This window comes from Canis lupus, chromosome 2 (genome assembly GCF_011100685.1).
Source record: "Canis lupus familiaris isolate Mischka breed German Shepherd chromosome 2, alternate assembly UU_Cfam_GSD_1.0, whole genome shotgun sequence".
NCBI lineage: Eukaryota > Metazoa > Chordata > Mammalia > Carnivora > Canidae > Canis > Canis lupus.
In genome coordinates, this window is record NC_049223.1 from 58,026,704 (window position 1) to 58,147,382 (window position 120,679).

The window sequence follows — 120,679 nt, forward strand, 5'->3', positions numbered from 1 at the left end:
CGCTTCAGCGACCGTCCCAATCTGACCAATAAGCGCCCGCCTTATTGGAAAAAAAAAAACCAGTTCCCAGGTAGCCAATGGGAAGGGGCCGTCGGGAGCCGCGTGAAGCCGCGGACCTTCCATCTTGGAGTGGGGCGAGGCGGGGCGAGGGCTTCGCGCTCCGCCGCAGTTCTGCTTCTTCCGCGTGGTCGGGACTTTGCCCCTCTTCTTTGGCTCGGACGGGAGACCCGCGGGGCGACGGAGCCTGATCGCGGGCCCGAGCTGCCTCCAACTAGAGCTCCGAAGAAGGCCGGCTGCGGTGGACGCTCGGGTGGGGCCGTGACAGCCCGAGCCCGGGCCCTCGCGTGGGGGCGCCGGACCCGCCCGGGGCCCGAAGACCCCGCCCGGCCGTTCCTGGTCGTCCGCCAGCGCTGACTTCGTGCGGCTCAAGGCAGCTCCGTCTCTTGTAACGCCCCCGGCACCCCCAAGTGGGACGGAGACCTGTTCCCTTAGACGGAGAGGAAACGAGGCCCAGGTGGAGGCGCTTGTCACGGCCGCACGACCCAGGAGAGGGGTGTTGGCCTCGACTCCTTGCCTGGGTTTCTGCGCCTGCGCCGGAGAGGGGTGCGCCCCTCGTGATGCGCTTTTCGGGAGTGGGTCGGGTCGAGAGAGGTCCGTGGGAGCTACCGAAAGACCACTGGCTCGGTATAAAGTCCGATCAAACTGTGTTTCCCCTCAACTTTTTATTATTGTGAAAAGCCCCTTAGAGGAAAAATTGTAAAGAATTCTACGACCATGTATATAATAGTTTAATAGTACAACCCAGCACTTGTTAATGCTTCTCCTTATTTGCTTTGCCCATGTAGGTATTTCCTCTGAGCAGTTTGGAAGTTGTAAACATCAAGACGTTTTACCCCCAAACGACACAAAACACTGAGCACGTACCTCTAAGAATGAGGCCCTTGTCCCACACAGCCGTCGTATCCCCGCACCAAAGAAACAGAATTCTCTGACATCCAGATTTCCCGGATCATCCTCAAAAGTTATGTAAAGCTTTCTTTTTTCCCCTAAGAGACAAACAAGATTCACAACACTTGGCTCTTTTAAGCTCATTCTATTTCAATTCCCTATTATTATTTTTTTTTTTTAATGGCATTGATCTTTTTGAAGAGATTGATCAGGTCTTTTACCTTGTAGGCTGCCCTATATTAGGATTTCGTCTCACTGTTCCCTGCTAGTGTCGCTTACCTTGTTTCTTTCCCTCTGAATTTTTTGTTAAATGGAAGTTAAAACTTGACTGGGTTCAGGATCAGCATTTTAAAACCCTTTGCATTGAAGTATAATACACGTACCCCAAAGGGCTACTGTACTGTAAGTGTAAAAGTGAGTTTTCACAAACTGAACATGCTCATGTCTAGAAGAATGTTCCCAGCATCCCAGAAGCCCCCATGGTGCTCCCTTACACCCCAAGAGTGATGCCTGTTTTGATACCATCGATTAGTTTGCCTGATTTTTTTTCCATATAAATGGAATCCTGTAACATGTACTTTTTTATATCTGGAATCTTCTGATACTGTATATGAAGAATCTTCTGTGTTATTTCCTATGGTTATAGTTCATTTGTGTTCACCGAGCCTAAGTAGAATTTCATAACCTGTCACTGATATTTTAGGCTAGATCATTCATTCTTTATTGCAGAGAGCTGTCCTGTGCATTGTGGGATGTTTAGCAGCATACCAGATGCCAGTAGCACTCTCATGCTAGTTATGACAACCAAAAATGTCTCAAGACCACAATTTATGTCTCTACTCTACTCCTGATGGGCATTTCGGTCGTTTACAGCTTGGTACTAATATTAATACTGATGCCATGAACATTCTGGTACATGCTTTTTAGTGGACACAATGTGCATCTTGGTTGAGTTGTTCATCGTTCTTGTTCATTGGATGGATGGATGAGTAGATGAATGGGGGTGGTGGGGGTGGAGCAGAACCTAGGAGCAGAATTGTTGAGCTAAAGTTTAGTTTGCCTAGATACCACCAGTTTTCCGAAGTGGTTGTACAGGTTGACCCTTCCACTGGGAAAGCTATTTGAGAGGCCCAGTTGCTTCTCATCCTCCCGACTCCTACTCATTTTATGCATACTAGTAGGTGGCATTTCATATCCCTGATGACTGAAGAATTTATCACTTTCATGTGTTTTGGGCCAGTTTAAAAACTAACATTGAGGGATGCTTGGGTGGCTCAGCGATTGAGCATCTGCCTTCAGCTCAGGCCATGATCCTGGGATCCGGGATCGAGTCCTGCATCAGGCTCCTCACAGGGAACCTGCTTCTCCCTCTGCGCCCCGCCCCCTCTGTCTCTCATGAATAAATAAATAAAATCTTAAAAAAAAAAAACCAACTAACACTGAGTGCTTTCTATGTGCCATGTCTGGTCCTCTGCTTTACAAGTCTTAAGACAACAACAATGCCCTCCCATGTCACAGATAGCTCAATAGTGGCTGGTAGGAAGCAGAACTGGGATGCTGTCCTTTGCAGTCTGATGGGGGAGCCCCCGAGTTCTGGAGCTTGCACTTTGGCTTTGCCACTCCCGTCAGCTGGACCACTGTAGCCAGGTTGAGATCTTCCCAGTTGTTCGAAGGTGTCTGTGGGACCATCTGCAGCGGTGCCACAAAGACTCAACATTCCAGTGGAAAGAAGGAGAGAAAATAAATGAGGGAAGTGGCCAAGGTGGGTGGGGTGGGGGTGATCTCCGGCTATAAAGAAGGGAAGGAGAAAAAGTATCCAAGTTTCACTGAAATTTGTGAAACATGACGCATAAGCGGCAAATGAAAAGTATGTTTATTTACCGGAAAGTCATGAGGAGCAGGAGCAGACTGGGGTGCAGGGAGGTGGTGTGGCAGTGCGGTTGGATGCCCGAGGGGGTGGTCATTTGCTGGGAGTAGGGAGCCTGGTGGCCAGGCTGTGGGGAAGGTTTCTTGCTCTGGTAGCTTTGGCAGAGGCCCCATGAGGGGCATCAAACAAAGACTTTCAGGAACTCCACCAAGCGGGGGTCCTTGTGGAGCTTTTCCTCCAGAGCCAGGTATTTCAGCGGGGCCTGCTCCTTGTGCCTGAGATCAGAGGGAGGAACGGGAGATGGTGAGGGCCCACAAAGCTCTGCCCCAGCCTCCCGAGGGTCCTCTCCAGCTCCCCCGCCACTCACCGGTTGAGCCGCTGCTCCAAGATGCGGATGCGGAACATGGCCTGAGAGCAGTAACTCAGGTACCAGTCTTCGTCCTCGGCCGTCAGGGTCACCTGGTTCTCCTGGTACCACTGCTGCTTCTTCTGCAGCTCCTGGGTCTCCTGCAGGTGCAGGGAGGAGAGAGCAGGGGGGTGGATTAGGGCTGACTCTCAGACAGCCTCATGAGGGCTGGCCCTGCCGCCACCACCCACAGAAGGCAGAGGCGGGGTCCGCAAAATGTCTTGCGTGGGAGTCAGCGGGGACTTTTATAGAGGGATGCCCTGTCCATGAGGAGCAGGGCTCACTGCCAAGACAGACTTGTGAACAAGTTTCCAACATTTTCAGAGCGTGTCAGAAAATGAAGGGCATCGTATACCCCTGGCACACACCATAGAGCATGTCGTGAAGATTAAATGGTGTAATGCATGGAAACTACATGGTATGTAGTGGGAAGAAACGAGACAAGGACTAGGAGTGGTATAATGCACCCCTCTTACATCCACACATCCACCCCATCCACCCCTCCATCCACCCTTCCACCCAATAAACAAGAACGAGGAAGGACAACTCAGTCTTTTGGAAACTCCAAGCACTGATAGACTCTTTCCCTCACTGGTCCCTCACAATTGTATCAGAGATGGTGAGCTGATAGCCCCAGGTCCATTTTCTGGATGTGGACACCGAGGTTCCCTCCCCTGCCCGGACTCTGGCCACACCTTCTCAAAACGGGCTTGGATGAGGTTGGCCTTGTCGATGAGGCGCTGCTTGAAGTCACTGAGGCACTCTTCCTTGACACACATGGCTTGCCAGCGTGTCAGCTTGTTTCCCGGCGGGAGCTGGGCCAGGAATGGGGCCAGGTAGTCCAGCTGGGCTTCCACCTGCCGCAGGTGCTCCTCATGCATCACGCGCTCCTGTGGGCAGTGTTGGCGGGGCGGGGGGGGGGGGGGGGGAGGGTCAGCTGGGTCACCTAATCCAGGTGCCTGGCACCTCTGTGACTGAGACATCTGAGAGGAACTATGTGCTGTCCCTCATAGCCAACTCTGTCAAACATGAATTCAGGCAGCTAACGCTCAGCAGATGCTTGCTCAATAAATGGTAATAAATGGTGGTTAGAGTAATGTTAAGTTGAAAACTGCTGGTAACTCCCTTCCTTTCTTACCCAGGGCCTTATGGCCTATATCGGCAGATAGGGGGCCAGTGAGGCTGGGGATGTGGGGGTCAACATCCATTCCTGGGATCTGAAACCCATCCATCCCTGGGATCTGAAACCCATCCGTCCCTGGGATCTGATGCCCTGTTCTGCCTCACCAACCCCTAACTATTTTTAGAAGCCCTCACTTGGTTGATGTAGGGGATTCAAAAGCTGCCTTGAAACCCCAGCTGGGCCTTGTAGCCTGAGGGTGTAACCCAAATGTCCTGAGCTTTTGTGGCCAGAGGTGGCTCACTGGGGCTGCAGGCCCAGGTCCTGACCTTGGGGAGAGCCCTGAGTGGAGGTGGGTACATGATTTTCCTTCTTTCCCCATGCAGTAGAGGCCTCTACAGCTTGGCCATAGCCCCTGGAGGTGGGGGGAGACCTGGTCTGGATCCTGCATGCTCTTTGGAGTTCATCCTAGAAATGGGCAGCTCCGCAGCAAGGATGACCGCAATGATGTCAATAATGTCATCCCCTATAAAGAGCCTCCGGCAGCCTCCCTAATCATCCTCACCACCTTGGAGGCCTGGTTGTTGTTGGTGGTGGGGGTGTACAGGAAACGCCAGGGCCTGGGCCAGGGAACAAGGCTCACCATGGCCTCCCGATACTCTTTGCTCTTCTCGTTGCGCTTGGTGTCATAGATGGAGATGGCCAGTGTGTGCGCGTCGTCCTCCTCCTCTTGAAGCTTCAGGATCTCCAGCACCTGAATTGGGAAGTAGGGGAGGGCAAGGTTAAGACACTCTCCACTCCTGCCACCTCCTACCTGCCCACGCTCCGATGGGACCACCTCTAGCTCCGACTCCCAGGCCTGATGTCTGGACAACTTCTCCTCATTCCTCAGCTTCATCATGGCCTCGTACTGGTACAGAAGCTTCTTGGTGTGCTCCATGGGCTCCACCTGGGACGACAACAAGCACAGTGACAAGGAGAGGCAGCAGCGGCTAAGGTGGTGGGCAGACTCTGGAGCCAGACTGCTCGGGTTCAAATCTTCCCCCACCATTTTCTAGCTGTGTGACCATAAGCAACTGGCTTAACCTCTCTGAACCTCAGTCTCTTCATCTATAAAAACACAGATAATAAAAGAAGACGAGCTGGAGGCTCAGACTAAGGAATGTGCCAGGAGGGTGAGGATTTCAACGACGGAAGCCGGCTCTGTAGAGGTGGTGGGACCTTCTCCCACTCCAGTGTTGGCCCCAGGGTCTGGGGTCGGCTCTCTCCAGGACTGGGGGGAAGGGTCAGTAAGGACAAGTCTTGGCCTGTTGGGTTGTCTTTCTTGGTGGGAAAGGGGGAAGATTTTCAGAGGAGCGGCAGTGACAAGGGTCCCCAGATGGGAGCTCCTGAGTTTCCCAAGGGGCGGAGATAAAGTTCCCAGCTGGGAGCCATGAGTTAGGGTGCGGGCGACCCAGAGGGAACCACCGCGGCGCCCCAGGCCCACCTCAAAGCTGATACACATGTCGGGCGTCATGATGATCTTGTTGCCCTTGCTGTCCACCTCCGTGCGCCGCAGGAACTCGCGCTTGGAGGCCGTGATGTGGTCGTCCCGGCAGTGGTAGCGCAGCTGGATGCGCTCCTCCTGGATCAGAAATGTGCGCTCGGCCACGTCCTCGTCCGCAGGCTTCTCGGGGTTGCGGGAGAACCGCTCTGTGATTTTCTGGTGGGAAGGGGATTTCTGCGCGTGCCGCCGGGGGCAGAAGTACAGGACGCTCAGGGACCCCGGGCTCTGGGGTCTTGGGGGACCTTCCGTGGAGCAGCCCTTCCTGCCGCCGATGGCTCCCCAGGGCCCCGTGGGTCCTCAGCCGGGCCACCTCAGCCCTGATGCTGCGGCATTTCTTCTCTTCCCGCACAGGGTTCTATTTGCTCACCTCCAGAGATAGGGAGCTCACCACCTCGCCAGGCGCCCTGCTTTATCACTACACATCCCTTCCTGCTGGGAAGAGCTCCTTGGGTAGACAGCCATTAGCCACAGCTGCCAGGTCATTTGCAGGGATGTGGAGGGAAAAGGGCCGATTCAATGTGAGGTGAGCGATACAGGGGTCCTACCTTCGCTCACACACACATCTCAAATAGGTTAGAAAAGACTCCCAAGAACCAAGCCTATGGACACTGGCACAGTAGTATCTGAGAGCCACCGTTCTAGTGTGCACGTATGGCACAGTGGCAGGGGGCACAATCTCTCCCGCTTTATAACCAGGAGGTGCCCCCTCCTGAAGGTGTGGCTCCAGCGCTGCCGCAGAGAGCGGGCGCCCTGTGCCTGCCCCAACGACAGCTCACCACCACTGGCCGCGGGTTTGACTCTGCGCTGTTCAGAGCCAACTTCTTCACCCTGGGCCCAAAATCCACGTGGCGGTAGGAGAGGAAGTCAGACCGTCCTCGGTAGTGCTCCGTCATCGAGCTGGGCGTCTCCTCCCGCTTTACCAGGCCGTCCACACGGGCTGTCTCGTAGAACTCCATGACCCGGTCCATCTCGGGTTGCATAGACACGTACGAGTGCGCTGTGGTGGGAGGCGGGGGCCGGGAAGGCAGCGGGGTGAGACCAGGAGCGCTGGCCCCTGGCTTGAGAACCCGGGCCCGGGCCCCAGGGAGAAGGCATGTCCATGGATGCTCGCGGATGAGCAGGACTTATGGAACCAATGCCCCACTGCTGGGTGTTCAGGTTGTTTCTCACCTTTTTGTCATTAGAAACAACACCAGGGTGAACATTCTTTAGTTCTTGCCCAGTATTTGCTCAGGACAAATTCTCAGAGGTAGCACAGCTGGTCGAAAAGCGTATGTATTTTAAAGCTATTATTATTTTGCCCAACTACTTTCTCGAAAAGTTGAGCCAGTTTGCTGTCCTATGAGCAGTGACAGGGAGCAACTCTCTGCTGCTTTGCTTACACACCGGTAGGACCATTTTGTCATCTTCGCAACATGAGGTTTGTAAAACGGCTCCTTCCTTCCTTCCTTCCTTCCTTCCTTCCTTCCTTCCTTCCTTCCTTCCTTCCTTCCTTCCTTCCTTCCTTCCTTTTTCTTTCATTTCAGCCATCAAGTGAGTTTGATCATTTTTAAAGGATATATAATGACACTAGGCTTTTCTTCTCTGTGTCCTTGGTTAGGGCTGTTGATTCTTTCAAGACACATCCTTCCCTCACTTCCCTGCCTCTTGGGCTCATGACCACACCCCTGCCCTCCGCATCGCCCTTGTGGGGGCATTTGTTAGTTTTGTTGCTCTGTGTCCTGACCCCTTAGAAAGGTGGCCTTCAGCATGTGCCTAGCCCTAAGCACAGAATGGGCATGTGGCCCTGGTTTTGACTTTCCTGGAGGGACATTTGTCACATCTTCTGCACTTCCCCTGGCCTCGTGCACATCTGGTTTGCTTAGGGAGGCAGGGGTGGGGGCTTATGTTGCTTGTCATACCCTGGGCTCCCACTGGGACCGACAGCGGGTTCCACTCACCACGCAGAGCCTGGGGATGGCCTGGCTTGAAGTAGTCGATATTCAGACCTGTGCTCTTGTTGATGTGTTTTAGCTCTAGCATATCCTCCCGGTTCTGGTACCACTCCTTTATCTCCAAAGTCTTGGTACCTGCAGGGCACGATCAGTACTTGCCACAGCCAGGCTGGCTCCCCCAGCCTCTGTCCCACCCTTCCCGGCACACAGGTCAGCGGGGGCCCACACGCACAACAAGTGCCTGGCAGGGACGTGCCCAAGGTCACATAGCCCACTGGGGAACCCAGCTCTCCTGCCCTCGCGGCCGGGGCTGCCCGCCTTACACTCCAAGTCCTCGTAGGTGGTGAGGCGGCACACGAGGCCATTGTTGTTGAGATATGGGGCCCACTTCTCCAGCTTGGCCCTCTTGTACTGGATCACCTTCTTCCCACTGGGGCAGCGGGTCTCGAACGCTGCAGACACAGAGTGGGCTGGGGTCCCGCCTCCCCAGATTGGGGCACTAGAGGGCCAACCCCACTCAGCCACTCATCTGGTCACTGTGCTAAACTCCTCCAGGCCCCAAGCCCACTCCAGGGAGACAGAGGGAAGTAGTCACCAGGGTAGCTCCTGCCCTGGAGGAGTTCTCAGCTTTGAGCCTGACCACGGGAGCTGTGCCCTACCACACCACTCACTCGCTGCTGGGCCTCTGCCTGTGCAGGTCTCTCTGCGGGAATCACCATCCCCTCCTGCCCTTACTGGGCTGGCTTCTGATCCCTTAAAACCCTGCTCAGACTCCTCCTCCTCTTGGAAGCCCTTCCTGCCCACCTTCTCCCAGTCCCCAAGCGGGCAGCTGGGCTGGGAACTCCTCCCCTGGTTCCCATGATGCCCTCTCTAGCCCTTCCCACTGTTGGAATACCCTATGCCCTCCGTGTGGGTCTAGGCCTCCCAGACAGGAACCTCAACAGCCAGTAGATGTTGGCGTGGCTCACAAGTGGCCCTTCCCTGCTGCTTTCTCTGCCTACTCCTCCCTGGGGAGCTGCTCCTCCCTGGTCCTGATGCCTCTGCTCCCCTCTGCCATCTGGGTACTATGCTGTTTGGCCTCCTCCTGGCAGGGGGGTGGGGGAGGGCAACAACCACGTCCTGGTCCTCCGTCCTTTATTTTTTTATTATTTATTTTTAAAAATATTTTATTTATTTATTCATGAGAGACACAGACTGAGAGAGAGAGAGAGAGAGAGAGAGAGAGAGGCAGAGACACAGGCAGAGGGAGAAGCAGACTCCATGCAGGGAACCTGATGTGGGACTTGATCCCGGGACTCCAGGATCACACCCTGGACCGAAGGCAGGTGCCAAACCGCTGAGCCACCCAGGGATCCCTCTCCTCCGTCCTTTATTATCCACACTCCATCACCTAGCACAGGTTAACCTGGCACCCCTCCCTTCCTCCCCCGTACACCAGACTGGTGTCAGGCCCCCAGCCACAGAGCTGAGTGCATGTGGCGGGAAGTAGATAGAACAGAGACACTGTTCAGAGCAGGGTGCATCAGGGCACAGCAGAAGGCAGGAGAGGTGGAAATGAGGGGCTGGGGCAGCCTTCACTGGCTCCCCCACTAACTGGTCCTGGGGAGGCAAGGAACACAAATGTGCATGTACCTTCTGGGGAGATCTCAATCTGCTCCACCCATGAGGGTGGCATGTCGAAACTCTTATCCTCATCCTCCTTGCCCTGTTGGGAGAGGTGGGGAGGGGGCAGGCTCTGGTCAGGGCTGGGCCTTGGAGCGGAAGCTAGAGGCAGAGCCTCTGTCTTGCCCCCCCCAGGGCCAAGCCACAGTGGCTGCTAGCTCCCCCAGGGGTGCCAAAGGTCAGGGGCAGTTCTGACCTGGCATGACCCCAGGTAAAGAAGAAAAGGAGGCAGCTCAGGAGCCCCTTGACCCACCTGACCAGGATGGTCAACACCTGGTCGGTCGGCATGGGCACCAGGCACAGCCAGATCCTTCCTAAGAGAGGGGCATCTGGAGTCGGGTGGCCCTCCAGCCCACATCAGCTAGGGGTCCTGGGCAAGTAAGTCCCTCAACTGCTCTGAGCCTGCATCCTGTTACCTGGACTCCATGGGAGGATTACATGTAGAATGTATATGAACCACTTGAGACACTGCCTCGCTACTGTCTTACTCTGCCTTTTTGAGCCTTAGATTCCTCATCTGTAAAATAAGGCCTGGTTTACACAAATGGTCCTCAAGCTAGGTAACTACAGAAAGATTTTCCTCCATTTAAAACTGCCCCCAAACACTGGTCACACCTGGTCCCTCGTCATCTTATCTGTCCACGTCTGGAGGCCAGCAGGGGGCGCCTGTGCCCCGAGACATACTGCCAGGGAGGCTGATCTCCAGAGATGACGCCATGCCAAGCTCCTCCTAACACTGGTCTAATTTTACCCCCAAGCAGTCCAAAGGAGGTAGAACAGAGTCACTGTTCAGATCCCAGCCTTGGGAGCCAGACAGTCAGATCTCAGGTTCAAGCCCCAGCTCTGCCACTCACTGGCCATTGACATTTGGGTAAATCACTTTCCCCCACCTCCGTGTCAGTCTTCCCATCTGTAAAACGGGATGATGATAATCATAAATGATAATACTAACACCGGCCTCACCAGGTGGTTGTAAAGACTTGGACAAGTTAGTTAATTCAGGTTAAGCACCTGCTAATTCAAGCTAAGTGCCTGCTGGCACTTAGGGCCATGGCAGTGTTACTGAGTGTAATGGGCTGAATTGTGTCTCCCTAATCATGTCCTAACCCCCCAGGACCTCAGAAGGTGACTATATTTGGAGACAGAATCTTTCAAGAGGTAGTTAAGTTAAAGTGAGGACACTAGGGTGGGCCATAATCCAGTGTGACTGGTGTCCTTGCTTGAGGAGTAGATTAAGACACGTGTACAGAAGGACCACGTGAGGACACATGCCGAGGAGAGGGGCCTCAGAAGAAGCCAACATGCTGACACCTGGATCTTGGACCTCCAGCTTTCAGAACTGGGAGAAAATTAACTTCTTTGGTTTAAGCCCCTTGGTGGGTGGTACTTGTTATGGCAGCTCTAGCCACCTGCTACCCCTAGTACTATTACTGTGGCTGTAACTGATCCCATTCCCCCACCCTCATTTTACATACAGATGATGAGACTGAAACTCTCCATAATTGGGAAGTTTGCCCAGAGTGTCTCAGCCAAGAGTTAAGGACTTTAGGTGCCTGACCCCCCATAGGCCCTCACAGAGGACATGGGAGAAGGGAAGCTGATGCCATGGGGAAGGCCCCTGGCCAATGGAGGGCTGATATGACAGATAAGAAGGGCCTGGAAGCACGTGAGGGGGATCATAGTGGCTATGCAGGAAGGCCTGCAAATGAGGTCAGAGTCTTGTCACCCCTACTGCAGGGGACATGGCTCTTTATAGAAACAGGGCAACCGCTGACCAGGGTGGACTGTATGTGGGACAGGGGACCCAGATGCAGGTCCCAGCCCTTCCCTACCCCACTGGGGGGTCCTGGGTAGGTCAGCGAACCTGTCTGGGTCTTAGTTTGCCCATCTGTAAAATGAGAGCATGGTCCAGGCCCCTCTGCTTTGGAGAACCTATAATTGGTCTATCTGGCCCATCTCCCCCTACCCTAACCCCACTCAATTCACATGCACAAGGTGGGGACGTTGGTCAGGTTGGCCTGAGGCAAGACAGGGTATAAACCCCCCATCCCACCACCCAGCCCCACACTGCTAAGACCCACCAGGTTCTCCACATCGTCATTGTCATTCATCCCATCATCCTCTTCCTCAGTCAAGGACAGGTGAGATTTATCAGTCCCCAAGAGCAGGTACTCCCACCTCACAGGGTCTCCCAGGTCAAAGATCAAGTCCTGATAGGGGAAGGATGAGCTGAGCACATTCCACAGCCAGCGCAACCCCCTCCTGTTCCACAGGGTGGTGGGGAACAGCTGTACCAGTGTAGAGGAGAGGCCTGGCCAGGGTCTCAGAGGGGCAGAAGGTCAGCTCCAGGCAGCCTATGAGAGTCTACACCCCTCCTCCTCATTTCAACAGGGAAACTGAGGCCCACCCCATTGTCCAGTCTCCCTGTGAAAAAATCCTGCTATTGGCCCTGTGAGATTTGGGACTCCCTGGCCTGGGCCCAGCCTGGATGTGAGGTTATCCTGCACTGACAGGGGAGCATCCCAGGCAGGGTTTGGAGCAGAGGCAAGCCAGAGGATTTTATGGGAGAGGGAGATGGTGGGTTTGAGAAAGGGCTATCGTATGGTTTTTACTCATGCCAGGGAGAGGGAACAAGGCAGGCCAGCGTGGAATTTCACAGAGGAGCAGAGGAGGCAGATGGGAATTTCTTCTCTGTGGAGTGGGGCTCCACCTTCTTTTCATCCAGCCTACCTGAGCTCAGGTGTACAGCTCAATGAATTTCCATAAACCCAGATCAAGAAATAAAACATTGCCCACACTCCAGAAAGTCCTCTTTGTGTCCAGTTATGACCCTCTCCGAAATGTGCACATGTATTTTTAATGTATATAATGGTACTGAGTTTAATATATGTATGTACACACACACTGACACACATCACATATGTGTACATACATATATAAATATATGGGAATTCACTGAACTGTACACTTAGGATGAGTACACTTTTCTGTCTGTATGTTGCACTTCAATACATTGCTTTTAAAAAATCATTCCTACAAATTAACAATCCACATTTTGTCAGGATACACACATCAAAAGAGAGAAAGTAATCATATTAAAATGGATATTTGTGGACAAAGGAGTGGGCTATGGGGACTCAGCAATGGGAAAAGTCTGGAGCTCTGTGGCAGCCAGCTCGCCCCACAGGGCATCCCCCTCCCCAGCCCCAACTGTGCCCATCACACCCACCCCACCCTGGGCCCAGCACCTTGCAGCCGTTCCAACAGTCCTGCATATTGATCCAGTAGTTCTTATGGTTCCAGAGGCTCTCAATGCCTAGGAAGTGGTCATCCTGGGTGCTGTAGCTGCGTGCCGTGAATGGGTCAATGAAAAAGCTCTCAGGTACCTCACGCTTCCCTGACAGCACCACGACCCAGGAGTGCACCCTTAGGCCATGCAGAGGGTCGATGTTTGCTTTCTCCACCTCCTGCACAGGAAAGCTGGGTGACGATGGGCCAATGGGTGGGAAAGGGGGTGTCAGGGGCCCAAACATCTCTCCAGAGCTGGGGAACCAGCGAGAGAGCTGAGTTCTGGTCCAGAGTACAGCTTTGGGTAGCTGCATGACCTTGAGGACATCACCCCACTTCTGAGCCTGTTTTCTGATCAGTAAAATGGGAGAATCTGAGTTTATCTGTAGTTAAAAAACCGAGCCCTTTGGAGCCCTAGAATATCTGGGATTTACTGGCTTTTCTGTATTGTGATTCTGGATGAGATTTCATCCAAAGAAAGGTAAGGGTGTGTCTCCCTTGTCTACTTCCCTCTGGAAGAAGGGTGACTGTGTCATGTTTACTGGTACATCTACAGAGCCTGGACCAGAGGAGATGCTCAGTAAATACTACATGGAAGGAAAGGAAGGGGAGGGAGGGAGGAAAACTGTGGGAGGGAGGGAGGGAGGGGGGAGATGAGAGTATGGATAGATGGAAGGAGAACTGGGAGGATGGATGGGACGATGGAGCTGGGAGGATGCAGAGCTGGAAGGATGGGAGGGGAGTGTATGCGGAATGGATGGGAGGATAGAGAGCTGAGAGGAGGGATGGGAGGATGGAGAGCTGGGAGGATGGGGAGTTTGTGCAAGTAGATCTTTAGGGAAAGAGTCTGGAACCAGGAGAACATCAGAGCCAGCGTAGAATGAACGGGTGGCCTCAGGCAGCAGAGCTCTCGACATTAGGAATCCACCACAGAAGCTGGCTGACCACCAGTAAGAGGTCCCCACGAGGCTGGGCAGAGGTGGGGGATGGCAGGGTGTGGCGGAGGGGACGTGGACCGGGGTCGTGAACACATCCCCTCCCAGACCTGTCAGTTGTCAGTTGCTAGCAGCCTCTCCTGGAGAACTGAGCGGGGGCTGAGGGTGCGGACCCACCAGGAGCCGTGCTTCCTCCTCCCTCCGCTGCTTCTCCTCCTGCCCTTTCATCTCCTCCTGCTTCTTCATCTCCTGCTCCTGCTCGAACCTGCTGCTCAGGTCCCTGGGCGGTTTAATGGCGTACTTCTTAGATGGTACCTTTTCTTCCTCCTGAACCATCTGTCACCCAACGAGAGAAGAAGGATCAGCGGCCCTGCATCGCTCACCACTCAGACCAGGAGGTCACATCTGCTCCTGGAGGTACCCACCCCTCCTCACCTCGGGCTCTCAGGCCCCGGAGCAGGAGGCTCCCGCTTCCCTGACTTCAGGGCCTTCAGTAGAATGGGATGGAAATAGTACAAGACTTCTGCCCAGGGCTTGTTCTCGGAACCAAAGACAGGCAACCACCCCCGAGGGGTGCCAGGCACAGCAGAGGTCCGGAGATGTGATCTTCCCCACTCCGTTCCCCATGGCCCTGACTGCCTACCATCTGGATCTGACCGAGATCAGGTGCGTCGTCGGGAGCTGGATTGCCCAGCCTCTGTCATTGGAGGGTTTCACATGCTGACTTAGAGTTTGCTAGGCTAGGAGGGAGAAGAAAGCCTGTGTGTGCATGCATGTGTGAAAGAATGTGTGCTAGGAGGCAAGAAAAGTGTCCAGGACAGAACACCGCAGAGGCTGCAGATGTCACGGGGGCAGCTTGGAGTCAGCCAGGTGGGGCCTCAGCCCCCGAGGTTCCATTTACCAGCCGCGTGGCTTTGTACACATTGCCCCATCTCACTGTTCATCTCTATATACTCGTCTGTAAAATAGGAGTGAAAATACCCACCACACAGCGCTATTGTGAGCAGTAACTGAGTCAATGGACATGAAAGTAGTATATAAACCTGAAAATTCTCTTCCTCTGGTGCCTATTATATCATTTTAACTATTAGGATTTGGGCTGAGGTAAGAGCCCCATGTGTGAGCTCACAGGATGGTGGAGCCAAAAGCAATGAGGCTTTTGTTTCATATTTCTGGGGAAGGCGGGCCTGAGTGAGCAAGACTCCCACCTGGTGCCTTCCACCTCTCAAGCACCTGTCTCACAGGTGTGACACAGGTGCATGGGCATCAGGACGCCCCAGGCCCCTGGATCACCTGCCCTGGGCTGTGGACACCCACAGGAGCTTGACTCTAATCAGAGTCCAGTTCACCAACAGCATTGTCTGTCTGCACTGTGGCTATTTCCAAAATGCAAAAAGATACTTTTTGATTCCTAAAATTACGTTTATTTAAGAAAGTTTCTTGGGGCCCTGGGTGGCTCAGTGGATGAACATCTGCCTTTGGCTCAGGTTGTGATCCTGGGGTCCTGGGATCAAATCCCTCTGCCTATGTCTCTGCCTCTCTCTGTCTCTCATGAATAAATAAATAAAATATTAAAAAATAATATTTATTTATTCATGAGAGTCACAGAGACAGAGAGAGAGGCAGAGACACCGGCAGAGGGAGAAGCAGTCTCCATGCAGAGAGTCTGACGTGGGACTCGATCCCAGGTCTCCGGGATCACGCCCTGGGCTGAAGGCGATGCTAAACCACTCAGTCACCCCTAAATATTATTTTTTAAAAGGAGTGTTTCTTATGTCCACAGCAGCCTCTAGCCATTTGGGGCCAGTCAACTGGTAGAAAAACACACCCACCACCTGCCAGAGGAGAGGGTTGGTAACAATTCTTTGCTGTTAAAAAGAGGCCATTTGAGGGACACCTGGATGGCTCAGTTAAGCGTCTGACTCTTGGTTTCAGCTCAGGTCATGATCTCAGAGTCCTGAGTTGGAGCCCTGCATCATCAGGCTTTGTGCTCAGCGGGAGGTCTGCTTCTCTCTCTCCCTCTGCCCCTCCTCTCTCTCTCTCTAATAAATAAAATCTTTTCCTTTTTTAAAAGAGGAGTGTCTTTTGTATTGGAGGGTGGAGGGGAAAAAACAGCAAACAAACTGTCCATTTGTTTTTTCCTTAACTAGAAAGCGGTCAGGTGGATTTTTATCAAATGCGTAGGGTAAATCTGGAGGAGACTAAGAAACCATGCAGCGGTCACAAAACTCAGCCCATGGGGAACAGTAGCTGAAAGTGAGTTACAACAGGGAAAGAGGAGAGTGGGTTGGAGAACTGGGCTGTGTGTGCCTAGATGCCGGGGACAGACCCACAGTGGCTGGAATGAAGGACAGGGCAGCTGGCAGCTGCTCAGGGGTGGCCGGCAGGGCCGGGAGCTACGGGGACGCACTGCGTTAAGGAGGGTGCATCTTGCAGGATGCCTGTGGCAGCCCAAGCTGCACCTACCTCCTTGTGCTTCATGGTGAGCGGACACACGTCCCGAGTCAGGTCCATGTGGCATATGTCCTGCGAGCCGTAGCCGTTGATGCAGTAGGCGTCATAGCCAGCGCCGATGAGCATGGAGCAGAGCAGCGTGCTGAAGTCAAAGCAGTTCCCCTTCTGGTGCTTGAGCACCGTGGTGGAGGAGTATAGGTGCGAGGGCTGGCCACAGAGGGTTGGTCAGCACTGCCGGCACCGCAGCCCCCGACCTGTCCCCCCACTGGCCAGCGGCTGGGCACTAGGGCTAAGGCGCAGGCTGGATCCCCACCCCCGACCTGGGCTCCCCCACTTTGTCAGGTTAGGGAGCCTGCTAAGAATGGGATGGGACCACGGCCCATGTATATAAAGTACAATCCACATTTGCCTATAATTTTAAGTGGCTGTGGACTTCCTGATGGGAAAGACCCCTGGACTATGGAAGCTTCTGGTCTAATGCTCTCTGATTGGTCATTTAATGGTTTTCTTCCAAAGTTCTCACCTTCTCTTCTGATCTTTCCTTCTCTTCCCTTCCTTAGTTCTCCACTGTGTACCTATCCCTTTCTCCCTCGTTCCCTCCATTCTCAGTTGGGAAACAAATTGAACTGAACAGAAGCCCAAAGATGGGGCCGGGGGTCACAGGCAGCGGGGCCCTCCCCCCCTCTCCTTTCCCCATCTCTCATGTCTTGAAAGGAACACTCTGAAGGCAGAAGGAGGCAAAGGAGACAAAGAGGTGGAGCCAGGAGACCAGCCTTGCTGTGTGACCTCAGGCCAGTGGCCATCCTCTCTGAGCCCATTTCCCCACCCCCACTCCCATCCCCTGGGTGGGGTGGTCTCTGAGGGACTCAGATCAGATAGACTATGGGCCGTGGCCTGAACCTCCCTGAGTCTCCTGCTCCCTGGCTTCCCATCCTCAGCCTCATGGGCCAAAGGATGCAGCCTGGGGTGGCACTTACTGGCTTGAGGGGGTCAGGCAGGGGCACCATGGAGAGGAAGTCTGATACAAACTGGGCACAGCTGTCCCAGTTGTAGAGCTCAGGGTAGGGCATCAGCGTGGGCCGGATGGTTGTACTCACAAACTTCTGCAAGGGGAGAGACCACAGGCTCCAAGAAGGACTTCCACCAGGGGAGGCCAGCCCTCCCCCAAAGCCAAGGCCCTGTGTGGGGCGCTGGTTATCCATGGCTCCTTAGATGGGCATGGGTCTCCAGGTCACCACAGGTCCCTGGGGTGAGTCACATGGAGTCTGCTGGGGCATGCTGGCATTTGAGTTTATGCTGTGCCCAGATACAAGCTCTGACCCACAGGCTTTGGCTCACCTCCCTCTGCCCTCTGCCCTCCAGCCTCTGTCCTACCCTCTACCACCCGGCCTTACGGGCACTTCGCACTCGTTCAGTGGGTGCAGGAAGAGGGGCACGCGGTCTGGGCACAGGTGGCTGTACTGACGAGAGAAGTTGTCTGCCACTTGCAGCAGGTGTTCCTCCTTGAGTGTGTTGCTTTGGTAGGAGAGGGGTAGCTTGGAGATGTCGATTGAGTCCTTCGTGAAGGTCCTGTGCCCACAAGACAGGTGGCCCCCTGGCACCTGGGCTGGCACCCTGGCTGGCGCTAGCCCTTCCTCGTGTAATCCTCACAACTGCCCAGAGGGGTATCATTATTATCATGTGCACTTTTAAACAGAGAAGGGAACTGAGGCACAGAGAGGCCGAGTGACTTGCCCCGGGTCACACAGCTCACGAGGGGCAGAGAGGGGACCTGGACGAGGCGGATGGAAAGCAGAGCCCTCACTCGTATCTGCTTCCCTCTGCGTCGGCTCCCACCTCCCAACCCTGGAGCCGCTGTTTCTGTCTGGCCCGAAGCCCCGACCCCGACACGCACAAGGGCTGCTCCGGGACGACGATCTCAATCTCCGACAGCTTCTTCTCCAGGTCTCGGAGCATCTCCTGCGTCATGGGGGCTTCCTCCCTCCGCGCGTCCAGGGGCCTCAGCAGCTTCTCGCCCCGCTCGGCCGCCTCTGCCCGCTCCGTGGCCGCCTCCTCCTCCACTTTCTCCTTCAGGACCTCCATCCCCGGCGGCCTCTGGCTGTCCTGAGCCCGAGTCTCTGTGGGAGGGGTGAACGCACCAAGGGTGGCCCACTTCAGTCACCAGGGTGGCCTGCGTCTCCGGGAGGGGTTGGGGGCGGGAAGCGAGCCCCCCTCAACTTCCCCTCCATCAGGGAGAAAGAAAGTCTTACTTGGTGCCAGCACGTCTGTGACACTTTTCCACCGTTTGCGGATCTCCCTATAAGACAGAGACAGAGCAGGTCGCAGCGTGGAAGCTATTGTCAGGGCTGAGCAGGTGGCCCAAAGTTACTAATGCAGTTTTATTTATTTTACTTATTCAACAGTAGCTTCTCTTCATGGCAAGTGATGCTAATGCCATAGGGATTAGAGAAAAGAGGAAGGAAAGAAAGGTAACATCACCAGGCTTGGAGCCGAGGCACAGAGAAAGGCATGGGCAGGCTGCCACCAGGCACCTGGACAAGTATGTGGGGGGTGACATAGCCTGTGCTCTCTGGGTCAAGCCCTGTGTCAGCCCGCAGGACAGAGGTCGCAGAGAACTTATTGGTGTGGGGAGAAACCCCCACACATTTGGTGACCAGAGGTGGGGGGTGGGGCAAAGTGTCCCTTAGGAGAAGTAAAGGAGAAGCAGAGGAGATAGGGCACCGAATTGAGTTCTTCCCTTACAGACTCTGAGAGGTAGACGCTCCTTTGGTACCCACTTTGCAGATGAGAAAATTGAGACCTAGAGACATTAAGTGCAGTGGCTACAATACAGAGCTAATAAGTAGCAGTCTGGGGTTTGAGCCGTATATTTCTGGCTCTGGAAACCGTACACCTTAGGACCTACCAGGATCTATTTCCCGATAAAGTTGGGAAGCCCTAGAAGGGATGGGGCGGGGGTGGGGTGGGGTGGGGTGGGGGAGAGGTAAGTAAAGAAGGAAGTGGGGAGAAAGCCAAGGTGTCTGTGAGCAGCAGGGGGTTACAACTATGACAGGCACTGAGATGGGCCCCAAGCCCAAGGTCACAGAACATGAGAGGTGGAACTGAGCCAGAACCTGTTATACTAATTTCCCACACCAGGCTGCCCCTTCAGGTACAGCCTGGTTTAGGGAGGCCAGTCCCTGCCCAGAGGACCTCCCCACCCCACAGGCCCTTTTCTGCACCCCTCCCTGGCAGCAACCAGAAACCTACACACACACACACACACACACACACACACACACACACACAGCTTCCCCAGAAAGATCAGGCCTGAAAGCCCCTCAGCAGAAAAAGCCCTCTTCCCATCACCACCCTACTTCTTACCCCACCACCAGCTACCTCAGGGCCTCTGCTCACTCCTCACCCCTCTGAGGACTGTCTGGGCCATCTGTTAGCCTGTCTCCATGGAAACAGCTTTCCAAGCAGAGTGCAGGGTCTGGGAGAGGAGGCTTCTGGGAAATGCAGTCTTCTGTTGCTGTCTAGATCTGGGCCCAGAAGACTATGTGTGGTAGGTCCCTCAGCAAGTGACAGGCTGGAGCCAGTTTGTGCCAACTTGCAAGAGCTGATTGTTAAAATTTCAGAAATGTTTGCAAGCCAGTTGACAAACAGCCACGATTGCACATTAAATTATAGAAACTTATAAATATGGACACGTGGTTGGCTCAGTGGTTGAGCATCTGCCTTCAGCTCAGGTCATGATCCCGGGGTCCTGGAATTGAGTCCTGCATTGGGCTCCCCGCAGGGAGCCTGCCTCTCCCTCTGCCTATATCTCTGCCTCTCTGTGTCTCTCATGAATAAATAAATTAAATCTTAAAAAAAAAACTTATAAATAGATTATATTAGAAGTGGAGGTAATTAAAACTCATTACTTTTTAATTATTTTACTACATTTCACCAGCATGTATATTCTTGAAGTTATTTCCTACTACTGTATCTGTATAACGGAAATGTTACATAATGATAAGCTACTCTGAATTTCTTCCCACCTTCTCTTCAGTGATGTCATGCCAATTGTTTAAAATTGGCAAATGTTGGGGTGTCTGGGTGGCTTGGTCGGTTAGGGGTCCGACTATTGATCTCAGCTTGAGTCTTGATCCCAGGGTTGTGAGTTCAAGCCCTAGGTTGGACTCTACACCCAGTGTAGAGCCTACTTAAAAAAAAAAAAAAGAAAAGAAAAAAGAAATAAAATTGGCCAATGTTATACGCCAGGACTTTTCCCCCCAGTGAAGCATTTACCAGGCCACCACTGCCTCTACCGCATGCATGGTCTGTGTGGCCCTCATCAAGACAGGTGGAAACCAGTGTGGGACCTGGTGTGTCCGCTTATCATGGTAGATAATACCCAACTACCTAAATGAGTCTTGGATTCTAGCCCAGGTTGGGCTTCTGATTTCATCTACGACTCACAAAACAGGGAAAACTCATCCAGAGCCCATGAAAATGGGCTGATTTCATCTACGACTCACAAAACAGGGAAAACTCATAGTGGCCCATGAAAATTAATTTTAATCTTTCAAATTCAGAAGAAAAAATGAATAGACTAATCACAAGTATATAATTATGAGTCCACCTGAATTATATTGGTCTTTGTACCAATGCAGTGAAAAAATATACTTTTACTTTTTTGTTATTGGAGGGAGGGGCCTTGAAAGTTGTAAAGCAGCCCTGTGGGGGAGTGGGGGGGTGGAACGTGTCGGCAGAAACACCATCCTGATAAGGTTGGACATTTGCTGCTCCTGGGGGAGACATAGCAATCACCTCAATTCTCAATAATAAATAATGATTTTAAATTCTGGTGGGAATATTACTCAGTCACGAGAAATAAAGCATGATGGATAAATAAAACCGAGGGAAAGGTCACGGGGCAGTGTGTCCTGCGATTACCTCTGGGGAAGTTGTTTGGGGTGATAGTGAGCAAGGAGCGGGGGAAAGGTAAACAGGTGGCATGTCAGACTGGTCTCACTTCTTTTGTGTATTTATTTATTCCCTTTTATCCCTATACCCAATTCCATTCTCTGACTGTCATAGACACCTATTCTGGGCCATTGTTTTTTTTCCAAAGTGAGCACCATTCTGCATGCTGTTGTTTTTAACTTGTGTACATATTGTGTTAATGCCTCCTCTGTTTCTTATATTTTCACTAAGAACTGTGTTTTCAGATCCATCCATATTGCAGTGTGTCCAAGATAGGGATCCACTCTATTCTCCCAGTGATGGGCCCCCCACCCCCTTTTCTACCAACTCCTTCTTTTCCACTACAGATAACGCCACACATATCATTGGCCGTGTCCCTTCTAGACCTGTAAGAGTGTTCTTCTGGGGCAAAAAAAAACAGGAGGAGGATTGCTAAATGAGCGGCAGCACCCTGTTTTCTCCAGGCCATGAAATGTATAATCTACCCAACTTCCACAATGCCTGAGCCTAGTACCCTCGCCCCTCCCCCAGCCAGCAGTTGACATTATCCAGCTTCCCATCCTACCCTTTGCCAGTTTCATACAGTGAGGTCCCACTGTCATCTTACCATGCAATGCTGTGATCACTGATGATTTTAAATGTGTCTTCATGGGCTAATTTGTTATGTTTAGATATTTCCTTCTCTAAAATGGCCTTTTAAAACCTCAGCCCATTTTTCTCTTTTAAGGAAGTATCCTTGTTTTGATCTGCAGGTTTCTAGATGTTGATCCCTGGTTTCAGGTATTGCAAACACCTTCCCCCGACCCTGTCCCATTCCCGCTAACATTGCCTGTGGTGCCTTCCATGGAACCAAAAACCTTAACTTTGATGTAACTAAACTTACCAGCTTTGGGTCTGTGCTTATGATTTTTTTTGTTTAAGAAGTCTTTCCTTGTCCTTAGCTCACAAATATGTTTAACTGCGTTAACTTTATCATTTTGCCATTCCATTGAGAAACTTTACTGTGTCTGGAGCCCATTTCTGGATGAGGAGTTAGGTAGGGATCATGTTTTATTTTGCTTCACATAATGAGCCAGTTTTCCAATATCATCATCAAACTATCTGTGCCTTATTGGTGATGCCACTATTGTTGTGCCTTAAGTCCCCTCAGTGTGTATAAGTCTACCACTCAGCCCTTTGTTCTGGTCCACTGGTCTTCATGCCTATCCCTGCTCAGACCCCATGTTGGATTTACCACTATGGCCTTGTAATATCTTTACATCTGCAGGTCTGTCTTTCATCAAGGTTGATGCTATTTGATGCTGATATGCCTCCATATGAGAGAGTACATTTTTGGGAAGTCTAAAAAAAATCATTTAAAACTTTTATTGGGGGCAGCCCAGGTGGCTCAGCAGTTTAGCCCAGGGCCTGATCCTGGAGTCCCAGGATTGAGTCCCACATCGGGCTCCCTGCGTGGGGCCTGCTTTCTCTTTCTGCCTGTGTCTCTGCCTCTCTCTCTCTCTCTCTCTCTCTGTGTCTCTCATGAATAAATAAATAAAATCTTAAAAAAAAATAAAACCTTTATTCGAACTGAATTGTATTCATAGGTTAATTTGTGAATTAACCTATGAATTTGTCTTTTGATCTTAAGTTATACATCGGGAGCACAGAGCCAGTAAGTCCTCTTATTTCCTGTACATTTATTATAACATAATGAAAAATACAAGGAGTAAAGAAGTTCAGAAACAACGAGACGTGGGGGCATGATGGGGGGCCCTTCTTGTGGCACACAGATGACCACTGCAACCTCAAGCTTCATAAGGCAATGGCCAGAGCTTTGCTCTGGCTCAGTCACTTTTCTGCAGGGCCAGGGGTCCAGACACCAGGCAGCCTTGCAGCCAGGCTTTCCCTGAAGTCTTCATCCATTCTGTGGGGTAGTTACTGCTATACTTTATGGGCTCAGTAGGTGAGGAACTGGCCCAATGCAAGTTGCAGAGGAAGAATGTGGTCCAGACGGGCTGACCTCAGAGTCCATGCTTTTTGTCATGGTGCTGCCAGCAGTAGATTGTTACTAGGTAGAGCGGTGACAGTGGAATCTCATCCATGTGCACTGGGTCTCTGCCATTTTTGCCAGAGCTCCACCTGACCTTAGCACGTGCTCAGCTGGGCACTCGGAGCCACTTTTACAGTAACCCCAGGTAAGGAGGGAGCACAGCCCCTCTGCCCCTGCCTCGCCCTGGGGTAGACAGTCAGTGGAAAAGGAACACGTCCTCACCATTAAACACAATACCACGTCTCCCTCTCCATCTGCATCAGGAACTCCAGCCATTTGGTGGCTGTAGTTTTGTTGCCCCCACATTCAACCGGGAAAGGTAGAGCCCAGTGTTTCCCTAGAGACTTGGGGATCAGGGCTGAGGCAATAATTCTGGAACCCAGGAAATGCTCTAGGAGGAAGCATGGGCAGCCCAGAGAAGCCCAGCTCTGTGTCAGCCTCGCTTACAGAGTAGCTTTGGGCACGTTGCTGGACGTCTCTGGGCTTCTATGTTCTCCTCCTACGTGGGGTCAGTCCACTTAGCAGGGCTGTAGAAGGAATCTGGAAGGGAGCTTTAACCCTTCGGACCCTCCCATGTCACATACAGGCCTCAAAGGCTTGTGCATCACACAAAGATTCCACCTCATCTTCCTTTAAGCCACAGGGGTTTCTAATTCCTGCTGTGTCAGTACCAGCCTCTTTCCTTTTTGTCACCTCAGTTAATGCTCTCGGGTCAAGGCAAGAACTCAATGATCCCTATTTTATGGATGGGGACACTGAGGCTCAGAGAGGTAAGGTGACATGCTCAGCATCACACAGCCCTAAGTAGCCCTAAGTAGCAGAGCCAGGATTTGAACCCAGGCCTGTCAGACACGGAAGCGGCTATGGAGCACACAGGTTTGTGTTCAGAAACTCTGAGACTGGGCAGCCCCGGTGGCTCAGCGGTTTCGCACCTGCTTTCAGCCCAGGGCGTGATCCTGAAGACCCAGGATTGAGTCCCACATCGGGCTCCCTGTGTGGAGCCTTCTTTTCCCTCTGCCTGTGTCTCTGCCTCTCTCTCACTCTCTCTCAATCTCTCTCTCTCTCTCTCTCTCTCTGTGTCTCTCATGAATAAATAAATAAAATATTTTTAAAAAAAGAAACTCTGAGACTTTGGGGTAAGGAAACCCACCCCTCCAGCGTGAGAAATAGATGCCCATAAAAGTAAGTCCCCAAACCCACCAAGCTTGTCCACAAAAACTGATATAATGTGGCTCGACTGTTGCAATTGTCCACACCCTAGAATTTCTCTTCCAGGAACACAAGGACTTGCATAAAGCAAGGGCCCCTGCCTTCCTGTCTTTCATCTGTTTGCTGGGTGGGAGGAGGGAGGAGGGAGAAGAGAGGGCATGGGGGGGTGTGGGGGATGGTCTGAGAGTAGTGGCTTCTCACTGCTAGCAGGTGCTTCACCTCAGCAAAGCACACTGGCAAGAACAGGGGTGAGTAGGGAAGGTGAGAGGGCCCCAGTGGTTAGGAACTTATGGCTAGAGTTGGGGTATGATGCGTGTGGTGGGGCTGGCCAGGGGACTGCTGTCTTTCTGTCCCCCCCATTCTTTTTTTCTTTCTTTGCGTTGGTTTACCTATTAATTCTCCCTCTCTGTCTCACTCACTCTCTCTCTCTCTCTGTCTCTCTCTCTCTCTTATCTCTGCCTCTTCTGTTTCCTACTGAGGAAACCATCGCAATATTGCAAAACAGAGGCCCGGTCGCTGGAGGTGACACATACCCAAGCTGGGCATCTGAGACACTCCCCTGGCTCAGAATCCTGTCGGGCTGATGTCAAACTCACACATCCATCTATTTAGCCGACAGATATTTATTCAGGGCCTGAACCGCGTCAGGCTCAGCCTGGGCTGAAAACTGGTGAGTGAGGCCGATGATCTGTTGATTAGAGCTCAGATTCTGGGGGGGCGGGGGGGGGGGGAACCTGCCCTGTCTCTGCTCAACCCAGCCTGCTGCCCCCCTGCTCTGCCCCTGAGCCCATGAGTGTGCAGAGCCCTGGACCATCTGCCCTCCACCCCATGGTGACAGGACACATCTGGCAGTCAGAGTGGGGAGAGGGCCTGCTTGTGGCATCACACCCGCTACTGAATAAATGGCATTCCCTGAAATTCAGTGTCCACAGATAGCTGGAGGGCTGGCGCCTCCTGAACAGTGGGAGCCCATCCATGAAGACAGGCCCAAAGGTCTCGTCTGCAGCTGCCCCAGTGCCTAAGGGGATGAAGACAGGCAGCCAGAGGTGGGGTTGTGGGAGGGTAGAGGCAAGAGGAGGGGAGGGGAGAGGCTAGGCTCCTTCAGGGGGCTGTGTGAGCAACAGATTCCCCTATTACCGAGCGAGATCAGGAAGGGGCCAATGCCAGAGATAAGCTGCTTTGCTATGAAGGTAGGAGGTAGGGATGGGGGGCATCGCTCTCTGCTACCAGGGGTCTTAGAGTTGTAAGTTATAGACTCCTGCAATCCTGGATTTGTGGACTCTAAGACCCACAGAAGTATCTAGATGGAACCTTTGGGGCTAGGTGGGTCCAACCTGGTCCCCATCTCCTCCCACCCCAGCCCCATCATACAAACATGGAAACTGAAGCCCAGAGGGAACAGGGAGCAGCCTGAGGTCACACAGGGAGTCAGAGCTGAGTCCAGAAGGTAGCGCCAGCTCCCAGCCTGACCATACGGAGGTCTCCTATTCGTGCGACGTGGTGTGGACCTGGTCGACTCGGGCAGTGCCAGAAGAAGAGGACATGGTACCACGGCTTGGAAAGTAGAGCGTGGCAAACCAGCAGAAGATGAAGACACCTGTCAGGAAGGAGAGGGCCTTGATGAGCCTGGGGTTGGACTGCCAGGGGCACTGGGCAGCCTGGCTGGTGGCTCCCAGATGACAAATAGCTCCATTGCAAAAGTTCAAGAACTTATGGAAAAACCGGGTGAAAATAAAACTCACACCTGGAAAAGAACCAAATAGAAATCTTGGAAATGAAAAACGGAGGCCTTGATATCTCATATGCAGACATCTATCACAGCAAGGAAAGAGCAGGGGCGCCCAGGTGGCTCTGTGGTTGAGCATCTGCCTTCCGCTCAGGTTGTGATCCCAGGGTTCTGGGATCGAGTCCTGCATTGGGCTCCCTGCTGGAGCCTGCTTCTCCCTCTGCCTGTGTCTCTGCCTCTCTCTATGTCTCTCATGAATGAATGAATGAATGAATGAATAAATAAATAAATAAATAAATAAATAAATAAATAAATAAAATCTTAAAAAAACAATAAAAGAAAGGAAAGAGCAGAATAAAGGCGTTTTCAGGCAGCCAGCACTGCCACGGCTCTCCCTGCCACTCAGGGTTATGACAGAAGGCCTGGCAGCAGGAAGAACAGGAAGGTGGGAGGTGTGAAAATTCTAGTAAGTACAGAAATTGATCAAAAAGTCAAAACTCAGTGGGGGCTTAAAAGGAATTTAAAACTACAACTTGAAACAACCGTAAAACTATTGAGAAGCGCTCAAGGGCAACTTAAGTATATGATGGACTGTTTTTTTTTTTTTAAGATTTTATTTATTTATTCATGAGAGACACACACACACACACACACAGAGGGAGAGAGAGAGAGAGAGAGAGAGAGAGAGAGGCAGGGACACAGGGAGAGGGAGAAGCAGGCTCCATGCAGGGAGCCCTACGTGGGACTCAATCCCGGGTCTCCAGGATCACGCCCTGAGCTGAAGGCAGGTGCTAAACCAGCTGAGCCACCGGGGCTGCCCTATGATGGACTGTTGGGGGGCACCTGGGTGGCTCAGTTGGTGAAGCATCTGCCTTCGGCTCAGGTCCTGATCCCAGGGTCCTGGGATCGAGCCCCACATTGGGCTCCCTGCTCAGCGGGGAAGTCTGCTTCTCCCTCTGCCTCTCTCCCCTGCTCATGTGAGCACTCTTTCTCTCTCATTCTCTCTCTCTCAAATAAATAAAATAAAATCTTTAAAAAAAATAAAAAATAAGGGTCGTTGCATTTTGGAAGAGAGAGCTGTATGGAGGCACTCACACTGAGTCGGGATAACTCAGCCGAGTGTTCAGGCTTAACTATTAAGGGTGGCCTCTGGAAGAACAATGGTACAATCTAGTTTCAAGGTGTGTCCCTCTCCAACCCTGGGATGTTCCAGATGTGGACTAATGATTCTCCCCTGGGGAGTATCTCTGTTATTCCTAACACAGTTGATGATACTGAAGGCCTACGGGGTCCCCTACAAGCATTAGCTTGGTTACTCATCATAAAATCTGGTGAGAAAAATACCAACACTGTCCTAGCTTGAAAGATGATTAGGGGGTCCGAGGGCCTTGCTGAGGTGGTAAGTGGAACCAGGGCTCTGGTCTGGGTCTGTCTGTCCCCAGGGCTGCCAAACCATGATGCCACACGTTCTCATGAGGCTCTGGGAGCCAGCCCTTTGTGAGTGCAAGACTTTGAGTCAGAGCACACCTCATCGCTTCCTTCCCAAAGGCTTCTCTTAGGCTGGGATGCTTCTTAAAGTGGCATGCATGATACAGTGTGAGGAGTGAAGAGGAAGGGGGAGCTGTCACTATACCTGGGCACCTGCCCTCTTGTGGAAATATCAGAGGAAGGACACTGCGGGGGAGGGGGCAGATGACAGGCTGCCCTCATCATCTGGCCATGATGTCACATGATCCTGCCTCCCTGGTCACAGCTGGTTGCACAGAGATGGACACCTGGCCCAAGATGGCCTGATTCGATCCTGGACTCTCCTTTTTTTTTTTTTTTTTAGATTTTATTTATTTGTTCACGAGAGACAGAGGCAGAGGGAGAAGCAGGCTCCCTGCAGGGAGGCGAGGCTGATGTGGGATTTGGTCCCAGGACCCTGGGATAATCAGGGATCAGCCCTGAGTTAAAGGTAGATGGTTATCTACTGAGCCACCCAGACATCCCTGGACTTTCCTAAGAACAGGGACCAGACTGAATCAGGCCACCCTCCCTAGATAGGGAAGGTCACATCGGATGGCAGAAGCCACTTGGCAGTGTGGGTAGGAAGGGGCCCACAGAGAGAAGGAAGGAGTTTTCACAGAGAGAAGGTGAGTTACCACACGCAGCTCCAGAGAAAGAAAGTATCTGCTGTGGTTTAGATGGCTTTTCCTGACCCTGGTACCAGTTCTAAGAGGTCGGCCAGCCTTCCCGCCTTGGGGACCTTGGGATAGCCCTGGATATTTGAAGTCGGTATCCTTGATTTGAGCCAGCCTGAGTGGAATCCTGTTTTTTGTCCCCTCCCTATCCTCCCGAAACCCCCCCTTGCCAATGAGGAAACCCATCACCTCCCCAGCCCAGGAGCCTCACCTTGCAGGGAGTTGAACAGGGCAAAGACATAGATGGTGGACAGGCCCAGGGGCGTGAGGATGGCCAGCCACCAGGTCACACCCACGAGGCTTGAGAGGCCCAGCACAGTGAGGACGCCCTTCCAGTTCAGCCCCTGCTCCCTGCCCACTGTGGCACTTGGCAGAGTGAAGATCTTCCAGGCCACCAGGCCCAGGACCACAGCGCTGAAGAGGAAGGTGACAAGGAAGTAGCCATGGACAGTGATGTAGAGGGCAGAGAGAGCCGTCTTCTCATGGAACCAGCACCTGGAGGAGGTAGGTGGCCACTGGGACTGGAGAAGTGCCCCTGCCCAGCAAGCCCCAGGCAATCTCCTCTAACTGATATTCTCTGACCAAAAAGACACCTCCCCACCACTGCCACCCACCAGTCCTCCATTCTCTTGGGAAGGGGCTGTCAGGAGGCTCCAGTCTGCCATCTCTTCAGACCAGCGAGTGCAAAGAGGCCAATTTAGCCCCAAAGACACGTTTTGTTTACCCCACATTATGTTGTAAAACATTGAATTAATGACCACCCTTTCAAAAGCGGGAGCTTTGGCATCAGCATCTGGATTTCTGCCTTTCTTGTAAAACCATCCACCTGGCAGCTCTGTGGATGTCCTCCTGAGGGACAGTAGATGGGTATGTGACTGCTGGTTTACTGCAGTCCCCACCTGAGCCACCGCGTGCACATATGTTACCTCCCCAGCCCGTGGCCCCTGAGTGTGAGGCTCTGGGGACAGGACGGAGACCCCACCAGCCCCTTTTAGCACAGAGCCACGGGCCTGGGGCTGGCACACTGGGGGAGGCTCAGCTCAGCCCCACGTTTCCTGCACTGCAAGGTGAAAGGCCCAGAAGAGCACATCCATCACCCCCCCCCCCATTGTACAGATGAGGAGACTGAGGCCCTGGGAGGGGCTGAGCTAGCCCACACGGCAATTCAGAGGCAGAACCTCACTAGAACTAGGGCTGCCGCTAACGTTGGGCAGGTTGTGTCCTACGCAAGGGCATCTGGCTGAAGGGACGCGTGGAACTGAAATCCAGCACCCCCTCCACTTACCAGGCTGAGCCTGCATGGCAGGTTGGTAGAATGGGGGCGGATACCTTTTAAAATTTACCCAAAGGTGCCATATGGGCTGGTGATGGCCCAGGCTAGAGCAAGGCATCCTGCCTCAGCTCACTCTTCCCCTTCTCAGAACCCCTGTCTCCTTGCACTTTCTCCTTCCAGTCCTCAGTTTACCCCTCCAGACCATGAGCTACCTGGAAGATCCTTTGCCTTGACTTCCTCAGTCTCTCTTTCCAGGATTCCCTGTAATCCCCACATCCCGTTGGCCCAGATCTGTGCAGCCAGGGACCTGATGTCACCCCTGCTCCCACAGCCACCACTCACAGTTGCAGTGTGGTACCATTCATCTTGTCGTAGATGGCATAGCGGCCATAGCTGTTGGCACTCCCGGTGCCAATGACGATTAGGGCGGGCAGGCCTGTGCATAATGGCAGGAGGTATGGCATTGCTGGGGCTCCCTTGGCGTGCCCTCCCCCCAAATCCCCTCTGCTGCCCACCCCACAAGCCCTGAGTCTGACTGAGAGAGGGAGCCACCGCTCTGCACTAGGCAGTTCTCACTCCAGTCCGTCCCTGGGCCAGCCATGCTTTCTGCCCATCCACGCTGCACCTACCCCAGCCCACGAGGCTCAGCTTCAGGAAGTAGTGCCCAAAGTAGGTGTTGAAGACCTTGATGACCACCAGGTAGAGGTGGAAGGCTTCTAGGCCCATCCAGGTGAAGGTGCAGAGTAGGAAGTAGTGGAAGATGGCCCCTTGGATCCAGCAGACGGTATCCAAGGGCACACGGTCACGCTCCACGTTGATGAAGAAGGCAAGATTCAGGAGAAACAAGCTGATGCTCAAGGCCACGTGGATCTTGGGAGCATCTTCTGACTTGAACCTCTGCCGGTAGAACCTGGGGTGAGAAGGGCCAATGAGAGGTGGTGGGAGGCCAGGCCGCGGCTTCTCTTGGGGAGGATCTGCACCCTAGCCTCCCTACCCCACCTCTCTGGTCCACCCCTGCCCGCAGCCAGAGTGAGAGTGCCATCAGGTTCAGGCTCAGGAACTCTCTCCTGGGCACTTGGGGGGGGGTGGTGGTCGACGTCCTGCTGGCCTCGCCCCTCGACTCCATGCTCTAGCCAAACCATACACCCCGCAAGTCCCTGAATGCATTCTGCTTTTCTGCCCTCTGCTCTCAGTGCCTTCTCCTACTCTGCCGTCAAAACTTCCCCGGGCCTTTCCTTCTAAGGAAGCTGTCTCTGAATGCTACTTCTCCCAGACTGACTTGGAGGTTTCTTGCGGCGCACCATAGCCCCCTCCCATTCTCTCCCCTAGGGCAGGAGGGGGCCCTGTGTGCATTGGTTGAGTGAGAGGATAGACCTGCACCGATGCAGGAGGCTAGGATGTAGTGGGTGAGGCCCAGAGAGGGACGGGGACTCGCTCCCTCTCTGCAGAGATCCCACTCTGCATTCCTGGCATATCAGATCCTGAGGGCTCTCACTGGAGGGATGGGAGCCCAGGGTTCCCAGACAGAAATGTGAGGGATCATGTCCACCTAACCTGAGATTCCCGGGCCCACCCTCGACAGCCCGGGATGATTCCTCCTGGCGCTCCAAGCCCGGCTCACAAGGTCCAGCAGAGCAGCTGGCCGGCAAGTCATGCTCAGCTTGCTGGAGGTGGGGGCTGTGTTCCAGGCCCGGGTTTGGTTGGGGGCAGAAATGACACTGCTCACACTCATAGTTAAGTCTGAGTGGAGGGGTGAGGCAAATGGGGGCTACAGCCCACAGCTGAAAGGTGACAGAGGCAAAGAGACACATGGAGAAGGGTAGTGAGTGGGCCCCAGACTGGGTTGGGAGACCCCAGGGCTGCTCCAATTCAGTCATGGGTCAGAAGGCTGGGGTACAGGGTGGGGTGGGATGTGGGGCTGCTCCGCAGGCTCCTTCAAGTTGACAGTTCCTAGGGGATCCTCAGCCCTGGCCTGGACCCAGAGAGCCTGAGCACAGGCCACAGTGATCTCTGCCTGTCCTGCACCCACTCCTCCACCTGCAAACAGCCTAGGTCTCCCTGAGGACACCCTTTCCGGCTCTCAGCCCTGAAGTTTGGGTGAGGTTGACCCTTTGTGAGCTCAAACCCGAAGCAGGCACATGACCTGGCCTGGCTGATCAGTGTAATTCATCCCTTGACCACAGTAACCTGTCCAGTCATGGGTGCATGGTCCATGTTGGACCAGCAAAACTCAGCTCTCATATACATGGGATAAAATTGCATAGAACCACACACACACACACACACACACACACACACACACACACACACACACAGATGCATGTAAAGAATTGTGGAAGTTGTATTCTAGCTACTAGCACTGTACCAATGTCAAGTTCCTGGTTTTGATGTGATACTACAGTTATATAAAATGTTATCACTGGGAAAAGCTGGATAAAGGAACCAGGGAACTCCATGCAGTATTTTTGTGACTTCCTGTTAGTCTATAATTATTTCAAAATAAAATGTCAAAGAAAAAAGACTTCAATGCTGGAACTTCATATAGAAAATCTGTTGCCTAGACAGCTGAGAAGCTGTGATGCAAGTCCGGGACTCGCCAAGACCCCTGAGTGTGCCGAAGCTGCTTGACGCAGCTGACAAAGGAGGAAGCAGCTGGGAGAAGCAGAGGGAGGGCAAGTCCTGGAGACATCTTGTGAGCCCCTGGACCCAACCATGCCTAAAGTGGGTCCATTATATGAACCACATAGTCCCCATTTTAAGTGAATTTAGTTTCTGCCACTTCTGACTGAAATAGCTCTGACACTTTTCAACCCCCAACCCCATTTTATAGATGAGGAAAATAAGGTTTGGAGACGATATCAGTGTAAATAATGCTGCACAAGCAGGGTGCTTTCTAGCCTGCTCTGCTTGGGGACAAGAAGGAGATGTGGGGTGGGGGTGGGGAGTCACCCACCTTAGGGCAGCGTAGAGGATGACAGTGGAGGCCAGGAAGATCATAGAGGCTCCACAGCCAGCCCGGGAAATGCGAACGAGGGCTTGCACGGTGGCCTGGTCCAAGATCGGCCTCTGTGGGTGACCCCCCCGAACCGGGACCCCATCAGTTGGAGGCCAGGCCCCACACATCCCAAAGGCCTTGGCCCCTGCCAGGAAATTTTGTTGCCTCCAGAGCTGCTGGGATCAGGGAGGGGGTGGGCTGTTACCAGCAGCAAAGCAAAGAAGGTCAGATGGTTACAGCGGCAGATGGTCCTCTTGGCTCTGAGCTCCGTGGAGCAGCCCGTGGAAGACCAGTGTCCTGTCGACCCTGGAGCGGAAGGGAGGGGAACATGAGACAGTATATGGGAATATGGGGAAGTGGAAGAGACCGGAGAGGAGGGGAACAGAGAGGAAGGAAGGGAGGGGAGGGGCCCCACCAGCAGAGCTCTGCCCCCCAAAGGAGCCCACCCCTCCCTACCTACCTTTAGTCACATCCCAGAATACACAGCTGAGGGCCATGTTCTGAAACCAGAGAAGAGTCAGGGTGGAGGCAAGGGGAGCTTGGGAAAGGGGAGCAGAGAGTGCGGGGAGGAGAAGGGAGAGGACAGCATGCCCCCCACCCTGTCCTGAGTGTGCATTGGGTAGAAAGCAAGGCTCACCCCATAGGCCACACAGGAACATGAAATGCACCATTTGGTGAACCATGGATCCATGTGTGAGACATGCGGACATGGTGTGGGGCTGTGGGTGGGAGGGTTGCCTGTCTATGTACTCATGCCTTTAGGAGAGTGTGTAAGTGGGCAGATGTGCAATTCCGTGTGGGTGCTCATGGGTTTGCCAGGTCCTGTGTGCACTTCTGTAAGCGTGAGTGGCAGGGTGTCTGGGGTCAAGTGGATATTTATGCACAGGTGGCATGTGTCCCTGGGCACAACTGTGTGTATAGTCTTAATGGCTTCTTCTGGGTGGATGTGGAAGGATGGGAGGTGCAGAGTCCTTCACATGTCTGCCCATATGCTTGTGGGTGACCACCCGCCTGTCTGCCCCTCAGTAGCTGCCAGGCCTGGGGGCTCACAGTGGGTAGGTGCTGGTGGGAGAAGGTGATCTCCAAAGGCTCAACCAGCGGGCCAACAGGTATATGGCCCAAACTCAAGCCCACCAGGCGATTGTTCAACACGTGGCTGCTGTCCTCCGGGCTGAGCTGGGCCCCCTGTGGAGAGAGATGCAAAGATGGGCTTCAGAAGGGGGTGTCCCAACCCACGCTGTTGGGGTTCTTGGGAACCTCTAGGACCTATGGCCCTTGCCTGGAGAGTAAAGTCTGTGGCTAGGGGAGCAGGGGGCGAAGGGGTCATGGGCAATGGTCTTCCAGCCACTCCCTGTAGTCTCCTGCCTGGGCTGAATCACAGTGGGCCCTACCCTCTGGCCAACTGGTCACAAAGCCATGCACCCAACAGCTCTCTGCCCTCTTAGCTGGAAGAGTGCAGGGCTAGAAGAAAGATGAGTCCAAAATGGAGGGCAGTGGATGCCTGTGGTGGGTGAGCACCTGCTCACACCACACTCATGGTGCACTCTACATACACAAGTGGATCACACACCTCTGAGGATGCATGCCTGGTGCACATTTGCAAGAACAGGGGTACGCTTGCTTGTGTGGACACATCACACAGGAACACACATGATTGCATGTGCAGCAGGAGTATGAAAGAATATGCATGTTCGTACATGCACAAGGCGCACAAGAGGACCTGAACGCTTGGGATACACATACAAGTCCAAGGACACTGGTGTGTGGGATCCAAAAGTCTGAGTGTATGTGACCAGTGTGAGTCTGCAGCACACAGACTCCCGAGACAGAAGTCTGGGACGACCTCGGGCTGATTTAGAAATGCTCTCCCGGAGGCTCATCACCTCCTCCATCCCCACTGGGACCCACAGCGAAGACTCCAGAGAAGGCAGGCTAGAGCACAGGTCCCTGGTGAACCAAACATGGACCTGCTGAGCTGCCTTAAGCCTCCACCAGGCCTCTTCTCACCTTGAAGAGATTCCCCGGACCGATGTCCAGGATGGTGATGGCCAGCCAGACTTCCGACCTGTTGCCCTGCAGGGATTCAAAGAGGCTCCTGGGCAGCCGGACTCTGTCGGGATGATCATGCTCATCCTCTGTCATCTGCCTTGGAACCTGTAACCACAGACCCCGGAGCTCCCATCTTTACCCCAGGGTTCCAAACCTCAGCACAGCCCTCAACACAGTGTTCTTGCCATTCCCCCACTTGGGAAGGGAAACTGAGGCACTGGGTAGAGAGGCATCACTCTGAGAAGCAGGACACCTTGGGGCATGCTGCAGGCTTGGCTCTGTCCAGGCTGTGAACCCTTGGACAAGCCACAGCCCTCATGGAATGCTCAGTCTTCCTGCTATGGAGAATGGGGCTAAACGGTGCCTGTGCGACCGCCCGTCAGGGTCAGGCTCAAAGTGGGCTGTTGAAGTTCAGTTTGCAAGTACAAGGGAGGGTTGGCTGTGGTGCACATTAGGCCAGCATCCTGCCAGCCCCTGTGCTTACACCGGGCTTTAGGGTCACGTGTCTGGCTTCTGACCTGGGAATAACTGGAAAGAATAAAGCCTGCAGGAAGAGAGACAGTGAGAGCAGAGGCAGAAAATACAAAAGCTTCATGCGGAATGTGATTCCTGCCCAACAACTTCTGTAAAAAGCAAACAATGGTTAAAAGAGTAAAATAAATTTCATGGGTGATGTGTTCATTCTTGACCTCACTGGTTCACTGGGGCTGCAGCCTGGTCCCACCAAGTCCTGCCTCAAGGGCCTCCTATGGGTGCTGGAACAGTAGGAGCTAAGGGTTTGACGCGAGGGACCCAACTTTCTCCTTCCCAGTCTGGACCCCTCTCAAAGGACACGGGGGTGTTCTCTGGGGCCAGCAGGTGACACATGCCGAGGGCTCAGCCGCTTGGGTCACATCAATAAAGGTCTTATCTTTCATGTCCCCTCTTCCAGACAGACCTAGAAGTACCAACTTGCCTGCTACCTGAGCTTCTACCCTCAGCTTCACTCCTTAACAGAGGCTGTACCCTCCCTGCCCCCAGCACTCCTTATCTTGTTTGTTCTCCCCCATAACCTTGAAAGTGGGCAAAACTGTCACCATTTTACAGATGGAGCAACAAAAACTCAGAAAATTTCAGTCATGCACCCAACATCACATTGGCTGGTAAAGGGCAGAGCTGGGATTTGAATCAAGACCCGCATAAATCTAGAGTCTGCCTATTTGGCCCTTTGCTGTATGGTGAAGTGTGCCTTGAGCTGTGGAGCTGTGTTCCCTGGGAGGAAGAGCAGGAGGGAACCTCAGACCGTGGAGAAGCCGTAGAGCTCATCTCAGAGATGACAGCTCTGGGGCCCAGAGAGGGGAAGGGATTTCCTGGAAGACACCTAGTGGGGGGATGGGGAGTCCAGGACTGGAACCCAGATACCCGGACTCTCAATTTGGTGACCTTCTAAGTTATAACAGTCTCATATCCTGGGTCATCTGTCACCAGGATCCACCCATCCAAGCAACACGCTAGCACCCATTAGCTAAGTGACAGAGTGCTATCAAATAGAGGGAAATGGAGCTTGAACTAGCCAACAGAGATAGGGAACGCTTCACCTGGGAAGGCGTCAGAGAGAAGAGCAGGTCTTCTGAGATGTTGGTGTTGACATTCTGGACAGCAGCCTTCAAAAAAGACATATTCACTATGCCCGACTGACTCTCCACCAGATGGTCCTCAAATTTCAGCCAGTACCTGCAAAGGGCCAGGGGTCAGGGGGCAGGTAGGGTCTTGCAGGCTATGTCACCGCCTCACCCGGCCCCCAGCCTGGATGTCAGGAGAAGAGATGTCATGAGCAGCTACCATCAGGCTCTTGGGTTAGGAGGTGTGACCCAGAATATTAAAGGAAGGACCCTGGAATCACTGCAAGAGAAGAAGGGTGTTGTGGGAGCAAGCTGGGCTTGTTCTGAGGGATTCCTGCCAGTGGTCCTTCTGAGTAGTTTATATGTTTATCTTTTTTTGTAACAAAATATATATAACACAAAGTTTAGCATTTTAGCCATTTTAAACTACCCAATGCAGTGGCATTAAATACATTCACAATGTTGTGTGACCACCACCACCATCTAGTTCCAGGACATTCTCATCACCCCAGAAGGAAACCCAATACCCATGAAGCAGTCATCCTTCCTCTTTTCTCCCAGGCCCTGGAAAACACTAATCTATGAATTTGCCTATTCTAGAAGTTTCATATAAATGGAATTATATAGCATCTGGTCTTTATGTCTGGCTTCTTGCACTTTTCACATTCTCAGGATTCATCTATATTGCATAAGCATGTGTGAGTATTCCATTCCTTGTTATGGGTGAATAATATGCTATTGTGTGACTAGACCACATTTTGTGGATACATTTATCCACAGATGGACATTTGGGTCCTTTCCACTTTCTGGCTATTGTGAACAGGGCTGCTTGTACTCAAGTCCAAGGTTTTGCTTGAAGACTTGTTTGGAATCCCTTGGGGTATATACTTAGGAGTGGAATTGCTGGGTCATATGGTCATTCTATGTTTAACTTCTCAAGGAGTTGTTGAACTGCTCTCCACAGCAGCTGTACCAATTGACATTTTCACCACTGATGTTTGAGGGGGCTGATTGCTCCACATCCATGCCAATGCTTGACGTTTTTCATTTTGTCTTTTTTGTTTGTTTTTTAAATTTTTTTATTCATGAGAGACACAGAGAGAGAGAGAGAGAGAGGCAGAGACACAGGCAGAGAGAGAAGCAGGCTCCATGCAGGGAGCCCGACGTGGGACTCGATCCCGGGACTCCAGGATCACGCCCTGGGCTGAAGGCGGCGCTAAACCGCTGAGCCACCCGGGCTGCCCCATTTTGTCTTGTTTTGTTTGCAGTTGTAGCCATCCTAGTGTGAAGTGATATCTCATTGTGGTTTTGATTTGCATTTCCCTAATGACTAATGATGTTGAGTGTCTTTTCATGTACTGATTGGTCTTTACATCTTCTTTATACATTTCTCTAAGTATCTCAAGCTGCAGGGTGATAATTGTGCGGCAGGAGTGCCAACTCACACTTATTGAGTGCTAACTGCATATTGGGAATTTGCCCTTTGAAGGCTGAACTGAACAGCAAATGACTTATGGGAACTGAACTGGTGTTGGAAGGAATAAGCTATGGAGGGCTTGGCAGGGAGACAAAAGGGAGACTTGTATTTTCATATCACTTTTGAACAGTTGCAGCTACCAACAGAAGAAACTCAGAGAAACCACAGAAAAAACATTGTACAATGTAAAGAGTAAACCATGCAAATATGTGCAAATGTGCTCAGGTTGGGCAGGCAGTTAGAACACCAGCCAATCAGAAACAGCCAGATGAGATCGTCAAAATCCATTGATTGAGCTACACAAAGTCTAGCTTTTATTTACCTTTTAAAAATCTAAACAAAGAAGTATTGTGACTTTCATTGTTACCAAATAAGATAGTGAATTATAATTGTATATATATATATATATATATACACATTTAATTGTATTTCTCTCTATATATAGATACATATATATGTATCTATATATGTATCTATGCATTTAAAAATTCTTTGGCCTCACAAAACAACACAATTCACTTTCTTGAGGGAAGATTTGCTGATCTGGTTCTCAGAGCACTTTAAAAAATAATTTTAGGGATCCCTGGGTGGCGCAGCGGTTTGGCGCCTGCCTTTGGCCCAGGGCGCGATCCTGGAGACCCGGGATCGAATCCCACGTCGGGCTCCCGGTGCATGGGGCCTGCTTCTCCCTCTGGCTGTGTCTCTGCCTCTCTCTCTCTCTCTCTCTCTGTGAGACTATCATAAATGAATAAAAATTAAAAAAAATAAAATAAAAAATAATTTTAGTTGTGAAATGTAACACAGCCAAAAAGTCTAAGGCATAGATGTAAAGTTGAATTTTCTTTTTTTTTAAAAGACTTTTTAAAAAAATATTTATTTATTCATGAGAGACACAGAGAGAGAGAGGCAGAGACACAGGCAGAGGGAGAAGCAGGCTCCATGCAGGGAGCCCGATGCGGGACTCGATCCCAGGTTCCCAGGATCACACCCTGGACTGAAGGCAACGCTAAACCGCTGAGCCACTGGGGCTGTCCTGCCCTAAAGCTGAATTTTCAATGACAAAGTTGACACCCATTTCAACATCATCTTCTTTGTCTGATATTAACATAACTATTCAGATATCCTTGGTTCATGTTTGCATGATAAGTGTTTTCCACACCGTCCCTTTTTAAAAAAATTGTAAGTGGTGTGAGGTTCAATAACTCGCCTTCTACCCAGGAGGGGATAACTTGATGTACTCCAGACCTCTGAAATCTCAGAAAATTCCCTGTGGTGATAGGCCCCTGAACTCTTGTGGAGTTTATTTCCTATTGTCTAGTTCACATTTGTTTTCCTAAGGCATCTTAACTACTTGCTACTCTCTGCTCATCAGATCAAATCAACATGTTGTTGCCAATATAATGGACGAGAGTGATGCTCGGTAGTGTCAAGATTAATAAGGTCTCTGTGAACTAAATGATGACAGAGATTATGAGAATTGACAGAGCCCTGAGGAAACTGTGGCAGTATACTGTTGGCCCTGCCAGGTAAAAGTAAAAGCCCTTGAAAATTGGTATAGAGAACAATGTATAAGCCATGCAGCATAACAATTGCTAGGAGTTGTGTTAATTTGTTCGAGGAAACATATTCTTCTGCAACAGCAGCTACAATTGGACTCACCACCTGATTAAGTGTTTGATAGTCCACAGGTATTCTCCACCACCCACCTGACTTCTGGTGAGTTAAATGGAGTTAAGGTAGGCATCACCACCCCTGCAACTCTCAAATCTTCCATGGCGGCATTAAGCCCTACAGTTCTCCCTAGGGATGTACTTTGGTTTCTAGTTTACTATCTTGGTAAGGAGAAGACCATCCAGGAGTTCCCATTTAGCTCATCAATGGAATGCCCTCCCAAAGGCAATTCTATGGAGAAAGCATTCTTTTCACCAAATGGTGCCGAAACAATTAGACATCCAAATGGAAAAATTAACAGTAATAATAATAATATAGTTAGACATTTACCTCATGCTGTGTATAAAAAATTAACTCCAAATGTAACCTAATAATAAGAGCTAAAACCATATACACTTGGGCAGCTCGGGTGGCTCAGCGGTTTAGCGCTGCCTTCAGCCTGGGTGTGATCCTGGAGACCCAGGATCAAGTCCCATGTCGGGCTCCTTGGGTGGAGCCTGCTTCTCCCTCTGCCTGTGTCTCTGCCTGTCTCTGTGTCTCTCATGAATAAATAAATAAAATCTTAAAAATAAATAAAACCACATACACGTATAGAAGAAAACTTAGAAAATTTGTAGCTGGATGAACATTTCTTTGATACGATATCAAACACAAACACATATTTAAATGTGGCTTCCTCAAAATTGTTATTGATCTCCAAACGATGTCATTAAGAAAACAAAGAAATAAGACACACACTGAGAGAAAATATTTGCAAATCATACATCTGATAAAGGACTTGCATTCAGAAAGAATTCTTAAATGTCAGTAACGAGAGGACAAAACCCAATTTAAAAAAAGAGGGAAATATTTGAGTGGTCATTTCACCAAATAAAAGATACAAATGGCTAAGCAGCATGTGAAAAGTTGCTCAACATCACTGGTCATTTGTGAAACACAAACTAAAACCATAGCGAAACATCACTGACACTCATCTGTGGCTATAACCAGAAAGACTGACAATGTTGCAAAAATGTAATAGGACTAAGCTGTACCTTTTTAGATTATATTTTAAACTAAAATATGCGGATGGGAAAGCAAATTATACACTTTAAGGAACTGTTGGGCGTTTATTTATTTATTTATTTATTTATTTATTTATTTATTTTATAAAGCTAAGCATATCGGATATACCAGCAATTCTGTTCCTAGGTATTTACCCCAAAGAAATGAAAACATATGTCTACAAAGATTTGAATTTAAATTTTCACGGCAACATTATTCACAATCAACAAACTAGAAACAATCCAAATTTCCATCAATTGATGAATAAAGAAACAAATGTAGTATGTCTACATGATGGAATATTAATCAGTAATAAAAAACCCAAACTATTGGTACATGCTAACATATGAATATAATTGAAAAACATGGTAAGGGAAGGAAACAAGACTCAAGAGATAGTATGTTGTATGATTCCCTTATAGAAAATACCCAGAGAAAGCAAATCTGTGAAGTAGATAGCAGATCAGTGGTTGACTGCGGCTGGGTATGTGAGGAGGGATTACTTGCAAATGAGCATGAGGGTGCTTTGGAGTCTGATATAAGTGTTTTTAAAGTGATTGTCATAATAGTTGCATGCCCTGCATAATACACAATAAATTATTCAGCTGTACTCTAATGATGTATAGATTGGATGATACATACATTGTACCTTCATAAAGCTTTCAAAATTAATAAAAAGAAATGATATACCACTATAACCTTTCCAGAATGGTGAAAATTAAAACAAATGGTGATACCAAGTGTCTCAAGGATGTGGGGTAACTTGGACTCCCACATGTTGCCAGTGGGAGTGTAAACTGATGCAGCTGCCACAGAAAACTTGGCAATGTTTACTAAAATTCATCGTATGTCTACCTTTGACATCAATTCCATTTCTAGGCATTTACCCAAGAGAAGTGAATGCATATGTTCATGAAAAAACATGTATGGAAATATTCATGGCAGCTTTATTCGTAATAGCCCCTGTTAGAGATGAAATGTTTGTACCCTCCCTGCAAATTCATATGCTGAAATGGGTGGATGACCAGACCTACCTCATGGGGTTGTGAAGACAAAGAAGGTAACTTGGTTAAGTGATAGACTTGGGAACAGAATCCACATCTTCTGACCCCAGAGCCCCTGATTTTTCCAAAATGCTTTTCCCCACCATAAGGCAGCACTAAAAGGAGCTCCCAGAACAGCTTCCCAGAATTAAGAAGCTGCTGAAGGCAACTTCTGGAGGGGACGGCAGTGTTTTTAGGCCACTGAAATTAGGTAGGTCAATCAGATTGCTATCCTAACGCTGAGCCTGAGGACACAGACTTTTCTTTTTTTTTTTAACAAACATGTATTGAGTGCCAAATTTTTTTTTAAAGATTTTATCCATTTATTCACAAGAGACATAGAGAGAGAGAGAGGCAGAGACACAGGCAGAGGGAGAAGCAGGCTCCATGTGGGGAGCCCGATGTGGGACCTGATCTCAGGACTCCAGGATCACGCCTTGGACCGAAGGCAGGCACTAAACTGCTGAGCCACCCAGGGATCCCCAACTGAGTGCCAAATTTGAACTTGTTTTGAGTATCTTAGAATTATGGCCAGCCTTGACTGGAGTGGATGGGAGGGGAGAGAGGCAAAAATATTTTTGAAGCTGATTCTTAGAGATGTATTCTACACCCCTTCTTCTCCCTCAACCCAATGTCTCTTAAATTTTTGGCCTCTTGGTTTTATTGATTCTACATCATCTAAATTTCTAATCCATCCTTCCTTTCCTGGTTCACAGTGCTAATTGGTGGTGGTGGTAGTGGTTCAGCCTTGACTCCTACGCAGACCACTCTAGTAGCATCTTACCTGGTCATGCCTCCTCCTGCATCACCATCCTTAAGTCCTTCCCTGAAACCTGAGCAATCTTTCTAAAATGCAAAATTGGCCATGCTCTTCTTCTACTTAAAATACATCCTTGCTCTGCCCCCTTCCATGCTGGTATAGCTTACACGACTCTTCACACTTTGGTTCCTGCTTTTATTTCTAATCTATCTCCTACCCAACCCATCTCCCCATTGTTGCCCCCATCCCCAGGACTTCACCCTTTCACATTTCAGAGCACTGTCGTTATCCCCCAATACTCACTGAAGTTCTGATGCCCTATTCTCTAACATTGTTTGGATCTAACTAGAAAACTCCTATGTAGTCTTTAAAGTCTTTTCGTGGGTTGCTTCCTCTGTGAAGCCTTGATCAGCGTCCCTCCTTTGAGCTAACCTGGCACTTTGTCCACCCTCTTGAGTGATTGCATTCTAGAATCATCATTTGGGCCCGTGTCTGACCCTCCACAGTGGTAGGACAGGGACTGATTGATCTCAGCTTCTCCTGATGAGAAAGATGTCAGTGAATGGACCAGAGGGAATGTGGATATCAAACAACAGGATGGAAAGGTGAGATGAGAGCAGTATTTTCAGGAGCTGGGAGCAGCTGAGAGCTCTGTCCCTTATACCAGCCTCCCTGCCACCCTCAAAGGAACCCCAGATTCCTGCCCTAGCTCAGAGGACCCTCTTACCTTTGCAAGTTTTCCAGGTCACAGTCTTCAGTGTTTGACTGCGTGCACTTCGAAAAGCACTTAGCAGTATTCCCCAGGTGGAAAGATTCATACCGGCCCTTATTGATGAGCCCCAGGCAGACATTTCTCGGTTGCTCAGGTTCTTTCCTCAGTTCCTTCTTAGAATTTTCCATACCTGAAGGGAGGATGCAGAAGGTATGAGTGGGCTGGGTGGGGAGGCAGCAAGGGCAGGGGGTTGGGGGGTAAGATGCTCAGGCTTCAGGGTCTGGTGATGTGGCCTGGAATTCCAGCTCCATCCATAGGTGCACTTGAGCTGGACTCACTCTCACTGGGCCTCGGTTTCCAAGGCAAAAGGAGATATGACCCCCTTATTTCATAGGCTCAGTAGGATACTTTGGGGAAAATATATACAAAGAGCTTGGCACATGGTTCTGTAGATTAAAGGATTCATATTTTAGACCTATTATCCTTTGCTGTCTCCTTCAGGGAGTCTGCTAGGCTTTCCACAGTTGTTCCATATCAGACATTCCAGACCCCTTGCAACTGTGGCCTCATGGTATAATCCTTGGGCATATTCTGTCTCAGTTTGCCTCATTCTCCCACATTCTCATTATAACCCTCACAGGCTACCTTCTGGGGTAGAGGAGAACACAGCAAACTGAGGGCTCCTGGAGCATAGTGACTGAGGAAGATCACCAGCTAGTTGGAGACAGTACCAGGACAACAAACCAGACTGGGGCTTCCCATTCAGTTCCCCATCAGTTCACCGGTGCAGGATGGAATGGAAGCTTTGAGTCACTATTACCTGTGTGACCTCAGGCAAGTTACTTAGGCTCTATGATGCTCCATCTTCTCATCAGTCAAATGGGACTAATAATACCTTCCTTGGGAGTTTGGAGAAAGATTGGAGACCACAGACATAAAGGATATAGCTCATAGTAAGTGTTCAAAGAGCCAGTATCATTTACTCCGGGAGGGGAGAATCTCATAGTAAAACTATTTACGTATTTGTGTATTCACATTGGATGTATGCGTATATCCACATAGTTACCTATCTCTCAACAAAATTCCTACATGCACAGTTTTTTTAAAAACCATACACAAGGACGTAAAATGAAAAGTAAAAGTCCCTGCAGCTCCCAGCTCACACTCCAGAGTTCGCCACCAGTAGCAGCTCACTGCACAACTTTGTGGAACTTATTGATATATAGGCAGGTATTTTGATGTAAATCATTTGAAAATTTACATGAACCTGATCACTTAGCAAGATATCTTGAAGAGCTTTTCACATTAGCACATACTGATCTCTCTCCTCGATACGCTTGCACACTACACCCCTAGGTGTGTGTTGTAATGCTTTTTCAATTGGTCCTCTGTTGGTGGACTTTTAGGACCATCACTCTTTTATTTTCCTATTTTGAGCAACACTGCTTATGTCAGCTTGTGTTAAGAAATCATACAAAACATTACTATCCTAAGAATTTCTGGATCAAAATGTATGAGTTTTAAAGAGGGTAGATGAAGGGACGCCTGGGTGGTTCAGTCAGTTGAGCATCTTACTCTTGGTTTTGGCTCAGCTCATGATCTCAGGGTCATGAGATCAAGCCCCACATCGAGCCTTAAATTGCATGGGGCTCCATGCTCAGCAGGGAGTCTGCTTGAGATGGTTTCTCTCTACCTCTCTCCCCATGTGCGCATGCTCTCTCTCTCAAATAAATCTTTTTTTAAATAAGATATTCAGGGGATCCCTGGGTGGCGCAGCGGTTTGGCGCCTGCCTTTGGCCCAGGGCGCGATCCTGGAGACCCGGGATCGAATCCCACGTCAGGCTCCCGGTGCATGGAGCCTGCTTCTCCCTCTGCCTATGTCTCTGCCTCTCTCTCTCTCTGTGTGACTATCATAAATAAATAAAAATTAAAAAAAATAAAAATAAAAAATAAATAAAAAAGATATTCATGACACTGTTTAATGGAAAGAAGTAAATGCTGGATAAGCATGTATATAATATAATCCATGTTTGCTTTTTAAATGAAGGAGAAAGAAGGAGAGAAAAGAGGGAAGAAGATGGAAAGAAAAAAGAGAGAGGAGGGGATGGCTGGGGAGGTCCTATTCTCTGGATAACCCTAGTGCTCTGTGTGCCCAAGGGGTTACAAGTGGGTGCTGGGTGCAGGTGGCACCCTGACCGGTGTTAGCAGAGCCTCCCTCCCAGTCAGCCGTGAAATTTTGGTGCAGTCCTTTATGTGAAGCTTTTGGAAGGTACAGAAAAGATGATTAAATATCTTTTTTGTGATTATTTTTTGAAGACATTGAAAGCATTTAGCCCAGAGAGAGTCTGACCCGGGCCTGGGTGGGACGGTGTCAGTCCCCACCTGAAGACCTGCACTACCCTCCCCTATCCTGCTCTGCCCCCAAAGCTAACCTTCAGGGAGCCCCTCCATCTAGGTTGGAGTGGGGAGTGGGCTGGAAGTTGGTCCCTGCGCCTCCCTACGGCTCACCGCCAAGGGCCTGCTTCTCTGTGCCCTAGCCACCGCCTCCTCAGCACAGGGCCTGGCACAGCATGGAAGTCCCCATCAGTGTGGACTGAGTGAATGAATCAACAGATGAATGGTGAGTGACCCATAAATGTCCACAAAAGAAGGAGACTTACTTCCATGTGTACGACTCTCAAGGCTCCTCGCACTATTCAAATGGTTGGCGCTTTGCCCCAGCTGGAGCAGCCGCATTACCATAGGGTAAACTCGGTCACTAGGGGGGGATCCCTGAATCCCAACCAGTGTAGTTATGGCTTTTGTGAAGGGCCCAGCATCCCTGGGATGCCTGCTGAGACCAGCGGTGGCCCCTCGGTCATCGAGGTCATGATCTGCCAAGGCTTGCCTGACGGCCTGCTCTGCCATTACCCTCTTTTATGAGCCAAGGACTGAATTTTGCACTTTGCTGAATCTCTCAACATTTGAAGAGAAGATTCTTTGAAGCCCAAAGAGGTTGGTCCAGGCGCCCAAAGCAGCATAGCCCCCTGCTGGGCAGGCACAATCAGGGGGCGGGGGTGGGAGGCTCATGGAATCCAGAGCAAACCAGAAGGAGCACCCAGGGCACTGACATGGGAGCACTCCCACTGCCTGAGGGGGCCACAGGGCTCAAGGAGGGGGAGTGAGAGCTGGCCAGGTGGGCCAGGGGTGGGCTCAGCTTTCCCAGGAGAAATGACAGCCAAGGGCAAGGCCAGGAGTCCTCGTATTGCTCTGGAGAACCATCAGAGCAAGGCTGTGTGCAAGGCTGACCATGGGGGTGGGAGTGGGGGCTCGGGAAACTGGGGGCTGGGAGGCCATTGCTGGGGCAAGGAGAGGGGAGCTAGTGGGGAGGGTTCAGGGTGGAGGGAGCCAGACAAAGGGGAGAGGAAGGACAGTACAAGCCCCAACTGGGCTCAGCCTCCAGAGCATCCTGACCCCCTTCCCCAGACTCTCGGAGGCCACCTGGATAAGAGTGTGTCCAGGGCCCACTGTGTCCCAGAGCCAGGTCTGTCAGGCAGCCACAGCCCAGAGCAGGGGAGTGGGGGAGCTCTGTGGGAAGCACCAGATACCTGAGACCCAGGGCTGATCCGAGTTTATCAGGATGACAGCTAACTCAGAGGACAGGGTGAGAGAAGGTACAGAGGCCATTGAGGTGGACTCCTTGGATGGATATGCTCTAGACACCCCCACCCATACCCCCGTCCCCACCTCTGCCCTTGGGTCTCCCAAGCTCAGGAGAAGAGGACGAGGAACCAGCTGCTCACCTGAGGCCCGGAGCAGGAGGAGCGAGAGAAGCAGGACCCCCAGAGTCCTGGGTGTCACCATCCTTGGCCAGTCTTGCCCTCACTGGCCAGAGTTCTGCGTCTGTGTGTCCTTCTGGTCCCAGGCTCTGTGGTGTGGCCTGCCCCCACCCCCTTCCCCCCCCCTCCTGTGCAGCGTCAAGCTTCCTGTGGCCTCTTTCTTGGCCTTCCTGCTCTGCCACCAGCCACCATCAGCTGGGTTGTGAAAGGTGAGTGTGGGGAACTGGGCTGTGCTCCTGCCTTACCCTACCCTGTGACAGCCTGCAGAGGGGGCTGCTGAGCCCACCCAGGGATGCTGCTGGGAGCTGTGAAGTTGGGGTCCAACAGCCACAGAGGCCTCCACACCCACGCAGACCCCTGGGGAATGGCAACGAACACAGGCTTTGGAGTCAGACACACCTAGCTCAGACCCTCCTCTCAGAAGCTGGGGGCCTCTCTGATCCTCCATTTCTTCCTCTGTAAAGCAGATACAGCAATAGGGCTGCCAGGCAGGGCCGTGTTGGGGTTTGAGGAGATCCGTACCATGCCAGGCACAATCCTGGCTAGAGGGATGCGGATAGCTCATGCTCCTTCACTTATACCTATGGTTTGAACAAGAGTCGGATCAAGGCCAAGTCTGTTGGGACCATCGGAAGAGAGAAGGCTCAGCTGTGTAGGCCCCAGCCTTCCCCGACCAGGCTAGATAATGGGAGAGGCAGGATGGGGTGTGCAGGAGCATGGGCTTTGGGGTTGGTCAGGCCTGGGCTGACATCTGCCCTGGCCTTCATGGCTGGGTGAGCTTGGGTGAGCTGTCTGCTGCTCTGAGCCTCCCAGACATGCAAAGAACTTATTCTGTGTATGTAGAATTGTCTAGACCACTGGGTGTGGCCATGGCCATTATCTTTTTATGATGGTCAGTACTGTGCAATTACTGTCATATCATCCAACCAGTCACCGGTGGCCCAGACAGGAAGTGAGAGCAGCAGACACACATGGGGAGTGCCACGAGGGAAGGGGAGGGGCTGACCACTCAGGCCCCAGATCTGGTGGCTCTGTGGATAAGGCCAGGGCCTTTGGCATGGTCCCATGGTCACTGCAAGATCAAGGGTAGGAACACCCTGCCAAGAAGGCGCATCCTCCCAGCATCCCCTCCCCTCCAGGGCCAGTGCGCCACATGCTCTACCATGGGGGTCTGAGGACCCACCCAGCCTCTTCCTCCCACACAGTGTCCAGGCAGGAATCAGTCCCCTTCTGGGCCCCCTGGACCTGGAGAGTGTTGGGAAGAGGATGTCAGCGGCGTCACTCCTGGGACGGGGGTGGCAGGTGGGAATCTGGCACGGTGTCCCAGGCACTTCCTCTGCAGGGAAGACTTGGGGCCAGATGGGAAGCACGGCCCGTTCCCCCTCCCTCCCAGCGGCAGCCAGGTGAGGCGAGATGGCAGACAAGGGCTTTGGGAACTGCCACTGGCTGGCACTATCGCTGCAGACCCATGCTAGTACCAGGGCCCTCAAAGGGGCTCATGGGGGCCTGTGTGTGAAGAAGGGCCCAGAAGGAGGCACCCAGAGTGTCCAGCATACCTGGAAAAACAGGACAGGGGGCGGCGGGCTGGCAAAGTGGCCAAGATAGCTGGACAGGGCCAGGGGGAGGGCCACCCCTCCTAGGCCCCATCGGGGCTGGGGGCTGGCCTGGAGCCATGGACAGAGCCCCGGGACCTCCAAATCCCAGCACACAGGGAACTATAACTTCCCTTTCTGCCACCTCCTCTCACCACTGATTTGTCCCCGTGGCTCCAGGTGGGCTTCTGTCTCTAGGGACAAGGCCTCCAGGCTTCTGGCCAGGCCCAGCCCACATTTGCCCTTCTGGCCTCTTCAGTGCGTTTCCCACACCAGAGCAACGTCCCCACACGCAAACCTGGTTGTGTCCTGAGAAGAGCGGTCCTGCTGTCTGAGGCCCCACGGCCCGCTGAAGAGCATGAGAAGAGCCGTCGAGGGGCCTGTCCAGCACCTGTCCCGAGAAGGTGGGATCCGACCCGAGACCCCTTTCCCTGCTACCTGAGCCAGCCTCAAACACAAAACCTAAAATGCAAGAGCTCTCCAAAGTGGGAGAATGTGTTTGAAGGGAGTGCTCTCTGCCGGGCGGGGGGGCAGCAGGGAGCTGGGTCCTTTCCTTCCCTCCCTGAGGATGGGAGGACGTGCCCCCAGGTCTAGCCAAGGTGTGGCGCTCCAGGAGACCTTCCTGCAGAGACTGAGAGGCCTGTGAGGAGGGAGCTGGCTCTGACCCCCCACCCAATCTGCCCAAGCAGGGCACTGGGGGCCAGGCTTGCCTCTGTCCTCAGGACTCGCAGAAAGTGGAGGCAGAAGCCAACGGGACAGAGGAGCAGAGAGCATTGGAAGAGAAGCCGGGCACAGGGAGGCGCTGCGTGCCGAGGTCCCCGCAGGTCTCCGGATCCCACAGTCACCCATCAGAGGGCACTGCCAGTCTACTCTCCATGGCTAAGGTGGCCTTGCACCCATCCTGTCCATTTCCCCCAGCCCGTCATCCCCCTGGAGCAGCCAGGAGACGAGGGAGGCGGCTGCGCTGGGCAGAAGCTCGGGGTGGACCTGGATGCACACAGCTGGGCTCAGACGCCGCTCCTCTCGCAACCGAGCCGCACAGATCCTCCTTGCCTGAGCCACGGGGCACGGGCACAGCAGCTTGGACGGAACTGGGCTGGAGGTGGTGATGGGAGGCAAGTCCAATCATTGCTTCTTGCAGCCCACCTACTTCATTCCAGCCCACAAACCGGTTCCGTACGTCACATGACCATCCAAGGGCTGAATTCAGTCCCCACATCTGATTTCTTTGGCCAGTGAATTTTCTGGATGAGTCAGACTTTTAAATCAAGGGATTTTGCGCCCACACAATCGATTCCTGATTTATCATAAAAGGTGGGTGGTATGGCTACATGGACCTTCATCCCTGCATCCCTGCTCAGGGCAGTGGGCGGCTGGAGCTGAGTGGCTGCTGCCCCACGGCATCGGGTTAATCATCTCCAATCCACCACAGACCCCAACATTCCCCACTGCCTTCCCAACACTGATGCCAAGGAACCCTTTATCCCCTGCCTGTCCTGGTGGATAAAGTTTCCAGCAGTTGATTTTTTTCACACATGGCCACCTTCTCTCATCTGTGTTTCCTGATTGGGCCTAAGGGGTTTGTATCAATGACTCTTAATAGAAGCACAAAAGGAAGCGCTCCAAACGTTTACATTAGTTTGTTAGGTATTAACAACAGCTGATTTTAATTTCTTTTCTTCTATAGTTTCCAAATTCTCTACAATGAACATCTACTTCTTTAAATTCAAAAGACAAATGAGCTAGTGCTTAAAAAGAAAGTCCTCCCCATGTTTAAGGCTGAGAGCCAGATCAAATGTTGCCTCCTACAGGAAGTCTTCCTGGATCTCCAGCAATCCCTAATCCCGTGCCTGTAGCTCCTGAGGAGCCTGTTAGGCTCTAGGCCAGGGTCACCAGGGGAGACGCACCTCAGTCTTCCCAGTACTGGGGCAGAAGCAAATTTGCCCTGCTATGCTCCACAGTTCTTGCCACAAGAGGGCTTTGGGAGAGGCTGACAGTCCCTGTGAGGGGTGGGCTTGGCAGTGGTGAACAAGGGCAAGGCAGCCTATAGAAAGGCCCAGATGGACAGACAGACCTGGCCCAGCCCAGAACATCTATACTAAGCCTGAGTCAAAGGCAGGCAAAGGCCCGTGCAGTAGATAAAGGTTTACAGCAGGCACCAAGCAGCTCTTGGCAACCACAACCCAAAATACAGCACTGGAATTGGCTGAATCCGGGGCTGGAGAGGGATGGCGGCTGGGGAGGCTGAGGTGCTGGGCTCAGAGGTAGAGGAGCTGCTGCTGCAGGGGGCTCTCCTCCTCCAGGGCTCTGGCTCAAAGCTCTGCCCCACACTCGTGTGCCCTGAGTACCACTCTCAGGCTAAAATGACAGGACCGCAGAGGGCCCTCGTGGAGCTCACCAGAGACAGTAGCTCTGGCACATTCTGTCCGGGGCTGGGGCACAGGGCCAAGGATGGTGCCAGGCCTCACAGGTCTAGGTCTTGACCTTGGGGCCTGTGGCCTCCCATCCTCAGCAATGAGGGCTGGGCCCAGGGGTGGTGAGTTAAGACCAGCCTTCAGCCCTCAGGACAGTGGGGGTACAGGTCCTACTCCTGAGCCTCTTGTAAGCGGGGCCGGAGAGCCGAGTAGTACACAGGCCAATTCAAAGGGCCGAGCCTGGGCGTCTGGCTGCCAAGGCAACAGCCCCCTCACCCCAAGGTCCTTGGGCCTTCCTCTCAAGTCTCTGGCTGACCATCAAGTGTCAGGCCTGGCTGTGGGGGTGGCAGGTGGTGGTGAGGACAAGCCCCATCTCTGGTTCCTCAGGCAGCTTCTGGCGGGTGGCTGGTGGCCTAGATGCGGCTGGACGAGGTGCTGCCCGAACTGATGGGGAGCCTGGCGCTGTCCGAGCTGCTTTTCAGAGGCGAGGGCCCGCCCCGGGCCTGCAGCCGCATGGACCAGTACCAGAGGAAGATGAAGAAGCCTGTGGGCAGGGAGGGGGCATGGGGTTCAGCGGGGGGGCGGGCAGCCCTGCCCCTTCCCTCCCCTCCTCCCTACAGGCTACCAGCACCCATGTGATCAAGGGAACACCCACCGTGCCCCAGACACTGAGATTTCCTGGGCCCCATCTCACTTTATCCTCTCGAGATTCTCATGAGGTCAGGCCTATTCATTACTATTCTGTTTCACAAATGAGAAAACTGAGGCACAGGGAGGTAAGGGGACTTGACTGAGCCAGGAGCTAAACAGTGGTGTTCAGGCTCCAGAACACCTGCTTAAGCACCTCTCGGCCAGAACAGAGGGGTGTGCGTGTATGTCTGTCTGTCTGTCCTTGGTGGGGGAGGGGGTGTAGAGGGGTCCCAGTAGAGGGACCTGCCGGCATCAAGCCCCAGCCCTCATGATCCAGCTCCTCTGCATCTCTCCCCTTCCCTCCTCCCCTCTGCCCCTTACCCAGCTACCCTTCAGCCTTGCTCCCCTTCACTGTCCTTCCAACACACACCTAGTTTTAGCCTCAGGACCTTGGCTCTTGCATCTCCCTCTGCCCAGCACTCTCTTAGACCAGAGCTCCGCAGCCTGTGACACACACACACACACACACACACACACACACACACACCCTGGGCATCTGTTACAGTGCAGATCTGATTCAGTAAGTCTGGCATGGCCAGAGTCTACACATCTAGCAAGCTCCCCACGAGGCTGATACCCAGAGGAGTTCAAGTCTTAGTTCACAGATGCAGCCCCAAGTTTTCACACAGGGCCTCCACGTCCTAGGTACTCAATAAAGACTTGTCAACTATGGCCTGGGTGCCCCCATTTTACAGATGGGAAGACCGAGGCCCAGAGAAGCCTTCAGGGTTGGCTCCCTATCTTCCCAGCCCCGTACTCCACACGTGGGTACCCTACCCGGGGCCGGGGTGGTGGTCTTCTCTGTGCCTACCTTGGAAGGAGGTGATGATGCTGAATAAGTAGAGGACCACAAGCTGGAAGGTGCCAGAAGCAAAGGAGAAGAAGACCAAGGCCCAGGGTAAACCGAGGACCAGGCTGAGCCCCAGCAGCGTGAGCACGTGGGGCCACTTGTGAGCATGCGGGCGCAGCCGCAGGATCTGCACCACCATGGTGCCCAGCATGGCCATGTTGAACAGAAACACCAGGCTGAAGAGGCCCAGGTTGGTGACATGGCTGACCAGGGAGTCCCGGATCCAGCACCTGACAGCAAAGACATGAGGGCTCAGGGGGTGACAGGGCTGGTGCCGTGCTTCTGGGCTGTGGGTGTGCGTCACAGGGGCCCCGAGGGCCGGGGAGCCGCCTTCACCACCTTCCCTGCCAGGCCAAGGCCTCCAGCAGCCCTGGCGCCCAGGAGCCCCGAGGTCAGTGTGGCAGTGTGGCTCCGCACTCCCAGGCTCGTGTTCCCGCCCCCACGCACTCAGCCACTCACATGGAAGGGTAGATGACACTCTCCGGAGTCCTGTGCACAGCCAGGATGATGGGGCCATAGTTACTGATGTCCACCAGCGCCACCAACATCACCAGGAAGACAGGGAAGCCTGCCGGCAGCAAGCGTGCAGTTCCATCTCCCACCGCCTGGGGGTGCCCTCCCCTCCCCTCCCCTCCTCCAGGAGGGTCCTCCGTGATCAGACCCTCCCCTCCCCCACTCCAGTTTAGGTTTCCCATAGAGAGCCCCATCGCCCTGGCTTGCCCCTTCCCCCTCACCATCCTGGGCCCCCTGGGCCTCCATCCCTGGAGAGAAGGTCTGAGCTTCCCTGCTGGGGGGCAGGACGTCACAAGGAGACGGGGGCACAGACTGGGGGGTGGGGGGTAGCTGGAAAGGGGACTTCTGCACTGGGCCTCGACTTTGCCCACCAGCTGGGGACCGAGGACTCTCCAGAAGTGGTCACCCAGCACCAAACACCCAGGTCTTGACACAGAGCCAACTCTGAAGGGATTTTGTGTAAATCAATGGAGTGAATCAAGAATGGGACAGATGAGAAACACAGAGGAGCAGCAAGCTGGGTGAGGGAATGTGGAGTTTGGGGGCTGCTGCAACATCCACAAGGACTCGTGGTGTGCCCCCTGGGCCTCCAGGCCTGAGAGGTCTGGGCCATGGTAAACTGGGTGGTCTTGGCCAAGAACAAACACCAGAGCTATGGAGAATCTGTTATCTGAAGCGCTGGAGGATCCACAGACAGAGCCACTGCCAGCCTGGGTGCATTAGATGAGTGGAGGACGGGATTACGGCCCACTCATCCCCCAACGGGGTGCCTTTGAGCAGTACACAACCTGCACATCCATACATGGTGGCTGTCTGCAAACCTTCCTTTTAAAAAGTGAGCAATGTGAAGAGTATGTGTTTCTGGGGGCAGTGCTCAGCACTTCATCTTCCCAAAGGGGTCCTTAACCCAGCCAAGGCCAAGAACACCTGAGGATGTATGGGTAAAGGAAGTCGAGTAGAAGAGGCAGGCGTGGGGGGCCTGCCAGCGCCCTCTGCCCACCTACCCCAGCCCATGATGCTCAGCTTGAGCAGGTAGCCGGGGACGTAGGTGCCGAAGACCTCAACCACGAGTCGGTAGAGGTTGTAGCCCTCCAGGCCCATCCAGGAGAGGCAGGAGAGCAGAGAGAAGTGCAGGAAGATGGCGCTGGCGCGGCAGCCAGCCTCGGAGCCGGCCAGGGCCACCGGCTCGCTCAGCAGGAAGCTCACATCCAGCAGGAAGACAGCCAGCAGCAAGTTCATGTGCACCTTGATGGTGTAATCCCGAGACTTCCTCCTGCGGTGGGGGCGGGGAGGGGCGGCGGGCGCATAGGGTCACCATGGTGGCCCACTTGGGGAGGTGCGGGCAGCACTCCTCCTCCAGGCAGCCTTCCCAGACTACACACGCACACCCTCTCCTGTTCCTATGGCTGCAGCCAGGTCATCTCCCACGAGTCCCTGAGCACCTACTGTGTGCCCAGGACCCACAGGTCGGGCACCGTGTGCATATTCAACAACAGATTCAGCCACAGACAACAAGCAAGACAAATCTGGCCACTGCAACCAGCCAGATACTCCCAAAGTTGGAGGGGAAAGACTCCGCATTTGTTGCTGTTTTGGAGACTCCGTGCCACTGTGTCCTGTGTCTGCCCATCTGTCTGCACAACCATGTGACTGTGAGGCTGTGAGTATGGCGGGGTGGGGTATGTCTGTCTGTCTTCAGGGCTGCAAGTCTGTGTGTGCACAGCCCCGCCACCCCCCACACCCAGGACTCGACAGGATCCAAACACTGCCGGCGTTACCTCCCTGGCCCTCCAAACCCCCACCTGTGATCTGCCCAGCACCACCTCCTGCTACCTGTTCCAGAAGGAACAAGAGCCATGCCCACCCGTGGCCCTAGGTATCTCCCTGGGCTGCTCCCTTCCCCCTCACCCTCAGCTCACTCATCTGTGAAGTGGGAGGGCGTCCCCCCCCCCACCAAGGTAAAGCATCAGGCACAGGTAAAACACTCCAGTCCGTAAGGTTCTCTGTCCCTGGGCCCCTGGACACTCTAGCGATGCATGGGTAGGTGCTGGGGGCTTGTGCCCTGAGCCTGCCTGCTGTCCCTTGTCACTGCTCCAGCCCCACCGTGCACAGCTGTGAGCTCACACAACACCACCTCTTAGGCACACGCAGACACGCAGCCTCACCCTCCTGTCCTCCACCCGAGAACAGCGAGCACGCTCCGGGTGCTTAGAATGTCTCCCCTCCACACAAACGGGCCCGGGCCCTGACCACGGTGCACCTCAGGCCCAGCCCTGACAATCCAGACCCGTCCACACAGCCGGCGTGAGGAGGCATAAAGGCGCTCTTCATCCTGTCCGTGGGGCTCCTCCCTCCCCAAGGCACCGCAATGACAGAAATGGAGTGACAGACAGCCCCTGGGGTGGGGGTGCAGTAGGCCCTGTCAAGCCGGAATGCCACAGGGGCCAGGCCTGCAGTCAGACACTGGACAACAGGGCGCTGGACAGAACTCTCGAGGCTGTGCCTGTCCACGGCGGCCACTGCTTAGCTTCAGTAACTGCGGCCTTGCAGACCTGGGCGTGAGCCTGCCTCTGCCACTGCCTTGCTGTGTGACCACAGGCAGGCCACTGACCCCCTCTGAGAGCCCTTTCCTAGGGTCCTTGTGAGGACTAAACCTACTTCGTGCACATAACACACTTAGAACAGTGGGCAGCACGTGGGAACCTTAAGCGTTAACCGTTGTCACAACTGTCACTGTATATCATATGCCCCCAGTGGTGACACACGGGATTCTTCAGGGACAGAAAAATCTAGATTTTTGTCACCTCTCCCTGTGTTCCACGTCGGCAGGTAATAACATTTGTAAGAGTTACGTCATCCAAACACCACAGATGTGAGGGCAAAACACAGTCCCCACAGGTCAGCAGACCACACCTCCCAGGGCTCCTGAAACCACACGTGCTTTTGGGGCAGGGGTAGCCAAGCCAGTCTCCAGGGTGGGTCTCCACGGCCATGGGGTCCCAGCTTGGGGGCCTGGGATGAAGGTTTTCCCTCCCCGCACCCCCGCCTCCCTGTCCCCCTGCCCCTACCCACCCTGCCAGGCCCTACCTGGAGCAGAGGTAGGCGGCGATGGTGAGGACACAGGCCAGAGCGGAGATGACACAGCCCACGTAGGACAGGACGGTCAGGTAGTGCTTGTGTACGGCGGCTACCTCCACAGAGGCGACCTGGTCCATGAGACAGGCCCGGGCTGGCCTCAGTGTCCCCAACTCACACTTGATGGTTTGCCCCAGGTGAAGCGCCAACCTGTGCTCCCGGGGAGTGGGGGGGGGGGGCACTCAGGCATCTACAGGCCACCCCCACCAAACTGAGCAGAGTCTGGTCCCGTGAGTGCATTCTTCAGAAGGGGGGTGTCTGCAGCTCTCACTTCCTAGCTGTGTGGCCTGAGGTAAATGGCTTAAGCTCTCTGAGCCTCAGTTTCCTTCTCTATAAAATAGGACTGCAGCAGGAGACACTTTGGGGGTCAGTGTGGAGAACAAGTGACTGCAGGTGAAAAGCAGCTGGCACACACCAGCCCAGCCCGGGGTATGGCTGCGGGTCAGGGAGAGGGCCGCTCACCATCAGCACTGCAAAGTAGGTCAGGTGGTTGCAGAGGCAGGACGTCTGCGTCTCCCTCCTGATGGTCTCACACCCAGCATCGCTCCAGCTGCCTGGGCTGCTCACTGAGGAAGGGTTCCGTGGGGCTCTGATCAAGCCCAGTCCTTCAGGACCCCACTGGACCACCCAAAATCCATGATCGTGTCACTCTTCCAAACCTTGCTTCACCTGGCAAATCTCTAGTCTGCCATCATTCCTTCTTCAAGGCCCACCTTCCTCCAGGAAGTCCTCCCTGATTAACCCCACCTCCACCCACCGTCCAGGACCCCTGTTCTCATCCTGATACCTGCCCAGCTCAGAGACCCCTCCACACTCACATGTCAGGTCTTCAACCCAGAATACACACTGGAGAGTCACATTTTTCTGTAGGGACGAGAAAGGAGGAGAGTGGACCCCCTGACGGAACCGCTCCTTCCTGGGTGGGGCTGAGGGAGTCAGTGTCAGCCCCAAGCCCGTGTGGACCTGACTGTATGGGGCCCCAGCCAGCTGGTCATTTTGTCAAAGACAAGTGACTCCTTGGCAGGCTCACTTGCACTCACCGGCTGTGGCTGGTGCTGGAAGGTGAGCACCACGGGCTCTGAGAGGTTGGCCACTTTGGTGTTCTGCACGACGATCCCCAAGACCTTCTCACCCAGCACTTGGCTGGAGTTCTTGTCCTACATCCATACAAGGGAGGTGAGGGCTCAAGGCTGAGAAGAAAGGCCCAGACGTCCCCTAGCTTCTCTGGACTGGCGTCTCTCCCCGACAACATTGCCCTGAGATGCAGAGTCTCCTCCTGGCAACAATTCTAGCCCATGTAGTCACTTACACCATAGTGAAAACAACATAATTTAGCATTCTCTGGGGGAGATTTCGTACCTCACAGTCCAAGTTCTGACCTTACAAGGAAAGGCTCTGACTTCTGGACCAGGGAGCCCTACCCGTCTTGGCTCCGTGCCCGCCTTCCACCTCCCCACAGACAGAAACTGCTTTTCCAGGGCCCACACCTGGAACAGGGCTTGGCTGCTGAAGTCCACCAGGAGGAGTCTCTTTTCAGCCTCCCCTCTCCGGCCTTTGGTCTTCTGGAAGAGCGTGCGGGGCAGCAGCACCGAGTATTCCTGGATCTCGCTCTGTTCCTCCTGTAGACCAGAATCCCCGTGGGCTCAGCCAGAGGCAGGCTCCGGCCTCTACACACAGCTCCCCCTCCAACACCTTCCTGGATGCTGCCATCTCTAAGCGCACCTCCTACGGGAAGCCCTCCCTTGCTTGGCTCCTGTGCTGGCTGGGAAGCCTTGTGGTTAGCACCCAGGGCTCCAGGGGCAAACAGGCAAACAGGGGCAAACAGGGAGATTCACGTGGTGCCCTGCTGTCTGGCCTCCAACCCCGTGCCGCTTACAGCATCCCAGGGTGGGTAGTAGGGTGAGGGGGGGCGGGGGGGTGCTCCCAGTGACCAGGCCATGTGAGGGGTGGTCTCAAGACTGAGGCGCACGCACAGGCACTTCGCAGTTCATCTTCTGTCCACACGGGGTGCCTAGGAGCTCTGATGCCGCCCGCTCCCTGTCCCCACCGAGGTGAGGAAGGGTCCTCCGCCACGCGGCAGCCACTAACAGGGTACTCTCCGGGCCTGAGGCCTCCCTTGTCAGCCCACGTCTGGCTCCCAGAGGCCCGGGAGCCTCCCCATCTGTCTCCTGCCCCGACCAGCCAGGCCCCTGACTCCTGACCTCACGCCTGGAGTGGATGCGCAGGTCCTGGAGGCTGGCCGTGGGCTGCAGCTTCCACACCGTGGCGTTGACCAGATCCTCCTCGAACGACAGCGTGTCCCCTGTGAACTTCACAGAAGTCAGCCTCGACTCCAGGGTCTGCAGCCTCCTGGCAGGGGGAGAAGGGGTTGGGGAGGTTGGTCGGGGTGGACAGGGCGAGGGAGCAAGAAGGGGACACCGCGCAGATACACAGGAAAGAGGCAGGTGGAGATAGGGGAAGGAGGGGCAGGGGGCAGAAGGGAGGGGGCGAGAGAGACCACAGCCCCGGCATGGTGGTGGGCGAGGAGGGATGAGCAGGGGCTAGGCCAGCAGAGCTAACAGGAAAGGCGGCTGCCCGAGCACCCGGTTCCGGGCCCAGCTCTGCCTCAGTGGACTCGCTCCGCAGCTGGGGAGCAGCCCTACCCGTCTTGGGGCCTCAGTGTGCCGAGCCCTCCAATGGGCCCATCAGTTCCCCTTTCCCAGTGGGGAAGAGGGCTCGGGGGCGGGGGGGCGCTGTCTGGGGGTGGTGATAGTTGTTTATACGAAGGCCAGGGGCTTGCCCCAGCCAGGCTGTATTTCGATGCCTCTCTAGGAAGAGGTGGAAAGACGACATGAACATTCCAGCCCCAGGAGAGGCCTCCTTCCAGCCGCCCGCCCCAGGTCACCGTCCTGCCCACATCCAGGTCTGGGGGGGCCGCGCTTACTGGCTGGCGGGGGTTGATGAGGGCTTCCTCGAGGTCCTCCCGGGGTGCTTCAGGAGCTGGCTGAGCTGCTCGAGGTCCCTTTTCAGCTCGCACAGGTCCACCGAGGCATTGTGGGAGGCCTTCTGGGGAGGATCTGGAGCAGGGGAGAAGCGCCTGAGGCTGCTGAGCAGGTGCCACAGGCTGTACCCGTCCCACTCCCATCTCACCCTCCCGTTTTACGGCAGATGAAACTGAGCCTCCAAGAGGTGGGGTGCACCCTCCAAGGTCACCCAGAAGCCGGCCAGAGGGGGGTCCTGCCACAGGGAACCTTCGGGCAACACCAACCCCAGCAGGGCAGGCCGGGATGCACCTGCCCATGTGCCCCTTTGCCTACACACCTGGAGCCAAGAGGGCCCACCCAGGAGGGCTGTGAGGAAGGCCAGGGGTGGGGGGCCCATGCGGCCTCTGGCTCCTGACACCCAGTCGTCTTCCCACTCTCTCTGCTCCCTCCCTGGGTGGGCTTCATCTTCCTCTGCCTGGACCTTCCCAGGACCCTCTGGATGGAACCTCCCCGACCCTCTGCCTTCACCCCTACCTTCCCACAGCCCTTCCAGGAGCACAGCTTGGATCACACCCCTCCCCTCCTCAGACAACGTTCCGCGGCTCCCCGCCGCCTGGAGGCCGCCTTACTGTGGAAGGAGAAGGTGAAGCCGGCAGCACTGGGCAGACTGGTGTTCTGGGGGCTCCACCAGGAGCTGACCGAGGTGGCGAGCAGCGGGGGTCCCTGAGCCAGGCTCTCCTCCCGGTGCCGGAAGCACAGGAGGCCAGAGGCTCGGTCACTCAGCAAGAAGTCGTTTTTGCCGTAGCGAAGATGCAGTATCCCCACGTGGCGGCTCCAGTACAGGCAGAAATGGTAGAGGCCCCTGGGCTCAGGGAAGAGCTGGGGAGCCGGGAGGACCCCGGGGAAGGGGGCATGGATCGTGAGGGCTCCCTCTGAGTTCTTGACGGAGATGTGCAGCTCCGACGTCTGCTTATAATGCAGGCTGCTCTTGTGCGTCTGGTTCCTCTGGCCACAGAAACGGAAGTCTTCACGGGGCGTCCGGCCCTGGGTACCTGAGGAGACAAAGACCACAGATGGGACTCTGGGGGCAGGGAGCAGCCGGGGCAGGAGAGGGCCAGGTCTTGGGCCCAGAATACTGGATCCCAGTGCCTGGGACCCACACACGTTCCAAGGGCCTATACCCTCAAGGTCTACACAAATGTGAATGTGCCCTACTCACAAATTCCTAGCTTCAAATTATAAAAAGAACAATAATAATTTCAAAGGCCAAAAAACCACATTTTAATAGCAATAAAGTACTTCACAAGGCCATGCCTACCATACAATTGCACAGGCTGTGCACTGCACAAGGATGCTCTGGGCTGCAGAGCTGAGTGGGGCCAAAACCCAGTCCATGTTCCCCACCCCAAGCTATGCACTATGGGGCTGCAGCTGCCAGAAAGAAGGAGTGCCTGTTTCTGCAAGATACCATCCATTAGCTAAACTGTATCTAAAGTCCTGTGCCTGCCCAAAGGGGTTGGTGGATATGCCCGCAGCTGTCCTAGACACGGAGCTTTGTAGCCTAAGTCACAACAGTCCCAGGGCATCCCCAAGATAGCTTACCTTGAACCAGGAGGAGCACACCTAGCAGGAACAGTGCCATCTGCAGCAGCACTTGGGCACCCATCTTCCACCCCAAGGTCACCTGAGAAGTCAGCACCTGAAAGAGGCCAGGAGAGTTAGCTGGGGCCAGAGGTGCAGGCTGGTCGGGCCAGCCCTGCAGACGGGGAGGGCGGTGCAGCTTGGGTGTGGGACGTGAGGTAAGGAGGCCAGTGTGGGAACAGCTCGTGGGTCTCCCCAGAGCTGCCAAAGTTGAGCATCAGGGGGCAGCGGCCGCCCAGGCTGAGCTCAGGCCCGGCTCCTCCTCTCCCTTGCTGCATGGCCCCGTGCACACCACCCAAGACAAGGCTGGTAATAGTCCTTCCCTGTAGACCCAGCAGCCCTGGGGCAATCCTGGCTAGACTCCAGCACCACCTGGAAGCACCCCACGGCCCTGCCCCTCCAGGCCTCGAGGAGACACAGGAAAATAGGAGCTTTCCGGGTCCTCCTCCAGGAACCTCACCATCATCATCCCCAAGACCCAGCTCAGAGGACACTGCCTTCGGAAGCCTTCCAGAATTCCCTGTATAGTCAGCCCCAGCCTCCTTCGCTTCCCACCACTGGCCAGGGCCTCCTGTGTCCCCAGGCCGCGCAGGGTGGTGCGTTCCCCCCTCAGCAAGGAAGGGAGCTCCTGGCCCATCCCTGCGGACCGGCCCAGGGCGCGGGGGCGGGGGGAGGGGGGCTGCAGGACAAAGGCTGGGCAGACAGTCGGAGGGGTGAGGGGTCGGGGAAGCAGAGCCAACATCAGCGCCCGGCAGCGCCCTCTGCAGGGAGCCGGGGAGAGGGTGCTCCCTGTCGTGACCACCAGGGGGAGCCGGGAAAAGGCAGAGGTGCGTTCCGCCGGGACAGGGAGACTGGGACAGTAGGGCCCGGGTGGGGAGGGGGCGCTTCCGACCCCCCGCGGCCTGCGCTAGCTGAGCACCAGTCGTCCAGCCCGTGCTTTCCCACAGCACCCCTGTGCCTGCACTCGGCCTCGCTTCAGCCCTGCCGGGTGGGCCCTGCCCTTGCCCCTTCCACAGACCTGGGATGCGAAGCCCAAGGGGTTAAGTGAGATGCCCAGGATCACTCCAGAGGCCAGGGCCTCCCTGCCTGGTCCCGACTGCGGTGCCTGGCAGGAAACCCGCATGCCCGGCGCTCAGAGGGACGAGCTGGTGGCTTCCCCACGGCCAGCTGGCCCCGTGACTGAGCTAGGCACAGACAGACACATGGGCATCTTCCGTTCACGGGGAGCTGCGGTGGCTGCGGTGACACATGCAATCATCTGCCGCGAGCCAGGCGAAGGAAAGCCTGGAGACCTGGGTGCACACAACAAGTCTAAATTTGGGGGAAGCCAAAGGGGGCTTCCAGGAAGGGGTGGCTTTTGGATGGAATATTTGATGGTAGCATCAAAGGGATGGGGGATGGGGCCCAGGGAGGAGCTCATTGTCTCCTTCCTTGAACTAACCTGACCCCCTGAAACTAGAGGCAGTCCCCTATGCCCCACCACGCATAATGGAACCCCAATTTCTTAGGGCCTTGTCAGTCCCGTTATCGGTCAACCAGGCTCATTGTCTTGCCTCTGTGGCATCACAAGACTCCTTAGAAGAACCATATGAATGTGTTTTAGGGAATGGTCATTACCGGCCAGGTTGTGATTTTTAAGGTTTCACTCTGTGCCCTCTCTCAGCATTTTGGCCCTTTTTGCAACCATGTCCTGCCACCTCAGACTGGCAGGAGGAAACCCAGCGTCGGGAGACAGAGATATGTCCCGCCTGGACCCACTTCTTTCCTCTCCTTTCTGCCAGTCCCTGTTGCTTGCTACCTCTGATCCCCGATCCAAATATCACCTCCTCCAGGCAGCCCCTCCTCGCTGCAACCACTGCTCTACACTTGTGAACTCGAAGCTGACAGATGGCTTATGGATTTGTCCAAATTCTCCATTTTATGGTATTCGGATTCAAGACCCAGAGAGGATCAATGACTTCCTGACATCACACAACAAGCAAGGATGGAGCTGGCCAAAAATCCATGTACGTCTCTGGCCCACTGACCTTCAAAGTGACCACTGCTCCCTAGACAGGGCAGTCATCCACTTTGCATCAACCCTCCCAGATCGAGCTTTGAGAACAAAAAGGCTGAGACAAAGAAGTGAACTTCCAGTCATGGGGGGCAGAGGGGGAGGTTGGTGGACAAGGGAGCTTGTGCCACTGTGAGTACCATGGAAGGGATGCAAACACAGTCAAGGGACCAATTGCACGACCCTGACACTTCCAGGCTCATCTCTACCCCACTGTTTCAACAGCCGCTCTTAGGTGGACAACCTTGTCCCCATAGACATTCCCGGGATTTGAGTAGGAGAATCCACTGGGCTTCCTTCAACCCACTCTTAGGCAGCGGAGTGGACTCTGTCTGCATCCAACGCCAACTTCTCCTGCTGGATAAGCTGTGTGTCCTTGGGCCAGTCACTCACCCTCTCTAGGCCTCACCTGCCACATCTATAAATGACTTGATACTTGTAAAGGACGTAGAACATGGCCAGGCATGTGGTGGGCACCACAGGTGTCGGCTAAATATCTCTGTGTGCTTTCTGACCGGCCTATGCCTGCCCCTAAGTCCACCCCCGGCCTGTCGCAGGGCCCTACCCCCTTCTCCTCCCACCTCCGTGCCCCCCGCCTTGCGGCCCTGGCCAGCTCAGCCTCCAGAGCACCTTGACGGGAAATTCTTAGAGCATGAAACTTCCCTTCCGGAAGCGCCATGGGAAAACTGCAACCCCACCCAGAAAACCTCTGTCCTTGCGGCCCTGGCCTGAACTACTCACATGCCCTCTGAGGGGAGGGAGAGCAGGACCGGGGACAAGGAGATCGCAGCCTCTACCGGGAAGGGGGAGGGCACTGCCTGGTTGTCCACTTGGCACCCTCCCAGCCTCACTTCACACTACAGAGCACGCTGCCCGCTGCCCATCACGTCGCTCTCTTCCTTCCCTCTACCCCCTGCCTGTGGCCTGGGTGGGGGGACGTCTGCCCCCTGTACACTCCCACTGCCCCGTGCAGCTGACTCAGAGGGTGCAGTTGACTCAGAGGGTGCAGTTGGCATCTATAATGGGGGCCACATTCTCCCAGCACCCCCAGCAGGGCTGCAGAATGCCCTGGTCACCAGCCCGGGTGCCTCCACCACTCGACTCAGCCGAGGAAGGAGGAGCTCTGAAAGCTGAACCCCAGGGGTTCAGGGGCCCATACGTGGACCTCTACACAGGCAGAACCTTGTCCCTGGTCTCTGGACAGGCCTCAGCCATCAAATACTCTTAAAACCAACCATCGGCATGCCAGCAAGACCTTTGTCAAACCTCACATGGCACTAGGCCAGACCCAGGAGTTGCTGAGAGGGCTACTCTAGCAGCAGCACCACGATGATCACAGCAGTAGCGTCAACCACGCTGTCACCTGAAATCCCCAGAGCCACTCTGTGAGACTGGTCCTACTGTTTTGCTATTTTACAGACCAGGACACTGAGGCTGGGGAAAGGTTATCTGATCCAAGGTCACCCCAGGTGGGGCCAAGGCACAGACCTTGCGCCTCACCCTAAGAGAACTCCTTGCAGAGCTGGCACTGGCAAAGGTCCTAGAGATACATGCTCCCCTGGCTTTGGGAGATCCCCCCAAACAGGAGGTAAGAATGACAGGGTAGCCAAGGCCACTGACAGGTGCAGACAACTCCAGCCTGGGGATTGGGTTTGGGGGCCAAGTACCCCAGGAGAGGTCCCCTCCCATAACTGCTTCTGGGGCAGCTGCTCTCAATTTCAGGCCTTCCGTAAACATAAAGGAGAACAGAATGGTCCAGCCCAGCTCAACACAATGGGGGCCACCGTCACGGGGTCCCCAGGGACACAGGCAGAGCAGAAGGTGGCCAGAGCTTGTACCCCCACTCATGCCCAGAATTGGCCAGGCCCAGGAGAAGGGTCCCACTCAGGCCCAGCCCTGTCCATCTTCATGATGGGGGAGGGGGCAACAGGCAGGGAACCCGTGGCTCACTTTCTCCCGCTGGGGTCCTGAGTCACTTCCTGTGCCATCCATGTAGAGCCATGAGTCCTTGCTGGCCCAGTCCAGGCTCCTGGAAAACCCATTTCCTTGGAGGACGGAGGTGGAAGTTGAGTGGACAGGACCTGGTTGCTTGGGGTTAACCCTTCCTGGGCAGGCACTTCTCTAACATACCCAACCGGGCTGATGCCCAGACCTGCTCCCCCACAGCTTTTCTTCTGCTTCCCATTACACACACTGTGGACGTTTCCTCCCCATCTCGAGACTGACCCTTTGCCTGGAAGGCCTTCCCTAGCCCTGTGACAACCCAACCCATCTACTAAGCCTCCGTTGAAGATACACCCTCCCCATAAAGTGTCACCTAACCACCCTCCCCTGTCAGAATTAACTACGTGTTCAGGGGGCAGGGGGATCACAGCCCACTCTCCACTCTCTATGCCTCCACTGCATGAGAAGTTCACATCAGAGGTGCCCAAACTTGCCCCTGGCTCAGACTCACCCTGGTGAGCTCACTAAAATCAGATTCACATGGCCCTCACGCTGAGGATCAGAGGCAGAAGGTCTGGGGTGGGCTTTAACAAGAGTCCCCTTGATTGACACTCCACGGGCTTGGAACCGCTGGGTTACAAGCCTAGGATAGCAGTAGCCGTGTTTTACAGAGAAAGTCAGAGATGAGGGGGCCAACCCCAGATCACGCAGCGGCTGAATGGCATGGCCTGGGCTGGGGGCTGGGGCAGCCTGCAGGCCAGCAGTGCCTCTTCTCCACTCGCTGGCAAGGACAGGTCCTGCTCCCTGTAGGGTTTACCTGGTGCTTAGCAGGGTTCCAGGAACCTGGAAGGGGCTTCCCAAAGGACAAAAGGGAGAAGGAGGGCAGGGGTGGAAGGGGAGCCCTGGAGCAGGTTTTCAGGTGTCAGCCTCATCTTGCCTTCCATGGGGGTGGGACAGAAGGAAGAGGATGCAGCTCAGCTGTCCTGCTCCATCCTGAATCCTTAGCTGCTCCCCATTAAGGGGGGGGGGGGCAACATAGAGCTGTGGGCTACCCCCTTGAGCCCAGGGCAGAGGGCTTAGGAAAAGAAGGATTTGACCCAGAACAGAGACAAGGGGGATGGTGAGCATCAAGCCTTGAGAATGTAAGCATGCATATGAGTGTGTCTTGTGTGTGCACATGCACGTGAAGTATGGGTCTGCAAGGGACCAAGGAGAGAGCTGAAGAACGCTGGTAGTGGGGGCAGGTCAGCTCTGTGGCAGAGGAACAGAGGGCTGCATAGACCTCAAAGGGCAGCCAGGGGAGACAGTTAGAGACAGCTCCAGCAGGTGCTTCCTCCATGGGGGCTGGTGGGGGGGAGGCTAAGAAGACCCTCCCGCTGGCACTTTCCAAAGTATTTGATAAAAATCTTACTTAGAAACACCACCTATCCAACAAATCAAAGGAGGGACCCCCATCAGACCTAGGTGGGAGCGAGGGCCAAGCTCCCTCTTAGACCAGCCCCTGCCCTAGGGCCCCCAGCAGTACCCAGTCTCTTCCTGCCTCTGCTCCCATTCCCCAACCAAGTGGCTAAGCTCCAGCTAGGTGACCATCCAAGCTAGAGGTTTTCCCCACAAGGGTGTTCTGGGATGGCTGGGGAAGCAGAGTGACTTCAGGTTTCAGGAATTCTACAATAAAGGAGAATAAAAAATTAACTAACTGCCTGCCCCCAGAGGCTGGCGGATGCCAAGGCCATGCCCACGCACTGCCTGGGGTGAGTCTCACATTCTTGCACCAGACTCGTTGGAGGGCCGTCCCCAGCAGCATGGCCGCATCGCCCTGTGGCTTCTGGTACAGCCAAGTCCATGGGCAACAATTCTGTGTACCCAGACGGGCCCTGGCCCTGCGGGAGACCGAGGAAGGGCAGAAGCAGAATGCTCTCGGCTAGGATGGAAGGAAGGGGTCGGTCTGTGTGAAAGGACTCAGTCCTCCCCAAGAGCCTTACCCAGAGCCACCCATCCTGAAGCCTGCTTTATCTGGCACCAGAACATTCACTTGAGGCCTCAGAGAGGCCAACGTAGAGTCACACAAGGAGAGGTGAGCCCGGGCTTGGGTGTTCCCCACTCCAAGCCTTTCCACACACTGGTCCTCCTCCCTGGGATGCCAGCCTTAAGACGTGGCCAATGCCCTGGGCCTCTGGCCTCCGCACCCTGCCTCTACTGCAGTTCCTGACACCACATGGTTGTGGGGAGGGGAACAGGATCTATCTGACCCAGCAGGAAGGACCCAGGAATCTGAGGAGAGAGAGGATGGCAGCTTCATTTAGAAAGTGTTCAATCTGTGCTGGCATCATGCAAAGCACTTTGCACAAATTACGATTCAGTCGTCACCATGGGTCTGGGGAGCAAATGCTATTATGACCCCTCAATTTAAAGAAAAGGAAATTAAAGTCTAGAGAGGTTAGGTGACGCCCAAGATCAAATAAGCAGCCAAGCCGGGACTCAGACCCAAGGCTGCCCAACCTCAAAGCTATGCTTTTTGTCATGGTGATCCCGGAGTCCTATCCCTTCTCTGGGACTGTCTCCTCATCTTTACCAAGTAGTAACTTTGCCAGAGCACTTTCTAAGAAGCATTAGTTCCCAAGTTAGAGAAATATTGCAGGCACTGCTTGGCCTTGTGTGTTAGCATGTCAAAGGCTCTGATAAGTCCAGCAGAAAGAAAATCCACAGAGCTTCCTTGCTTAGTTTCCCAGCCCACTGTGAGGGTGTGTCCTTTATAGCATGGGCACCTGTTACCAACACTAGAAACAAGCTCTCAAAAGTCTTGCCACCACCCAGATAATACAGCCGTCAGCACCTTCCCTCCCAGCTCCAGCCCTCCCTTCCCCTCAGAGGCCATTAGCTACCATGAGATGGGCTGCAGGAGCCATTTAGACTGTGATGTTCCCCAGGGCAACTCATCACCATCCTTGACATTTCCAGGCAAGAGGTCCCTAGGGAGCCCAAGGTATATGAGGCCCCATCCCACCTCCCTTCGGCCGGCGGTGGCCAGAGCAGCAGCTCTTGGGGGAAAGGGGCACTGCCAGCCTTGTCCCCAGGTTGGCCATTCCATTAAGTTCAGCCACAGCCAGCTGGGCCTTCAGCCTGTCCTCACACAGCTGGGACACTTAGAGGGTTGGAATTGAATGAGAGAGAGAGAGAGAGAGAGAGAGAGAGAGAGGGAGAGGGAGAGGGACAAAGGGAGAGGGACAGAGGGGGAGGGAGAGGGAGGGGAGGGGCAAGGAAAAGAGAAAGAAAGAGGCAACAGGAGCATGCCAGAGCTTTTAGAAGCAGAGAATCAAAGCCTCTTAGAATGTGAGACTGGATTATAGGGACTTGGAACCTAAAAGAGAAGAGATCAGAAAGGATCCCAGATCTGGCCCAGGCTGGGATTGGGCTCAGGCACCAGGGTTTCTCGGAAGCAGCGCAGGGTCTCTGGTGCCAGCTCCATGCTCCTGGCACAGTGTGAGTCCCCACCCCCCACCAACTCTCCCTGCAACCCTCTCCCCAGGGAGCTGCCAAGGCTGGGCTCCGGGACCCCAGGACACACAGCACCTGCCCAGAGAATGCAGCCTCCCAGAGTGGGGGTGACAGGAGTTAGATGTGCACAGCCCGGAACTAGCTCTGCAGCCAACTGGCCCTTGGAACTTTCGGCCAGCCTATCCCCTCTGAGACTTGGTTTCCTTCTGTGGATGACTATGATCCGTGTCCCCACCTGTCTTCTCTATAGGCCAGGCCTTAGGATGCTTCCAGGGAAAGGCAGGGCTTATGTCCGAGGTGGCAGCGAGGAGCAGCGTTGGGCCATCTCCTCCTCCTGGCCAGACTCTCTTCCCTCTCAAACCACACGCAGACTCAGCTGGCTGGCTGAAGTGTCCCTTCCCCATCTGTGCTCCTACTCTGCCCAAGGGCAGGCCTACAAGGTCAGCCCAGTTACCACCCTGCTCTGGGGGCTGCAGAGCAGCTACCCTGGACCTAGCCGAATGCCAGTCTTTGGAGTACAGGACCCTAGTTTTGTTGAGGTCAGCCACGAACTCTCCCTCTCTTTCTTCCTCTTCCCAGTCCCAGATCCCTGGCTGAGAGGCACACAGGGCACACAGCCAGGTGTCCTTCTCTAAGAATGCTGGGGGCCTGGGCAAGGCTGAGGCACCAGCCCCCTTCCAGGGCGGTGCAGTGGAGGCACAGACCAGGATCCCATTCTGCTCACTGAATACACAGCACCCCAGGGCCTCCCATTGCTATTCGCACCCCTGGAGGGCCGGTGTGCTCACCACCTCCAGTAACACAGCTAGAATTAAGCTCTTGGAAAATGCAAGACTCGAGTTTAAGCTCTTTACACAAAGGAACACACTTGCCCTCCCCCAAACCTTAAGAGAAGCGTGCCTTTATGCTCATTTAACAAAGAGGGAAACTGAGGCCCCTGGAAGTAGAGCTACCTGCTGGAGATGGCACAGCCAGAGAGTGGTGGACCCAAGATGCTACCCCAGGGCCCAGCTCCAGATCTGATGCTCTTGATTTTGCAGCCCGCTTCCCCTTGACTTTACCTGACTGCTAGAAGAGCCTTCTCTTTAAAAATTCACAGCAAAGATGCTTCCAGATGTGTCTCCCTGGGGTTCCAAATACCCTTTTGCTCAGAGCCCAGGGGACTCCCATGCCATGGCTCCTGCCAGCCTGGGGATGCAGCCTCCCAACACCTCTCAGAGGTTTATCTTTATTCACTGAGGGTGCAGCCCAAAGGCAGAAAATCGGTTTTTAGCTAGAGTGAGGCTGAAGGGAGTGGGGTGGAGCCCTAAGCCCCACCACTTCCTGCTGTGGCTGCTGTTTAGTTGATAAATCCCCCTTAGCATGGCATCTGTGCCTGTCCCAGAGCTCCTAGTGCCCCCTATCTCCACCTCCCACCCCCATCCATCAGCTCCCCTGGCAGTGCTGGGGAGAGAGGGGAGATGGGGGAGAAAGGATGGAGGGAAAGAAGAAAGAGAGAGAGAGGAAGGGAAAGGAAGAGAAAAGGAGCAGGGGAAGGGGAGGCAAGGGAGGAGAACGAGAAGAAGGGAAGGGGGGAAGCAGGACCAGGAGTGAGAGGGATGGAGGGAAGACGGGAGGAGGGGAAATCGTACCTGGACTCGTCCTTTGTGGCATCGAGTGCACTAGAAGTACATAAAGAGCGTGACCGAGGGAGCGAAGGGCTGCAGCCTGCTGGCGCGGGGATCAGGTTCTGGGGAGGAGGACTTTGAAGCCGAGCCACCCCGCCCCTACCCCCCCACTGGAGCTTCAAACAAAGCGGGCAGCCAGGGAAGACGACGAGCCCCAGCCACCAGTCTGGGAGAAGGGGCGCAGGTGACAGCAGCCCCTGGCAACCGTTTCCCTGGCAACTGTTGGCAGCTGCAGGAAGGGAACTACGTCACCGCCCGGCTCCGACCCAGCTCCGCACAAGCGCCCTAACTTGTCCGGTACCCAAGTCTCCCGACTCAGATGCTGGCCAGGCCCAGCCGGAGCCGGCAGGAGGGGCAGGGCTGAGGACCGTGGGTTACGGAGAGCAGTGAGGGCTACCTCCCTAAGCGGGTCAGCATCTGAGTCGGGAGACTTGGGTAGCAAATCCTTCAGGGCCCGGTGGGGCCACCCTTGTGGCCCAGGATGCCTGGCGTGGTCAGCTACATTTGCCCCTGGAGGCTGCCGGCCTGTGGCCCTGACCTCATCCCAGGCTGGACTCCCTCCACCCCTCATCACTGGCCCCCCCAGGTGCAGGATGTACACGTACATTCCCTAGAAGTGTCTCCGGGAGGCACCTGCTCCAAAAAGCTTTCCTAGGTAGCCACAGCACACCACGGATCTTCATTCTGAGTTATCCCTAGGGCTGGGGGTTCCCCCTGGCTTCCTTCCAGAGCATTCTCTGGGGGCCAAGAGTGGGTCAGACCCTCCCATCTGTGCTCCAGAGTAAGCACAGGAGTGTGGGAAGGGAAGAGAACACAGGCAAAGCTTCTGAAACCGATTCTTTGTGTTCTTTGTGCCAGGTGCTACCCTAGGCATTTTGGAGATGTATCCCTACCACTCTGCAAGGTCAGCCCTGTTGAAGCTAACTTACAGATAAGGAAACAGGCTCAGGGAACTGATGTGACTTTCTCAAGGCCACCCGGCTGGTAGGGTGGGCTGTGAACTTCAAGCCAAGATCTCTTCCAAGAGACATCAAGGCTAAATGTCCATCTGACGCTTGACTAGTCCTGCCCCCCCACCCCGATCCAGTGCACATCCAAACTTTTATTTGATCACCTCAAGTGACAGGGAGCTCACTTCCTTCCAAGAGGGCACATCCCTTTGGCCTCTAAAAAGTCCTTCAGAGCCATTCAAAGGGGAAAGGGCATCAAAGACATGGAGTGGTCCCCACGTGTCAGGGCAGGAAAGAGGATGCCCCCACTGGGGCCTGTGGCTCCAGACCAGCAGCAGATCAGGAGGCACGGTGGCGCTGCTCAGGGCACTAAGGGGCTAGGGTCTCAGCCAAGCAGCTATAAACACTTTCCCAGAACAAGTGGAGAACCCCCTCAGCAGTCGCACTCAAAGGCCCGGAGGGGCTTTGCGGTGGTTTCTGGCAGAGGCCATGGGAAAGGCAGCAGGGGCTTGGGGCCGGGGGACGCTGGGCCCATGCGCCCTCACACCTCCTCCCCCACCCATGGACCAGAGCCAGGAGGCAGCTGCAGTCAGGAGGCAGCTATTGTCTTGCTGCTGGCCCAGAGCTGTGTCCCCTTCGGGCACTATTTTTGGCCCTCCGGAGGAAGAGGAAAAGAAAGCAAAGAAAGGAGTTGCTGTTCTCAGTGGAACCTTTCCCCGGAAAGGATTCCAGGGCCTGCTGGGCCAGAGAAGCCAGTCACTGTGGGATCAGAAGCTTCTCTGCTTAAAAAGAGCTGGCAAGGGGCTGCAGTTCAGGGGAGCCAGGGGAGGGCGCAGACGGGGCCCCCCAGGGCCTTTACACACACATGGTGCTCACTAACCACAGTGACATGCAGAGAAACAGGCACAACATCACAGGTCCCACCCAACGCCACCCAGTACTTGTAATGACAAAAATACTTACTATCGCTCATAGGTCCTTGCTGCCCAGAGCCCAGTCTCGGCCAAAGACACTGACAATGCTCACGATACCGCCGAGCAGAGCGGAGTGCAGGACAGGCATGGGGAGGCTCATTTTATAAGTCAGCTGCCCAAATAGTGAGCCAGCGACCCCACACACCGCCACCGCCACCGCCACCGCCAGCCAGCCCCCCTCCCACCAACTCCAGCACACTAGCCTTCTTTCTATCCTCAGGACCTTTGCATGTGCTTCCCCTTCAACGTAGCACATTCTTTCCCAGGCCTGTTCCCTGACTGGTTTCTTCTCAGCCCTTATTTCAAATATGTCCTCCTCTAAGAAGCCATCCATGATTACCCAACCAAAATTACCCTCCCCTTGATCACCCTCTTCATGCCACCTTCTACCTTCACAGCACTTAACGCCGTCTGAAATGACCCTCCAATTTGCTTACTTGTTTTCCATTTCTCGACATTTACTACCCGGCTCACCACTGGTATCTCCTATATTAGCACCGTGCCTGGGCCACAGCAGATGCTCCATGACTGCTAAATACATGAATGAATGAGACAGAGTTGGGATTCTAATCCAGGCCAGGCAGGCTGCAAGCCTCTTCCCCACAGGAGCCAAATCCTGATGTTACACATCTGATCCAAAAGTCCACTTGAGGCAGAGGTTCCACCACTGAGCCATCCTGACTCCCCAGCCTCTGACTGGCTCAGGGGCATAAACATCTCTGTCAAGTGCTTGGCTAGAGAGTGACTCCCAAGACTGTACACAGCTTGAGAGTAGGAATAGGGCCCTAAATGCCAGCCTACCATTTCTTTCAATACACAGCTGCCTGTAAAGGCTCTGAAAAGTCCTGCAATGCAGAAGCCCAGGAACCCCAGCTTCCTAAATCACTGGGACCGCAGACAGACTTTCAAAGTTGCTAGATTAGATCATGTCTGAGATCTCATCTGAATCTGTGATCACTGAACCTTGGGTTTTCTCTTGCCACGAAGGCAAAGTTACTACTCCCAGGCCCCTCGACAGCCTACTCCTATGGTCCAGGGCTAAGAGGGGGCCCAAGGGGAGAATCTGCCATGAAGGTGGGTCTTATTCTCACTGCTGCAAATGTTTAACTTCCATCTGGATTCCCATGGGCTCCCCCAAGGTGGAGCAGGGAGGGGAAACTACATGTCTGTGGCCAGGGAGGACCCTGGGGTCTAGGAACCTGGGGATGGGCATATCCCAAGGGCCAGCATGCAGAGACTCACAAGGCAGCTGGTGCAGGGAAGGAGCACAAGAGCACAAACCATATGACGTGCACCAAACCTCCACAGTGCACGTGCCCGCCACTCTATGAGGGGGCACTATTATGCCCATTCTACCGCTGAGAAAACTGAGGCTCAGGGAGGAGAAGCTGCTTGCCCAGGGCTACACAGCTGGCAAGTGGACCCCAACCCAGTTCTGTACACTCCTTTGCCTGAGCTCTACCCCTGCTCTGGAATCTCCAGGACACGGAGAGGACGCGTAGCCACTCAAGGGAGGTGCGTAGGCAGGTCCACGAGGCTGCATGGCACCCAAGGCCTCACAGCCCAGGAACAGGGGCCGAGTCCCTTCAACCCTACAGCTATGGGTCTGCAAACACTCCCGCCTCCCTGGACGGCAGTTTCTGCGGCTTCCAGCCCTGTAGGAGAGAGAAACCAAGTGGGGGACCCAAGTCCCACCTCATCCCACTGAGATGGGACTCCCAGGCATGCTGACACCTGCTGTAGAGTCTGTTAGGAAGCTCTGGCTGTCCTCCCAACTGCAGCTAGTGCTCCCCAGCCTGGCTCCCCACGCCACCCCGCATCAGCCCAGGGTATCCTTGGGTCCCAGCCCAAGAGCTGGAGAACAGACTCTGCCCATCTGCTCTGGGGTGTGTGCATAGGTGGCAGAGTCCAAGAGGGTGTGGCAGGTGCAGACACAGATGTACGATAAATACAGCTTTGAGGAAGCGCATGAGGATTCCTTCTGGCCCTACCCACTGCTCACGGCTCTCTCGAGGCCCTGTCACATGCAGGTGTGTGGGAGGGGGAAGTGCCACGGGGTTAGGAACACCCCTACCCAGGCACAGGTCCATTGCATAAGGACAACAAGGGGCAACATCAGCTCCCTGATGATTTGAGGGTGGGTGTGCCCCCTTCTTGACCCCTCCATCACACCCTCCAGACTCACTCCCACCCCAATCCCCGTGTGCCTTCCGCCCAGCTCGTTGGATGATTAGGAGGCCAGTGGGAGCCTCCCAAAGATGCCACTGGATGACACTAATGATGGAAGCCTGCACACGGTGACAGGCAAGGCTATGGAGGCACCACCTGTACAACAAACATCACCTGACACCCTTAGGATCACCAGCAGGCTGGCTGCTTAGGGACTTCGTGCCTGGGAAGAACGTGGGACTGGGTGCCTCTCCCACTCAGGGCCAGAAGGAGCCATGAAGAACACTCCATGACACTCAAGTTCGAGCTACAATTGTTTGCCAAACCTAAACCCTTGCAGGGATGGGAAGCTCACTACCTCAGACGGAAGCAGCCATGTGTGGTGCCACGGGAAGAAACAGGTCCAGACCTGGGCTCAGGCCGCCACTACCACTGACAGGCCAGGAACTTGAGACCTGCTTCCTCATCCAGGAAATGAGGACAAGGATTTAAATCTTCAAGGCCAGCAGCACCCAAGACTGAATGAGGGTCTTTGTAGGCAGTGACTGTGTGTCCTGGGGGGTGGAGGGACTATGAGCCTCTCCAAGGGTTTGGCACACTCCCAGATGGTGACCCAGCCAGGGGAGCAGTAGGCAGAGGGTGCCAGGCCAAATGTGACTCAGTTGCCCCAGTTGGCCCCGTGGGATTCACCCCTCACATTTGTCACCATGAAGACAGGTGGGCCTGGGCAGTTGTCCCCACGGCCACAGGGTCAGAGACCCAAGGTGCTAACCACAGAGCCCATCTTGAGAGCCATACTTGGCCAGGGACTCAGAGGGGGTCGGCCACCTAGTGCAGGCAAGGAGCCAAGTAGCCAAGGGATCTCAGCCAAGCAGAGAAGTAACCACAGAGTGCTGCCCGAGGAAACAAGCCCAACTTGATCTCAGGCCTCCCATGGTAGGCCCAAGACAATGTCCAAGAGGGTCAGGCCTTGGGTCACAGAGAGGAGCGGGAGGGAGCCCTACTCTTGAAAGGGTCATGCCAGCAGATCAAGATTCCCCTGGATGGCAGTGTCCAAGGGCCCCACGTGCTCTCCGGGGCCTGGTGCCTTTCCCAACAACGTCATGGGAGCACAAGGCTAATGCTCCTGGATAAACTCACTGTTGCATCCTGAGGTCTCAGTGGTGTCCCAGATCATTGGCAATGACAATATCACTTACTGAGTGTGCCAGGCTCTACACTCAGCACTTAAAATGTAGTGGGCTCATGTAACCTTCTCAAGAGACCATCACCATCCTCGTTTTAAAGATGAGGAAGGGGATCCCTGGGTGGCGCAGCGGTTTGGCGCCTGCCTTTGGCCCAGGGCACGATCCTGGAGACCCAGGATCGAATCCCACATCAGGCTCCCGGTGCATGGAGTCTGCTTCTCCCTCTGCCTATGTCTCTGCCTCTCTCTCTCTCTCTGTGACTATCATAAATAAATAAAAATTTAAAAAAAAAATTAAAAAAAAATAAAAAAATTTAAAAAAAAAAAAATAAATAAATAAAGATGAGGAAAACAAGGCACAGAGAGGCTAATACACCTGTCCAAGTTCACACAGTTGATGGAGCCGGGACAGAACCAGGCAGCCCCAGAGCCACCACCTTGGGCGGCCTCTCCCAGAAGGACAGCTCCACTGGGTGATGGAAGAGCAAAGGTCTGGGACAGCTCGGCGTGGGGCATTTCTGCCCATGGGGCCCTAAGTCAACAGCCGTCTCAGCTAATCCCCACAGGGTCTCAGAGAGATATTAGAGACTTAGGTATCTTCATCCCCATTTTATAGCCTAAGTAATGAGGCTCTGAGAGCTTGAGCTGCTCGTTCAAGGTCATCTTTCAGGATTTGAACCTAGCTCTAACTTAGCCACCATGTGACCCTGAAGATAAAATCTTCCGTCTGGGTTTAGGGAAGACCTCTAAAAGCTGCGCAATGGGCTAAGCACACATTTTGCACCCAGGGGCTACTCCAGATTCCAGCAACCACCCAGCCCAGGGGTGGTACTCTCATCTCCGTGTAGAGAAGACGTCGAGGTCCAGGCAGGCTACAAGCTTGGGCCCCTGTGGCCGTCTGCTTGAAAGTCAAAGCCAGAGCTTCTGGGCAGGGGGGTGATGTGTGGGCAATGGCCGGAGGAGAGGGCACAGAGGTCTCAGAGATGGCTCGAGTCTCTCATTGTTACCCATCTGGAGTTAGCGTAAGTAGCCCTGAGCCCGGGGAGCCAGGCCGGAGCCATTAGCCGCAGAGCCGCCAGCCTTGCAGGGAGCCAAGCAGGCCTGGCTTCTAGACAGCGAGGCCTCAGCCCCCAAGGCCACCTCCCTGTCACGTAGAGCCCTGTCCAGCGATGCCTAGAAGCTCTGCCAGCTTCCCTGGGGCTCAGCCTTTATCTCTGCCGCCTGGAACTGCCACAAGTACCACAAACTGTCTGAGCCTGAGTCTGCAGCAGCTCAGAAGCCCAATGCCCACCCCACTGACCTTCCCACCAAAGCACAAGTCAGGAGGGAGGGGGAAGGGGTAGGTCCTGCCGGAGCCCAGGTGGCCCCAGCTCTCCCCAGGGGGGAAGCAGGATGAAGGCCCCCCCGCCCCCACCCCAGCACCCTGGGTTGTTACTAGCTGTCTCTGGGACCAAGTGCCTCCACCCACCCGATGCGGAGATCTCAGGATAAAGGCTAACGTCCATCTGTCAGTCCGTCCCTCCGTGGGCCAGGGCTGCTCCAAACACTCTCCTGCATTAACTCCTTAGTGTTCACAACAGCCCTCCGACGTGGACACTGGTGTTACCCACTTTGTCCAGATGAGGAAACCGAGGCTGGCGCCCACACTCACGCCACCAGAGAGGAACACAGCCAGGGCTCTCCCCAGGCAGACCCGCCTTGCTATCCCTGTAGGTCCTGACACCCCGGCAGAGCGTGGGCTTGGGTTTGAGACAAGGGCACATGCTCTCCGGTGCCCAGAACAGAACCCGGCCCAACCCAGGAACACCCCGCCCCCCGACTGAGGGGGCCAGGGGAGCACAGCAGACAAGATCTGAGACTCTAGAGCCCCAAAGACAAGCAGTTGGTCACTGGTGAGCCTCCCGAGCCCCAGTGTCCTCATCTCTCAAGTGGCCACAGCAGGAGCACCCGCCTGGCAGGAATGAAGGGGTGTGCAAGGCACTGAGCCCAGGGCCCGCCAGGGTCTGAGGCCAGGGGAGGCCCAGGACGTTCTAGCTCAGGCCGAGCCTCCAGGGAGCCAGAGAGAGTCTGGGGCCGGAGGGGCCTGGCCAGGTGCCTCGGCCCACCTATGCCAGGGCAGGCTGGCACCGGGCAGGACCCCCAAACTGTGCGTCTCAAGCTCCTCCCACACCCCCGGCCCCTCCCCTCTCCCCAGCAGTCCAAGCCTCACCCCAGAATCTGCAGGGCTCCCCGAGGGCCTCAAGGAACACCCGGTGAGGCTTGAGGACCCGACTGTGGAGGGCTAGCCTGGAGAGGTGGGGCCTGGCCGCCCCTCCCCTCTGTTGAGGGGCCCCTTTGTGCCAGGCCTGCCCCCTCCCCACCTGCCATCTGCCTGGTCTCTAGGCCCCTGGTTCCCTGAATGCTGGGTTTGCTCACGTGATGCCCCCCATCTGCTGAGAGTCAGAAGGCAGGGTCTGGGGGTGCCGGCCCGCTCAGGCTCCGGGTCGGGGGAGGGGTGGCGCTGGGGCCTGGGGCCGTGCTGCCACATTTCCCCACCTCCCTACCTGCACCCCCGATGCCCCCACTGCCTCCCCCACGCCCTCCCCCAGAGCCCTGCCCCTGCCTCCTCACCCCTGCCATGTAGAAGCCCACCTGTACCTGCATCCCTGGAAGGGGCTCCTCAGCCACCCCCACACGCAGCCCTAGCTGAGGTCAGAGACCTGTGGCCTGGCTCAGCTGGAGTGTGGTCCATGTGGCCCCCTGCATGGCTGTGCCTGCCTCCCCTCCTGTCTTTGCCATGCCGGGCCCGCGAGGAAGGCCATCCTGAAGGCAGGCACACACAGACCCTGCCTCTTTAATCGGCCATCCCTCTGGCAGGGCGGCCACCACCCCTCTGTCCCCACAGCTGTGAAGCTGCCTCCCAAGCACAAGCGATGAGCTCCACAGCCTAGGCTTCGGGCAGCCAGGCCACCCGGCATCACAGCCCACCCCTCACCTCCCCATCCTGTCAGGGTCACAGCCAGGGCACCCAGCCCCCACCCAGCACCCATCTGACCTGGCTGCTGGCCACAATGCCACTCCTCCTCCTGCAGAGCATATTGGTACCTGCCAGCCTGGCAATCCAGGCCATATAAAGTGACCTGTGGCAGGTCTCCAGTGCCATCACCTGCCCCACTTACTGGCTCTCATCATTCCCAAACCTTTTTCATGCGGTTGCCTCTGCCCAAAATAGCCCCCACCCAATCCTCATACATGCGCATCAACCTTTTTACCCCTCCTCACCTGGCTCCAAGTCCAGCCAGGTCCTCCCAGCTCAGAAAGTTCTCTTCCCCTCTACTAGCAAATTATGTCACTCCTCAGCCTCAGATCCTCACTGTCTTGTTTATCTGTCTCCCTGACAAGACAAGGAGGTGTCACAGCCAGGCTGACCAGTGGCCCAGAGCACTGAAGCCAGCAACAACAGTGCATGCAGCCGGCCTAGCACAGCCTCTCCCCCACAGACCATGCCCGGAGTGGTGTGCTTTACAAGCTGACACTCTTGGGGTTAAGCCCCAAGACCACAGGAGGCAGGGCAGGTATCATAACCCCTACATATCCATTTAGCAGCTGGAACAACTGAGGCCCAGAGAGAGAAGCAAGGCAAGGTGCTCTGACTGAGGTGGGTCTATATCTCAGATCCCCAGGGTCCCTGAAACAAAGGCAGATTAGGTCTGGCCCCAAAATTAGTCCAACCTCTAGACCTTGGCAGGAAAGTTCCCACAGGACCCTGGCCTGGGCTCTGGGGAGCCAACTCAGCAGCTGGTAGCTCTCAAGGGCAGGAGAGGCTTCTTACTCTGTCTCCAACCCTAAGAAAGCAGCTCTGCCCTCAGAGTACCCACGGTGAGGGGGTGGGGGGCTTGGCTCAGAGTCTGGACCACTCATGAGTTCTAAGACACCTTAATTGTCTCACTCTCTGCCCCCACCCCACCCCATCAGGCACACAGAAGGCACTCAAAAAATGTCACATGAATAATTTCCTTGGCCCTCAAGAGCCACAAGGGCTCTTCCGACCCACCCCACCTATGCTAGGCCAGAGCTGCTACAGACAGGATGGAAGTTGGGGTGAGGTGAGAGGTGCCCATCTCAATACATGTCCCCCAACCCTCCTCAGTAAAATGAGCACCAGGCCCTCCTGTGGGGCCACGGGAGACCCCAGCTCAGCCTCACAGGAAGGAGGTTTGGTGGGGAAGAGGGGAGAACAGGAACCAGTAGATGCCCCTCACTGGAACAGGGTGGGTGCTGCAGTAGCACCTGGGGAGAAATTCTATGAGTGCAACCCAATGGAAGCACTGGGACCTGGTGGTTAGCGGGCAGGGGGCTCCAGGCGCAGCTTCTGCTTCCCCATCAGTCTGCCTCTAGTTTCCAGAACTGTCTCTGAGACCCCACAGCTGAGACCACCTCCTACCAAAAGTGGCCTATGTCATGGGAGTCAGACTGCCCCTGGCTCACTTGGGCACCTGGCACCCACACTGGGCATCTGTGGGCAAAGCTGTCCTCAAAAGCACAGTCCTCTGCCAGGGACCCTGGCCCTTCATCCCTAGACTTGATGCATGACCTTGGGTAAGCCACCTGGGAGCCTCCATTCTCCCACCTATGCAGTGGGAGCAGCAGTGGGAAGTGACCTCACAGACCAGAGAGCAGAGCCCAGCTTGCCGGACCTGGGGACTATACCACTCTGCTCCTCAGTTTCTCTTGCTAACAAATGACTAGCGCTCAGAGGGTCCATCCTCTGGCGCCGCGACCCCTTTGAGACACCTCCCTGTCCATCCACCGCCGACTCTGGAGACCCCCGCACAGCAGTGTTTATCCAGCCTGGCTGCCGCCAAGAGACCTCCCAATTCCCGGTTCACCAGCACCCCACCCTCCGCCACACACCCCACCCCTCCTCCCTCCCGCCGGCACACCCTCGATCTGGTACCTGGTGCCGGTGGAAGGTCCTGTGCGGGGCCAGGCGGCTGGCAGGCCTTTGCCCCCAGCCGGGGTCGCTGCCCCCAGCCGGCGCGCTGGCGAGCGTGGGAGGCGCGAGCGGGCAGGAGCTGCGGAGGCCGGAGGAGGCCGGCGGCGAGGCGGCTGCGGCGGGTGTGTTGGGGGGACGCCCCCCGCCTGCCCCAGCCGGGCTCCTCCCTCTTCCCTAGCTTGGCTGGGATGACGGGACCTTACGTGAGTCACGGATTTCTCATAGTGGGAGGGGGGCAGGGCCGAGGGAGCTCTGGCGGTGACCCTGGGGGATGCCCATGACTCAGCGCTGGGCAAGGGGGCGCCTGGCCTCACCACCCATCGGCGGGCAGGTGCCCGGCTTCAGGCACAGACAGCCCCGCTGGGGATACCCTGCCTCCCCGCCCTCCATCTGCTGCTTTCCGCCCGGGGCTCTTCTCCCCAAAGTTCCCGCAGAGAAGCCAGGGTTGCCATGGCGACGGGCCCCCACAGATGCTGCCCGCCCCCCCCCCCAAGGCCCAGGCGACAACTGCCCCTTCCTGAAGGAGAGTCTAGGCTCCTTGGCAGCAGACAGGAGCCGCCGCTGACCGGCAGAGCGGAAAGCCCTGGAAGGGCCGGGAGTGGGGGTGGGGGGGCGGGGTGTCAAGTGGTTTGGCATGTGGCCAGCCGGGCCATGCACAGCTGACCACCTTGAGCCCTCCTTGAGCCCTCCTTGAGCCTCAGCTGCCACAGCCAAGGGACCCATCATCATGTTCCCTAAGTTTCAACATTCTAGGACTTCAGTTCTAGATTCTGAGGCCCTAGAGGTACATCTACTGGGCCAAAGGGGAAACTGAGGCCCGGGTGAAAAAGAACCATTCCTGGTGCCTCCAAAAGCTCAAAACGAGACACTTGGAAATGGCCTGATGCCCGCATTCTCTTCCGGCTGCTGGCCTCTGTCAGCAGCTCCCTCCCACTGCTAAGACTCATAACCACCCTGGGAGTCGGGAAGCGCCACAAGGCTCATGCTCAGGGCCCGCCCTGCAGAGCTGGAACTCCCTGCCTTCCCTCATCCCTACCCAATTCCCAAGTCAAGGTGCCATAGGAATTTCACAATATAATGAGGGTAAGTGATGACAGCAACAATAATAACAATAATGATGACATTTACTGACCATTTACTGCATCCCAGAATCTTCCCTCCCACCATCACCGCAGCAGCACAGGACAGTGATGAGGAGGAAAACATGTTGCACAGGCCAGTGCCCGGCACATGATGAGTCCTCAACAAATATTCGCCGTGAATGTGGTGACAGAGAAGGGAGAGCACAAGGTGGAGAAATGCAGCTCAGAGGAGGGAATTCACTTGCCCAAGGTCACACAGTTGGCAAGTGTCAGAGTTGGGATGGAGGCCCAGACGGTCTGGCTCCACATGGCTCTCCTGATCACTCATGAATCCAGCCTCCCCAGACCTCTGGCATGGGGTCTGGACACAACAGATGCTCAGGGCCTATACACCCCTTCTCTCGTGCAGGGATCTGCATTCTAGTAAAGGGACCTGGGAAAGTGCCCTGATGCAACAGGAATGGAAGCAGTCTAAGAGGCCAGGAATCCGCTGTGGGTGAGGTGTACCCCTCATCTGCCTGCACAGATCAAGGGAGGAGGAAGGCAACAAAGCTGATGGTGAGGTGCAGGAAGGCCCCCTGGCCAGAGCTGCCAGTAAGCAGTGCTGTGCCCTCCAAGCTATCAGCCCCCCGGGAGGCTGTGGTCGATGCCCTCAGCAGACAGGCACTATGGGTGCTTGGCCTTCATGTGGCTCATTGTTCTCTCCCGGGTCACCGTGGGCACTTGCTCATTGCCAGGGCTGGAGGGGCCAGTTCATGCAGAGGGGTGAGGGTGGCAGGGACAGCTAGGAAACAAGGGAGTGGAAGTGAGTTATCCAAGGATGTGGAGTCCCGGACATGCAGTGTCTCTGAGCAAGTACTACCTCTGAGCCTCAGTTTCTCCAAGATGAGTCCCTCAGGGCCAGGCCAGCTGGTAGCTGGGGCAGCCTCAGCTGTTCCCCCAGGTCCAAGCCAGCAGGAAGCAGTCCCCCCGGCACACACCCCCCACAGAGGGTGCAGACCAGCAGGATGCAGGAGGACTGTTGGAGGCATACTCTCTCTGCAGATGGCAGGGGCACCCCAAGCTGGACCTCTGAGCAAGGGACACAGAATCTGAGCCAGCTGCCACTCAGGCCATGCCAGAAAGGCCTATGTGGTGGATTGGCCAGGGCAGGAGAGAGCTTGCCGAGCTCTGCCTGCCCGGTCACCATCAGGCTTCTCGGAGACCTGCTCTGTGCTGGGCGCTGTGCCAGGCTCCAGGGCAGGGGTAGACAGCAGGCCCACCTGGCCCTCAGTCTGGCTCACATCAGGGTGACACTAAGAGTCAGTTATTGACACTGCAGAGTTCCCAGAGTGCTCTGGGGGTCAAAAATGAGAAACCCCATAAATTCGTATTAATCACAATAGTACCTATTATTAGTACTAATAACAGCACTGATAAGAGATGCTGTGTCCATGGGGCTTACTGTGCAAGATGCTCTGTTTTATGTGGATTGTTCTCATTTCATTCCCCAAAACCTGTGGGCTGGGTCCCACTGGTATTTTGGAGACACAAAGGAATTCAGCAAGAGAATCCTGGTTTGGACTCTAGGGGCTGACGCCAGTCATGTGGATGAGCTGGGTGGAGGGGAAGTCCAGTGGGGCACTGGGGGACATAGAGACAGGGGGAGGAGGAAAGACTTTGGTCCAAGAAACCCGAAGCAGGGCAAGGACCCCTACCCCACATGTGAAGGCCAGGGGGATGAAGAGATATCTGGGAGGCAAGGAAGAGGCTGCCCTTAGGGACAGGGGATTGGGGGTGTCCCTGTGACGTGTGGGGGAGCCTTCTAACAGTCCACTGGAAACATTGCTGGAGCTTAGCGATGAAAGGCTGAGGTCCCCAGAGCCGGGAGGAAGTCACATGCATTACCGGCCAGTGACAAGCCAGAGGCAGGGTGGGGAGTGCTGAAAGGGGAAGGTGCAAAAGGGTTTTCATTTTAAGGGATGGAAGAGCAACTGGAAGCCTGGGCTCTGGGCCCAGGCCAACTGGCTCTCCTGCAGCTCTGCCAGCTGGGTGACTCAGGCGCTGTCTCCCCAGCCATCCACCTTCTCCCCTATCAAGTGGAGAAAACGCCAACACCACAGATAATAATTAATGAGGTCACATGCATAAAGCTCACAGCCTGGGCACGAGTGAGTGCCCCTGATGTACTTGCAAGAGCTCTGCTATTCAGAACAGTCTGAACATGAAACAGAAACAGGACTGCCGGGCAGGTGGGAGCAGATCTGCAACCACACATGGCCCCCAGGACAGGGTAAGAGGACAGAGCTCCATGGGCCCCGCTGTCACAGAGCTGGGGGGAGAGGCCTTTCCCTTCTCCACCTCTCAACCCCCACCCAGGGCACTGTGAGCCAGGCTTGCAGACAGTGAAGAGCTGTGCCTACCTGCAGGAAGGGTCACAGGCAACCATTGCCTGCTTGGAGGTCGGTTTTTATTGGACAAAAGGACTTCAAATCCAGACTTGTCCCTTTGCCTTATAAAGTGGCCTCATAAAGCATCAAGCACCCCATCTGGCACACAGTAGTCAACAAACATTGGCCAATGTCGCTGCAGTTATCATAAAGTCAACACCGATGGGGCATCTAGGTGGCTCAGTGGTTGAGTGTCTGCCTTTGGCTCAGGTCATGATCCCGGGGTCCTAGGATCGAGTCCTGCATCAGGCTCCCTGTAGGGAGCCTGCTTCTCCCTCTGTCTTTGTCTTTGTGTCTGTGTCTCTCATGAATAAATAAATAAAATATTAAAAAAAAAAAAAGTCAACACAGATGCCAAAGGTCTGGCACTCCACCATTTGCAAAGGCCTCTCACATCCAGCATCTCCTCTACAAGAGAATGATGATTGTTCCCATTTAACAGAGATGAAAACTGAGGCTGAGAAAGAGAAGTTTCCCAAAGCCTCACAGTACGTCAGTACCAGAGCCAGGACTTGAACCTGGGTCCTGGGATCCAGACCACATGCTTTGCAGCCGGTTCTCCCAGACACTTTCCTGTTTGTTCCCGTGGGAAAGCCTCCTGGCCACAGGCGCGGGGGCAGCTGTAGCCTCATGATAACACCACCTCCCGTCACAGCCGCCCCAGGGCCCAGCATGGATGGCATTGCCCATGTGACTCAGCCACTCTCACAAAGGGAGCTGTGTGCCCTGTGCCTGCCTCCCCCACCCACCGTTCTTCCCCCAGCTGGAGAAGGAACAGGGAGCCTGACATACCTAAGACTTGGGAGAGCATGGGGCACCGTGGGCCGTTAAAATGGACAAGTCTAATGGAGATTCAAGCCCAGGCTTGGGGTACAAGAGGTTAGTGCCAACTGCAAGGATAGACTGCAAGGCCAGGCAAACAGGAGGGCAGAGACCGTGCAGGTCCATCCCCGTTTTTTTGAGACCTTATTAGGAGCTCCAAGAACAGACTGGATCCAGTTGGCTCCCTTGAGGGTGGAGCTGAGCGGGTGCCCAGCCCACATTCACCTGCCTCAGATTTCAAAAGCTCTGGAGCTTGTGGTCAGGGAAAAGACACTCCCCAATTGCCTCTACACCTGTCCCAGCACTGCTTTCTCTCCACCCCTTCCCCCTTAAGGTCTGAGACTCATGGCTCATGCACCCCTATTGAGTGCTGTGTGCCAGGCAAGTGACTTTCGTTTCTCCCCCATGATTCTGCCAAGGAGGCTTTGTCCCATTTGAGGGGGGAGGAAACTGAGGGTCAGAGAGGGAGGGGAGCCAGCCCAAGGTCGCACAGGATTTGAGCCAGAATTTAACTTCAAGGTCCCCTGAAACTCCCTAGTGCCTTCTTCCTAGTCCCAGTGGCATCTTGACCTCATACAAACAAGAAGTGGCCTTGGGCCCAGCACAGACAGGCAGGCAGGCAGACATCCCCCCTGTTCCTATCCTGCTGGGAGGAGGCCACTACAGAATGCAGGTCCTCACAGGGGTCGGGCTGGCTGGGATCCAAGGATCACCCCTGCTGACCTCCTCAGGAGGTAGGCACACCTGGGTGCCCAGCTGCCTGAGACAGAAGGTAGACAGAGCTGCCGCCCCCTCTTTCCCAGCATGACGGAATGTCTGACCTCAGCCCAGCCCCTGACGGCGGCACTTGGCAGGAGGCTTGACTCCAGCCAGAACAGGCCTGGAAGGTCATTCTGGCCACGTTCTTGCCTCTCAGCCGTTAGAAGCCCCCCCCCCCCCCCCCCGAGCCCAGGGCAAGGATGGGCTCTCCCAAGATGAACCAGAAGCTCTGTCCCCACACCCAGGTCCATGCCGGCCAGCCTGGGCCACTCTTGCCACAGGAAACAAGTGCAGGGACGGGCATCTAGAGGCCTGGGTTCCTCAGGGGAGGCCCTAGCCATTGGTAAACATCAGGCCCCCCTTCGTAGCTCAGGGGGTTGGAGCTAGGTGGGCTGGGCGCTGTCTTCCCACTTGGCCTCTGGCGCCAGCAGGACAGCCCTTCCTCAGAGTGACAGTGGGGAGGGACCACTCCTCCCAAGGGGATCCCGGGTGGGGGAGACCCACTGACTGGGAGACTCCAAACTGCCCTTTGCCCCACTTAGACTCCTCCCAGCATGGTCCCAAAGTCCTTCAAATAGCACCGCAGGGGACCTGACACCACATTGTCCAGCTCTGACTGCCATAGTGTCCCCAGAGCCTAGGGTCTCGGCTTTGGCAGCTGCCGTGTGGCCCACCCCTATTCCTCCACACACACCTCTCGGCGCCCCGCACAGAGCCGTGTGAAGGTGCTGGCCGCCGGAGGCCCACCTGGGCAGAAAGAGGGAGCCTGTTTCCTCACCTGGAACTCCAGCTGCTACCAGTTCTCTTTTTAGCAAAAGAAAGAGCTGGAACTGGACATATTTTGTGGAAAGCCCCAGAGCACCCAGCCTCCTGCCCCGGGAGACACCCCACAACACCCCCCAGAAGCACTGCCTTCTGCACACGCCTGTCTGTCCCAGGAGTCAGGCAGCCGCCGGGGTGTCCCCCTAAGTGCGGGGGCACAGATGGCACAGGAGGCGTAATGGAGCAGCCGCGAGGGCCACTCATTAGCAAGGGCTGTCTAATTAACAGAGGGAACGTGGGGGGCCCATTTTGCTGCCCACACTCCCCGAGGGAGCCAGGCTGGTGGGGCAGAGCTGGCCAGACGCCAGGGCCCTCCCGGCGGCAGGCGCCCACTTGGGGCTGGCTGGCACGTGGGGCTGGAGGACCAGCAGTGTGGGGGCGGGGGGAGCCCGTGCAGCCCGGCTCTGTTTTCACACCAAGGCCCTCGCCCAGCCCCCTCGGGGTACAGACAGGGACACCAGCCAGGGATGGAAGCTCCTGGCCCTGGAGCCCTGGAGGGACAGGCAGGGCTGGGTCTTCTCCTCCGTGATGGCTCTCCCGGTGTCCTCAGCCACCACAGGACTGTCATCACAGGCAGAGTCCTGTGCTGGCCAGACAGGGCAGGCGTGCCCCCAGGCCTGGGCCCTGTCCCCTCCGCTCAGCTGACCAGGGCAGGCTGCCTTTCTCTTCCTTGTCAGGACAAACAGCCTGGGCCAACCTGCTCCCAAACCGGTTTCCCCTGGGATAACAGGAGGAAACAGGCTCTAGGTGCTGGGGGTCGAAACTGGTGGAGGCACCTGGGGCATGTCTCCTGCCTTCCCATCCAAACACTGGGGCTCACAGCCTCACCTTGGTCCTCAACCATACATAGCACCCACCTGCCCCAACTCCACCAAAACGACTACCGTGTTAGTGCGCCCCACCCACGCTCAGAGCAGCAACGGAACCCCAGGACACCCAGGGCCTCCAAATCAGCCCAGAACCCCAAGCAGACCAAGGGCCAGGCCTCCCACATGCCCTCAGGGCGTTGAACTAGACCTGAGAGCCTGCCAGGGTCAAGTGGGCCACGCTGGGAGTCAAACTTTGCTAAATTTTCCTGCCCCGTCCTCCACCATAAACAGGGAGCAGCGGCTTCTTACCTCCGAGTCTGGGTAGACCCCTGGTCGGACTGTCTCCTCCCCTCTACCTCCTCCCAGGGCGCACGGGCACCCAGTCTGAGCTTGTCTGGGCAGGCCGCCCCAGGTAAGGCTCCGCCTGCCTGTCGAGCCATTTCCTGCTGGCTGCCACCTCCCCTCCCATTCCTGGATTTCTCTGCAGGGGCTGCCCTGGCCACTTGGGTGCTGAGTACCCCTTGCCTCAGTCCTCCATGGGATGTTAGCACCTCTGCCAAATGCATGGGCTGCTGGTCCACCCGTGGGCCCTGGATGAGCCTGGAGGAGTCCCTGTTGGAGGTACTGCCCCATATTCCCTCCTGCCGCCTCCCTGAGTTCAGGCCCCACCTGAAGCCTGGGCCCAGGCTTACCTGCTTAGAGGAAAAATAAGTCAGCAGCCCACACCTGGCTGGAGGCTGGCAGTAAAGGGACTGCAGGTGGATGGAGAATGGGGCACCCAGTCTCTACTCTCAGAACATCCAGCCTCCTGCAGGACACAAAGCAGGAACTAAGACAAAAGGACAGGAAGGGGAGCTTCTTCCTCAGGAGGGATTGGGGCAGCTGCTCCAGGTACCCCAGGTGGCGCAGAGGCAAGTGGTCCAGGCAGGCCCTGCCCCACCCAAGAGGCTCCCATGGGGTCCCTGGGCACACCCCATCCAGCCTCCTGGATCACTGGCCTCCAGCCTGGTGCCTGGCCAGCCTCTGCCCAGACCCTTTGGTCTCACCTCAGACCAGTAGTTCTCCAAGCCGGGTCTTTTCAAAGTTCTCACAGTCAGGAACCCTCTCCCCCAGGCGTCTTATGATTCCACCCCGTACCCCCAGTATCCCCAGTATTGAGGCCCAAAACATCACTTCTTCCAAGAGGCCGTCCAGGCATGGATTCATTCAACAAAGTCTATATCCTTTATTTTTTTTTTAATTTTTATTTATTTATGATAGTCACAGAGAGAGAGAGAGAAGCAGAGACACAGGCAGAGGGAGAAGCAGGCTCCATGCACCGGGAGCCCGACGTGGGATTCGATCCCGGGTCTCCAGGATCGCGCCCTGGGCCAAAGGCAGGCGCCAAACCGCTGCGCCACCAGGGATCCCCAAAGTCTATATCCTGTGCCCTGAGAGCCTTCCCTCGCCTCTCCCCACCCCATGTATACCTCCCACAGGCTCCTGGGCACCCCCTTACCTGGGACCCATTTCCAGGGTCAGAATTCTTCCCTTCTTATCTGTGTGCCTGCCAAATCACCAAACCCAAGCCCCAGCACAGGGCCTGGGGCAAAGAAATTCTGGGTGACTGGTGGGTGACGGAGGAAATGTGGGGAGATGAAATGGTTGATGGGCAGGTGGGAAGCCAGACAGGTGATGGACTTGGCCACACATTTAGCACATGCTTATTGAGGGCAATAAGCATGTGCTAAATTGAGGGCATGCTTATTGCATGCTGGGCAATAGGAGCTATAGCAGTGAACAGAACGCAAAAATCTCTGCTCTCTTAGAGCTGGAGAGGGAGATAGAGAATTAATTAATAAGCCAATAAATATGAACTACATCCGGTGGTAAGAACTATGGAGCAACGTCAAACAGGTGGAAGGGAAAGAAAAGAGAGGGCTTGGTTTCAATTCTCTCTGAGCACAGACTGGATGCAGCAAGGGAAGCAGACTGCGCAATGTTTGGAGTGAGGGCATTCTGGTGGCAGGGACAGCACATGCAAAGGCCCGGTGGTGGGTGGGCACTTGGTGTCTAAGGAACAAGGAGGAGGTGGGCAGAGCTGAATGAAAGGGTCAAGGTAGACATGAGAGGAGGAAAGTGGAAGGATGGATGGATGGCAAGGGAATGGGGTGGAGCCGGATCTAGAGGAGTGTTGGAGAAGCCCAATCCAAAGCCTGATCTATTGACCACAGCTCAGACCCACTGGGGTTACTGGTTCCAGTTCACCCCTTCAGCCCTGTTCGCCTGGCAAATTGCCAACTGCTATACCGCCTCTGTTCTGCCCACGGGCAGGCATGCCTGCTCTGCTCAGCAGGAAGCTTCCCCACACCCCCACACCGCCCCCCCAGGGGCTGAGCACAGGTGAGGGGCACTAGAGAAACAAACAGGCCTGCAGGAAGACAGCTTGACTCTTAAAGCCCCAGGGTTTACCCCGGGGCCCTGAGAGCTGTACCCGTGGCCCCCACCCTGATGCCACCCACCCTGATAAGGACAGCAAGGGAGTCCCAGTGACTTCCGGGATACCTGTTGGTGACTCCTGTACTCCCAGCACCCAGATTCCGTTCCCCCACCCCACTCTGCTCTCAGGGCCCCTGGCAGTGATATAATCACCAGCTCACCAAGACTAGGCTAGGACTGGAGCCTTGGCTCCACCCTCATTTACTGGTGCACTGGGCAGTTGCTCAACCTCTCTGCGCCTTAGGTCATCTCTTAAATGAGGACATCTGCCTTTGCCCTGCTTGCCTTCCAGAGGAAAAGGGTTGGGGTCAGCAATGTGCCCCACTGGAGAAGGTATCTGTGGAGCATTTGCAGGGCTGGGGCCTCGATCTCCAGGGTGCCCACACACCCCTACGGACTCCTGACTCCACCCTATGAGATAGGAGACACTTTTTAATGTGGGTTTTTTTTTTATTTTTATTTATTTATGGTAGTCACAGAGAGAGAGAGAGAGAGAGAGAGAGAGAGAGAGAGAGAGGCAGAGACATAGGCAGAGGGAGAAGCAGGCTCCATGCACCGGGAGCCCGACGTGGGATTCGATCCCGGCTCTCCAGGATCGCGCCCTGGGCCAAAGGCAGGCGCTAAACCGCTGCGCCACCCAGGGATCCCTTTAATGTAGGTTTTAAGGGTAAAGGTGGAAGGTGAGGGTTGGGATCATATTCAGGGGGTCTGATCCAGGACTGGGCCCATTTATCCGTCCTGGGTAAGTCTAGCCTCCCTTTGCTTTCCCCCAGCCCTGCTCAGCGGAGAGCCTCAGGAAATGCAGACTCCTGTATCTAGACAAGAAGGAAGTGTGGAGGGACGCCTGGGTGGCTCAGTGGTTGAGCGTCTGCCTTCAGCTCAGGGCATGATCCCGGGGTCCTGGTATCGAGTCCCGCGTGGGGCTGCCTGCGGGGATCCTGCTTCTCCCTCTGCCTGTGTCTGTCATGAATAAATAAATAAAATGTTTAAAAAACAAAAAAAAAGGAGGGAAGTGTGGAGAGGCATGAAAGGCGACCAGCTCTGACCTCTTGCGCTCTAGTAGGACCACAGGCTCAGCGTCCGCACTTCCTCTGAGAGCTAATACTACCCACAAAGTAAAAAGTGAGCTCCCCATCCCCCGGAGGGGGGAACTAAGGAGGTGTTCAGCTGGGATGTCCCAGAGAAGACACCCACCACCTCCGTGGGGAAGACTAAATGGTCTTTAAAATCATTTTCTCCTCACAGGTTAATGCATATGAGCCATCTTTTTACTACTTCATGTTTTTATTCCCTAATCTGACATTTACAGAGTAACTACCAGGTGCCAGGGCTTTATGTTTTGGAAAACACACGGCTGGAGACATAATTGCAACTAGGTGAGGAGCTCTGAGCAGACCGCCTGGGTGCTGGGTGCAGCTCCACTTGCCTTGCTGAGCCTTGCTTTCCTTACCTTCAAAATGGGGGTGATGGAGTATCCATCACGGAGTTGTAAGGATTAAATGAGAAAACGTTCAAAGTGCTATACCAGTAGTGGCTGACCTGCCGATTTAAATTCCTGGCCTTGTAAAGCCCCTTCGGGTCCTTGCTGTTGTGTCTCTGTTGAACGGAGTTGGCCTCTGCTCCTTCCATCAGAATAAGAGCAAAACTTTCCTCCACTGTGACCGTCGAGGAGAAGGTGACCTCCAGGGCCAGAGGTGAGCGTCGGAGCCGCAGCTCTTCAGCCCCCGCTGTCCTCACTGTCCTGGGACGGCCCCGCCTCTCCAGAAAAGAAGTGGAAAGACAGCCAACAGCGTGCCCGCTTCCCAGGAGGAGCCCATCCTCCGCCGCCCACCTCTGGTCACTCTTCCCTTCTAGGTGCTGCCTGTACCTTATCATCCACCTGCACCTCGTCTGGAGATCGGTCCTGAGTCTGCCACTCCCTGGCTGTGTGGTGTAGAGCCCACCTCTGAGCCTCAGCATTCCCTGTCTGTGAAATGGGAGTAATACAAGGACCCGTCCTATAGTGTTTTCAAACGAATGGCAAAAGGAGCCGGGGTAGAAACCGCTCTAAAATGCACCATGCCCACCAAGACTCATTTCACCGTCCCAGCAACTCCGAGGGGTGTCTGCCCCCATTTTACAGATGAGGAGACGGAGGGCAACCCAGAGACTCAGAGCCGATTCATGCAAGCCCATGACTCGATGGCATCAGGCCACACCTTTAGCTTCCGTGACATGTGGGAGCAGTCCTGAGGTAGGCCAGGGGGGCCTCTCCAGATCTGCCCCATGTCAAATTGACTCAGGTCTACCAGGGTTGGTATTGGGGCAACTGAGTCATCTCCTCTTCAGCCAGGCCTCCCCATGTCTCCTCAGAGTCAGCCCTCCTTGTATACAAACCAAACACAGGAAATGGGTACAAATGAAATGTCAAGGCCGTGGGGGCAGGGAGGCTGTGGGTTGAGAACTGCACAGCTCGTGCTGGGTCGGTCTCTGCAAGAAGCATCAGGGGCATCTCATCCAGCCCCAGGGCAGGGCTGGCTTGCCTGTGGGTCTCTTCCCAGGACCTGGTGCTCCTCCTCTCTGCTGACCTCCCCATCCCCTTCTCCCCCTGGAGAAGTTTCACCCACCCCCGCCATGGCCCATTTCAAATGTCCTCTCTTCCAGGAAGCCCTCTTGGACTTATCCCATTCTTTCCTATAGGAAGTTAGCCTCTGAGCCTCTGAATCGTAAAAGTCCTGCATTTTACCTTCAAGAACACTAACATCCAACTCTCGAGAGCACCTCGGTGTATGCTAGGCCCTTTCCTAAAAACTGAATGGCTTGACTCATTTAATCCCCATAGCAATCCTATGAAGGAGGTACTGTTATTACAGAAGAGAGACTGGGGCCCAAAGAGATTTAGTAACCTGTGCTAGAGCACATTGCCAGTTAGTGCCAGTCAGGACTTGAACCTGCAGCTCTGTTGGACCTCGGTTTATCTCTATGTTGTGCAGCTCCGCAGAAAATGTATTTCATTCATTCATTCAACAAACATGTTCTAAGTGTCCACTGGGTGCCAGGCCTCACACTGCTGTTTGTGAATGGGAGATAGACACCACCCCTGCCTTCATGGAGCTTATAGTTTGATGGAATGAGGGATTAAAAAAATCAATGAAGTAATAAATTAAGTGATTCACTAAGTATGAAGATAAATAATGACATATAACATAAGGACAATGAAGAAAGCAAATAAAAAAACAAAAGGGCAAAGATGGCATGCAACAGGGAACCTGCTTTAGCCAGGTAACCAAGGAAGTCTTCTTGGAGAGGGTGACACTTGTAACAAGGTCCTAATGGATAAAGAGGAGCCAGCCTTGGAAGGAGTGAGCCTGGGGCATAAGGAACAGCATATGCAAAGGCCTGAAGAGGGGAATGAGCTCAGAGTGTTGGGGAACTAGGCTGCTGGTAAGTGTGGCTGGAGCAGGAAGACAAGAGGAATGAGGCTGAAGAGCAGCACTGTGAAGACAGGGATGGAGGTGCCATCTTGGTTCCCGGGCAGTGAGGGGGGGGGGTGCCATGGGTGGATTTAAACAGGGGGATGAAGGGATCAATATATATTTCAGAGAGTAGCTGAACAACTAGACTCTGCCCTGATTAGGTCAAGGCTATTGGTCAAGGCTGGGTCAAGCTTCAGCTGCTAACACCACAAGGTCCTAACAGAGAGAGGTACCAGGCACCAAGCAGGAACCCTACAGATGTACCCTGGGCAGAGAGTAGGGCAGCCCTGCACCCTGTCCGGGACTCTGGTCTACCCTCAGAGCTGGAAGCAGGCCATCTGCCCGTCCATCAGGCAGTGTGTCTGTCCATCTACCCATTAGCCCTCTGAAGCCTTGGGTCTGGAGCCGGCCTTCCATCCCTCTCCAGGGGTGAGCTCTCTGAGTGTTGTTAGGACATGAACAGTGATATTGTCACTGACACTGCTGAGACAAAAGTGAAATGACAAAGACATGTCAGAACTTCACTTATTCATCAAGGACGTGGGTGATTTTCTACAGAATTGGACAATAGCCTGCAAGCCCTAGAATCCTTGCTGACTCAGATAATGGCTTTGGAATGCACTGCCGAAGGGGATCATAGTTTTCAGCCTTTTGTGCTGTTCAAGATGTAGTGACCACAGACACGACACACTGGGAGAAATGTGCCTCATCACCATTTTCTCCGCCACTGTCTTACGTCTATCTACACAACCAACAAAACAGTAACTCAAGGGCTGATGTGTAGCATTTGCAGGTCTCCATGGTCTAAGGGCTCACACGTGGCCAGTTCCAGGATATGAGCATTGAACGTGGACTTGGGACAAGACGTGCCGCAGCTCAGTGCTCTGTGGTCTTCTAGCTATACCACTACCAGTGACATCAATAATCTCAGAACCGGTGATCTATGTGCTGGGGCTGCCACAACACGGGACCATAGACTGGGTGGCTTCAGCAACAGAAATGTATTGTCCCAGGGGCACCTGGGTGGCTCAGTGGTTGAGCGTCTGCCTTTGACTCAGGGCATGATCCCGAAGTCCCGGGATCGAGTCCCATGTCAGACTCCTTACATGGAGTCTGCTTCTCCTGTCTCTGCCTCTCTCTGTGTCTCTCATGAATAAATAAATAAAATCTTAAAAAAAAAAAAAAAGGAAAAAAAGAAAGAAATATATTGTCCCAGAGCTCTGCAGGCTGACAGTCCAAGAGCAAGGTAGAATTGCTTCCTTCTAAGGGCTGTGAGGGGGGGTCTGTTGCATACTCTCCCCTCCCTTTAGGATTGGCCATCTTTGGCCTTTTTTGGCTTCTAGAAGCATCTCCCTGATTTCCACCTTCATCTTCAGGTGACATTCACCCCATGTATCTATATCCACATTCCCCTCTGTTATAAGACACCAGTCCTACTGGATTAGGGCCTACCCTAAAGACCTCATAATAGGGGCACATGGGTGGCTCAGTGGTTGAGCATCTGCCTTTAGCTCAGGGCATGATCAAGTCCCGCATCGGGCTCCCCACAGGGAGCCTGCTTCTCCCTCTGCCTGTGTCTCTGCCTCTCTCTGTGTCTCTCATGAATAAATGAATAAAATCTTTAAAAAATAAATAAATAAAGCTCTGCATCCCAGGAAACCAGGACAAACTGAGACACTTGGCCACTCTCTCCTCATGTGCCATGACCAAAATAAAAGTGCTTTTTAATGCTAAATTTGGTGAAAATAAGCAGAAAGAGAAGGTGATGTCTCTCCCTGTTTCAGGAGTTTATTTGTCTGCTCTGAGGTAGGGTGGGTCCCGGGGCTACTCAGAAATGCTCTGTAGAGAGTGAACGATGGTGTTGCTTTTGTGTTTCTAGGTCAAGCCAGTTCTAGATCTAGGCATGGATGTGAGAAATGGAAAAGCCACTTTGAGGAGTTCGGTAAGTGCGGGACCCCAGAGCTGGCTCACATCTTAGCTCTATCGCATACTAGCTGTGTGACCTTGGGGAGGTGGCCTAGCAGCCCTGTGCCCCGGTTTACCCATCTGTACCCGTTCTTACTTCATGGGTGTCTGACACGTAGCAAGCACTTAGGTAGTGCGGCTGGGGAGCAAAGCCCGCTGTTCAGATTGTGGGTGTTTCTTTCAATTTTAGAGTTTTTTTCCATAATGGTTGTTCTAATGTAGTTGGTACAATAAAAACAACAAAATGAAACCCCTTGGTATCTATGTACATCAATGTATATAAATAGAGCCCAAAACCAAATGTTGGACTGTGGCAGAGGGCGCAGTGGGGGGATGCTCCCCGGACGCTGTGGCTGGCCCCAAAGTGTGCAACTCCTGTGGTGTATGTTCAGAACAGCTGACAGGAGAAGCAACTGGTGCCTCTCTGAAGTTCCTAACCCGCCTCAGAACTGAAGCCTGAGAAGGCAACTCCACTGGAGGAAACGGGAGTGCAGGGGCGCAGCTCCTGAATCAGAGAGGGTGTCGTGTTTGCGGGGCAGCCCAGCACAGCACGGCGCAGGTGCACTTCCACAGCTAGCACGGATTCTCGTCCTTGTCTGCAGCAGCTGATGGCAGGAGCTACAAACGTAGGGCCCAGGGGGGCCGGGCAAGCCAGTGAGAGCAGGTGGGAGGCGGGGCGGGGAGAGCACGGGCCATCCTGGGGAGTGATGCTCAACTCCAACCCGCCGTCACTGAAGGGCTTTGGCTCAGGGAAGGCTGATCCTACAGTGTTTCAAGAGAAGCCAGAAATAGGATTTTTATGTGAAAATTTAAAAGGTTAAAAGTCAAGAATGAATTTGAATGGATTTAAAGCCCTTTGAAAATGGGTCAAAACCTGTTTGGGGACAGACACCACCCATGGCCCTCCAGCTGACAACCTCTGGATTCCAGGTCAGATATTTTGGGTGTTTGCCAATAGCCACTTGTCCCTCCTAGAGGAATAGAGCCTCAGCTTTTCAAGGGCCTCGTGGTTCCTCAGAATATCATCCTCTGGTTTCCCTTCCTGCTAAGTGTGGCCACGGGACCAAGTGCCTCCACCTGCCCGATGCGGAGATCTCAGGATAAAGGCTAACGTCCATCTGTCAGTCCGTCCCTCCGTGGGCCAGGGCTGCTCCAAACACTCTCCTGCATTAACTCCTTAGTGTTCACAACAGCCCTCCGACGTGGACACTGGTGTTACCCACTTTGTCCAGATGAGGAAACCGAGGCTGGCGCCCACACTCACGCCACCAGAGAGGAACACAGCCAGGGCTCTCCCCAGGCAGACCCGCCTTGCTATCCCTGTAGGTCCTGACACCCCGGCAGAGCGTGGGCTTGGGTTTGAGACAAGGGCACATGCTCTCCAGTGCCCAGAACAGAACCCGGCCCAACCCAGGAACCCCCTGCCCCCTGACTGAGGGGGCCAGGGGAGCACAGCAGACAAGATCTGAGACTCTAGAGCCCCAAAGACAAGCAGTTGGTCACCGGTGAGCCTCCCGAGCCCCAGTGTCCTCATCTCTCAAGTGGCCACAGCAGGAGCACCCACCTGGCAGGAATGAAGGGGCGTGCAAAGCGCTGAGCCCAGGGCCCGCCAGGGTCTGAGGCCAGGGGAGGCCCAGGACGTTCTAGCTCAGGCCGAGCCTCCAGGGAGCCAGAGAGAGTCTGGGGCCGGAGGGGCCTGGCCAGGTGCCTCGGCCCACCTATGCCAGGGCAGGCTGGCACCGGGCAGGACCCCCAAACTGTGCGTCTCAAGCTCCTCCCACACCCCCGGCCCCTCCCCTCTCCCCAGCAGTCCAAGCCTCACCCCAGAATCTGCAGGGCTCCCCGAGGGCCTCAAGGAACACCCGGTGAGGCTTGAGGACCCGACTGTGGAGGGCTAGCCTGGAGAGGTGGGGCCTGGCCGCCCCTCCCCTCTGTTGAGGGGCCCCTTTGTGCCAGGCCTGCCCCCTCCCCACCTGCCATCTGCCTGGTCCCTAGGCCCCTGGTTCCCTGAATGCTGGGTTTGCTCACGTGATGCCCCCCATCTGCTGAGAGTCAGAAGGCAGGGTCTGGGGGTGCCGGCCCGCTCAGGCTCCGGGTCGGGGGAGGGGTGGCGCTGGGGCCTGGGGCCGTGCTGCCACATTTCCCCACCTCCCTACCTGCACCCCCGATGCCCCCACTGCCTCCCCCACGCCCTCCCCCAGAGCCCTGCCCCTACCTCCTCACCCCTGCCATGTAGAAGCCCACCTGTACCTGCATCCCTGGAAGGGGCTCCTCAGCCACCCCCACACGCAGCCCTAGCTGAGGTCAGAGACCTGTGGCCTGGCTCAGCTGGAGTGTGGTCCATGTGGCCCCCTGCATGGCTGTGCCTGCCTCCCCTCCCGTCTTTGCCGTGCCGGGCCCGCGAGGAAGGCCATCCTGAAGGCAGGCACACACAGACCCTGCCTCTTTAATCGGCCATCCCTCTGGCAGGGCGGCCACCACCGCTCTGCCCCCACAGCTGTGAAGCTGCCTCTGCCCTGAATTTCCTCACTGACCCCACTCAGCCTGCTTCTCTCCAGACTAAACAGGTCTTTAGTAGACCTGGACTCCTATGTACTCATCCCAAGGTTGCTGTTGACCTCTGGCAAATCACTGCCCTCTCTGGGCTCCCCTCCTTTCCAGACCAAATACCTGCTGCCACAGTTTCTGATTTAATTGGTTTGGGATGGTGCCATATTGGTAATTTTTTTCCAAGCCTCTCCGGCCAGGTGACTTCAGTGTCAAGGAATGGGAGAGTGGTGTTTTCTTTCTAAGGGTCTTGGGTATCAGGCAACCACTAGCCTCAATCACCAGTTCAGCCTTTCCACCGGAGGAGTCAGGTACATGGGAGCAGTGATCTGGAAGGCAGAGGCCCCAAAGGGTCAAAGTCTAGTCTTCTTGGTGGTAGAGAATGAAACCCTCGGCTGGCCAAGCACCAGGAGGCTGCACCTGCCACTCCGTAAACACACCTGCTCCCGCCTCTGAGCAGGGGGACACCTCCGGATGGCCTCCTGCGGGCACTCAGCCAGGGTCACTCCACTCCGGCCATGCTGAGCCTCCGCCAGAGGGAGGTGGCCAGGAGTGTACCACTGTCATCCATGGGGTGGGCCACAGGGCGTCACCGAAACAGCCAGGCCCTGGAGATGCACACACCAGGGGTCCAGTACCCCCCATAACCACCTTGAAGCAGCCTTTTTAGACTTTGAGCCTCAATAGGCCTCGACTTAGCAACAGTGGGATGAGGTGCCCACCCCAGGGTCCAGCCTAGAGTCAGAGCAGCAAACAGCATCATAACAGGAAAAGAAAGAAAAAAAGAGAAGCTAATTTTACTTTTTTCCAATGCTTGCAGAAGTCAATAGATACTATCCATGGTTAATAAATCAAAAAATAGCTGTATAAGCATGTTATTTATTGCACTGAGGCAACCACCACATGAACTAAAACTGTTAGAGTGGTTGCCTCTGAGGGGAGCGTTGGCAGGAAACTGGGACTTTTGATAAGGCTTTTTTACCAGTTTGCATTTTTTAATGTTTATTTATTGTAAGTATTTATTAAAAGCAACTCAGCCTGTTCAGTGTTGTTTTGAGAGGTCACCATTGCTAACAGAAGTACTGGGGCTTTTAAGGCCAAAATAAGATCAAGTGCTCCAGCTGCAGAGTCAGGCTGCTGCCGGGGTTCAAATCCCCACTCTGCAACTGACCAGCTGTGCCACCTTGGACAAGTAACTTAATCACTGGGCCTCAGTTTCCTTTTCTATAGAATAGCAATGATAATAACCCCATGTAGCTGGCATGCACAGCAAGCACTCCATTTTTTGAGCCATTATTACTTTATATATACCTGCAACTCATATTTGCAATTGTTTCACAAACACACGATTATCATGCCATACATAGTTATTGCAACTTGCTTTCTTTTCTCTTGCCACAATATAATGGGTATCATTCCAGATCAGTACGCAGGGTTCTATTTCATTCTTTCAAAGTGCTGCAAGAATCCTGTTGCACCAAATAGAAAATTCTTTTTCCATAACCCCCTTTTGAAGGAAACATAGGCAGTTTCCAATTTTTAGTAAAATATGCTTTGTAAGAATTAAGACATACGTATTTGGGGGCACACAGAAGTAGCTTCGGCTGACAGATTTCTAAGAGAGAGATTGCTGGGTTGAATTGCACAGGGTTTATGCAGTTCAAACTTTTATAGATACTGCTTAACTGTAGCAGCTATACTTCAGAGTTCTACCTTAAGGGGTGCCTGGGTGGCTCAATTGGCTGGCAGCTCAGTCAAGATCAGGGTCCTGGGCTCCCTGCTCAGCAGGAAGTCTGCTTCTCCCTCTCCTTCTGCCCCCCACCCCCCACCCCACAGTCTCATGTGCTCGCTCCCAAATAAATGAAATAAATAAATAAATCTTAAAAATAAAACGTAGTACCAAGTAGGTTCCCACCAATACTGGAGAAAAGTGCCTGTTTTCCCCTACCCACATCAATGTTTTTTAACCTTTGCTAATCCAGAGAGGGGTGACATTATTGTTTTAACATCCCTGTCTGTAATTGTGAAGGAAATCAAACACTTTTTCCTAACTTCATTATCCATTCGTATCTCTTCTTGCATGAAACAAATTTCATATCCTTTACCCATTTTTATTTTTTTTAAGATTTTGTTTATTTATTCATAGGAGAAATGGAGAGAGACAGAGACACACAGGCAGAGGGAGAAGCAGTGTCCCCACGGGAGACCGATGTGGGACTCGATCCCAGGACCCCGGGATCACAACCCGAGCCAAAGACTGATGCTCAACCACTGAGCCACCCAGGCGCCCCACCTTCGTGCATTTTTAATTGGCCTTTTTGTCACTTTGTTATTGATTTATAGGACCTCTTTGCATTTCAAAATCCTTAATTCTTTAATACATAGGAGGCAATATTTTCTGGTGGTCTACTGCATGCCTTTTAGCTAAATTCTTGGTGTCTTTGGTCATAGAAAGTGTTCCATTATTATATAGTCAAAGGTAACGTTCCTTTATGATCTCTAGGTTTCATGTCTTGGCTGCTTCTAGTTAGAATTTATTTTTTAAAATCTCTGCTATTTTCATTTAATACTCTCACAGTTCTTGTTTAACACTGAATCCATCCGTTATCCATGTGGACTGTTCGTGTATGTGTATATGATATGAGACAGGGATCTAATTTTATTTCCTTCTAAATAGAGGGCCAGTTGTCCCAAGACCATTTACTAATTAATCCATAATTTCCTGGCTGACTTGTGATATCCCTTTGCCACATGTAACTCTGACATCTTAAGCACCCTTGCTGTGGCTAGCACACGGAAGAGCTCTATAAATGTTGGTTTGGGGAGCAGCTAAAATGACAGCTGAGTGGGAAGCAGCATACACAATAGTGCAGGGAAGTATAGGCCTCAGAACTCAAATGTGACAACAAATATGAGTGGCTCCTGACATAAATGAATATTTGTGGCTTTGGTTTTGATTTTGCGTTCAAAACAGCTTTATTTACTTATGAACCAAATTTCACATTAAAATTTCATTTGAAATGTACAGATTGATGACAAATGCATACACTCATGTAACAAACACCCCAGTCAAGATATCTTCATCTTCATCTTTTCAGAAAGTTCCTTCATGCCCCCTTTGCAGGCAACCTCCCTTCCATTCCCATCCCAGGCAACCATGATTCTTTTTAAACAGTGTGCATGTAGCACACTGATAACATTTGCAGAAAAATAAATACCCCACAGCAGCATAAGCCTGTTGGCTCAGGAGGAAGGCCAACTTCCCCTCTGGGAAAGGACTTCTCTCTTGGGGCTGACAAACTCCTCCCTGAACCTGTGTGGTTAAGAAGGGAGGGGGTAACCCAGACCCAGTCGCCCTAACTTCCGGCAGGCAAGTTCATTCTCAGTTTTTTCCAAATCTAGAAATCAAATCTGCCAAATATCTACCTAATATTTTCTTAAAGATCTATAGATTTTTTTTAATGTGATCCAAAATGGCAGATTTTAAAGGAAGGCACAATATCCCTGTGTTCAATAACCAGAGTCACATGCCATCATTACAGGCTATGCATGAAACTAGGGGTGCCTGGCTGGCTCCATCAGTAAAGCATGAGCTCTTGATCTCAGGGTTGTAAGTTCGAGCCCCAAGTTGGGTGTAAAGATTTGAAAATAAAATCTATAAATAAATAAATAAATAAATAAATAAATAAATAAATAAATAGTCTATGCATGAAACTAAAAACTAAAATCAAAAATTAATCTCCCTATGCCATCCAAAACCACATTAACATTGCCTTTTGGGGAGAACCACAGACAAAGAGGTAGTGAGTAGCAGAGAAAAGATCGGGAACTTGAAAATTGGGGCTGGTAGTTTGAGAGGCAGGAGTGTAGCTGGAGGAGACAAGTCAGCCTCAGTGTGTCTGAGGGCCTGAGGGCTTCCTTCATCTCTAAAGCCATGAAGCTGCTTTGAGAACATATTTGAGTCCAAACAAGTCTTCCCTGCCAGGCCATGAGGGAGTCCCAGCAACAGCCCCTTAGCTCACAGGTTCTGGAGTCTTCTATCCATGAAAGGAAATTTGTATTTGGGGGGCCACTCAAAGGGAAGACAACCTTTGAAGTCAGACCCACCGGGATCCATTTATACTTAGTTCTGTGACCCTGGAGGGAGAGAGGAGCTTTTCTGAGCCTCGCTATCTTTGGGGAAAATGAGCATCATAATAGGACTTCACTGTAAGAAGTGGAAGAGCTGGGGTTTGCAACCCACACCACTGGGCACAGCTCCGACTCTCTATAAATGATAGCCAGTTACATTTCATTTCCTCCTAAGATCTTGGAGGATGCAAATCCACACATATCAGCCTTTGTCCAAGTGACTAAGTGGTTAATAAAATCAGTTCCTGTTGAAAGAAGTGGCTCTGGAAGTCAGCAGCTTTATTAATTAATTGCTCGTTAAGGTCTTCCTGTTTTGCTAATGGAAGCAATTAGCTGCCTGCAGACTGGTGGCCCTAACTAAATGATAAGTAATTTCGGGGTTGGCCTGGAGGCCCGGCAGGATATGGGTGTAGGGCCCCCCCACCCTTGCCCACTCCAGGAGGGGAGCTCCAGCATCTGCTCTGGAACCTCAGCCAAGGCCTCTTCTGAGTTCTGGCTCCTTCTAGGGTGGAGGCCTGGGAGTCCTGAGGCGGGGGTGGGGGGGTGGGGGGGGCGGAGAGGGCCATCAGTGGGGTGGGAATTGCTTTTTGCATTACAGAGCACAGATGCTATGCCAGGCCCTGATAATCCTACCAGCTCTGCCAAGAGGGAGCTGCTCTCCCTGCACAGGTGAGGAGCACTGGCACTCAGAGAGGTCAGACAAGAGAGTGGCTGAGCAGCGGTCCCTGTGCTCACACTCTGCACAGCCTTTGCCCTGCAGTGAGGGCGGGTGGAGATTAGGGCCACGTGCTTGTGCTAGGAGGGACAGGCACACATACCTGGTGAGCAGGCTGGGTGGAGCCTTTAGCCACCTTCTCCCCCATCCCATTTCTTTCATGGGCGACTGACGTCCTGAGAAAGGTGGGAACCAATTCGAGGCTTGGAGTGCAAGGTCAGACCCACAGGTGTCATGTGTCAGCTCAGGGCAGTCTAGGTGGAGCAGGTCTCAGATGTCCAAAGAAGGCCTGCCTTCAGAGGGCTGCAGCAAATTCTCATCCCCAGGTGTCAGCCATTGCCTGTCCCTCCCCCGTGGGAAACTGCTTGCCCAAGCCAGTTGTTGGGTAACACCTTCTCAGATGCTATAGGTGTGATAGCAGTTGGTTTGAGGCAAGTTCTCAAGCCTGTGGATTCCAAGAAGACAGCTTCAACAATCATTCCACTGCACATCCCCAGCCCTGTGGGGCCTCAAGTAAACTTTAAGAACTGCTATGCCCAAACCTCCTAGCACAAGCCTGGGGGCTTGTTCATAATATCCCTCACCAGTCAGATGGAGCTGGAGGATGGGGGGAAGGATGACTGGCCCTTCCTCTTGGTTCACCAACAGAGAAACCAAGGCCCAGAGAGAGAACACACCAGACCACAGTCCCACGACCAGTCACTAGTGGCAGAGCTGAGCTAGCACCCTGGAATGCTGCTTTCTAGATCAGGGAGCCAGTGGCCTGCTAGGTGGTCCTGGTCCTGGCTGAATCTCCACCCTCTCTGGGCCTCCGTCTCTCATCTATTAAATGAAGGGACTGTACTATATGAACAGAGCAAGAACAACCATAATACTGTGTCCATGATTCCAGTTGACCTGCATGAGACAGTTTTTATCATCCCATTTTTAAATAAGATTTTATTTATTTATTTATTTGATAGAGAGAGTACAAGCAGGGGGAGAGGCAAGCAGAGGGAGAGGGAGAAGCAGGATCCTAGATGAGCAGGGAGCCTGATGCAGGGCTTGATCCCAAGGCTCTAGGATCAAGACTTGAGCTGAAGGCAGACACTTAACTGATTGAGCCACCAGGTGTGCCCGTATCATCCCATTTTTTAGAGCAGATTTTATACTGCCAATTATGTACCAAGCACATTTCTTAAGGGCATTGCTATTATTAACATGTTTGTTCTCCTACCAACTCCATGATTTAGTTACCATTATGATCATGCCCATATTGCAGATCTGGAAATTCAGGCATGGAAAGGTTAGGTAACTTGCCTAAGGTCGCATAACTCCTACACAGGGGCTGGGATTTCCACTGACCAGCCTGGCTTCAAAGTCCATGTTCTTAATCAGCCCACCATCCTGCCCCCATTTCATGAATTCTCCACCAAAAAGGAGGCAGGAGGTCCTTAGGGTAGCCATTTGGGAGACAGGTGGACATAGGAGAGGTAATTGATAGATGTGCCAGGAGCTTGGGAGTCAGCCTTCACCTTCCCACCTTCCTGAGGAAAGGCAGGCATCCGTCTATGGTATGTAGCTCACTTCTGCTCTCACCAGCTCAGAGGACACAGCACCCTGGCAATGGGGCATGGAAGTGATGGCAAGATGTAGGCTGGACATGTGTAGAAACTAGCATTATAAAGAGAATAGTTTCTTTTATGCAATTCAACATGAAATGAGCATCTGATGAATATGTCCCCTCTGACCTTCAAACTGCTAACCTAGAATCTATAGTCATTCTTGAAACATCTTTCAAGAATGAAGGCAAAATAAATTTTGTTAACTTTGTTCTGGTAAGCAAAAACTGAGAGAGTTCATTACCAGCAAACGCTCCCTAAAGAAAATTCCAAAACATTACTTGAGTCATCAGGAAAATGACTGAGATTGAAGGCTAGAAATATGGTAACAGAATAAGGAGTAGAGAAAGTGATACGTATGTGGACAATGTACAAAAACATTGGCTGTATAAAACAGTAATGATAGTAATGACAAACTCTAGTGAGGTTTAAAATACAATGAAAATACCAGACAAGATAACATATAAATTGAGAAATGAGTAGAATCAAAATGTTTTAACATCAATGTTACCCAGGGGAAAAGGAAAGGTTTTGATTATTTTTAGCTTTGATAAATTAGGTGTGCACGTTATAATTTCTAGGATAGACACTAATATATAAGTGTCATGACACAATGGCCCATGGACCAAATCCAGCTTGCAGCCTGTTTTTATATGGCTTACAAGCCAAGATGCTTCCTACATATTAAAAGAGTCGTAAAAAATAAATAAACAAACAAACAAATAAATAAATAAATAAATAAATAAATAAATAAATAAATAGTTGTAAAAATCCAAACCAAATGGAGTGCCTGGGTGGCTCAGCAGTTAAGCATCTGCCTTCAGCTCAGGTCATGATCCCAGGGTCCCAGGATCAAGCCCCACATCAGGCTCTCTGCTCAGTGGGGAGTCAGATTCTCCCTCTACCCGGCACCCCACTTGTGCTCTCTCTCTCACACACTCTCTCTCAAATAAAATCTTTAAAAAAAATCCAAACAAACAATATGTGACAGGCTATGGTGTGCAAATCCTAAAATATTTATTATCTGAACCTTTACAGAGGAAGGCTGCTGGCCATTGCGCTGAAGGAATAGCGACAGTACAATTGACCCTTGAACGACACAGGCTTGAACCGCATGGATTCACTTATGTACGGGTTTTGTAATAGAACAGGACTATAAATGCATTTTCCTTTCCTTATGATTTTCTTAATAACATTTTCTTTTCTCTAGCTTCCTTTATGGTCAGACTACAGTATTATATAATACATATAACAAAGTATGTGTTCATCAACAATGTACATTATTGATAAGGCTTCCAGGCAGCAGCAGGCTATTAGTAAAGTTTTTAGGGAGTCAAAATGTGGATTTTTAATGTGGATTTTCAACTACCCCAGGATTGACACTCCTAACCCCAGCGTGTTCAAAGGCCAACTAAATAGCATTTCAAACTAGTGAAAGGAATCAAATGAAATGATAAAATATAAGCAATTTTTTGACAGCCAAAAAGAAGAGAGAGAAAGAATAGGATAAGTAAGGTGATAGATTTAATTCCAAATATTTATAGTAGGTATATATTACATATACACTTACCCATATATATAGGTAAATATGTATCTATGTAATATAAATAAATGTAAATACACACACACATAAATGTATAAATATATAAAATTTGCACTAATTATAAGTGGGCTAGATGCCCCCAGTTAAAAGGCAATGAATGAACATAAATAGAACACTGCACACAACAATTACAAAATACCCATTTCACACACCTCAAGAACATGTATAAACATGGCTCATACTGTAGGACATAAAGCAAATCGCAGTGAATTCCAAGACTTTAAATCATTCAGATAATGTATTCCTGACCCCAGTGTAATTAAGCTGGACAACAATAAAAAGTATATCTGGGAAATCCCCATTATTTGGAAATTTTAATGACACACTTCTTCATAACATATAGGTCAAAGAAGAAATTGTAATTAAAAAATAAAAATACTTCTAACTGAACACTAATGAAAATAACATATATTAAAACCTATAGTGGGGGTTCTGGGTGGTGCAACTGGTTTGGTGATCAACTCTTGGTTTCCGCTCAGGTTGTGATCTCGGGGTCATGAAATTGAGCCAGATTGGGACTCTGCACTCCAAGCAGAATCTGCTTGGGATTCTCTCTCCCTCACCCTTTGCCTCTCCCCACTCCCCACATGCACTTTCCCTCTTTAAAATAGGCAGATAGGCCTTTGCCCAGACCCCTCTGGCTCCTCCCACAGCCTCCTACAGCCTCCCCCATCAGGCCCTGCTCTTGGACCTACCATGCCTGCTTCTGAGCCTCACCCTGCAGAGCTGCTTCTCCAGCGTTCCTAGCAGGTTCCCCTGGCCTCTACCCTGCAGGCTGTTGGGTCTACAGGGTCCTGCCTCTTGGGTAAGACCCCTACAGGTACCCTGCCTCCCTGCTAAGGAAGGACCAAAGGACCAAAATTCCCTGGGATCCTCATGCTCCTGACTCCTCTTCAGTCCCAGCACTCTAGGCAGATCTGCTTCTACTCCAGGACTGGGGACAAGAGAAGCCATCCGGTGCCTGGTGTCTGGTGCCTGGTACCCCCTTGCTTGGACAGGTTGAGGCATGAAGCATCTTGAAATTTGAGCTGAGATGGGCCTGCCTCTCACTAAGATGGGGGAGGCTGGACCCGGGAAGGGCCTAAGGACACCAGACTCAGGGTCCAGAGAGTGCAGCCAATATGACTCACTTAGACATGGGGTGGATGGGGGAACATCAACCCTTGTTGTGAGGGCAACATCCCTGTAAGGGTCCAGTCCAGGAAGTGAGGCTGGGTCCAGACCCCAGCAGCTGTGCACAGGAGTTGGTTCCAGCCCCAGCAATTACAGGTGGTAAGAGAGGGGCAGAAAGGGCATGTTTGAGCCCACTAGGCAGGATAGAGTTTAGGATTGGCCGGACAGGTCCAGTACTCCACTCATGCATCCCGCATCTGGCCTCTGTAACTTATTGGTGCCCTCTCTTCCCCATCTCCACCATCTTTGTCTTCTCTTCTCTGCACCATTGAACAGGCTTCCCACTGCTTTCCTTGCCCAGCTTCTCTATAAAGGGCTGTAGTTCTGAGGGGTCCTGGCCTTGGAGCAATTAATGTCACCTCCACTGCCTGTCTTGCTGGTATCACGACCTTGTTCCTTGGTTCCTCCCTCCTATCCCCCTTCCCATTTATCCCACAACTTCCTTTATTCTGCCATGCCAAGCCCAAGGGGCCCCCAGAAGGAATTGGAGTCTTCAGCTTGAAGAACAGGAGAAGCCTATAACATTCTGGTATTCATTCATTCATTTGATCATTGATATACACATTATTTATTTCCATTCACTCACACATTCCCTTGCTCTTTCCCCTTCAATTATTCCTTCTTTCATCCTCAGGACACTTACTGAGCATCTATTATGTTCAAGGCCCTGAGTGTTTGGGGAGAGGGGGATGCAGGATACTCTGATGAATCAGCTCCATTCCTGCTGCCAACCGTTCAAGGAGAAATTAGCACAAATCAACCCAGTTTTATTATTTTTTAAGAGTTTATTTATTTGTTCATGAGAGACACAGAGAGAGGCAGAGACACAGGCAGAGGGAGAAGCAGACTCTCTGGGGGAGCCTGATCCGGGATTCGATTCCAGGACCCTGGGAGGAAGCCCTGAGCCAAAGGCAGATGCTCAACTACTGAGCCACACAGGTGCCCCAAATTAGCCCAGTTTTAGAGAAAAAGCAGAGAGAAAGAAATAAAGGGCTGTGAAGTATGAAAAAATAGTTAAATTAAATAAATGGATAAATCCTTAATAAATAAAACAAAAAAGAAAACCTATAGTAAATTTTTCTAAAGGGATACTTAGAAGGAAATATATCATATATATTAGAAAAAAATAAAAGCAGGCAGCCCCTGTGGCTCAGCGGTTTAGCGCCACCTTCAGCCCAAGGCATGATCCTGGAGATTGAGTCCCACGTCAGGCTCCCTGCAGGGAGCCTGCTTCTCCCTCTGCCTGTGTCTCTGCCTCTCTCCGTGTCTCTCATGAATAAATAAATAAATAAATAATCTTTAAAAAAAAAAAAAGAAAAGAATAAAAGCTTAACATTAATTAAATAAACACCCGTCTCAAGGAGTTAGAAGACTAAACCTAAAAAAAGTATAAGGCAGAAAAATAACAAACACCAAAACACATGTTAATAAAATAGAAAGCAAACATACAATTAAGAAAATCAACAAAAATCAAAATTAGCTTTCTGAAAGACTAACAAAAGTGGCAAATCTCTGGGGAACTGATCAAAGCAAAAGAAAAAGGCACAAATAACTTACGTCAGGTTGGGGAAAAGGAATATCACTTTGCTATAAGAGCAATCATATAAAAGAGAATATTATGAATAATTTTATGCTAATAAATTCAAATATTATAAAAGTCCTAGAAAAATGTTGCTTACTTAAACAGACTTCAATAGATTTAGAAATCTTGAACAATACTATACATTATATAACTTGTATCTATGGTTTAAAAAAAAATACTCCCACAGGATAAACTCATGACCAGAAATCTTCATCAGCAAATTCTATAAAACATTCTGGAAAGAAATAATAATTCCAAGTTGGCCCAAACTCTTATGAGACTCAAACTCATTTTATGAGGCTAACATAATCTTAACACCAAAACCCCTCTCCAGCAGTCTGAGAAAGAAAGTTGGAGGCTACTCTCTCTCAAGAATGTAGATGCAAAAATCCTAAATTAAATATTAGCAAATTAAGTCCAGGAGTGCCTGGGTGCCTCAGTCAGTTAAGCGTCCAACTCTTGATTTTGGCTCAGGTCATGATCTCAGGAAGGTGAGACTGAGCCCTACATGGGGCTCCAGGCTGAGTGTGGAGCCTGCTTGAGATTCTCTCTCTCTGCCCCTCCCCTACCCCACTCACACACAAGCACTGTCTCTCAAAACAAACAAAATCTAAATCCAGTAACATATAAAAGGATAATAATATGATCAAGTTAGATTTAACCAATGCAAGGTAGATTTAACATTAGAAAAAAAAAAAAAAAAAAAAAACAGGGATGCCTGGGTGGCTCAGTGGTTGAAATCTGCCATTGGCTCAGGGCATGATCCCAGGTCCCTGAATCAAGTCCCACATCGGGCTCCCTGCATGGAGCCTACTTCTCCCTTGGCCTGTGTCTCTGCCTCTCTCTGTGTCTCTCATGAATAAATAAAATCTTTAATAAAAAAAAAAAGAAAGAAAAACTGATTCACAACATTCATAAAGTCAAAAATTCTAATGATCATTGCAATATATGCAAAAGAGATGCTTGATAAAATATTCAATATTCATTAATGATTTGATAAAAAAAATCTCAGCAATCCAGAAATAGAAATGAACTCACTAAATCTGATAAAGATTTAATAGCAAATGTCAGACTCTAAGGTGAAACTATAAAAATACTTTCCCTTTGAGATTGGTAGCAAGATAAGAAAGCCCACTGTCACCATAGCTCTCTGATGTTATTCTTTAAGAATAATCTGTGCAATAAGGAAAAGAAATAAAACATACAAGGATTAGAAAGAAAAAAATAGACTTCACTTATAGAACAATTAAAACAATCTACAGATAAGCTATTAGAATTAATAAGAATGCTTGGTAAGTTTGCTGAATACAAAAATTTGTATGAAAACAGCATTATGCAATACTATATAGCAACCACAATTAAAAATCAAAATTTGGGGGGCACCTGTGTTGCTCAGCCGGTTAAGTGTCCAATTCTTGATTTCAGCTCAGGTCATGACCTCAAGGTTGTGAGATAAGGGCTCCAGGCTGAGCGTGGAGCCTGCCTAAGTCTCTCCCTTTCCCTCTGCCATCTCCCTGCTTGCTTGCTCTCTCTCTCTCTAAAAATAAATACATAAATTATTTTTTAAAAAAGAAGATCAAAATTTTTATTTTATTTTTTAGTAATCTTTGTATCCAGCATGGCACTTGAACTCAAACCCTGAGATCAAGAGTCACACGCTCCACCGACTGAGCCAGCCAGGTCCCCCAAAAATCAAAATTAAAAAAAAATCACTATAATAGGTCCTTCTCACTGTAAGATGGCACTAAATGATCCCCACTTCCTGGTAATCATGCCTTTACGTCATCCCCTCCGCTTCTGTGGGCTGTATTTGGTAACTCACTTCTAATGAATAGAAGATGGCAGAAATCATGAGATGTCACTTCTGATATCAAGTCATTGAAAAACTGTAGGTTCCATGTTGGTTGCTCTCAGATCACATGTTCTGGGGAAGCCAGCTGCCATGGCTGAGGCAGCCCTGTGGGTCCCCTTACGAGTCAAGCCTTCAGACAGGACCATAGCCCTCGCCATCAACTTAACAGCTGTCTCATAAGAGATCTTAAGCCAGACCCATCCAACTAGGTGCCTACACACAAAAACTGGAGAAAATACATGTTTCTTGTTGTAGCCACTAAGTTTTGGGGTGATTTATTCCATGTCAATAGATAACTGATACAACACCATTTGCAATACTTCAAAATATGCCACATATCTAGAAATAAATCTATCTATGGGCAGCCCGGGTGGCTCAGCGGTTTAGCGCCGCCTTCAGCTCAGGGCCTGATACTAGACTCCAGGATCGAGTCCCGCGTCGGGCTCCCTGCATGGAACCTGCTTCTCCCCCTGCCTGTGTCTCTGCCTCTCTCTCTCTGTCTCATGAATAAATAAATAAAATCTTAAAAGAAAGAAAGAAAGAAAGAAAGAAAGAAAGAAAGAAAGAAAGAAAGAAAGAAAGAAAGAAAGAAAGAAAAGAAAGAAAGAAAGAAGAAAGAAAGAAAGAAAGAAAGAAAGAAAGAAAGAAAGAAAGAAAGAAAGAAAGAAAGAAAGAAAGAAAGACAGGTGTAAAATTCAGATAAAACTCTAAAGCTTGATTGGGACGTGAAAAAAAAGGATTAGAGCACTCACCAACAGCCCCACACATAGTGGCTGCCTGGTTTACGATAGATGGGGCACTTCAGAGCATCATGGAATGAGTTGACTTTTCAGGAAGTGGTGCTAAGACAGTCGGATAACCATACAGGGGAAGAAACAAACTTTGACCTTAACACATACCAGTCATGAAGATCAAATGCAGGTGAATTAAAGACCTGGCAGGGACAAGCTATAAAATCTGGACAATAATATAGAAAGATATCTTCCTGACTTTGAAGTTGGGAAGCTGTTCTTAAATACAAAAAGCACTAACTATAAAGTAAAAGTTTAATCCACTATATTAAACTAAAGAATTTTAGTTCATCAAAAGACTACGGGGGGGGGGAGTGAAAAGACAAATCAGAGAGTGGGAAAACATATTTGCAACAATATAACTGACAATGGTGGAGTATCCAGAATATATAAATATCCCCTACAAATTAATAAGAAAAAGGGGAGAAGCAAACCTGAGGCAAGGTCTTTGGTGCAACAGCGTATCTAGAAGATAATGCCAGGCAGGAGTGAGGGTTGGAGAGAGTGAGGCAGGGTGGGCAGACACCCCAATATAAGGGCATCATCAGATCGCTACTGAAGGCAGTGGGGTTTCCGTGACCTCTGGGGAGCGCCAGAGTTGTCTCCATGAAGGTCGGGAGATTAGATGCAGTACATCTCCATCAGCTATCATACCACCGTTCCAGTTTTTTCCACAATGCTGGAGACAGTAGATCGTGGGAAGGCTGGCTCTCTGACGGTGGCAGTTTTGTTCACCACACACGACGGTCAAAATCGGAGTGACTCTGGCATCAGAGGCATCCAGTACAAACACAAACAACCCAGTAGTAAACAGGCAACAGATTTGAATAAACACTTCAAAAAAAAGAAAGAGGAAATCCAACTGGTCAATAAATATATGAAGAAGTGTCCTATCTTGTTAATTGGCTTAGAAATGCAGCAGTGAGAGCAGCCCCAGGGTGGCTCAGCAGTTTAGCGCCGCCTTCAGCCCAGGGTGTGATCCCAGGGTTCCGAGATCGAGTCCCACGTCGGGCTCCCTGCATGGAGCCTGCTTCTCCCTCTGCCCGTGTCTCTGTCTCTGTCTCTCTCTCTCTCTCTGTCTCTCATGAATACATAAATATAATCTTAAAAAAAAAAAGAAATGCAGCAGTGAGATACCCATACACACCCAGAAGATGGATAAAAATTAGCAACACCAAGTGTGGCTCTGGAGCAATGGGAACATTCATCCAGGCTGGGTGGGAAATTCGAGTTCAACCACTTCAGAAAACTGGCATCACCTAGTGAGGGCAAAGATAACGTGTGACCTATAGCCCAGAAATTCTGCTCCCAGATACAGAGCTTGGAGGAAAAGACGTATAGCTGTGCACCACCACCTACGCAGGAGAATGCTCATGCGTTGCTTGCAATAGCCAGAACCTGAAAGCATCCCCTGCAAGCAGGAGGCTGCCCTAACAACTTGTAGCGTGCTCACCTCCTGGAATAGCAGGCGGCACCGAACATGCATAAACTGTATTTACACACAACAGCACAGATGGATCCTGATTCCCCTGATTGAATTACTTTTTCTAAGCATTAAAAAAATATTGTGAACATAGAGAACACACAAGATATACACACAATTTAACAAAACCATAAAGCACATCCCCATATAACCACCACCCCCAGAAGTCCCCAGCAGGGGCACCTTTCTCCATTAAGCTCCTCCCTGGACCAGAGAGAAACATCCTGACATTTAAAAGAATCACTTCTTTGCATTTTTTGTTACTTTCCCCACCTGTATCTGCATCTCTATAACAATAGGGTTTTGGTTTGGCCTGTTTGGGAAGTTTATATAAACAAAAACCCACATCCCCTCAATTCACACATTATATTTGCAGGATCCCCTTCCTCTGGCTCCCCTCCTGCCCCTCCCACCACCACCCTGACCACCAAACCCGCTTGCCTCTCTCTTTCTTTTTACCCCTAAACCCCAAGCCTTTGCCCAGAACACTTCTCCCTTCCCCCTCCCCCTGGCTCACCAGATTCAGCATTGAGGGCCCAGCTAATAATCCCCTTTCACAAGAAGACTCCCTACCCAGTTGGGTTAAAGCCCTCATCCTGCCCCAACAACCCTGGCCTAAGGAAGCAGCCAAGCCCACAGGCTCCGGACTCTGGGCTCTGGAGGCTGGTGTTCCTGCAGCTGGGGCCCTGGCGTGAGGGAACGAAGCCCAAATTGGCCTGAGACCAGAGTCTCCCACGACAGCTGTTCAGAAGGTCTGGAGTGCTCAGCCTCGGGTCAGCAAAGGTTCCCCCAGGGCCGGGAAGCCTGCGGAGCAGGAAGCGAGCCACGAGCCACCGTGAGGGGCTGAAAGTGAACCAGAGGTCCTCCCCCAGTTTCCTTCGGGAGCAACATAAGCCTCCCAGATCTTTGCTTAACTCAAGGGCCTTCTCCACAAACGACAAATTGAATGTCCTGCCCATACAGGGGATGGGGTCTTAGAGTCTAAGGTGGTGTAAAAATTAGTGACATTTTGGGGCACCTGGATAGCTCAGTGGTTGAGCGTGGTCCTGGGATCAAGACCTGCATCGGGCTCCCCACAGGGAGCCTGCTTCTCCCTCTGCTGTGTCTCTGCCTCTCTCTGCGTCTCTCATGAATAAATAAATAAATAAATAAATAAATAAATAAATAAATAAATAAAAATCTTTTAAAATCTTTTTTAAAATGCAACATTTTTGCCCAACCCCCAAGTCTGTCCACACACACCATGCTATTTTATCACTGCCTGGCATATCATCTGACCCACCAGGCGGCAAGCTAAGAGGGTGGCGGCTGGAAGCTGGAACTAAACCTCCTCTCTTCATGGGGTGCCCCAGGACTGAGCAAGGCCTGGCTAAACAGAGGGTTTCAGTGCATGTGGGATAGACAGAGGGTAGATGGACAGATGTTGGGTGGATGGATGGATGGATGGATGGATGGGCAAATGGGTGAATAAAAGCATGACAGATGGACAGACATTAGGATGGACAGGTGGACAGACAGAATGAATGGATGAAGGATAGATGCATGGCTGGATGGTCAGATGGATGGCCAGGTAAGGGGCAAATAAGTGGATAGATGAACAAATGGAAGATAGGGAAAAATGGATGAGTGAACAGGCAGAGAAATGGATGAATGGACAGATAAATGGACAAAGGGACAAAGAAGTGGTGGGTGAAAAAACAGTAGATAGACACATGGATGGTTTGACAGACTTACCAGTTTTCTTCTTTAACAGAGGTAGGAAGCCAAGTAAGTCAGGGCTTCAAACGTATTCTTTTTGGAAAGGCCCCACCTTCTAGCCAGCCGGAAAGCAGGTGCCCCTGCTGCCCTCTGCGGGGCACCCGAGGGTGCCGGGACCCGGCAGAAAGGCAGACGGGGCCAACCCTGACCCCTGGTGGTCGCCATAACCTTGACCACCCCATGGCTCAGTGGGTTAAGCATCTGCCTCCGGCTCAGGTCATGATCTCAGGGTCCAGGATCCAGCCCCGGTCGGGCTCCCTGCTAGGCAAGGAGCCTGCTTCTCCCTCTCCCTCTGCTTGTGCTCTCTCGCTCACTCTCTGTCAAATAAACAAATAAAGTCTTAAAAAAAAACAAAAAACAAAAAACATGACCACCCCAAAGACTGTCTTGGCCATACTGGTGGTGACCAGCGAGCTGGGGAGCCCACCTTCGCTCTCACCCTGGACCCTGACCTCCTGGCTCCTAGGCTGAGGCTCCCATCAAAAGGTATTTAGTCACAACCCGCAGAACCTATGGTGCACACGGTGCCAGAGCGGTGTTCACTCTTGCTCCGGAGGGCCTCCCACTGGCCAAGGCCTGTTAGAGATCATCTGGAGAGAGCTGCCTAGGACATCTGTGGGCAGGTGACAAATAACATTAAAGCATTCTAATCACGCCGGGCAGTAGACCAGGCCGCTCACACCTTTCTCCCCTGACCCCTCATATCAGCCCTGGAAGCAACAACTAGAACAATCCTCATTTTAATGGGAGAAGCTAAATCTCAGAAAGGCCAGGAGGCTTGCCAAGGTCTGTGGTGAGCCAGGATTTGAACTCAGGTTGTCTGGGATGCCCCCATCCTTGCTTTCTGCCTCTCAGCCAGACCCTCCTGGGACGATCATTGTGGTTGACTTTTTGAGTATCCAGGGTGCGACCATAGCTTGAACACACACATACAGCCTCTACCACGCCAGGACTTGCCGCCTACTAGGGTCACTCCCATCCCCTCATTGTTCAGCACAGGCTGGTTTGGATCTCATCTCCAGCACTGAGAAGCTGTGTGACCTTGGGCAAGTGACTTAACCTTTCTATGCTTCAGTTTCCACATGGATGCAGCAAGTATGAGGATAGCCCCTTACTTCACAGGGTTGTTAGAAAAAGGAGCTATTATACGTAGCAAGCATCCGGTACATAGTAAGGGTTTCCTCACACCACGATGAGAAATAAAATGAGGCTCAGAAAATGGAAAGCCTGAACATTCACAGGTGTGACAGTTTCCTACCTCTATACTCTTAACTTTCATGGTTGGTTAAAAAAAAAAACAAAAAAAAAGTAGAATCACATCACCCGTTTTCTTAGAAACCACCCACCTCCTCTGTTGCCTTCAAATAAAATCCAAATTCAGGAGCCCCCTCTCTTTTTCTCCCTCCTCACCTTCCGTACCACAGAAGCTTCCTGAAATTTGTGGGTTTCATTCACTTGCTCTTAGCATGGTATACATGCTTGGATCTTATTTACTTTTTTGGTTTTGCACTTTATAAAAAGAATGTCAGGCTGTATGTGGTCCTGGGGACTTGCTGTTTTTCACTCAGCACCTCATTTCTTAGGTTCACTCACATGATTCCTGCATTTTGTGATTGCAAGCAGTTCTCCGTCCATCATGAACAGCCTCAGGCTGCACCTGTCTCTAGGTGCACACGTGAGAGGGCTTCCTCATAGCATCCTGGGGGTGGGATTACTAGGACACAGGTGTGCCAGCGCCTATCTTCACAAAGAAATGACAGACTGTCGGGATGTCTGGGTGGCTCAGTGGTTGAGCGTCTGCCTTTGGCTCAGGTTGTGATCCTAGGGTTCTGGGATCGAGTCCCGCACTGGGGTCCCCAACAGGGATCCTGCTTCTCCTTCTGCCTGTCTCTGCCTCTCTCTATAGACAGAGAGTGAATTCAATAATTTTTGAATTGGCATATTCTCTCATGAATAAATAAAATCTTAAAAAAAAAAAAAAGAAATGACAAACTGTCTCTCCATGCCGCTTGAACCAATTTGCACTCCTACCAACAGTTTTGAGAGCTCCAGTTGATCCACATCCTCACCAACATTTAATAGTGTCAGACATCGGACCTTTTACCAACAAATGTGGAGAAAGTAACATCTCATTGTGATCTTCATTTCCAGGTCCCTGGTCACCAGAGAGTGTAAGCATCTTGCCATGTTTTCTGACCATATCATTCACAAAATGCCAGTTGATGGTTTTTGCCCATTTTTCTCTTGAGTTGTTTATCCTTTTCTATTAGTCACGCTGTTTGTTTAAAGATGTATTTATTTATTTTAAAGAGATAGAGAGCAAGAGGGAAGTGCAAGGAGGGGCAGAGGGAGAGAATCTTCAAGCCGACTCCCTGCTGAGTGCAGAGCCCAATTCAGGGCTCTGATCCCACAAGATCACAACCTGAGCTGAAACCAAGAGTCAGACGCTTAACCGACTGAGCCATCCAGGTGCCCCGTTTGTTTTTTAAGTAGGCTTCACGCCCACCGTAGTTCTTGAACTCATGATTCTGAGATCAAGAGTCTCACGCTCCTAATGACTGAGCCAGCCAGGGACCTCTAGTCCTACTTTCTTTCTTTTTTCTCCTTCCTTAACCTTTTAAAAACCTTTTTATGTGTTTGGTTTGTTTTCTTTAATTTATTTATCCATGAGAGACACACAGAGAGAGGCAGAGACACAGGCAGAGGGAGAAGCAGGGGGAGAAGCAGGCTCCCTGTGGGGAGCCCGATGCAGGACTCAACCCCAGGACCTTGGGTTCCCGACCTGAGCCAAAGGCAGCCGCTCAACTGAGCCACCCAGGTGCACTGTGTTTGTTTTTCTATTCTAACTTTTCCTCTCTCTTGGAATGAAATGTTTACATTTCAGGTTTTGGGGTTTTTTAGTTGTTATCCTTGAAGTTTTATCATGCACATTTAATTAATGTCTAAGGTTAAATAACATTTGACCTCCACACCCATTCCTCCAAGTGCAAGGGCTTTAGAACACTTCAGCCTTGGTTTTACCCAACCCTCTCTGGCCAACGCATATACTATTGTCCAACATTTCAGACCTGTTTTTCTTTAACATCAGAAATAAGTAATGAGTTTTGAATTGGCACCATCCCATCTTGCACTCAGGCTGACATTCTGGAATTATTTTCCTTCTTGAAGTACATCCTTTGGAAGTTTCTTCAGAGCACGCTCAGCTTTTGGGTATCTGTAAATGTAAAAATAAATGTTTTTTTTCGTTTCTTTCTGTTTTGGTTCTCGAAAAGTACTCTTGCTGGACATAATTCTAAGTTGACATTCATTTGCTCTTAATACTTTTAAAAGATGGTTCCAGCCTTTTAGCGTCTGTTGTGGTTGTTGAGAAGTCCGCTCACGTTGTCATCCCTCTGTAGGTGATTTGTCCTTTCTCTCCGACTGCTTTTAACATTTCTCTGCCTTTGGCACTCTGTGGTTCCAATAAAACGTCTGTAACACTTGCATTTCTTTTTGTTTATTATGCTTGAAGTACTTTGAGGTTTCTGGCTCTATAGATTTGTTTTTCACAGCTTCTAGAAAATTTGCAGCCATTATGCCTTCAAATGCTGCTTTTTCTCCTCCATTCCCTTCATCATCTACTGGTGGGACTCCAAGATCTAGGATCTTCTCATTCTATTGTCTGTGTCTCTTAATCTCTCATTCATACTATCCACCTCCTTCTCTCTCTTTGCTGCATTCTTTCTATGCAACTTCCAGCCCACTAATTCTCTATCCACCTGTTTACCATCCCCTGAATTTTAGATTTTGTCTTTCACTGTAGTCTTTCACTTCTAGACTTTCCATATGTTCTTCCCCAAATCTCTCTCTTCATGCCTACTTGTTTTATATGCTCGCCTTGGTGACTACACCCTTTCTTTCTTTTTTTAAACATGTCACACATGGCTGCTCTGTGTTCTGTCCCTGGAAGTCCACACATGCTGCTCCTTTTCTCTGTTCCCACTCATGGCAACTTGCCTTCCTGTGACTTGGTAAGTTTTGTGTTTAAGCTCATCAGCCAGTCTCACTCTGCAGGCCTCCTCCTGGCCTACCTGGGGGAAGGTTTCCTCCCCACTGAGTTTGCTTCTGCTCCTGCTAAGAGCAGAGGGCTCCCCAACCCTGGACCACCTCCCCTCCCCACCTTGAGAGTCTTTCCTCACAGCAGACCCAAGCTCCCATCTTCCCCATCCCTAGATTCCGAAGATCACTATCGCCCTGTGGCAAAACCTGCAGAGGACTCTGGCCTCGGGACTCTCCAGACAACCAGCCATTCAGGCTAGCTCTCTGAATGTCTCCCGAGACACCGACCCCCACACTTCTGGGTTCATTCTCCAGCTCCCTCTGCTGAAACCTGAGCCCCCGGCCCCTGTATTCCCTCTCTCTCCCCTTTATTTCTCTTCTTGGCATGAGTCACCACTAATGATGTCATGTTAATTTGTTAAGTGGCTTATTGTACGACACCCCTCCTGTGTGGTGACTTGCTCAGTTACCCGTGCAGTGTCTGGATAGGAGAAAAGCCCCACAATTACCTGATGCATCAGTGAGTGAATGAGGCACTACCTGTCCCGCAAACGCTCTCACTCTGGCAGCAGACAGGGGGAGACAGAGAAAGAACTAATGCCATGGGGGTGGGGGCAGGGGTCATGGAGCTGAGAGAAGACAACACCCGAGATGCAGGAGGTCAGGGGCAGAGTCCAGGCATGAGGAGGTCAGAGGAGGGGGGAAGCGGAGATCTTAAGGTTGTGTTCTTGTCTTTCTACAAACAAAAGGCCTGAGGGACTGTGTTCCAGGCAGAGGACAGCCTGTGTGAGGCCTGGAGGAGAAAAAGAAGCTGCTGGAAGAATGGAAAGTATTTTGGTGCGGCAGCTACGAGGAGCGTGAGGAAGGAGTGGTGGGCCATGGCGTGGAGAAGAGGCCCCAGGCCAGACCACTAGGGCCTTTCGAGGTCCTGAAGGGAGTTTGGCAATGAAGAGGGCCAGAGCATGGGAGGGGGTTGGCAGGGAAGGGTGTGATCAGGCTGCAGGGAGGAAATGCCCTCTGGCTTCTGAGGGAGGGAGGACCCCAATACGGAGGCAGGGAGGCCTTGGAGAGGCTCTGCAGGGATGGGGGTGGGCCAGGACCCATAGTGGGGACGGGCGCAGCGTAAGGCAGACCCCTTGCACCCTGCCTTGAGCACCCTGCAGGCAACCTTGGGTGGTAAAAGGGGAATACCAGGGAGGAGCCTGCTGCTGAGTCAGCCTGAATGTGCAGGGCTTGTTCAGTGGGCAGAGGGGCTCCCCGGTCAGCATGTACGGGGTTCATTTGAAGGGTATAGAGTACACACCCTGGACTCCCAAGCCAGTGCTCCTTTACAATTGAGCTGTCAGGGGCACCTGGGTGGCTCAATTGGTTGAGTGTCTGACTTTGCTCAGGTCTGGGTCTTTGGGTCCTGGGAGTGATTGAGCCCCACATGGAGCCACACTGGGCTCTGCACTCAGCAGGAAGTCTGCTTGTCCCTCTCCCTTTCCCTCTGTCCCCACCACAGGACCCCCTCAGCTTGTGCTCTCACTCTCTCAAATAAATAAATAAAATCTTTTAAAAAATAAATAATAGGGTTGCCAGACAGCAAAAGAAAGGGAAAAAAGGAATACCTGAGTGGCTCAGTCAGTTAAGGGTCCACCTTCGGCTCAGGTCATGATCTCAGGGTCCTGGGATCTAGCTCTATGTCCGGCTCCCTTCTCAGGGGGAAGCCTGCTTCTCCCTCTCCCTCTGCCCCTCCCCACCCCTCGTGCTATCTCTCCCTCTCAAATAAATCTATAAAATCTTCAAAAAAAAAAAAAAAAGAGGTAAAAAGACAGCTACAGGATGCCTAGCTAATTTCAAATTTCAGATAAACAGTGAATAGTATTTTAGTATATATCGCCAAATTTAACATTCTGTATTTTATTTTTTTTAAAGATTTTATTTATTTATTCATGAGAGACACAGAGAGAGAGAGAGAAGCAGAGACACAGGCAGAGGGAGAAGCAGGCTCCATGCGGGGAGCCCGATGTGGTACTCGATCCCGGGTCTCCAGGATCACAGCCTGGGCCGAAGGCAGGTGCTAAACCACTGAGCCACCCAGGGATCCCCCCATTCTGTATTTTAACTGGCAACCCTGCTTCCAGTCCCCACCCCATCACATACACACACCATGCCTTTAGGATATAACAGCAATGAAATAACACAGAACTTCTACTATGTGGCCCCTCTGGCATCCATTTGTCCTCCTAACCATTCCATCTTCCCACTAGTCTGGAAGCCACCCCACCACCCCACCCCACCCCACCCCCAGAGAGCTGGGCCCAGTGCCCAGTGCCCAGTGTGGGCCAGGCCAGGACCTACTGGGAGTGAGGGGAGGGCAGGGAGCCCTAGCAGGTCCCCCCATCCCTGCCCCTCATACCCAGTATGGCATTTCTGGGCAGTGATCCCCACTCAGAACCTGGTGCTCAGGGCCACAAGCCTGGGTCTATCTCCTGGAACCACCAGAACCACCCTTTATTACTGTGGCCATATCCCCCCGGGGTGGCCCTGGGCTTGGTAGGGCGTAGAGGCTAGGCCTGAGCTAGTGATGTGGGCCAACTCACAGGCATGACCCTTCTTCACTGGGCTACAGACCCTGCTGGAGCTGCTCCAGACAGGGGCTGGAATTTTCCATGATCCCTCCATACCCTCATTAGTATGGAGCCCACCCCAAGGCCTAAGGAGCCTGGTTCCACTCAGGACTGAGCTAACGCAGGGCAGGGGACCTGGATGAGGACTCACATCATCCTGGTAGAGGTGGGGGGATACTCTGTCTGGAGTCAGAGCAGAGGCCATTCTAGGGAAAGTGGAAGGGGAGTTGACAAAGCTGAGGAACTGTAGATTGT

The 120,679-nt window shown here is 52.9% G+C and overlaps 3 protein-coding genes across 9 annotated transcripts; all 3 read right to left on the reverse strand.

Moving 5' to 3' along the window:
- Nucleotides 1-2,829: 2,829 nt before the first annotated feature.
- DRC7 (dynein regulatory complex subunit 7) lies at nucleotides 2,830-19,649 on the reverse strand. 4 transcript variants are annotated; one of them, XM_038530949.1, is made up of 19 exons: nucleotides 19,539-19,649; nucleotides 18,410-18,456; nucleotides 18,055-18,277; nucleotides 17,555-17,729; nucleotides 17,138-17,263; nucleotides 16,173-16,331; nucleotides 13,884-14,042; nucleotides 12,732-12,950; nucleotides 11,565-11,693; nucleotides 9,454-9,526; nucleotides 8,145-8,273; nucleotides 7,828-7,956; nucleotides 6,664-6,884; nucleotides 5,828-6,043; nucleotides 5,180-5,290; nucleotides 4,985-5,095; nucleotides 3,917-4,111; nucleotides 3,183-3,322; nucleotides 2,830-3,090 (listed from the first exon to the last, which is right to left on the reverse strand). In XM_038530949.1, the coding sequence occupies exons 3-19, from the start codon at nucleotides 18,240-18,242 to the stop codon at nucleotides 2,997-2,999; spliced, it is 2,574 nt and encodes an 857-aa protein (XP_038386877.1). In that variant the 5' UTR covers nucleotides 18,243-18,277; nucleotides 18,410-18,456; nucleotides 19,539-19,649; the 3' UTR covers nucleotides 2,830-2,996. The 4 variants fall into 4 exon arrangements, with proteins under 4 accessions (XP_038386877.1, XP_038386874.1, XP_038386875.1 ...); XM_038530946.1 differs by having other exon boundaries at nucleotides 16,173-16,367; XM_038530947.1 differs by having other exon boundaries at nucleotides 16,173-16,367; nucleotides 19,524-19,626.
- A 3,123-nt stretch (nucleotides 19,650-22,772) lies between these two features.
- On the reverse strand, nucleotides 22,773-46,827 carry ADGRG3 (adhesion G protein-coupled receptor G3). Its single transcript, XM_038530954.1, has 12 exons — nucleotides 46,671-46,827; nucleotides 42,904-43,078; nucleotides 36,158-36,293; nucleotides 34,539-34,685; nucleotides 33,582-33,716; nucleotides 32,992-33,031; nucleotides 32,737-32,837; nucleotides 32,490-32,602; nucleotides 30,166-30,446; nucleotides 29,879-29,972; nucleotides 28,475-28,758; nucleotides 22,773-25,951 (listed from the first exon to the last, which is right to left on the reverse strand). Exons 1-12 carry the CDS (start codon nucleotides 46,729-46,731, stop codon nucleotides 25,839-25,841), a joined length of 1,680 nt encoding a protein of 559 aa, XP_038386882.1. The 5' UTR covers nucleotides 46,732-46,827; the 3' UTR covers nucleotides 22,773-25,838.
- Nucleotides 46,828-49,927: 3,100 nt separating this feature from the next.
- On the reverse strand, nucleotides 49,928-87,068 carry ADGRG1 (adhesion G protein-coupled receptor G1). Of its 4 annotated transcripts, none has more exons than XM_038530951.1 (14): nucleotides 86,950-87,068; nucleotides 60,466-60,562; nucleotides 59,493-59,915; nucleotides 58,824-58,956; nucleotides 58,102-58,249; nucleotides 57,388-57,519; nucleotides 56,941-57,057; nucleotides 56,719-56,764; nucleotides 56,363-56,466; nucleotides 55,853-55,971; nucleotides 53,770-54,038; nucleotides 52,712-52,820; nucleotides 52,214-52,482; nucleotides 49,928-51,256 (listed from the first exon to the last, which is right to left on the reverse strand). In XM_038530951.1, exons 2-14 carry the CDS (start codon nucleotides 60,527-60,529, stop codon nucleotides 51,126-51,128), a joined length of 2,064 nt encoding a protein of 687 aa, XP_038386879.1. In that variant the 5' UTR covers nucleotides 60,530-60,562; nucleotides 86,950-87,068; the 3' UTR covers nucleotides 49,928-51,125. The 4 variants fall into 4 exon arrangements, with proteins under 4 accessions (XP_038386879.1, XP_038386878.1, XP_038386880.1 ...); XM_038530950.1 differs by lacking the exon at nucleotides 86,950-87,068 and adding an exon at nucleotides 79,879-80,030; XM_038530952.1 differs by lacking the exon at nucleotides 86,950-87,068 and adding an exon at nucleotides 69,628-69,780.
- Nucleotides 87,069-120,679: the final 33,611 nt, after the last annotated feature.

What these genes read in the sequence shown, in the direction of transcription:
- ADGRG3 (XM_038530954.1), bottom strand. Translation starts at nt 46,731, where the DNA reads ATGGTGACACCCAGGACTCTGGGGGTCCTGCTTCTCTCGCTCCTCCTG. An exon ending in TCTCTCTGACGCCTTCCCAG is followed by an intron (nt 34,686 to 36,157) that starts GTGAAGCGTTCC and finishes CTGTGGTTACAG; the next exon opens with GTTCCAAGGCAGATGACAGA. An exon ending in ATTCTGGGATGTGACTAAAG is followed by an intron (nt 32,838 to 32,991) that starts GTAGGTAGGGAG and finishes CTTCCGCTCCAG; the next exon opens with GGTCGACAGGACACTGGTCT.
- ADGRG1 (XM_038530951.1), bottom strand. Translation starts at nt 60,529, where the DNA reads ATGGGTGCCCAAGTGCTGCTGCAGATGGCACTGTTCCTGCTAGGTGTG. An exon ending in GCATCCACTCCAGGCGTGAG is followed by an intron (nt 57,520 to 58,101) that starts GTCAGGAGTCAG and finishes TCTGGTCTACAG; the next exon opens with GAGGAACAGAGCGAGATCCA. An exon ending in AGTGTCATCTACCCTTCCAT is followed by an intron (nt 52,483 to 52,711) that starts GTGAGTGGCTGA and finishes CTTTGCTGTCAG; the next exon opens with GTGCTGGATCCGGGACTCCC.
- DRC7 (XM_038530946.1), bottom strand. Translation starts at nt 18,242, where the DNA reads ATGGAGGTCCTGAAGGAGAAAGTGGAGGAGGAGGCGGCCACGGAGCGG. An exon ending in TGCCTGACCCCCTCAAGCCA is followed by an intron (nt 16,368 to 17,137) that starts GTAAGTGCCACC and finishes CTCTGTGGCCAG; the next exon opens with CCCTCGCACCTATACTCCTC. An exon ending in AAGAGTATCGGGAGGCCATG is followed by an intron (nt 4,112 to 4,984) that starts GTGAGCCTTGTT and finishes CACTGCCCACAG; the next exon opens with GAGCGCGTGATGCATGAGGA.